At 40.2% G+C, this 121,896-nt stretch overlaps 1 protein-coding gene across 9 annotated transcripts; it reads left to right on the top strand.

Annotated features, from left to right (window-relative positions):
• The first annotated feature begins 228 nt into the window (after window positions 1-228).
• LOC131038732 (uncharacterized) lies at window positions 229-118,580 on the top strand. Of its 9 annotated transcripts, none has more exons than XM_057971266.2 (15): window positions 232-430; window positions 546-741; window positions 14,556-14,601; window positions 14,721-14,775; window positions 15,498-15,584; window positions 32,683-32,795; window positions 32,939-33,010; window positions 33,246-33,388; window positions 35,212-35,305; window positions 35,404-35,468; window positions 56,627-56,731; window positions 57,275-57,404; window positions 117,792-117,904; window positions 118,114-118,191; window positions 118,320-118,580. In XM_057971266.2, the coding sequence occupies exons 1-15, from the start codon at window positions 343-345 to the stop codon at window positions 118,423-118,425; spliced, it is 1,491 nt and encodes a 496-aa protein (XP_057827249.1). In that variant the 5' UTR covers window positions 232-342; the 3' UTR covers window positions 118,426-118,580. The 9 variants fall into 9 exon arrangements, with proteins under 9 accessions (XP_057827252.1, XP_057827249.1, XP_057827253.1 ...); XM_057971262.2 differs by having other exon boundaries at window positions 233-430; window positions 15,438-15,584; XM_057971268.2 differs by having other exon boundaries at window positions 234-430; window positions 14,733-14,775.
• Window positions 118,581-121,896: the final 3,316 nt, after the last annotated feature.

The following is a 121,896-nucleotide window of genomic DNA, read 5'->3' as shown; positions in this document are numbered from 1 at the left end:
ACTCCCATAATTGTCACATAATTAATCTAGATTAATGCTTATATGCATTTAATTGAAGAATGGATCAACTGCTCAAAATAAGGTACTCTATTGCTATGCTATTCTTGATCCAAAGGCTGCATAAACGTTATTACAATCTATCTGTGTTTCATTCAATCAAATGAGTAATTTATTTAAAAAAATAAAAACAAGCTTTTGACGCGCTATTCCACATGGGACTATGCCACTCAGCCTTCCAGCATGTCATATAAGTACCTATCTCATATATGCTTTTTCACCGAATAACAAACTTCTGTCTGCAGGACTCGCCAGAAAATAAAATGAACAGGCAAGCTTGAAAGCATGACCACAAGGAGCAATCTGTACAAAAATCCAGCTCACTCTTACTTCAAAGACTTCAACCTCACTTCAGCTCTAGATAATTTACAAGGTACTTTACACTCATCTCACATTACTTCTGTTCATCCTCAAATTCTTGTAGGTTTTTGAAATATTTTTTTATTCCAAATTTTGGAATTTAAACCCTAACTTGATTATTTCCACAGCTTACAACCTTGCAATCGGTAATGCTTCTGCGTCATCAAATGACAACGAAAACGCAGAGAAAAGCTCTGTTAACAATGTTGATAAAAAACGCAAAAGAAATGAAAATTATTCTCCAGAAACTAAGCTGGAAATTGAAGGTTCAAATTATGTGACAGACGAAATACTTGATCATGAACAGTACAAACTAAAATGCAGGTATATTTTTCAGTTTATTTCCAAAATTTTAGGGTTTCAGGAAACAATTTTCTGAGATGTGAAAATTTGCAGTGGCCGATAAAAGCATAATAAAAGTATATAACGATGACCGAATTTTTGCTGTATAGAATAAAATTTATTTGGTAAATATGAGGAAAAGCGGAGGACTTACTATAATTACATTTATCTTTTTGGCAATTCTTTTAACATTGTAAAACTTAATAGAAAATCATTTGTTTTTAATAAGCGAGCGAGGGAAGCTGGTCCCTCTCCTTTTGTATTAATTTCGAAGAAAAAATCTACCGTACACATCTTGAGAACAATCAGCTATCCTTTCTACGTAAAAAATCCCCTTACAACCAAGGAACTCTCAGAGAACACACAAACCACCTAACTCTTCTTAACTTGTTAGCGGAGCATCATTTTGCATTGCTCTACGCCCCTTTCTAAGACTTTCATAAAACACAAAAACCACTTGACTCTGTGCGGAGTTTTAGTTTGAAGTCCCAAAATGACAATTAGATAATTTTCTTAATGAAGAAATCCATTTACAACCAAGAGATTCCGTAAAATACAAAAAAACGCAAAACTCTTCTTAACTTGCGAGCGGAGTGTCATTTTGCATTGCTTCACACCCCTTTTTAAAGAAGATTTCTTTTTTTAGTCATCGCTCAAATCTTTAAATTAAGTTGTCAAGATTTTCAGAAGAAAGACCAATACTCATAAATGGTATTGTCAAAGGAGGACACTACTAGGGGAGGAAAACTTTCCTTCCAAACAAGAAGATGATCACAGGCAAAGAGAAAGGAGAATTGGTGGTGATATGCATAGAGCTAGCCAGATTCACCAAAGAAGAAGAATGGTGGAAAGAGGAGGATGACAAGATATTTTAAAATTCAAATCTTGATGACTAATTGCCTAATTCTTAAATAAAACATTCAGTTAATCACAGAAATCATTTAAATTCAAATTGTGGAAATGAACAGCCCATAACTTATTTTTCATTCCTTCAAAAAACGGACAAGGAAACCTCCACAACGATTATAACAAACTATTGTGTGGAAACCAACTGTATCTTACATCTAGCTTTTCAGTCCTTCAGAAAAAATAGTCTTTTAGTCCTTCAGAAGACAATCTGAATGAAATACTCAACTTCTATCTTGCTTCTATCTTTATACTAATTTAGCTGTAAACTGAATCTTCCAAAATAGCAATCTATTTTCATGCAGGAGATGTCTTGGAAGATAAATCTAAATCATTAGTGTTTATTTGCACTTTATTAGACTTAATTAACTAAATAAAAGACTTTCACTTTAAATGCTTAAGGTAAATACAAGATAGACAAACTTGAACTACTTGAACTACTTGAACTTTTCTTTGCATGTTCATGCTGAACTTGTGTGGAAATTGTTATTCGAGCTAAAAAAACATCACTCCCTCTTAGCCAAGAAGGAATTGTGCACCAATTCAAAGCTTGTCTCTGAAAGCCTCAAACTTCCCTTTTGCTAAGGGCTTGGTCAGAATAATAGCTACTTGCTGACCTGCGGATTTGCATTGGAGCTTAACTACTCCCTTTTGAACCTTTGATGAAGTGATATCTGGTATCTATGTGCTTGGACCTGACATGAAACATTTGATTCTATGAGCGTTTAACACAACTTGGGTTATCACAATAAATCACCTTGGGACCCAACTCCTGATCAAACAATCCTGCAGGTAACTTGTGAAGCTGAATGGCTACTAGCAGCCATATATTTTTCTATGCTTAGTGGCATTGAAGTTTGCTTCTTGTTGAACCAGGATACCTGTTTTTGAACCCAAACTAAAGCAACACCTTGAGGTGCTCTTCCTATCTGTTGCACTGCCTGCTCAATTAGAGTCTATGTCCCCTTCAAATTCACTTCACTCTCTCCAAGATATCTCAGATCATGTTCCATTGTGCTCTTCAAATATTTGAGCACAGGGGTTGCTGTTACCTAGTGCTTTCACCTAAGTTCCACCATGAATTTACTCAAGGTGTTCACAGCAAAATATTTATCTGGTCTAGTATTGACCGAATAAATCAAGAACCTGTCAACTACACGATGTGCTATTGATCACCTTTGAATCTGAAGATGCTACACACTAAATATTAGTGATCATAGGTTTGGCCATAAGTTTGTAATCCTTCATTTGAAATTGCTTTAGGATCTTAATTGCATACATACCCTACCCAAGGAAAATCTCTCTTGGTTTCTGCCAAACCTTTAACCCCAAAAAGTAATGTTTCAGGCCGATGCCCATCTCAAACTCTGTAGATAATTTTTCCATGTACTCTGCAATGAGTTGCTCTGCACTTGTTATGAACAAATCATCTATGTACACTACCAAAATTAGTAGATCAGTTCCAAGTTTTAACAATTATGTAATAGAGTCTGCTTCACTTTTGTTGAAGCCCATACTTAGCAAATATTCATCTATTCTCGAATAACATGACCTGGGTGCCTGTTTGAGTCCATAGAAGGCTTTCCTAAGCCTACAAACATGGGATTCCTTCCCATTTATCTCAAAGCCCTGAGGCTGCTCTATATATACACCTATGTTACTTGGGGACGTGTCCTTGGCCAAAATGGGGCTTTCTCCACTCGGAAAAGAGTGTATAGACTTATAAAATGGAATTTGGAATGAAATAAAAAATTTCTAATTGTAAACACCATCATTTAGCTATGAAATGGGATAGAAAATTGAATTGTAAGTCAATTGGTATTACAAATTGAGTTTTGTATATGCATTCAGGGAAATAGTCTGATAAATGAAAATATAGTTATGGATTCAAGGATAGATGGTTGAACCATCCATGATTCTTGAATCTATCTCCCTCTCTCTATTATGAATTTTAGAGAGGAGTATAGGGAAATTCTCATAGAAGTTAAGACGATTGTCTTTAGTTGTTTTACATTTTGGAGACCTTTTTCTTAGCTTTAGCTTTCTAACTTTAACATTGGCTCTAGTATTGATACTTTGTTGTGTAGGTTAGTGGTGACTTCGAGACTCCATTTGATGTTTGATGCCAAGTAATGATCTCAACTTTCCACTTATATCACTTAGGAGATTCTTTTGCCCTTTTTTAGTTATCCTTATCAATGATGCTTGGCCCTTTACCTTTGAGAAGTCGTTACCCTTAAATGTTAGGCTTTTTACAGCTACTACCTTTTTAAGCCTATGTCAACCAAAGGAAGTGTCCAGTGCCAATTAGCCAAAATAATTTATTTTTGCACATGGTAATAGATTCATGAGATATCTTTCTTCCCATGGGTGGTTTACCAAGTCACGTTAGACATTGGATTCTTCTTCTTGACAAAAAGGATGTCTTCTTTGCATGGCTGACATTATGGTCTATATTGGTGTTCTAACAATACCAATTTCTTTCTATCTATGGAGGATTGTTCATCATGGATGTTTATAGAGGCATTGATATGAGAACTACAACCATCAATTATTTTGAAAATCTTGCCTAGGCCTTGACAAAAATTCAAAACTATTATTCATGCATGTTAATTTGGTGAGCTTAACCATTTTATATTCACAATAGCCTTGAAAGATCTGGAGAGTTTACTATGCATGAAGTATATACCAAGAAAGTCATTAGATGTATGGAGTCCAAATCTATCTAAACAACATGATGAAGATGACTATTTATAGCTGGGACAAAAGCCTAGCCATGAATTGTCATTGGACAACATTACCTTGGTCAATGTAGTTGCTATGGATCCTAGGAGATATCTAGGGGACACTACTCTAAATTGTGAGAATCTAGATGCATTATATGTGTGAAAACAACATTAACAATGTCACAAAGCTGATAATTAAAGACGAACACATAGGAGAGAGATTAGAATTGGAATAATTTTTTTATTAACTTTGTGCATTTTTTATAGGGTACACTCTTAAGAGAGATGTATGGTTGTCTATCTTATGCTAGTTATGTTTGTGTAATGACTTTGCAATGATATCTGATAATTATTTGTATAGATAATGCTACTACGCTTAAAAGGTAACAAAATGTTATGGAAGTTTAAATGGTAGTGCTGCCATGCAACTCTTCACTTTTTGATAGTTGCTGAACAAAAACAAGCATAACTATGGAATTTGACTTGTGGAATATAACAGGAAAAATGCTGCAATATTGTTGGCACTCAACATTATTAGAATATTTAATTCTATGTTAGTCATCTATTTTTAGTTCCTTGGTTAATGGTCATTTACTTTTTTAATGTAATTAGCTTTTAAGCTTAATTTAGCTTTCACACTTAATTTAGCGTTTAGCTCTTTAGTAGTTCACTTTAAACAACTTGATCTTAATTATAGAACATCGTCTTGTAACCTCTATATATACGTGTGTATATTGTTCAATTTAATTATCCGATTATTTAATCATTCATTCAATTTATTTTTCATGGTATCAGAGTTGGTCGATGGGATTCTTTAAAGTTTGGCGATTTTTTTAATAAAAATTCATGGCCTTCTTTCTGGAATATTTTTCAGATTTTTTTTTATTGTTTGTTTATAAAAAAAACGATTTTGCTTTTTTGAAGGCTTTTTGAGGGTTTCTGGTTTGTGGGTGAATTTCTTTGTGCTGGGCAGCAGTTCATGTTTTTTTTTAGGGTTCTGGAGATTTTTGGGCCTGCAACTTGGAGGTTTTTTTTGCAGATTGAAAATTTTCCTAGGGTTTCTGCAATTTTCGACTAGAGTTTTGACCCTTCAGTTCAAGTCGAAATTTTATTTTGGTTGCAAATTCTTGGTGGGTTTTTTGAGACGTCAACTGGATCGTCGTCACATTTTTCTGGGTGCATAGTTTTTCGTGCCTCAATTTTTGAGCCATTGGATCTGCATTCTGTTTCCAAATTCTTGGTGGGTTTTTTGAGAGCTTTTTTGCGTTGGTCTCAAATTTTTTTGGGTGCCTCATTTTCCGTGCCTCAAATTTTGTGCCAGCGAATTTGCCTTGGAATTTAAAAACGGTTCTCAATTTCTGCTAATTTTGTGGACGTTGGGAATTTTTTTGTCTTCTGGGCACTGTTTATGCTGTTTTAAGTTTGCAGAAAATTTTAATTTCTGGGTTTCTTCCAAACCTCGAAATTTGCACCTTGGAATTCATGCCAAAAGTATCCTATAGGGTTTTAGTTTTTTCAGCAGCTGCTTCTATTCTGATTTTTTTAAAATCAGATTCTTCTGTCTCTTGCTTTCACTCAGTTGACCTCAATCAACCTCGATTTCTGTGATGGCATCATTAACCAACATCATATTGGAACACAGTCAGAAGTTCAACGACCACAACCACAACACTTGGAAACAACGTATGCTTACCATCTTTGAGTACCGTTGCCTTGATCAACTTGTTTTGGGCAAGGAATCTCGTCCTACAACAACAGGTGATGATCAAAACAAACATGATGTGAAGAATCGAGAGGTTGTCATGCTTATCAAACTCTTCGTCACAGATGATCAACTCCCACAGGTGTCTTCAGGTAAAACAACAAAAGAGATCTGGGATCTTTTGAAGGATCTTCATGAAACGTCCGACAAGAGCCGAGCTTTCTTTCTGAAGAATATGCTGTTTTCTATCATGATGGATGAGAAGTCATCTATCTAGGCACATCTTACGAAGATCAAGGACATCTGTGATCAGTTGGAAGCTATAGGCCGAACCATGGTGGAAGAGGATATGGTAGTGATCATGCTGAAAAGCCTTCCCAGATCCTACGAGCATTTCATTGATACGCTCAATATCTCCTCTACTAGTGTTGATTTGAAGTTTCTTGATCTCTGCAACAAGTTGCTACAGCAAGATCGATGGAAGCAACAGTTTGGAAGCAGTTCTAGTTCATCCACTGAACAGGCTTTCACAGCCTCAGTTTCACATAAGTACAAGGGTAAAGCTCCGTCCTTCCAGCAGTAAGGTCAAGGTCAACCTCAACAGTCTTCCAAAAAGAAAAGCTTACAGTGTTCCTACTGTCATATATGGCCATTTGGTGAAAGATTGCCGGAAATTGATAGCATCCCAGCAATCCAAACAGGGAGGGTCCAAAAAGAAAGCCAATTTTGTCACGCTTCCTGATTAGAAGGAATTTGCCTTCTATGCGTTCATGGCCCAAATCTCCTCTGATGATGTTCAATCATTAGCCTGGTACATTGACTTTGGAGCCTCTCGGCATTTCACGCATTGTCGGGATTGGTTTACAGAGTACATGCCTTTCACCGATTTAGTGATCTTTGGTGGAGGTGCAGAGTATACTGTTGTCGGTAAGGGCAACATTCAGATTTCATCTGGTGGGAGGGATTTAATATTCCTCAATGTATACTTTGTACCTGGTATGAAGCTCAATCTACTGTTAGTCAGTCAGATTATGTAGCATTCACCACAGCTGGATGTCGTCTTCGGGTTGCACAAGTGCAACATTGTTGACAGGGAGACTCGCACTACAGTTGCAGTTGGTATTGAGGATCATGGTCTTTATAGACTTGTTGATTCTACTGGTTCTCAGGAGCTCACCATGGCAGCTAGGAGTACTTCCATCAGCACTCTTTGGCATCGGCGATATGGGCATCTCAATGTCCACTATCTCTCTCAGTTGGTTCGAGAGGATCTAGTTGTAGGATTACCTGAGATTCAAACTCAGAATCATGGAGTTTTCGGAGCGTGTCAGGCTGGAAAGCAGCATAGGACTCCGTTTTCCGATGGAGATGCTTGGAGAGCATCCAAGGTCTTGTAGCTCATTCATGCGAACATCTATGGTCCCATGAACACTCCATTAGTCACTGGATGCAGGTATTTTGTACTATTTGTTGATGATTTCAGCGGACGCATGTGGGTTTATTTTCTTAAGCAGAAATCAGAGGTGTTCACCATGTTTCAGACGTTTAAGGCCTTAGTGGAAAAGGAGTCTAGCTGTCAGATAGTCACTCTTCGGTCCGACAATGGAGGGGAATTTTGTTCTACAAAGTTCACCAACTTTTGTGCATCACATGGCATTAAGCATCAACTTACTGCACCTTACAACCCACAACAGAACGGTGTTGTTGAGTGCTGGAACAGTACAATCACTGAGATGGCTTGGTCTATGTTGGAGCATAGAAATGTTCCAAAACACTTTTAAGCAGAAGCGGTCTTCACTGCGGTCTACCTTCTGAACCGGTTTCCCACAAAGGCCGTTAAGAAGATGACTCTAGAGGAAGCCCAAAATCAGTCATTTGAAAGTTTTTGGCTCTACAGCTTATGTTTGGATTCCAGATGCCAAGTGCACCGAATTGGATCCAAAGAGTTAGAAATTGATGTTCACCGGCTATAGTGACAACCACAAGGCATATCGACTGATTGATATAGACACTAATCACCTCATATTTAGTCGAGATGTAGTATCTGATGAAGAAAGAGGGTCTTTTCAGCCTGCCTCTCCTGATTTGAGCACTGAGGATCACCCTCCAAAGGTTGCAAGTATGGGTGTTCGTCTTCCCTTAGCTCCACCTGATGGAAGGGATTCAGTTGACTCCAAAGTTGTGGGGTCTCCCAGGCATGACGTTGCACCCCCTGACTTTCCTCAGGATCTTCTAGATCCATATCTGGAGGAGCTTGCTCCAAATATTCCAGGTAACCTTCATCCTGCAACAGATGTTGGTATATCTACTCTCCGGCCTAAGTGGTGGGCCTGTAGTGGATGAGTCTTCATTCAGGCAACTAGTGGGCAGCCTCATCTATCTCGCCGCCACTAGACCTGACATCAGTTATGCTGTGAGCTATATTTCTCGCTTCATGTCAGCCTCAAAAGTTGAACATCGGGTTGCAGCGAAGCGTGTGCTTAGATATGTGAAGGGTACTCCTGATTTTGACATTCTGTACAGCAGAAGCAAAGATCCTAGGCTGGTTGGTTTCACAGACTCAGATTGGACAGGTTGTGTTGATGACAGAAAGTCAACCTCTGGGTATGTTTTCAGCTTGGGTACAGGTGCAGTCACATGGACCAGCAAGAAGCAATAGGCAATATCTCTTTCCTCGATCGAAGCAGAGTATCGGGGAACTGTTAAGGCAACATGTGAGGCAATTTGGCTATGTAGGATGCTTGCAGACATGCAAATGTCTCAACCAAGACCTAGTCCCTTGTTTTGTGATAATCAATGGGTTCTAAAATTAGCCAAAAATCCAGTCTTCCATGAGCGGACAAAGCATGTGGAGCTTCATTGTCATTTCATTCGCCAGCATGTTGAAGATGGATCAGTGATACTGCAGTACATTCCTACAGAAGATCAGACTGCAGATATCCTCACCAAGTCCTTGAGCCCGACAAAGTTTCTCAAATTTAGAGGGCAGCTTGGTGTGATAGATAGCATGACCATTAAGGGAGTGTATTAGAATATTTAATTCTATATCAGTCACCTATTTTTAGTTCCTTGGTTAATGGTCATTTACTTTTTTTATGTAATTAGCTTTTAAGCTTAATTTAGCTTTCACTCTTAATTTAGCGTTTAGCTCTTTAGTCTTTTACTTAAACGTTATGTTCTAATTATAGAATATCGTCTTGTAACCTCTATATATACGTGTGTATATTGTTCAATGTAATTATCCGATTATTGAATCATTCATTCAATTTATTTTTCAATCATTACCACACAAGTAAAATTCCACTATTCTGTTTGTTCTTGTTGTGAGTGGACTTCAGCAGTTTGATTTGTAGGTGTTTGGATCCCCAAGAAAGCCAGTGATGATGAGTGATTAAGCTTTTGGATGGTGCCATACCCAATCTATCCATATTGTCTCATGACACCAAAAATGTGTATATGGCATTGGGTGGAGATAGATTCATGATCTTGGAGAGGAAGTTCCTCATGCATCTGCCATTGATCAGAAAATCTTACATTGCCCTTGAACCAATGTGCTAATCTTTCAACTCGTGCAGTGCTGATTACAACATTTGGAGTACAATTAATGATTCAATTAGAGGGTTGACTTGAGAATCCTCTATTTTTCACCCATGTAAACAACAATTTTTGAGCATTGCACTTTGTGTTTGAGTGGGATGGTTGTCTTATGCTTATGACACCATTTATTTGTTTTATGCTATTTTGGTGGTGTCTTAGGAAGATGTTCATTCGGTGGTGAAGTTGTACCTCACGTCACCTTACATATTTGTTTCTTCCTTATCTGGCACGAATTCCAAGGCGTGAATTTCAAAGTTTGGAAGAAACCCAAAATAAAAAAATTTCTGCAAACTTAAAACAACATAAATGGTGCCCAAAAAGCACCAAAATTCTCGACGTCCATAGAATTAGCAGAAATTGCGGACTGTTTTTAAATTCCAAGGTAAATTCGTTGGCATGGAAAATGAGGCACCCAGAAAAATTTGAGACCAACCCTGAAAAGCTCTCGAAAAACCCACTAAGAATCTGAAATCAGAATGCAGATCCGACGGCTCAAAAATCGAGGCACAAAAAACAATGCACCCAAAAAAATGCGATGACGACCCAGTTGAGGTCTCGAAAAACCCACCAAGAATTTGCAACTAGAAAAAAATTTCGACTTGAACTGAAGGGTCAAAACCCTAGTCGAAAATTGCAGAAACCTTACGAATATTTTCAATCTTCAAAAAAAACCTCCAGGTTGCAGGCCCGAAAACCTCCAGAACCCTAAAAAAAACATGAACTGCTGCCCAACACAAAGGAATTCGCCCACAAACTTGAAACCCTCAAAAAGCCTTAAAAAAAGCAAAATCATTTTTTTATAAAAAAAACAATTAAAAAAATCTGGAAAATATTCCTGAAAGAAGGCCATGAATTTTTATTAAAAAATTTGCCAAACTTTAAAGAATCCCATTGACCCACTTTGATACCATGAAAAATAAATTGAATGAATGATTCAATAATCGGATGATTACATTGAAAGATATACACACATATATATAGAGGTTACAAGACGATGTTCTATAATTAGAACATAAGGTTAAAGTAAAAGATTAAAGAGCTAAACGCTAAATTAAGCTTAAAAGCTAATTAACTAAAAAGAAAAAGCTAAATGCTAAATAAAGCTTAAAAGCTAATTAACTAAAAAGCTAAGTGACCATTAAACAAGGAACTAAATATAGGTGACTAAAATATAATTAAATATTCTAATAGTAATGTCCCCAGTTTGGGATCTACAATAATTCAGTCCTGAGATAACAAATCAAACTTAAAGTGACAATTGTAATCCATTAATAGATGTAAATTTATTAAAGCTAAAGATATTTTTATTACAATTAAGTTATTAACTTAAGATTCTAAGAATAGCTTGAGAAGGTAGAACTTATCTTTAATGCTCCCAACTTTCCTCTTTAAGTTACTCTAAAAAACTAGTATAAATCTGCAACGATACTTTCGTCTTAAATCTGTTATACTTTCTTTATAAACCTTTTTTCATCAAGTCTGCAATCTATCATCTGGTTAGTGGTCCAGAGTGTATATATTTCTGTCTATTAAAATATACGCACTCTATTGCTTTCCTCGCTAATAATTTTGTACATGATTGCTGTAGCTGTTGATTCCCGACATCCAATCGACATAGTCCAAGTAATTGCTGCTCAGTCATAACATTGATTGCCATCATCTTAATTATTGTCTCCAACTTATATTTATCGATGCTTGCAATTGCTTATCAACGTCTTAGTCGGTCGACTGAACTTCATATCATACCCGTACCTATTAACTGTTGACCATGATCAATATCCATTATCATCGATTGCTTGGCTTTGTTCTACCATTTCCGCTGGCACTTAGGAGTACCTATTTCCGATTCCTCATTCATCGATTGTCTTTACCTATCAAACTTGTCTTCATAGTAATCGATTCCCTTGGGCTCTTGATAGTATGCCTTAGGCATTTTCCCCCTAGGAATGATCCCATCTGGATAAGGAATAGAGATAATTCATATCCACGATATTCCTCTAATTCCTCCTTGCTTGGTATCAAAGCTCCACGTATTTTACTTCCAATATACTTTCGTCTGTTCCCATCGCAGCTTCACTATGAGCAGAGGGCGCCGTTAATGTCTGGCCGTCAAGTATATTAATTATTATGTGTCCTCCTAAAGATCACTGCATTTTCTCGTCTCCCATCTCTTCTACTACTTCAAGTGCCGCCCATGAACTCCCCTCCATGAACCAATTATGAATAAGAGTTATATACCAAACAATCTTCCGTGTATTGAATCATATTTCCTCCCTAAAGCCAAAGTGTTGGCTCAGGCTGATCGAATCTGTAGAGAATGAATAAGAAAGATGAAAGATGTCCCCCTCAGCTATTATTTACAACCTCTACTTATATCTGCATTTCACCAAGAAGGCACGTCTCTTTATGAAGAGTCTTCTCCAAAGAAGTCTCTTTTTGAAAACAAATTACTTTTTCCATTAGTAATCACACCTCTTAATTAGAAACCTTACTTCTCCTCAAACAAATCACATCCCCTTGGATTATGACTTTAGTCAACATTGCATTTTTTGGATTATCGGTCAATATGAAGTCACCGTGATTATTATTAACTACGTTTCTCTGTCTTAATGAATCGCTACCCATTTAAAAGAAATCACTTCTAAGCTCCTTGTGATTAATTATTGTTTCTTTTCTTTTCTTTAATCACCGCTTTCTGTATGTGTAATAGATGTATGACAATTATATTTAATTTCTTTTATTTCACTGACTTCCTAATAACCTTTGTCTTTTATTAACCTTTGTCTTTTATTATAAATAAGATTTTTGTCTTATTGTCTTTTAGATGTCCGTGACTTGTAATGACTTATCATTTATAAAGGAGCTTCCTTTCAGTTGTTTGGTTTTAGAGATTTTAGTGTTTGGATGGTGACATCACAAATGGTTGTAGGTTACCATGATACTTGAGAACTTTATGATGTTTAGGCTCGAAAAACCTAAGATTTGGATTGAGCTCACAGAAGGCACTGATGTACTCTTGGACTGACAGTTCATGCCCTTGATGTAGTTATGGCCATTGAATACAGCAATCATCATATACATCATTAGTATAGCATTCATATTTGAAAGCTTCTAGGAATGCTTCCCATGTCATTTCAGTTTCTTCTTCTGTGCAATGCCTTTCCCCAAGATATGGACTCGTGACCACTTCTTGACTGGTTAAAATACTTTTAAAATTGCAATCTTGATATATCTATTATTAGATAATTGAGTCATAGAGATTGATATTTCTTATTGATCCATCTAGTTATTTTTCGTATTAGCATTGCTTTTATCCTTGAGCACAAGAATGTGTAAATTGACTTGAAATTGGTGGGGGGCTTGACCTTCAAATGGTGTACCTGAGTATTGAACTGATAGAATTATTTGATTCATTCAATGATTTCTGCAAATTTGTTGAACAGGAACGCCTTCTATTGTTGAAAAGTTTTTTAACATTTTGTTATCAATCATTGCTTGGATTGCATATTGCAATTCATGTCCTTTTGCCATTACTTTCTTAGCAGTCATGACATGAAAGATAGTCTAAGTGGTCTTTTGGTTTGATGCTGAGCTTTAAATGCTTTAGACAATGTTTGGTGGAATGTACACCACCGAGATGAAGCATTGTAATATGCTTGATTAAGGATTTAGGAGATATCTAGAAAACAACACTCTAATATGTGAGAATCAAGATGTGTTATATGTGCAGGAGCAATATTAACAAAAAAATAAAGTTTACAGCCAAAGACAAATGCATAAGAGAATTATTAGGAACTAGAATGAAAAGGTTTATTAACTTGTGTGTTCTGTACATGGCATACTCTTGAGTGATATAATAATTGTCTATCTTCCACTATCTACATCTATGCTATGAAATCTTATGATACAGATGTATAACTATACATTATGTTACAAGGCCACAAAGTCAAAAGAAATATTATGGAAGTTGAAATGGCTGTGCTTCCATGTAACTGTTGATTTGAATAATTGAATTCGATTAGATGTAATGACTGGACTGGCTCATGAGGCATTGCTCTGCATCCTAGGGGATGCTTCTTCTTGAGTCACATGGCAGGTTCTGCCATTTCAAGGGCAAAGGCCGCAATACCTTCAGCGTTTGGCAGTGCTACACGTTGTGAGTGGACTTTAACACTTTGGTCTATAGGTGTTAGGAACTTGACAAAGATGATGGTGATGATTGCATAAGTTATGGTGTATGCTTGGATGGTGCCATATCCAATTCACTGAGGTTGTCTTATGCTACTAGAAGAGTGTTTGTTGTGACTGATGTAGCTTGATTGTTGATCTTGCAAACCTCAGAAGAGTGTGCAGAAGTACTGCAGACCTTGAAATATTAATTGGCTTTACTATGGGTCATGAGAATGATCTTGGTGGTTTTATTACACTTGGATCATTGATCTCGATCTGTAGTTTGTAAGAAGAAGAAAAAGACAGCAGACCAGGGGGAATAAAATCCATCTTACATAGGTGCATTCTTCCCAAAGTGCAACCTTAGATGTTATCCAATCCTGAAAATGTAATCAATAACCTAATTTGTAGACATGAAATATTTGAGTCCTGCATTATTTTTGATTGAGAAAATTTCTGCAAGAAATACATTACATGTAACAAAAGTGTAATGCCTAGATAATTTCTTTTCTTTTCATTGAATGCATTGATGACTTGACTCAAAGGCTTCTTAAACACCAAAAAGGTTATGAAATTATGAGTAATAGATACACATAGGATTTGGCAATTGGGCAAAATGAATCAATAGTACCTTTCTAAGGTGAGAATTTCATTTCTGATTTATTCTCACTAATTTTTTTTTCTTTTTTTTGTAGGAGAGATAATGGTGCTTTGCCACTGCCGAAGGATGTTACTCCAAATGTATGGTTAATACACTTTATTTCCATTTGTAGCAAACTGGGTTAGATTCATATCAAATGCAAGCATGCTGCTTTTGCAACAGTAAGATCTGCATTCTGTATGTTAAACTCATTCTTCAGTTCTGTTGGCAGGCAGCATCAAGTTTGGGATTTGATGCTTATGAGAAGATTGACGGTAAAAATATTCATATTTTATATTTCTTGTGATGGTTTGCATATTTGTTTGATTATTGTTTGATCTTTGTTGATTACAAAAATCTGACCTGTAAGGAAGGTTTTTCATCTGTTAAAGCTTACAAAAAAACTAAGAGTATTTTTGGTCAAGCGAAACTGCAAAAGCACTAGATAAGTATATAGAAATGTGACTTGCCACTGCTTATCTAGGTTGCATTCTGTTTTCTTTGCCTTTAAGGTAAAGGATCTACTACAGTTTTCATTTTGAAGATCCACAGTTATTTTACTCAGTATTCTGGAAATAGAGAGAAAAAGTTGAAATTTTCTATATTATATATTTCATGTAAGGGGTATTTTTTAGTACTGTAAACCTATATTTTAAAGGAAAGTTACTGATCATCCAGCTAACTTGCTAAGGCATTTTTTTGATACTACTCTTGGAAAAATACTATAAAATAGGCAAGTGAAATAAATAAAAGATTTCCATTTTTTAACTACAAGAAATCTAGATTTGCATGCATTATAACTTCACGAAATTGGTCATGATGGCAAAGTAAACAGCATTTACCTATCTTGATTCTTGACATTTCAGATACCAAGCAGCAACAAGGAGTTCTCTTTTATTTTTCATAATGCTGTTTCATATTTTTTTTCCCTTCGCAGAAACTACAAAACATAGTAAGAGGGAGGTGCTTTGCAATGATTCAACTTCAAATTTTTCAGGACCATATGCAGCTTCCGAAAATTTGGACGATGGACTAATGGAAAGTGCAGAAGTGTGTGAAGCAACAAAAGAGATTGCTCTACAAAGTATGAAGTTGAAGTATTGTTGATTTGTTTTTCTTTTTTTATGCAGAATATTATATATATATACTCGTGGCTTAATAGAGTAAGTAAATGATATGCTGTTGGCCAATAAGTTTACATTGTCAGTTTCTATTCTTCAACGCAAGTATTGCATGCTTGTAATTAGAAGGTTGCTTCGACATGATAGTACACACAGGCTGCTTTTCTCCATAGATTATTTTGAAAAAATTCGGCAAGACATTAATTGTCTTTTGAGAACATTGGTGGCTATTGCATGGCCATTCAGTTTTCCTATATTGATCAAGAGGCATACATATCAATGCCCCAAAGGGAATGATTTGATGTTTTAATTGAAACACTTGAAATTAAGTATACCATCAAAGCTAAATCCACTTTGAGAAGTATCAATTCCTCTAAGCTGTTAACTGATGGGCAATGGATCATCATGAAAGGTTGTCTTACACCTGGGTTTTTACAGGAAACCAACAACAGTGAACTAGATTGAGTGCAATAATAATTTGTATTTGCCCTTGATCCTCCAAATGTCTCAAAGAGAGTTTCTCTCCAAGAATGGGAAGCAGTGCATAAATAATGAAATTCAGCTTGTAAGCTTGTGAAAAGAATCTTGGCAGATTTATAGCTCCAAACAACATGATCAACCATTTCATTGATAGCTTCTAGTTTGCACAAATAATTGATAAAGCTAACTTTATGCAGTGTTGTCTTGATTCCCACTCCTGGGTGGAGCATTAAGTACCTGAAAAATCAATGTTTGAAGGAAGAACCTGATTTCCTATTAGGCTGGTACTTCTTTTGCCAATGCACATCAGGGTACTTCATCCACTACATTTTGTTAAAATGTTCAGAGAGCTCAACCTTGTACTTACTAAGTTGTACAACTCATTTTTTGTGGAAGGGCTTTTCACTAGTCTCTTCAAACAGGTCTTGTCTGTGAAGTTGCATTTTGAAAGACAACTTTGAGGGTTGTCTCTTCATAAATGTTAAAAGGTTGGTTTGTTGGACCTTTTTAACTTTTAGAATTGATTTAAATCTTGCTAAGTGCATCATTCTTCACCTTCAAGACTCTATTGATACCCATTCAAGGAGCCCTTTTCCTGCCAATTTTATTCCACCAAACATCCACTTTTCCAATGATTTTGTAGCTGGATCAAATCTGTTCAATTTATTTATGGAATAAGCGGCCCCTATACTATAGGATAGTTTGGTAAAGGGAAGGATATCAATTACAAGTTCAGTCTTGCCAAAAAAGTGAGCTGCTTGGCAAATGGTGTTTTATTTCCTCCAACGGCAAATTTATGGGCCATTGAACACTTGAGATCTCTTTTCATGTTATATTTTTGTATGATGTATATGCTTTGGTTGCTAAGTCTCCGACCTGGATGAGGAAGCATCATTTGAAGTATCCGGGGCATTGTAAATAGAGTAAATATATCCAACATCTGTGTCTGCATTGTAAAGTAGACTGTACTTGCTTTGACATTCTTTCTTCCAGAAAGCTAAAACCCCAATAGACACCATCTAACCCTTTTATTTTGTTTTGCATCACCTTGTAAGCATTGCATTAGTCGCATTTTCCTGCAACTAGTTTCAAGGCACATGTTTTTCACACCTTTTATTTTTGATTTTATTGTTGGCATATGCACACTCCAATGAGACATTGTATGTGATTGAAGGTTTTGTCATTGATGGCAACCTTGCAATCCTATGGCACCGGCAAAGGCATTATACCGGCATCAACAGATCACACTCTACACTGGCACTCAGGACACCGGCACCGGCACAGAAGAAAGGAAGTATACCGGCACAGAGGCCGACAGGATTTTGTTATATTATATTTTGTTTATTATTGTAAAAATGTGTAAGCCGATTTGGCAAATTGTAAAATGACTCATATATAAAAGAGATCATTGTAGACATTTCATCAAGAGATGTAGAAGCAGATAGGAAAATATTAGGTAGACATATTGTGCGAAATATAGGTCAAGAGATATATGTAAAGAACAAAGCAGGAACCGGTACTGAATCTGGCATTGAAGATGCTATTGTAAAGCAGTACAAGATATTGGATTTGTATAATCCTTATTGTAAGTCAGTGAGACTTCCCATTGAGCAGTGAGCTCTAGGCAGTTGGCCTTCCTGCATGTGCAGGCCCCTATTGTAAGTGATATTCTCTTATTGGCCAGTGAGTGAATATTGTGGGTCACAAATCCCACCGAGGTTTTTCCCACACCGGGTTTCCTCGTTAAAATCTTGTGATATGGTGTACCTTTCATGTGGATGTTCTTGATTCTGTTTATTGCATTATTTCTTGCATACCGGTACATTGTTATATTATGTTCTGCATGTTTTAAGTTTAGAAATTCTAATTACCGGTCAGATATTGATTCACCCCCCCCCCCCCCCCCCCCCCTCTCAGTATTTGTGAGATCCCTAACAGAAGCATCATTTGAAGTATCCGGGGCATTGTAAATAGAGTAAATATATCCAACATTTGTGTTTGCATTGTAAAGTAGACTGTACTTGCTTTGACATTCTTTCTTCCAGAAAGCTAAAACCCCAATAGACACCATCTAACCCTTTTATTTTGTTTTGCATCACCTTGTAAGCATTGCATTAGTCGCATTTTCCTGCAACTAGTTTCAAGGCACATGTTTTTCACACCTTTTATTTTTGATTTAATTAATTCTTCAATTTCATAGTATGCATCCAATACATTATGTTTCTACCTTTTCTTGCATTAAGGTTCTTGTGTCATTCTTTCTAGTTTTCACATTGCACTGTTCGCTATATTTACCCCCATTTGTATGGGAGATAAATCTTTCACTATCCTACTGTTGTCATTTGCTGCCATCCATATTCATCATTGTCATTGCTGCATATCCAATTCTATATTCATCCCAGTTTCAAAATTCCAACTATTTGACATTCCCATCATTGTTCTCCTTGAACATCATTTATGTCATCCTTTTTGTTTCATGTGCAAGACATTCATTGTGATAATGGTTTGCAAAGGATGACTTAAGAGATTTGTAATTGTCTGGAGAAGAGAAAATAAACTTGAAAATAATTTAATGTTAAAAACCTTATTATAAACTAGCACATCCAACTTGGCAGACACATTGGCTTGGTTTTTGACAAAGATAGAGCCAAAGTAGTAGTAGCTCATGTTGGATATTTGATCCAAAGTATGACCAGTTTCGGTTTTAGACATTAGAAGTGTTTATTAGAGCTAGGCTAAGTTCCCTGTTCGGGTTCAAGAACCCAGTATGCTGGTACGGCAAAATTTTGAAAAGGGGTTTGGGTTCGTTAGTACAAAAATAATGTAAAATATATATATATATATATATATGCAACCTAGAAGCATGAATTAAGATTACAATGTCATATAGCATCATATAAACAACAAAACCAACATAAACTTGTAAGTATAGCATCATGATCATACCATCATAGCATCATATACATCAAGTTCAATATCAAAATGACAAAATAATAATATTGAGTTCAAGCATCATTGTCTTAACAATTGGAACTTTAGTTTTAATATTTAAAATTTAATCATCAAATGGATTCTCTAACTCATCAACATCATCATTCTCATCCTCCTCGTCCTCCTTATCATTGACATTGACATTAGATGAACCAATGTCAATACCACTTGCACTATAAGTTTGCTCGCCATTCGAGTCATCAAATGCAACAAGCTAAGAAGCGGTTGCATCCAAATCAGTATGCTCTGGCTCTATATCCCATATCTCCATCTCCCCTTGCTTGTAGTCATGTTGCTTGTGTGAAAGAAGACGTAGGTTGGAATGCACATATCTAAATTCTTTGCTCTTTTTGATTGCAATCTGCTGCGCTTTACTGAGTGGGTGAAAGAGTATGTGCTCCAATTTATTTTTGATGTAGATGAACGAGCAATCTATGTAGACAAAGTAAACAATTAAAGCTATAAATTTTTAAAATTAAAAATTACTAGCAACCTATGAAGACAAAATCTAAATAAAACTTGTGATAAATCTTAATTAATTAAACTTACTTGTGATAAAACTTTGACTGTTAGGGGTTGTAGGTTTTGGAAGCATGTGCCATGGAAGTACCCATTAACTATGAGCATCCTTCTTGAATCTATTATGACGAAGAGTGTCAACACTTAGACCATTTCCGTTTGCAAATTCTATGAACTCATTTGTAATCACATCTTGCACATCATCTTCAGGGTAGTCTAAGGAATGCAACCTTGTACCCATCAGACACTTCTAAATCTCTCCATGGTGCAAGCCTTTCTGGTTGATCAATAAATTGACTGCTATAGTACTTTGGTGTCAAGGCATAGGCAAAAAGATGCAAAGGAGTGGCCATCTTATTCCACCTTTCTACAACAATTGCTTCCACTTGTTTGAAGAATTTCTACTTGAGGTCTTGCTTTTTTGCATTTATAATGCATTTCATTTTTTCAAGCATTGATGCACTTCATTTTTTCAACCATTGAGTCAATGCCATCATAAATCTCTCCAATGCAAGGCTTATCCATGTCATTGTAGTGAATCATGCTCATAATGGGCTCAGTGAAACTAAGGAGATATGTCACAAGATCCCACCATGACTCATCCAACATCCTGACCCTAATTCTTGCTGCCCTCTCAGTGCTGCTTTGTTTCCATATAGCCGAATTTTGGCTGATCACCATATTGCAAAGTGCCACTTTAACTTTGACAAGTCATCTCAAGATGATTGTTTGATGCAAAATGGGTCTCAGTAACCTATAACGCAAATTATTGCCAATATGATTAAAAAATAAAGCCAAACTTTAAAGAAGAATACACATTGTCATTAAAAAAATCAGAAAATTTAAAATTAAATTATTATTTCACTTACCTTCAATAGCTCCAAACTTGAAAAAGATCTAAAAATCCCTTGAGACATGTGGTGGTTTGTGATGAACATCTAGATGTCCTTAGCCTTTGCATACACTTGTTTGATCCAATCAATTTTATTCCCAATCTTTTGTAGCATAAGATTAAAGAAATGGACTGCACAAGGTGTCCAAAAGATGTGATGATAGTGTTCTTCAACCAACAAACCAACAACTCTACAATTTTTTGCATTGTCCGTTATGACTTGAACAACATTGTGGGGTCCCACTATCTCAATGGCAGAGATGAGAATATTTGCAATAAATTGGCCATCTTTTACTTGGCCCTCACAATCCACAACTTTCAAAAACATTGCTCCTTTAGGGGACACCACTATGACATTGATCAAGGGATGATTTTTAGAATCTTTCCACCCATTTGAAACAATTGATACCCTGTCTTAGCCCATGAATCCCTTATGGGCTTCAATGTATCTTGAACCCCCTTCACCTCTCTTTCTAGTAAGCTTCCACATACCTTCTCATAACTTGGGTCCTTATACCCTCTTGGAGCTTCATTAACACTTTTTAACATTTTTTTCCAATATGGGGAGCGAATAACATTGAAAGCCAACCCATTTGCATATATGCATCTTGCTACATCTTGGTCAGCAATGTCTCGACTCTCATTTTGAAATGCGGTTTCTAAAGGCCCCTTTGATCTTTTGCGTGCAATGGATGCTTCACTTTCAGGCTCAGTTGTGGAAAAGAAGGGGTTGTTTTCTACAACAACATTGGGATTAGATGGGGGCTGCCCCTTTGTTTTTCTAGAGCGGTTTGATCTAATCTAAGGGCTTTTCTTTCTTTTGGTTCTTCATGATCCCTATTATATTTCAGCACCGTCTATTGTGGTATAGGCACACCATTTTTTCTAGGCCATTTTTTGATGCGTCTTTTTGGTATTCCACACAAATGGCCTACCACTTGATAATGTGAGCTATTACGTTCTTCATCACATCCTTGGCATTTCCAACTGAATCCCCCATCTCCTAAAAGCGGTTGTATAATGTCAACATACTTCCATAGAGGAGAATCTGGATCTATTCTTTGTTTTCATCTAAGTCACCAGGTTCGAATTCGAATTCGAAGTTCGACAACTTTGAAATTCGAATGAAGTTCAATGTGGAAAAAATTCGAAATGTATAAAATTCGAATTAAATTCGCCATATGTAATTTTTAAATTTTTTTAATAAATATATGTAATATATCTAAATATATAAAAAATAAACATTATAAATTTATAAATAAACATTATAAAGTATAAACTATTAATTAACCTAAAAAAATATTAAATAAACAACATTATTAAATAATAAACCTAAAAAAATATTAAATAAACAACATTATAAACATTATAAATAAATAATAAACCTAAAAAAATATTAAATAAACAACATTATTAAATAAATAATAATAAAATTTATAATAAACATTATTAAATTGTTTATAAAAATATTAAACCTAATTTTTTTTTAAAAAATATAAAAATATATAATATAATATTACAAACTATTAATATAAAATTATAAATTTTTAAACATTATAAACAATGAACATTATAAAAATTATAAATAAAAAAAAAAGTAATAAACCTAAAAAAAATGGCGGCCTACCTGTGCAGGTCGCGGACAGGTAGCTGGTGGTGGCGTCGCGGACTGGTGGCATTGCGGACTGGTGGTGGCGTCGCCGATTGGTGGCGGTCGGGCGACTCCCGTGGGCGTGACTGGTGCGACTCCCGTGGCGGCCGGGCAGACTGGGCGACTCCGTTAGCAACTCGCGTGGGCGTGACTGCAACTCCTGCGACCGCCCTATTTATAAAATCAGCGACGAAACCCTAAAACGCAAGCCAAAAAAACACTATACCCTAAACTTTTTTTCGAATTTAATCGAATTTTTGCATAGTTTTTCAAGTTCGGCGAATTTCGAACTTCAAGGTTCAAATTCGGCCGAACCTGGTGACTTAGGTTTTCATTGTTCATTTGTGCCTATGGAGGAAAGGGTAGATGACATTCTAATACCTATGGCAAGAAATAATATAAACACATTTAAAAACAAAAACAAAACAATGAAAAAGAGAGGTAAACTAAACAAATAAATTATGAAACAAAAATGGTTGAATTTTTTTTAAAAATGTACAAAATCCTAACTCTTTCAGCCAATAGAAGCTTGGAAACGTGTAGAAATGATGCTGCAACACTTGCTCAAGCTTAAAAAATCAACCTTCAACTCCTATTTGGTCGACCTGCAATGAAAAATTTGATGTTTGCAAAACAAATGAGGAGAAATGAACTAAATTTATGTTTTAAATGTCACTTTTAGAGTTTTAATTTTCATTTCCAAGTGGCGGATCCGAATTAGGACCAGACCGGACCGGTACCAGGGACCTGGGGGGCTGAACCCTGCAACATAGGAGTTAGGTGATGCATTCATCTCATTTGAGACACTCACATTTGTAAACTAGGAAATTAAAGAAACTGGAAAAATAAGAACCTTAGAATGGAAGAGGAATGTGGAAGACAATAATGGTAAGCTTTCGATGGGTTCCTCATGCATTGAATATTTGAAATTGGATAAATTGTGTATGGACATTGGTTGTAATTTCTTGTTTGGTTCAATAAAATGTGTTTCCTTAATGGAACTTGGGAGGCCTGCATTTCGTTCTTGTGGTATCAGAGCTAGTTGTGGTGATTCATGGAGCTATGATTTGTTCTTTGGTGAAGGAATTTATATCATACTGTGTCATAATCCCACATTTTGTAATAAAACTTTTTCCATCCTCCATTATTATTGTAACCTAATTGGTGATGACTCCTTGTTTTATTTTTAATATATATTGATCATATTTTTAATTATTAATGTTAACTGTTAAATGAGCTTTATCATAATATATTGATACATAATATAATATAATATTATATTTATCATACCATGCAATATTGATATACAATATAAATTATTATATTGATACATAATATAACATTATATTTATCATATAATATATTATAAAATAAACATAAAAATATGATATTAATAGACAATATAAATCACCCAAGAAATACTTTATAATTATTATGGAATAATACCCTAACACCATACGATATTATTAGAACTCTATCGCATACAATCTAAAGTATTTACTAACAAATTTTATTAAACGCATACCATAAAAGGGGCGTATTACCTTAAGTAGACGCATTAGATGAAACGATGGTGACTTTTAACTAAAGCGCCAAGAGTTAGTGCGGCTGGAGCAAGGAGCGGTGACTCCAACAGTCACCACCACTCACCGCAGCGGCCACGTCCCCTGGAGGCATCCGCTCAAACACTTTCCCCCGCCGGTATTTAAAGTGCAAGCCGAGAGGAAGGAAGACACACGGGAGAGTACGAAGGGATAGCATCAAGGGAAAGCAGCAAAGGACGCAGGTAAGAACACTTACCCACTGTTGTTCATTCTGTAGTAGGATTTCGTAAATCAAAGGAAACTTATGCGTAGAAATGTATATAGTTAGATATTAAATAAATGCATGGATACATAACATATAGATGTTAAATCAAACGTTTGCATATATAGATGTAGTTAAAATATAATTATATATAAATTGAGGACAATACAATGGAAATTAATATGATTACATTAATACCAATATATATATATATATATATAAACCATAAGGGTATACAAAGTGTATGAATGAACCTCTATATATGCAATTAGCTAATCAATTACAACTACAAGAAATTTAGAATAAATGGCATTGTCCAGATTAAGGACTAGTAGAAATATTACCAAAATAATGAATAAGGCAATTGCATATCCAAACCCAGTGAGATAGATGAGAAATTAAGCAACAGGGATAGCAGGAACTAGGCCTCTGTCAGGTAGGCCACCCACTGCAAATGACTAAAGGTCTACTGGCAGTTGGGCCAAGGGGGAGTGTACCGCCCTTGGGCCTGATAAGCGCTACGGGCATCCTATGGTAGTTAGTCCTCTCGATCTCATTAGGAACTAAATATGGGAATTGACTTATTGATATCAAGTGATCTTAAGTGAATTTGGCTAATTACACTCTAGATAAATTATTCGTACCCAAAAATCAATTGTTGAAATTCATTGTTTATATGTTTTCTTTAGATTGCGGAGTTGGGGACATTACATACTGTTTGAAAAATGTGAACGTGATTTTTTGGATTAATGTAAGTGAGGTAATGAAGGAAGTTTGTTTTCAGTTGCCCTTATCTATACTTGAAGTTGGTGTAGAGTAAAGGAAAAATAATTAACAGTATTGCAGACTGTTTGAAGAAAAAGACTCTAGTTTGTTAAAGAAAAAATTAGTTTGTTGCCGGGCTGTGTAGCACAGAAGAAGTTGAATAGGAGTGTGGAAATTTGAAATAAGAATTGTGTAAAACCCACTCAAAAATCTGATGCAATTTGGAAGAAAAAAAAACAAATTAATAAATACAATGCCATAGGATTGATGCGTAGATTCCAATAGGCAAACCATCTAGGTGGGATTATTATTGACTGAATGCCAGTGTCTACCATGGCATTGTATGTTGTATGGTTTTTGCATGTCTTGCAAGGAATGTTATAGAAAGAGCCAAGTGTGAAGATTGTCTCTGCCTAATGAAAAATAAACCACCAATTAAAAAATTATGGCTCTTCTGTGACTCGTATTTTCATTCCTCAGTGTTTACTTTTTTGATTAGAAGGTTTATATCCTTTGATAAGATTTCTTTTTAATTTATTGGGAAAACCATGTAAGTTGGGATAATATTTATTTATTGTAAATGGATTTCTTTTTTCCTTTTTAAAAGGAGTTTGAAATCTTGTAACGCGGTTGTTGTTGTAAAGGGAGTTTAGAAACATCAAAATTGCAAGGGGTGTTTGTTTTGAAAAGCTATTTTCTTGTATATCAGTTGAAGTAGACCTAATTGTGTTTAGCATAGCAGAAAAAAACTTTTGGGGAAAAAAATGGCAAATAAATGTATAATTTTTTTTCAATAAATTGGGGATGTAATCAGAAAAAAATTGGATATTTTAAAATACATAGAATATCTCAAAAAAGAAAAGAAAGAAAAACTTGCTGTTTTATAAATATGAAGGCATTCTAATAGGATAGAGATTAAACTAAGTTACCGGGTTCGCCTCTGGGCCCCCCTGGTACGGGTCCGGGTTCGACCGGGTCCGTGGTACGGGTCCGGTTCGACCTGGGTTCGACCAGGGTTCGAAAAACCCAGAGTGGGTTCGACCCTGGTCGAACCCAATCGAACCCGGGGTCGAACCCAGTTGAACCCGGGCAGACCCAGTCGAACCTGGGTGGCTGGGCGGCCTGTAAAGTCAAAAAACAATGCAAATTTAATTTTTTTTTCAATTCCGCCTTGTAAAAAGTGAAAGTTATAACCTTAATAAGCAGAAAATTAGACGTTTTAAAAAAACAGAAAACTGATGCACGCCATGGAGTTCCGTGTGGGTTTGAAGGTTGTGATTTGGTGTTGGCGGCGGGGGCGCTGCCCCTCGACCCCGCCCTGTACCGCGACAGGGAGCGCGCCCTGGGCGCTGCCCCGGGACCCTGCAAGGGGCGCTGCCCCTCGACCCCGCAAGGGGCTCTGCCCCTTGACCCCGCTGGGGGCGCTGCCCCCAGACCCCCGCAAGGGGCGCTGCCCCTTGACCCCGTTGGGGGCGCTGCCCCCAGACCCCCGCAAGGGGCGTTGCCCCTTGACCCCGTTGGGGGTGTTGCCGGCAAAATCCAGGTCCTCAGTTTGAAAAATTAAACTTGGATGTTCTTAGTTTGAATCCATTTAATGATCAAACTTTAAATTGTTGAAAGTTGAAACAATGATACTTGAATATTTTATCATTTTGATATTAGACTTGATGTATATGATGCTGTTATGGTATGATCATGATGCTACGATTACAAGTTTATGTTGGTTTTGTTGTTTATATGATGCTATGTGACATGCTAATCTTAATTCATGCTTATAGGTTGCATATATATATAATTTACATGTTTTTGTACTAACGAACCCAAACGAACCCAAACCCCTTTTCAAAATTTTGCCGTACCGGCGTACCGGGTTCTTCGAACCCGAACCGGTACCCGAACCCGAACCGGTAACTTAGAGATTAAATAAAAATGAGAGTGGTCTAGGGGCAGCAGCACCCGATGGGGTCAGGAGGACAGCCCACCTCGTTGGGTCCCAATTGTGACACAGACTGTGGTTGAGGAGTAGAGTTCCCACCACAAGCCCAAATTAAAGTGTTTGAAACCATAGATCTTCATGGCACATGCCATTTTGTATAATTTTATTGGTTTTAACCAAGTTCCAAGATTCCTCCAAACCTTTTTAAAAATGATTCCTTATTTTCATTAAACCATGGGGACGTGTTATTGAGATGGGGACGTTTCTGGGATCCCTGTCAGGACACCACCGAGACGTCGGGGATGGTTGGATGTCTCTTGCATGCCTAGGAGTCTTTCATGGGCCCCTGTTAGAAACTCCGACCCTAAACAAAAAATGGTGAAAAAATGGCTGCCCCTTGACCCTGTTGGGGGCTGTGTCCCGAACCAATACGGAATTCTTTTGCAGACAGCAACCTCTATGATATTTGCAGACAGTAACCTCTATGATATTTGCAGACAGCAACCTCTATGGTTTTTCATATACCAAACCAATATGGAATTCTTTTGCAGACAGCAACCTCTATGATATTTCATTTCATGGTTTATTACTACTGAGTACAATTTTGTTTGCTTTGGAGATGTGAAATTGGTCAAATGTATCCAAGACCGGTGCCTAGTCAATTGGGTTACAGAGTCACAGAGTCACAGACAACAGAAAGGAAAATAATGAATGGAAGCATCAAAAGGCTGATCTATGCATATACCATCACATTATGATTATTAGAATGCGTGTAATATTTTAAATGCTGTCACATTATCAAATGCTCAATACATTCATGTCAGCAACTGTGACAATAGAGAACCTTAATAGGAGGTGAACATTACCCTGATGTTAGAGAAACAATTATGAAGACATTCTTTGCATAAAACCTAGTACTATTTGTCCTTAGAATGTTTCAAAACTTCACCTCTTTTTGTAGTTGGACATAGCATGGTTATAGCCCTAGAAAATGCATAAAACCTAGTACTATTTGTCCTTAGAATGTTTCAAAACTTCACCTCTTTTTGTAGTTGGACATAGCATGGTTATAGCCCTAGAAAATCCCTGCACCTACAAAGTTGGGGACTACCATAGAAGAACCAACTTCAAAACTCTCTTTCAAAATGATAAAAATGTTCTCTTAAAAGGTTGAGTGTCAACCCTAACTTATAGCATTGTAGCAGATGAAAGATGCCAATGCTAAATGATAGCCAAACCAATACGGAATTCTTTTGCAGACAGCAACCTCTATGATATTTCATTTCATAAATCAAAATAGTATCATTCACTGGGCTTAAATCTTCAGAATGCTATACACAGATTTCCAATATCACATGTGTAATGTCCCCTATTAGTTTAGGACTGTTTTAACCATAATTAATCCTTTACAACACTCTTAAACTACCTTGATTAGGAGACAAAGCTTCATAACATGAACCCGATCATAATCTTTCCCTTATATCGAATTGATAATTTAATCTGATTGATAACCTCAATTTTACTTCTATATATATATATATAATTAATTTATTCTCATATGGTATTATATTATATATTAGTAATTATAATGATTATATTATCCTTTATAATTATATATATATATTTTATTACTAAGTTCTACATAAGAACATTATCATGCCTCTTATATTAAGCATTCATACTAAGTACTCTCCTATGCATACCACCAAGAGCAAGGGTGTTACCACCTGTAACTTAATATCAGTTATGACCTGTTCTGATTCGTGGGAGTTACCAATAGAATGACCATGTGAAATTAGAGATTATATTATTATGAAGTTTGTACGGTGAGATAGATATTATCTCTAGGGTGCTATGATACTGGTTCCTTATTTAATATTCACAAGACTTGTCCAATGGATGATTGGTAAAGGCCGATTCGATGGGCCTTGTTGATGAGATGGAGCGATGCTTTTGAAATTGTTTCCTACTTCTATTCACATCCTACAAACTGTACAACCTGATTGATGCCAAGGGCAATTACTCCATCGAGCGGATCCCACTATGAATACATATATTAGAACTCCCATAAATCTTCCCCCCAGCAAATGAGTTTGAAACCTCCATCAAATATCGTGTAATGCTGATCGGGTGCATCTCTTAATTTGGAACAGTCATATCCTTTCATTATGTTATCTATTATCCTTCTTTTTTATCGTTGTCTTCTTAAACAGATCGCTAACCATAATATCGATTGATATTATTATGTCCTTTCTAATTATCGATTAGATAATATAGTTAAAGGATATGGAGTTGTAAACATTTGAGGGTAATTGACATTGTAAGTGCGTGGCGGCCATTGGAAGAGATTGTTGCTGTTGATCTTATCAATATTCCCTTAGTTCTGCATAAACAATAACTCTTTCCTTAAATCGATAGTCTTTATGACTAATTAACGATATTCAATGCGAATCTTAATCACTCCTAGTAATGTCCGAATCACTATTAATGTCTTTCGTATCAATATCGCTGTTCATGATAATAATATCATTCCTTACATGCTGACCACATGTGAATTGGTCTATCAATTATATTAAAAATATTATTATAGCTGGTCAAGGGTGACATTCCTTAGCAATACTGAGTTCGATCATTCTCTGCAACATAGTTATGGATGATGATTCTGTAATGTCCCTGATGTATATTACACTTGACAATTTGAAAGTCAGTTTAGGTTAGCCGTTACTATGTGAATAAATGGTGAATGCTTATAAGTTTCAACTTCAAATTAAAACTCTATTCATATTTAATAATAAATATTAATTAAATAATAATAATTAATGAATTTCAAATAATTATTATTATGATTATTTCAATTAGGCTTTATATATATAATGATCAGAGAGGGGGACATGAGAACATGTAAGAGAATATCATATTTCTAATGCTCAGTACTTATGACGTATATCAGAACATTGATAGATACTAACTTCCTTTTCATATAAGTATTCTGACTAATATTTAAGGATATAGACTTCTCAGTAAACAAGTGTCCTCTAATGAAAGCATGAATAAATAACAGTCTGATATATTAAACAGTCAAGGAAAACATATAAGGTCCACTCAGTCAATCTATACACACTAAAGCCTTTATCTCATACTTGTTTAGCCGTTGCAGTAGCTGTTTTTCAGAGCACTCCAAATATTGGATCCTTAGATCCTTCGCCCCAACTTAGATTTTATTACTGTTGTGACCTGGTAGACATGAAATCGTGGTCTGTTTAGCTCCGCCCAGTTTGGTGTGATGTGATGGCGATATTGGTGCCTTTGGAATGGCACCGTCTCAAATGATGCCATTTCAACTCCAAATGCTGAAGTAGGTTCTGCTTGATATGGCAATCAAATCTCATTTTCCAGCCTGTATCCCTTCTTGCCTGGCGTCGAGCTCCTTGCTAGATCCCTGCGGGTGACGTAGAAGACCTTCAGAAGGTATTCACAACAGATCAGAAGAACATAGATTTTGCATGGTTTTCGTCCCACTACAGGTGCCTCTCAGGTCGTCGTCTGAGATTGCATTTGTTTAGTGCAGATAATAAATTCCAAATTTAGTGATGCCTTTCTTCAAGCAGCGACCTGTATGTATATATCCCCCCCTAAGTTGGCCCAAGGAAAACAACTTAACAAAGTCGGACAAGATTAATTAAACTGACATTAAATAAATTTCTAACCTAGTCGGTCTAGAAACAGTTAGCCAAAATTATTAAATATTTTTCATTTATTAATAATTTTAATTTATTATTTAATATTTTAGGTCGGCCAGAAATCAGGGACATTATTGCAGATATGAAAACAATGGTCTAGATCCAATCCTGCCCAAAATGGATGCTTGAGATGTGAAGATATTTTGACAAAATAAATGTAGGAAGCTAGAGAATTGATGATCTGTAGTAATGATGAGCAGGGTTTAACATAGGAGAAATCATGCCATTCCTTTTGGCACTTTGCATTTGAAAATATTTTAAGCAGGTTTTGACTTTATTTGGTTTTGGTTGGATTTTTCTTGCCTTTCAACATTCATTTATCAATACTTTATTTCGACACCCTTTAGTTTTAAGTTTTTAACGAACTTACCTTTACGCAAATCATGAGTTTGGTGAACCTTGCTGTGGGCTTCTGTCTCACTCTTCATCACCTTTTGTCTTCACCTTGTGTTCTTTAAAACACAGGAACTATGTTTGACACTTTGGCAAGTTCGTGAACTAATGAACTTGCCGACACTAGAACTTTCCTTTATTACTTTTCTCTCTTCCTACTCGACATCTTTTTTTGGCATTTTGGTGAAATGGAGAACTTGCAAACTACAACCACCTTCCGACAAGTTTGCAAACTAGTGAACTTGCTGACACATCGAACTTGTTCCTTACCCTTTGCACTTTTGGTGCAAATCTATTGACACATTGAACTTTGTTAGCATTTTGCCAAGTAAATGAACTAGTGAACTTGGCGACCTTCCTTATTCGGACTTTTGCTCACTCCTTTGTTGGGATTTTGAGAGGTTCATGAACGTGAACTTCGGGACTTTTGCAATAGAAACACTTATACTTAGTCAATTGTGGGTTATGATAACTTAGGTAATTGACTGAATTATAAAGGTGAAAAACACACAACAGCAAGAGACCTTCAATAGAGGCCCATTTGAGACTCAACATGACTAAAGACAGACAATTGTGTATTGAAACATGCCTAGGAGATTGAATCGTGTGTTTGGGTGGGAAACCAACTTTTGAATGTTGCAAAGGTCTAATCAGGGCCTTAATGGAAATCTGGAAGTTGTTGGGGTACGTGGATGCTTGAACAATGCCAAATGCAAGACATGTTGGAGTTTTGGGGGTTGGGGTTTGGCCATATGGCATGCTAGAGATCCAAATAGGAGTATGTCTGAACACCCAATCCTGAAGGGATAACACATTGAAAAGGTGCTGGGGATTGCGGTTTGGGGTTTGGCGATGCCTCATGATAGACACTTGGGGAAGGAAAAGGTCAAAACATGGACATGGATAAGAGAAAAGAGCGGGGGATGGGGTAGAAAAGGAATTAGGGATTGAAGCATTGGAGGAATTAGAGATCGGGGACAAGGTGTATTAGGTACTTAGGTAAGGATAAAACCAAAACTCTAATGTTGAAGGGGAAGTGGAAGGAATTGGGGATTTGGAGATCAAGGGGATGATTGAAACGACATCCAAGGAAGGGAAACTCTGAAAATTTGGCGCAAGAAATAATTCAAGGCAATGGTTTAGGGCTATGAGGGTTGAGGATGATAGGGGAAATGGTGTTTAAGGAAAGGAAACTCTAACACTCCGAAACAGGTAGAAACTTTGCCACGAAATACCCGACACTTAGACATTTTCTGGGAGTTCTGCAACGTACAACAAATGAGGGGTCCCACCTTGAATGTTTTAGATCGGTAGTTATTGGAGGGTAAAATAAGGCAAGGGCAACAAAGGGGAAGGGGCTCAAGCAAAATTTTGCACTATGGGATTGAGAGTCCCAATAGGACTTGTAATTTGGAGATATTTATCTTCTCATCATCCTTACCACTAAAAAATAACACTTAAGGCAAGAAAAAAATGTTGGGGTGGACATGATGCTTTGATATATTTCTATGTCTATTATCGAGCTAATCAATTGTTCACCTATTACAACATTTTCCCAGTTTGTTGTTTGTATAATATTTTTTGTTGATTCTAATGAAAATATGAATATTTGACATTTGTATCAGAATTTCTAGTGTTGGATCTTATAAATAGCACTTTGCCTTATGGGTTTCAATTTACTGCCCCTTCCCTGTGGTCCCTGTTCACCATGGCATCTGTATCATCCCCTGAAGATTGGTTATAACTTATGAGTTCCAGGTTTTCTCAAAAGTCATCCTTCTAGCACACTGGACCTGAAACATGACATATACTTGGTTTTTACTTTGATTATTTTATATTTTTTGATATTCTTTTAGAATTTAACTAGATAAAATGAATTTATTTACAGTGCAGGCTGGAGCAAGTGGGATATGCACAAAGAGAGACAACCAGCGCTTTCCAGCACCTGAGGAACCTGTTTGTGTTGTATGTGGTAGATTTGGGGAATATGTTTGTGATGAGGTGAGTTTTATAGGAAAGTCTCTACTTTTTGGCCCTTTTATGTTCCATATGTTTCAAGTGAAATTTATAAGCACAAGGAATATTTTCTTGCTTATTTGTTGTTCTATTCTGACCCCTCCTCCCCGCCCCCAACCCCACCCCAGACAGATGAAGATGTCTGCAGCATGGAGTGTAAGTGTGAGTTGCTGCAGCTCTATGCAAAAGAACGTGCTGAGGTTTGTTATGAAGATACTTTCTGATTACATTTCAAATAAAAATTAGCATTCTTTTGTACAGAAGGAACACTTAGTCTTCACTATCTTCAATCTTTATCTACTACATGAAGTTAGAAAACAAAAACAGAAAATGTTGGTTATTGATAATTGCTGCAAAGCAAGTAAGCTGTGCAATGATAAGATTTGACCTTAAGAGATATTTTTTGGACATTCTGATTTATTGTAACTTTGGCAGAAAGCTAAAGAAGCTAGAACCTCATTTATTTCTTATACAAGACCAAAGGGTGCATTACAACTTCCGGAGTTGGAAGCAGAAACCTGGGACCTTGTCAAACATCAATGGATGAATAAAGGAAGCAGCCTGACTACATATGAATGGTATGAGTAGTATGTACTGTCTGGAAAGGAAAGAATCTAAGCTTTGTTTTTTTTGTGTGTAAGTATATAATCTTGTTTGGTTCTAAATACAACTTTCAAAATTTGTATACTTGCTTGAATTGAATACTAAGTTCAAGCTAAATATTTATATATTTATCACATATTAAATGGTATATTCCTACTTTAATAGAATTGGTGTTTCTTCAGTGCATCATTATGCAATGTCTTTTTACAGGAACTGGCTGCACTAATTTCATGCATTCACATCCGGCCAGGCTACCACCTTTCCTTACTGGCTCGACAACATTGTTTTCACTTTTCTGTGTTTGAAGTGTTCAATTGTTAACCTTTCATTTCGTATTGCCTTTTGGGTTACAGAAGATCTCAATGTACAATTTTTTTTTGGATATTTGAGCATGGGGCTATTGTCTGTACTGATTTCTTTGGGAAATACTTCAGCTGAGAATGACAAGAAGCCTTGGGTCACTCTGTTACATAGTATTACATGGTGTTAAGTATTTTTGTGATATGAATTTTGTAACTATTAGTATTTATGATTTGTGTACTAGCCTATTTTAGAACAAGATTTTGTAATTTCTTTCTATGAGCAAGTCAATTTAGTCCACCTTTGATGGTTTTTTTCAAAGTTACCCCGAGTTTCCGGGACGGGGACGACAGGGGACGGCAAATTTTTTTGCCAAATTTGGGGACGGCGGGGGACGGCAAAGAGGACGGCTATATAAAATATAGGAAAAATTTAAAATATATAGGAAAATCTCAAAATTCTAAATGTTCATATGAAAACATGGATAAAGCATGCATACATACATTATATTCATATGAAAACAATAAAACATGGATATAGCATGTGTATGATACTATGAAAAGTTGAAAACATTTTAGAATGTAAATTCTGAACATACAACATTGTTAATACTCAACAGACAATATGCAATTATGCATTCATAAATCAGAATTTCAATTCATTCACATTGTCAATATGCATATCAATAGACTCGGAGGTTAAATTTTCCCTACTTCTATCGACACAGTTTCCCCCCATATTTTTCAACGGGGGTTTGGGGGCAGCGCCCCTTGCGCGCTCCCAAAAAAACTTATTCTTTAATAAAGGCGTTGGGTGTTATTTTTCTATTGACTCGCTGAGTTTGGCGATTTTCTAATCTTTTGTGTCAAAATGCCCAAAGGCTACACTGCTGCCATATAGTTTCATTGTCAAAATTATGAAATAAATTAATAAATTTAAAATTTAATTAATGTTATGTTTTAATTTTTTTTATTTTTAATAACAATTTGAATTAATAAGGGGCCTATATTAGAAAATTCAAATAAAAAATTGAAAATACAACTTTTTAAAATTTTTTAATATTTTTTAAGGGCCTTAGATATGGTGGACGTCCCAGCCGTCCCCAGCCGTCCCCGGGACGTACGGATGTCCCCCAGAGCTAGGGCAGGCGTCCCCCCATTTCGGGGATGTCCCCTCAAAATAAGGGCAATTTGGGGACGGGGGGAAACGTCCCTTGGCCGTCCTCAAGTCCCCGAGACGGGGACGGGGGTTTTCAGGTTGGGGACGCGTCCCCGGGTAACTCTGGTTTTTTTCTTTTTTTAATGATATTTTCCTATCAAAATTGTTTTCGTATCCTTACTGATTATGAGCCTTTCAGGCTTTTGTCAACATTGACTTTTTTAACCTCACTTGGAAGTCCACAATTTTTAGTGTCTTACTATTTGCATTTCTAATTTTCTGTTGTTGTCATCCTATCTTTGTTTGGCATGTGATGAACATGGTTTTTTAATTCTTACAGTTGGAAATGTAGACGAGCAGGTCATCTTCCAGATGACTGTTTGGCAACAAAGAACATACCTGCTCCAAGTCCTGCAAATCCTAGATGCTATGAGGTATTGTTTTAAATATTTTTTTTCCTGGTTTATGGTTTTCAGAGATGCATTTAATAGTTAGCAATTATCATACAACTGTGTCTTTTATTTTCTTTTAGGTTCCAGCTGAGAAGGATCCAATCTCTAATATGTTTACAATGGAGCTCCATGCACTTTACAGAAGGTCTGGGATGATATTTTCTATGCCTTCAAAAATTGTTAGTATGAAGGTTGGATTACTTGTATCAGAAACAATATTTGCCAATGTTCTTTTAAATTCATTTCTACAAATCTGTAGAAATTTATTCTTTCAAATTTCCAATATAATTGGAAGCATTTTCCATTTCAATTCTTTTTATAATTATTATAGTTTTGAAGTACAAGTAATTGGTTTCTTGAAAATACTGTTTTATTTAGTCTGAAAGTGAATGAATTGTATCTTCAAATGCCAACAAACACATAAAAATGGAATGCTAGGATAGTAAACTTGTATGGATCTGAATTAAACACGAATTAATCTCTTTCAAAATTCCTTTATTAGCTTTGCAAAGTACTGGAGCAACTTACAATGATTGATATGTACAATTTATAACTTGCAATAATTGCATTTCAGTGGAAATGATGAGCGTACAGCTGTAGGAGTCTTGTATGCCGAATAGCCAGAAACTCCTTTGTCCCTCCTTGGGGGCGCGTATCCCCATATCCGATACGGCCTGGATACACATCGGATACTGTACCCACACGTGCTCAAAAGACCTTGATTTTCTAATCATGCCGGATGCTGTGTGATTTATGTTTTTAAAATTTGATGTAAATCGTCCTAAATTTAATTTAAAAAAACTTCATTCACGCATTAAATAAAAAATGGTATAAACAAAACCTACACCAAATGAGAAAGACAAATGAAATGTTTTTCTATTTCAGTGACCCATTTTTGGGTTATCTTCCAATGGAACTCTACTATTTTTTCATATCATAAATTGTTAAATCAACTTATAATAATTTATGTAGCAATTATGTGTCTATATTGTTTTTGAAGTAATGAATATCTCCTCTAATAACCTAGAAAATTGTGTTAAATATATGTGTATGTGTTTTTTCCAAGGTCACTAGGAGACAGGGATACTTGGAGACTTTGGAGATTGGTACTGGTACGACTAATTTTCAAAAATAGGAGACGGGTACTTGGAGATGCCAATTTTTTTTTAATATAATTTAATAATTTCCAAAAAATATGATGACATAGAACTTTGACATGTATGCAAAATGTGGAAGCATTCACAATGCATGTGAACTGGTCTCATCAAATGCCATGCTTGTAGCATTTAAAATTTTGAAAACAAATGTTATTAAATGATTGCCATGATTTGCAAACCTAGCATTGGGCAACTTCTGTAGTCTTTTGGGAGCGTTTCACTCTTCTAGGGCAGCTTCAATGCTTCCAACAATGGATAAGTTGCTGAATCGGGTATGGGTATGTGGGTATGAATTGCTGGTACGACAGAATTTTGTTTTGGAGGTTGGGTATGTTCATACAAAAAATAAAGTCTAGCATGTCATATAACAATACATATGCTCTAAACAAAAACATTACAAATTTCTAATTTTGAAACATAACTGATTAACATACTAATTTAAATTCAGTTTTCAATATAAAAAAGAACAAACTACAATCACTAATCAGTAATCAGTTCTGAGTTCACTAATCAGCACCATATGGGTCATCACCAAAATCAAGATTGTCATCAACTTTAACATTAGATGATGGAACCCCACTGCCACTTGCACTAAAAGTATGCTGGGTACTTGACTCCTCAATATCTGAAGATTGTGCAATAATAGAGAGATCCAAGTCAGTACACACAGGTTCTACATCCCACAACTTTCTTGCTCCTTCCTTGTACTCATCATTTTCGTGAGCAAGAAGTTGCAAGTTGGAATGTACGTAGACGAGATCCTTTGCTTGATGCCAATCGATTGCGCTTCATGGAGTGGATGAAGGAGAATGTACTCCAATTCCGTTCAGCTAAAGAAGAACTAGCAACCTAATGAAGCAAAGGGAGTCTTTAAATCAACAATTTTGTAAATCAAACTTAAACTTTGAAAATAGTAATTTTTAATTGACAACCAAACTTAGAGAGGGTAAAAATTCATAAGCTTACTTGTGATAAAACTTTGATCGTGAGAAGTTGGTGTGGCGTTTTGTGGCCATTGAGGTACCACAAAGAGTGAGCATCCTTCTTGTATTTGTCATGAAGAGCAGCAGGACTGTGACCAATGGGGGCTGCAAAATCAGCAAATTCACTTGTAACTGCATCTTCCATTTAAGCATAAGGGAAGAGTTTAGTAATAGCTTTCCTAAACCCTTCACTGACTTCTGTATCACGATATGGTGGCACTCTTGTTGGCATAGCAAGGATCTCTTCACTGTAATATTTGGGAGTCAGTGAGTAGGCAAGTGGGGTGGTCAGTTTGTTCCATTGCTCAACACAAATTGATTGCACCTGTTTGAAGAATGTTTCTTCAGGGTCCTGCTCCTTTGCATTTATGATGGATTTTATTTTCTCAATCATTGAGTCTATTTCATCATAAACCTTCCCCCAAGCATGGCTTGTCCATGTCAGTATAGCGGATCAAACCCATAATGGCCTTAATGAAACTAAGAAGATATTCCGTACGATCCCACCAAGTGTTATCTAGAATCTTTTGCTTCACATTTGCTGCCCTCTCAGTATTGGATTGCCTCCATATGTTCCATGCTTGGTTGATAACCATACTGGAAAGTGCCTCTCGAACCTTCACAAGTCATCTCAAGGCGATTGTGTTGGATGCAAATCTAGTCTCAACAACCTATTTGAAAATTAAAAAATTAAGTAATTAAAGTAAAGAAGAGTGTATATATATAATTTAAAAAAAATAAATTACTAAGCATAACACTAAATCAAAATATTGCATTGTTTGAAATTTGAATTATCTTCAATAGCTCTAGCCATGGGAATGATCTAAAAATAGCTTGCAACATGTGGTGGTTTGTTATTGTTGATGTATATATCTGCGGGAGTCTTCTTGGGGACTGATTCCGCCAAATATGCAATTGGCCTTTGTTTACCCCGTGGGGTGTGTTATTAATATTGCATATCAACAGTCAGATGATAACCATAGGATAGAATAGCAACCGGAAACTCAGAGTAATGCTTTCATTAATGCCAAAATGTCTAGTACAATAATCATTCTCTACCTCCGTGTCTCCAACAACAAGTACAAGAGCACATATAAAGACACGGTCAAGGGTTGCGGTGACCAACCGTGGGGAACCGTCGTGCAACGGACAACTACCCTCGACGACACTAACATACTTAACCAACGTAGCTTAACAAGTAGTACAAAGCCCATTTTACGACCAACATCATCCCCCCCCTAAGAAAAGTCATCTCCGGACAACAAGGACAAAAATCCGGGACTAACACAAAAAAATGGGGATGAAGTATACTGTATACAATAAGAAAATCACTGAGAAGAAGGGGTTGAGGGGGCATCCCTGAAGGAGGTAGTTGCACCGCTGATGAAGAAGATGTAGGAACTGCTGACGCCAGTCGAGCTCGAAACTCATACAACTGCTGCGTCCTCGCCTGAAAACCCTTTTCTACTACCATCCGATGCTCAAGTGCGGATTTCACCATTATTGCTTCCGCAAGTTCTTTTTTTTCCTTGACATCACAGTCCTCCTGTGCCTAAACCAAACTTGTCTGCAAAACACACTTTTCAGTCTCAGCCTCCACCAACTGCTACTCAAATGATATTGTCTCCCTAGCCAATTTGTCCTCGATAGCCACCCGCGCTGCCCTCTCGGCATCCAACTCCTTGGTGCGCTGAGCTAAGTCTCACGCTACTATTGCCTCCAACCTGGTGGTCAGCTCCTCCTGAGCCCTCTGTGCATCCACCAAGGCAACCTCACGTCCAGCCGAGACATACTCTGAGTTCCTCAAAGCGTACCATTCATGCCTGGAAGTGGCCACAACCCTCTGGCACAAAGGCTAGGAGACGCCTCAAATCCTCCATCACACTCCCCAAAGGTTGATAGCTTAATTGAATAACTCCCTGGTGCCGTACGACTTCGCGTGCTTGCAATGCCTTCCCTCAAACTTTGTTTGTTCGCAACCTCCAAATCCATCTCCCTCTACGGCTTATGGCTTCCCCGCCAATGCTTAGCCTTAGGCTTCTTTCTCACAGTACGAAACAACCCAACACTTTCCGTGACTTCTTTGATGCCCTTCGTCCAACTCAAAAGTGTATTGTAGCTCAAAAATAAACTGAGGGTGTGGGGGTAGTGTCCCTAGCGGGGTCGAGGGGTAGCGCCCCTCGTGGGATCCACGGACAACGCCCCAGGTGCACATCATTTTTGTGATATTTTAAGATGCCAAAAACCTTCTTCTCCACTCTAATTTTTTCAGTGTCCTGGCTCTAGACTCCATCGAATGATTTTTCAATCTGGTTGTCTTTTTTATTTTTTTTATTTTTATAAATCAAATGCATGCTTGTTTGAATGTCAGCGCATTTTTCTTTTCACGTGCCATCACCACCGTTTATCCCTGCCGTGTCGTGGTATTTTTCCTTTCACCCTTTTTTAAACCGCTGTCGCCGTCGCCGTGCTCCTTCAGGCCTACGGTCTATAATGTCTCGAGCCCGTACATAGGTTATCTGCCGTACGGTGGAGTGAACCCGTATGGTGGCTGAGCTGTACGACGATTGGGGTCACTTGAAGGCTTGGTGTCGTACGGTGATTGGTCTCCCGTATGGTGGTTGGGAAGGTTGTACGGTGGATGAATACCCACCGAGTTCCACCCTTAGAGATCGGTGACCTCCGTCGACAGTATTTCCACTGCACGGTGGTCTCACCGTGGTGGTTCCACCGTATGGTGGTCCCACCACCACTTTCAAAAAATATTTTATTACCTCCTTGTGGGTAGGTTCGATTCGTGATTTCTTCCTTCGGCGCTAAAGTGTTTCCCTTCGAATTACATACGACATCTTTTAGCCGATGGCAATTGAAATCTTTCTGTGGAGTTCGCCTCTATCCAACACCCTTTGGTAATATACCCCTTCGGCTTCCAAGACCCCCTTCGGCTAGCATTTTTATTTGCTCCTTTGTTAATTACTATCCTTCGGTGACTTCGTATCTCTCTTTGGTGCTTTTCCTACGGCAAAATCTTCTTCTTCCCTATGGCGTCGGGTTTCCTTTACTCCCTTCTGCTGCAATTTCTTTTTCCCTCACGATTGTGTCTTTGGATGGGGTGTGGGCACTCCTATTTTCTATCTCGGCGCCTAGTATAATAGATTTGTCGGGGCCTATCCGCGGTGGACAATGACTGCACGGTGGTCACCGACGGTGGTTCCACTGTACGGTGGCCCCCCGACGGTGGTTCCACCGTGGCCATCTATTTTTTGTTTTTAATTTCCTAATCTAATTGTCCAGAGAGTCTTCAACTCGGGTCTCGTGCCTCTCGGATCGCCCTTCATTCTTCTCGGTTTGCCTCGCCTGAGAGTCTCCCACTTTGGTCCCGTGCCTCTCAAGTCGCCTGCCTAGCCTCTCGGGTCCCCCTCCAGACTCTCGGGTGTCCTTCCGGCCTTTCGGATCCCTTGCGCTCTTCTTGTGGTAGGGTTTCAATTTGGACCCGTTGATGGCAAGTCTATTTTCAATGGCCAGCCGAAGACTTGGAACCATAAATTCTACAGGGACCACGGTGTCCTTCCCGTAAATAAGAAGAAGAAGAAGAATAAAGATTTTGAAGGCTGCGGCCTTCCACACAGGGTTCCAATCGTTGCCGACACGAATGATCTTGGGATTATCTACGTAATCGTCGTTTGTCTCCTTCAATTTTACCTCTTGATACTTGATGGGTTCTTCCTTCGGGAACTGGTGTGCGGTGGTGTTACTCACACGGGCGTCTCCCTTCCAATATTCTCTGTATTCCGGCAGGTACACCTCTGTTACTTGCTCTGGTTCCTCTACTTCGAGCCTGTAGCTCTGGGACATTTCGTAATCCTCCATTTGCCAGTGGAAGAGGCCGTTCATAGAATCCCCGTCATCCCCCGAGCATGCTTCTAATTCTAGAACCCCTTTGCTGTTGGGCTCCATTCGTCGTCGATCTTCATATGCCTCCCACCTATCTCCATTCGACTCCGACTCCGAGGAGGATGCCAACTCCTGGGTCACCATCTGCGTTCGGAGGTCTATCATGTACTTTCTCCCCATGCTCTCTAACGAGAAAGTATTTCTCTTCCAGTCATGCTTTGCCTTGGCGGCAATTAGTCACCCCCGTTCGAGGATGGCGTCGTACCCTTTCTGTTTTAACGGGATCACTACAAAATCTAGCACGAATGGCTGTGTGCCGATCATCACTTGCTGTGCCATGAGTGTCCCAAGGGGTTTAATCCCATGCTGGTTTGCTCCCAATAGATTAAACGTTGGGGGCCACAACATGGGCTTCCCCAGTTTCTTCCATGTCTCCTCCGGGAGCACATTTACTCCTGACCCTTCGTCCACGATGGTGTCCGTTAGGGTGGTCCCGAGGATGCCCATTTCTACCACGGCTGGGTGGTGTCCACTGTTAACGACTAACAACATTGGGTCGACCGTAGAGTTGTCAACTTTCCTCGCTTGGTGACTTTGTGCGGGCACAGCATTTAGGATAGCCGTTTTTAAGTGCGGCATGGTTTCGAGGTCTTGGACTCTTACGGGTACCTCCATTTGTAGGATTTGCCTCAGGATGTTTTCTTCCCCTTTAGTCTGGGACGTGCTTGTGGCCTCCCCGCTATTTCTCTCTTGTGCGGTATCTCCTTCGCAATCTCTGCCCTTGCTTCCCGTACTCGTTCCATTTCTATGCGGGGGTTTGGGTAGGAGGCCATCTTTGCTTGCGCCCTCGTAACCGCCAATACCTCTGCTTGAGTGGGTTCAATGTTCAATAGATTGACTCCGAGTTTCGGGCAGTTTGTATCCTCATGGTCCCACAGTCCGCACCATCGACAGAGATACTACTGGTTAGCCTCCTTTGTGCAATCTCGGGCGAAGTGCCCTCACTGACTGTAGGCCCTACACTGGATCATAGGTCGGCCCTTGGCATCATACTGGATACGGCTCTGGTCATTGTTATTATTATTCCTTCCGTCGTGTCTATGGTACCCTTCAGAGATTGCCGTTGTGTTGTTTTGCTGGGCCGTACCCACTGGTGCGGATGTTGTGGCTTGCTCAGTGAATAACACTTATGCATTCCGTGTCTTCATGTTGTATGGGCACTCCTTGATGGAGTGTCCCATCACTTGGCAAATCTCGTAAAAGGCCTTCTTCGGATAGGTATCCTTCGTATGTCCCTCCTCTTTGCACTCCGTGCACCATACATCCCCTTCGATCTGACCCGTGCTTCTCATTGCTTTAAATTCTCTCATTCGCTCCATGTCTTTCTGTAGCGTGTGCACCTTTTTACTTGACTCCTCGTTGCTGTTGCTTCCTTTGAAAGAGTCATCGTCCTCGTCTGATGAAGATTTATTAGTTTTCTTCTTTTTTGATGTTTTATATTTGCTTTCCAAGTCCATCGCCCTATTATAGGCATCCTCATATGACGTTGGCGGAACAATTTTCATTTTTCTACGCAGGGAGGATCTCAATCCTTCCACAAACCACCGTTTCTTCGATCCATCCACCGGTTGGCTTTCCATCTTGCCCAACAATTCCTTTAGCCTTCGGCTATATGCGCGGACGGTCTCCTTAGTACCTTGCTTGGTACCATAGATTTCGGCTACAATTTCGTTATCGTCTCTTAGCAACCGAAATTCTGTTTTAAATGCCTTCTCCAATTTATCCCATGTGTCAATCTCTGTTTTGTCCATGTCAGAGTACCAATCAATGGCTACTTCTCTTAGCATGGCTGGGAACTGCTGCACCCAGTTGTCATGATCGGTCACCCCATTGGCCGACCAAATTGTTTCACATGTACGACAATGTCGTACGGGATCTTCTTTGCCATCGCCTGTGAACTTTGGCAATTTTTGCTTACTTGCCATCCCACCGCTGGGTCTCGCTCCTCCGATTCCTCCGATGCCTTGTGTGCTTGTACTTGGTGATCCTCCGCCTCCGCCTCCTGCACCTGACCCTCCACTCGTAGGTCCTTCGGAGAAGGTTGCTGACCCCGAACCAAACAAATTGCCTCCCGTACGGTACCCTTGTGCTGCCCCTACACCCTCGGCCGTACCGTCACCTTCGGTTGGTTCTCTCCCTCCGGTTGTCCTCCGAAATGGACAAGTTCTTTAGTAGGTCTCTGGTAGCGTCGATCAGGTTTAGACTTCGCCTTGTTTGTTCCTCCAACTCTTCGCGACTTCTTACCCTACGGTGGTATTCTGGCAGACTGTAGAGTTCTCCTTCGACACCCTCTGTGACTTCTTCTAGGTTCCCTTTGGGCAACCCTACGACAATGTAGAGAGTGTAATTCTCTCTATCTATCTCTGCCTTCGCAACCTCCGTGACACCTCCTGGGTTCCCTTCGAGCAACCCCTCGGTCGGTCGTCCCTCTGCAAGCTGCCTTAGCCTACGCCTTCGTTCCATCTGCTGTGTGAGATTCAACACTCTTTGTGCCTCTTCCCGTTTGTCACTTTGTATCTTCTTATTTTTGTCCTTATTTAGTGTATTGGGCATAAATCACTTCCGTACATAGTAAGCACACACCATGTACACAAAACAAAAAAAAACTTTTATTGTTTTCCCTTTCGGCCACAATTTATGTCAACATTGTGTCGGGATTATTACAGTATTGCTTTATTCCTCCCGGAGGTTCAGGGTTCAATTTCCCCTTCGCCTCTTGCCATCACACTCCGCTTCCCAACGACGATTGTTTTCTTCGTACTATCAGAGGACCTGTTGGTGTCGCTCCTCATGGGCAATCTCCTCCAGGCGGGTTCGCTGTGCCAGTGATGCCTGTGCAAGCAACCGGGGGAGGTGGTCATCAATCGATTTGCTGCGGGGCTAACTTCCAGTGCGGTCTACACGACACTTGTTGGGACTTTAGCCTCCGTGGCCTCTCTTCGGACGTAGGTTTCAATGGCCGCCTGAAGCAGGATTGAGAATTCCCTCGTTGCAGTGTTTTCTCCGTTGTAGAGCTCCGTTTGTGCGTCGTCGGCCTTTGGGTTAATCTCACCAATGGGTAGGCCCATCGTGTCCATACGCCATCCGCTCCTTCCTTTCCCGAGTATGTCTAGGCAACGACGCCATATGTTTACCCTGTGGGGTGTGTTATTAATATTGCATATCAACAATCAGATGATAACCATAGGATAGAATAGTAACCAAAAACTCAGAGTAATGCTTTCATTAATGCCAAAATGTCTAGTACAATAATCATTCTCTACCTCCGTGTCTCCAACAACAAGTACAAGAGCATATATAAAGACACGGTCGAGGGTTGCGGTTACCACCCGTGGGGAACAGTCGTGCAACGGACAACTACCCTCTACGACACTAACATACTTAACCAACGTAGCTTAACAAGTAGTACAAAGCCCATTTTACGACCAACAGCCTTCGGCCTTGTACATGTCATGTTGCCTGATAATTATCTAAGATGTGTGCCTTCGGCCTTGTATATGTCATGTTGCCTGATAATTATCTAAGATGTGTGATTTCTTAATTGTGTGCAAAATAAATATAATAAATATATTTATTAAGGGGGCCGACTTTTGGGAAAGTCCGCCACCCTTAATGGAAGGATACCTTGCTTTGTATGGATTCAATCTAAGGGAGTTGACTCTTCATGGAGAGTCACTTTGCACGGGTATAAAGGGAGATCGATTGATTTCTCCTTGGCATTCAAATCACACACCAAGCAGACCGAATAAGATACACATCAGATCGGACTTCTAAGTCAGATCATATATCTTCATCAACAATTTGTATATCCTCTTCAGCAGTCCATGGATTATCTTGTGATCATCAAACAGCACATTCAGATCAGACTGTGTGTTATCAAGTGTTTGCTTCTAGCTTCAAGGAGTGAAACAAATCTATTGTAAAGACAACTTGTTTTCTGATAAATATAATAAGAGACATTTTGTTGCTGGATTTTTCACCTTCAAGTTGGAAGGTTTTCCCAGGGTATATGCTGTGCAAACTTGTGTAAATTGTCTTATATCTGCATTATTCTAAATCTGATCATAAAAATAACATGGTATCAAAGCCAGGTTTGAAAAGATCTTGATCAGATTTTCTTATAATAGCGAGGTTCTCTTTCATCTCTCACCTTCAAGGAGCAATATCAAAGCCTCAAAAATGGTGAATGGTCTCAAGGTCGAAGATAGACTTGAAGGTGCTTCAAACTTCACTTCGTGGAAGTTTAGAGTTCTTATTGCACTTGAAGAAAATGATCTTCTTCAGTTTGTGGAAAAAGAAGATTTACCTGAGCCAGAAGATCAAGAGGAGAAACTTCAATTCAAGAAGAATACCATAAAAGCGAAAAACATCTTGATTGACTCCGTGAGGGATCACTTAGTGCCTCTCATTTCCAAGATGACAACTGCAAGAGACATATTCAAAGCCTTGGAAGGTTTATATGAGATCAACAACACAAGTAGAGCTCTTGCATTGAGGCAACAACTTCATCAAATCAAAATGGCAAAAGGAGAAACAGTCATATCATTCTTCATGAAGATCTCAGAGTTGAGGGATCAACTAAGCACCATTGGAGATCAAGTTGTAAATAAAGATCTTGTCATGTTAGCATTGAATGGCCTTCCTCATTCTTGGGAGCCATTTATTCAAAGTATAAGTGGGAGATCCAAATTGCCTAAGTTTGATCATCTTTGTGTTGATTGCATCCAAGAAGAATCTAGGTTGGCTGCAAGGGGAGTTGTCAAAGGCTCTCAAAATGAAGACACTCATGTTCTTAGCACCTAATCTACTAAGAAGAAAGGAAGAAATTGGAGAAAAAGCAACTTCAAGAGGAATAGAGATCAAAGATCAGACTTTGCACTTAATTCAAAGAAGAAGAAGAAAGATCTCTACCACATTCAGTGCTTTAGATGTGACAAGTTTGGTCACTATGCAAGAGATTGTTTGACAAGGCCTAAGCAACAAATGGCAAACATTAATGAAGTTTCAACTCAAATGGAAGCAGAAGACAACTCTAATGGATTCCTCTTCATATCTGCCTTATCAAGTAATGTTCCCACGAATTGTGACACCTGGCTGATTGATAGTGGAGCTTCTCGACACATCACAGGCTATCGACAACATCTTCCGGATTTGGTGGAAAGGGAGTCTAACCTTCAAGTGATCATTGGAGATGATGCAGGCTATTCAGTGGAAGGATTTGGTGCTACATCTCTCAACCTAGAGTCTAGGATTCCCCTTCATCTAAGTGATGTCTTATTCGTGCCAAGAATCAAGAGGAATCTTGTATCTATTTCAGCCTTGGAGGACAAAGGTTATCAAGTAGCATTTTTAGAAGGGAGAGTTCTTGCATGGCCAAAGAACTCCAGCATCAAGACTGCACATGTGATCGGGAATCGACATGAGGGTTTGTACAAGCTTTCCATTCGTCCAGTTCAAGCTCTTCTACGTGACTCTTCCAGTTCCAGCGAACTATGGCATAGAAGACTTGGTCATCTACATTACAGGGCTCTTCCATCATTGGAGAAGATGGTTAAAGGTATTCTTAAACTTAGTCATGTACATGATGGTACTTGTAGAGGTTGTGGTATGGGTAAAAATATTTCATAGCAGTGAAAGTAGGTCAAAAGAAATATTAGATCTTGTACATTCTGATTTATGTGGTCCAATGTCTATGGCATGCCTAAGTGGATTTTTGTGCTATGTAGATGATTACTCTAGGAAGACTTGGATTTATTTCTTAAGGTCTAAACAGTCTAATGAAGTCCTAGGTAGATTTAAAGGATTTAAGGCTCAAGTAGAAAACTTGTCTGGAAAGAGAATTAAAGTTTGTCTGATAATGGAGGTGAATAGTCCTCTGGAAGATTTCATAATTTCAATCAAGAGGGAGTTTTGTGTCCCTTACAACCCACAACAAAATGGGGTTGCAGAAAGAAAGAACAGATCCATTGTTGAAGCTGCAAAAGCTGTGATCCATGATCAAGACCTTCAAACATTTCTTTGGTTTGAAGCATCCAGATTTCTTTGGGTTGAAGCATCCAGGACAACAGTATATGTTTAGAACATAAGTCCTCATCGGATACTGCAGAATATGACCCCCGAAGAAGCCTTTATAGGGGTTAAGCCTGAAGTCAGTCACTTGAGAATCTTTGGTTGTCCAGTATATGTCCATGTACCTAAAGATAAGAGAACCGAGTTGGAACCTTCTGGCAAGAGAGGAATATTTGTGGGCTACAATGAAACTTCTAAAGCCTACAGTATTTACATTCTAGGTTAGAAACAGTTAGAGCTTAGCAGAGATGTTACATTTGAGGAAGATGTTGCATTCAAAAAATCTAAAGGTTCATGCATGGAGATAGATGATCAAGAGACTCCTCAATGCATGGACAATGATCATACTCTTGATATTTAGAGGGAGTCTACTGAACCTGAAGCGGATTATGATCCAATTGAACCCTTGGATCCTACTGATGGGCCTAGAGATATTATTGTGAATTGAAAGAACCTCTTTGGGCAACGAACACTATGCAAGAGGCAAAAAAGTTTGTAGCTCCTAGAGGCACATTCATAGAAAGTAGAAGACCACAGAGATTCTCTAGCTATGTTGCATTGATGTGTAATCTTATTGAGATTGAACCTTCCAGTGTTGAGGAAGCCTCAAATCAGCAAGTATGGAAAGATGCTACATATGAAGAATATCAATCCATTATTAAGAATGATGTCTTGGGATATTGTACCTAGAACTGAAGGAAAGTCAGTTGTATCTTCCAAGTGGCTATTCAAGATTAAGCCTGCCTCTGATGGAAGCATTGAGAAGTACAAGGCTATATTTGTGGCACATGGTTTCTCTCAGAAAGAAGGAATATACTATGAAGAAACATTTTCTCCAGTTGCTTGCTATACTTCCATCAAGACCATCATTGCCATTGCAGCAGCTAAGGGATGGAAGCTACATCAGATGGATGTGAAGACAACTTTTCTCAATGGTGTAATTGAAGAAGAGGTCTACATTGAGCAACCTGAAGGTTTCGTAATTCATGGGAAAGAGTCTCATGTATGCAAATTGAAGAAAGCATTATATGGTCTTAAGCAAGCTCCTCGTGCATGGTATGAAGGATTGACAAATACTTGGTGAGTTTGGGTTTTGCAAGAATGATGCTGATCCGAATCTTGACTTCAAGATAGTCAATGATGAATCTTTAATCTTGGTTCTATATGTTGATGACTTATTTCTTACTGGGGAAGAACATCTCATCTTTAGATGCAAGGAGGAGTTGACTTCAGAATTTGAGATGGACCTAGGACTCATGCATTTCTTTCTTGGCTTGTAAGTGTGGCAGAGGCCTAATGAGATTATCCCGAGTCAAGGAAAATACAACATTGACATCTTGAAGAGATTTGGGATGTTAGATTGCAAGTCCATGTCTATGCCGATGGAAACTAACTTGAAGAAGTTGAGTGAATCTATAGCTAGTTCAGATCTTGTGGATCCTACTATGTACAAATAGTTGATTGGATCCTTGATGTATCTAGTTAACACTAGACCGGATATTTGCTATGCAGTGAGTGCACTTAGTCAGTTCATGTGTGAACCAAGGCAGATACATCTAGTTGCAGCCAAGCATATCTTGAGATACTTGCGTGGCACAGTTGGATATGGCCTGGAATATTCTTCAGTGTGGACTTGAATCTGCAAGGCTATTTTGATTCTGATTGGGTAGGGAGTGTTACTGATTGGAAGAGCACCTTTGGTTGTTGCTTCAGTTTGGGATCTGCTATGATTTCTTGGTGTAGCAGGAAGCAGTCTTCAGTGGCATTGAGCACCGTAGAGGTAGAATACATTGCAGCATGTCTGGTAGCTCGCGAAGCAGTATGGCTTTGGAAGCTCCTTGCTATGTGAAGCTTTCTGTCAACCTTGTGTTTCATGACAGAACAAAGCATGTGGAGATCAAATATCACTATATTAGAGATATGGTGTAAAGGAATGCTATTCAGTTAAGGTACATTAACATTGATGGTCAGACGACCGACATTCTCACCAAGCCCCATGCTAGAGTGAAGTTTGTGCATTTTCGAGACAAGCTTGGAATTGTGGAGAATGAAGTCCTTGCGTAGAGGGAGTCTCAGCATCGGTGATTTCTTGAGATACATTATAATGCATTCTTCTTTGCGAGGGAGAAGTTTGAGGTGCAAGTCCTTGTTAATGCATTCTTCTCTGTGAGAGAGAAGTTTGAGCTGAAAGCCCTTGTTCCACCATCTGGGAGTAGCCATGGTGGATGTCATGTTGAGAAACTCCATGACAACATCACTTGTGTTTATTCCATAGTTCCAGGACTCGCCAGGTTTTGCTAGGACTCGCCGAGTCTTGGCGAGTCTCAAGCCGAGTGACCCTAGCTGAGTCTCAGGGACTCGTGACTCTCCAGGACTCGCTCTAGGCAAAAACCACTAGAAATTGTTTTTTTTGCCGAAATCTGCTGAGTTTTTGCTAAGTCGTATCATTTTTTGCCGAGTCCCGAGTCGGATCAGCCTTGTCGAGTCCATGCCGAGTCTGAGTCTCGTTTCTATGGTTTATTCACCCTCTGGGAGTAGCCATGGTGAACGTCATGATGAGATGACATCACGTTGAGTGATTCCGTGATGGACACTTGTGTACATATTCATTTCCATACATGGGAGCAAACATGATGGTTGTCATCACGTTGAGTGCCTCCGGGATGCAGTATGTTTCACCCTCTGGGAGTAGCCATGGTGAGTGTTATTCCATGACACAGATATCAGCAAGGAGTCCTCCCTGGCTAAGAGGGAGTGTTGATGTATATATCTGTGGGAGTCTCCTTGTGGATCGATTCCGCCAAATATGCAATTGGCCTTCGGCCTTGCATATTTCATGTTGCCTGATAATTATCTAAGATGTGCGATTTCGTAATTGCGTGCAAAATAAATATAATAAATATAAGGGGGCCGACTTTTGGGAAAGTCCACCACCCTTAATGGAAGGATACGTTGCTTTGTATGGATTCAATCTAAGGGAGCCGACTCTTCATGGAGAATCACCTTGCATGGGTATAAAGGGAGATCAATTGATTTCTTCTTGGTATTCGAATCACACACCAAGCAGACCGAATAAGATACACAGCAGATCGGACTTCTAAGTCAGGTCATATATCTTCAATAGCAATTTGTATATCCTCTTCAGCAGTCCGTGGATTACCTTGTGATCATCAAACAACACATTCAGATCAGATTGTGTGTTATCAAGTGTTTGCTTCTAGCTTCAAGGAGTGAAGCGAATCTATTATAAAGACAACTTGTTTTCTAATGAATACAGTGTTCCACGGTGACGCGTCCCCCCCCTTTTTGGCCACGTCTTCGAGATGGGGATGTCTCCGGGATGAGGACACGACGTCCCCCGCCGTCCCGCCACCGCCACCCAAGCACTGCCAGAGACGTCTCCGCGTCCAAACGTCTCCCAAAGAGACATGGAGACGCTTCCACGTCTCCTTGGGAGACGTTTGGGCATCTCCCCGTCCTTCGAGAGACGTGCAGACGTCTCTCAAGGGACGGGGAGATGCCCAGATGTCTCCTGTCGCCCCCACGTATATGCAATGTTTAAAATTAAAATTTTTAAAAAAATTAAAATTGGACGTGGGCCAATAGAAAAATAACCCCCGACGCCTTTAGAAAATAATAAAAGTAGCTGCCCCTTGAACCAACTTGGGGGCGATGCCCCTTGACCCCAACTTGGGGGCGCTGCCCCCAAACCCCCATTAAGAAATATAGGGGGAAACCGCGCCAATAGAAGTAGGGAAAATCTAACCTCCGAGTTTGATTAGGCTCCATATAACAACACAACTTAGAAATCTTGGTATTTAGATTTAGTATTTCAAATTTCCTATAGTCTCATTTGAAATGTAATTATTATATTGTAATAATGTCATACATCTTTTCAAAACTAGTTTTTCAAGTACTATATGTATATGTCTAACTATATCAACACCACCACCCTGCCTTTCCTCGCCACCGTCCCCTTGCCGTCCCCAAACTTAGGCCCTTGGTTCCCTCGTCTCGGAAACACGTCCCCGTGTCCCCCCGTCCCCAACGCCCGTGGAACACTAAATAAATATAATAAGAGACGTTTTGTTGATGGGTTTTTCACCTTCAAGTTGGAAGGTTTTCCCAGGGTATATGCTGTGCAAAGATAATTTACCTGAAAATGACAAACAACCTTTCAATAAAGATAATTACCCTAAGAACAAGTTAGATAAAGAGGAGAGGGAAGAACTCAGAAGGAAAAAACTATGTTTCACCTGTAGAGAATCATGGCAGCTAGGACATAGATGTTTGGGAAAGGGAAAAATTCATTACATTGAGGTTATGTCAGATAGTGACGATGAAGAGAATGTTGAACCTAATATAGAACCTGCACCACAGAACACAGAATCAGAGACAGGTACTAAAGATGGAGAAGGGGTAATAGCATCTATGACAAGAACACCTCATTATACTATTTTCAGAGTTAGAGGAGTTTTGAATGGGCAGCGTGTGGTCGTCATGCTTGATAGTGGTTCTACTCATAATTTTATAGATGCAACTCTTGTGGAAAAACGTGGATTGCAAACTGAAAAACATGAAGGTTTTGATGTTAGAGTAGCAGGTGGAACTAATTTGTCCAGTTATCGTAAAGTTCCTAAATTGAGTATTACTTTTGGCAATTATACTGTTACTGATGATTTTTATGTGATTGATTTGGCTGATACAAATGTTGTTTTGGGCATTCAATGGATGGAAACATTAGATGAGTACACTCAGAGTTTTAAAAGATTGGAATTTTCTTTTAAGATTGATGATAAGAAAGTAGTGCTTCGGGGTATGTCTAACGGTGGTCCCAGGATCATTAGTGCTAAAAGAATGGAGGCTATTTTCAGACATGGAGCTGTGGCATGGTTATTACAATGTTTTATTTCCAACAAGGTATCAGGATTTGAATCTAAACATTATCGAGACGATTTGTTGAAAGTATTAGATTCACATAATTTGGTTTTTAGTGATATACCTCTAGGAGTTCCGCCTGACAGAGGATTTGAACATACCATTGAATTAGAAGAAGGTGCCAAACCCGTTATCACAACTCCTTATAGACATCCTAAAACATTCAGAGACGAAATAGAAAAGGCAATTAAGGAATTGTTGGATATGGGGCATATCAGGCCTAGTTCTAGTCCTTTTGCATCATCAGTAGTATTGGTCAAAAAGAAGGATGGAACTCTTCGCATGTGTATAGATTACTGTGCTCTTAACAAGAAGACAATCAAAAACAGGTATCCAATTCCTCGAATTGATGAGTTGTTAGATGAATTACATGGTGCTGTTTATTTTTCTAAAATTGATTTGAGGTCAGGATATCATCAAATTAAGTTAAGAGATCAAGATATCCATAAAACTGCTTTGCGTTGTCATTATGGTCATTATGAATTCTTGGTTATGCCATTTGGTTTAACAAATGCTCCGACAACATTTCAGTCTTGCATGAATCATACTTTTAACAAACAGTTGAGGAAATATTTGCTAGTTTTTTTTGATGATATATTGATTTACTGCAAAACATGGGAAGCTCACTTGAAACATATTGATATTGTTCTTGGTATTATGGAATCTCAATCACTTTATGCAAAGGCGTCTAAATGTGAATTTGGAATGACAAAATTTTTGTATTTAGGGCATATGATTAGTGCTACAGGTGTACAAGTTCATCAGGAAAAGATAAGAGCCATTTTGGATTGGCCACCGTCACAAAATCTTACAGATTTACGAGGATTCTTTGGATTATGCAGTTATTACAGAAGATTTGTTAGAGGTTTTTCATAGCTCGTGGCACCGTTGACAGATCTTACCAAAAAGGGGGCATTCCGATGGACAGGGGAGGCACAACAAGTTTTTGAGAAACTAAAAGAGGTAATGAGTTCTTGCCCAGTACTTGCGCTCCCAGATTTTAATCAGCCTTTTGTCTTGGAATGTGATGCATCTGGTGAGGGAATAGGAGTCGTCTTAATGCAAAATAAACATCCTATAGCATATGAAAGCAGGAAACTTAATAATCTAGAGAGATTGTATTCTATTTATGACAAAGAAATGTTGGTAATCATGCACACATTGGCAAAATTTAGACAATATTTGGTTGGTGGCAAATTTGTAGTCAGAACTGACCATAACAGTTTTAGATATTTCCTGGGACAGAAAGACTTGAATGACAGGCAGCAAAAATGGATCAGTAAGATCCAAGCTTATGATTTTGAAATTGAATAAGTGAAAGGTAAAAACAATGTTGTTGCAGATGCACTATCTAGAAGGCTTGAAATAAATGCATTATCTGTAGTAACAGCTGATTGGAAATCTTTATTGCTGGTTGAATATTCTAAGGATTCTTTTGCTTGTGATTTGCTAGATGGTAATACACAAGATGATAAATATAAGGTTGTAAATGATGTTATGTATTACAAAGACAGGATTTACTTGATTAAAGCATTATAATAAACACCGTAATTATTTACTTAATAGTTCTTAACTATTATTTAGTTTCCTACGGGAAATAAAACCAACTTACTTGGTAAATAAAAGGATGGCGTTGGATGGAACGAGTATGCCTGGAAGAAAAGATTTGAATCCTGTGTGTGTAATAGACATCTCAAAGTTAAATTGCCTTTCGTTAGTCATCGACTGGCCTATTGGTCACACGATTCTGGAGAAGAATCATTATTGATTAAAGCGGGGTGAAGCTCAACGGAGATCCTTGGTGTATGACGCGGGTATGCGTATTACTGCAAATACGAACAGCGGAAGCATGGAGAATCGTTCACGGTGTCACACACACTATCATTCAGTGCCTCTGCAACCCGAAACACGGCATCAACGTACATCGTCTATGCATGCCTTTGTAACCCGATATCAGGTTGTGACGTGAAGATTGCCCTTACTGCAAATGGTGTGATGCCGGCAGTTATCGTGGAGAGAAGAGTTTGTTATTGCCGCGGTGTGAAGGATATTGACATCGCGTGGAGGATCTCATAGTGTTTGCATACCGTGAAAATGCAGTCTCTCAGACTTGACGCATATGCTTGTTCAGGCAGTACACGCTCGGGCAAATTGGCTGCAACCAGAAGTGTTTCCTTCTGGCTTATCAATGAAGAGTTATGAAGAACCTGGGATAAACATTCAACAACAATTCTGGTGTCAACGTGAAGTCTAACCGGCGGTCACAACTACCCAACCAGGTGCATCATGAAAAGAATTCTCTTCCCTGTTCTCTGATGGAATAAATTGATATCAATGTCTGTGAATAATGACTGTTCTAGTTTGCTATATTTATCAATGATTACTAAAATAGAATTAGAGCCACTGTGCGTTGAACAAATAAGGAAGACTCCAAATAAAGAAAATACTGTATAAGATGTTTATTTCCACCTTTGGCTGTGCTATACAAACAATCTTCTGTTATATCCTGGTTATACAACTGACTGGAATCAAATGCTAGCTAGGGAATTTTACATGGTAAGGAGTTATTTTATAGCTTTAAATAATAGATATTTATTATTTAAACCTTTATAAGAACTTAGATGTTAGTTGAGTAGGTTGTTTAAGTTTTTAACCACTCACGTATAGAGAAATTTGAGGGATATTTAATAGCATAGAAATAGGGAGACGTGTTCTTGAAAATGAGATCTCCAACAAGCTGTGTATCATATAACTGTATATATCCATTTGAGGTTGAATAATAACACTGATTAATATGGGTATTATTTGCAAATTATTTGCAAAATTCAACATTTCCGCCAGCGTTTTTTTGTTTGCTAGTGGATGTTGATTGTAGGAAGCCCTTGTAAAAGAGTTGCTGCCCACACGTCATATCTTCCAACAATATCACCAACGTGACTTTCAAAGTCACTAAGTCCAACAAGTATAACAGTCAGTTTTAATAAGACAAACAAAAGTATTCCTAAGTTTTGTTACAGCCCTTCTAATATAAAAGACATGTTGAGTTCGTTCTCCCACATGACCTATTGAAAGAGATGGGTATGTGCTCCTTATTTCTTATGGGCAGACCTCATAATAAATCCAGGAATAGACCTCTACCTTTCAATACTGCACAGGGACTAGGGAGCTCTGACTATTAAAAGGGAGAACCCACTTGTGGACGTTAGTATTGCTAAGGGAACAATCCATTTCTTATATAGTTTTAGTCCAGTTGGCGTGTCTTCTTATGCTGCTCCTTAGTTGGATATCAATATCATGAAGGGAGCAATCCATAAATATTTTTAAACCCATTGATTTGTCCTCTTATGCTACTCCTTTGTTTGACCCACACAAACCTTTTGAAGGTCCGTGGTAAATATCACAATCTAACATTACGTTTTGATTTGATATTTTTGTAATCTACCTATTACTTAATATTTTTCAGCATTTACTTTTTAATAAAAAATAGTAGCACTGCCAGTTGTTTGGGAGCAAAGTTAGCAGTTTTATATTCAAGTTTCTTAATAACCTCAAGGCCAAGGTTTATTCCAAGTATACTTGAATGTCCTCATCTTATAGGTCACTTCATGGAAATCACATGCTGTATGGACCAAGCAAGAACCTAATTTTCTTTTTCAACCAATTTTAGTGTTTTCTTTTAGCTGATTAGAGTATCACATACATGCAATGTTTTTTGCTGTTTTTTTTTCAACGTGAGTTTCAGCATGTTGTCGATGACCTCCTCCAAGGTTTAGATTGGCTTTTACTTTTGTTGCCTGTAGGCAAGCTAAACATGAAAATTATATGCTGTATGGACCAAGCAAGAACTTGATTTTTCTTTTTTCTTTTTAAATTTGTTTTCTCTTTAGCTGATTAGAGTATCACATACATGCAATATTTTTTGCCTTTATCTTTTCAACATGAGTTTCTAGCATGTTGAAGATGACCTCCTATAAGGTTTAGATTGGCGTTTACTTTTGTTGCCTGTAGGCAAGCTAAACATGAAAACACTGCACATGTTCCACAATGGATGACATTCATAAGTGGATAAGCATAAACTATTGATGTTGTTGGATAAGCATACACTATGACATTGTTAGGACCAAATTTTTATCTGTTGAAGAATATGCATATATTTCACTGCTAATTAATGCATTTTCTAATATTTTTCAATTGATGCAAAGGTGCAAGCAAATTGGAGCAAATGCAAATTCTGCAGAGTGCCATACTTGCCACCGCCATTCTAATTTAGCAATGTGCCTGGGTTGCACTGGGGTTTTCTGTGACAGGTTCCCTCTCTTTCTCGTATTTGATGCTTAAGTATGTCACAAGTAGTTTCACAATATGGAATTCCATAGTCACTTCTGTTTTTCAAAAGTTGTGCACGTGCGTCTTTATATATATTGAAAAAGGTAGGCTAAAAGAGCCACGTGCTCAGAAAAAAACAAATAGAGGTTCACATGTAAGCTCAAAGAGAAGATTATATAAAGATTACACTACCAAAGTTTACAAAATATTTGAATATATTAAAATAGCAGCTCCTTGGGACAACAAAATAATATATTCCTTGTCAATATATTGAAACAATTACAAAGCACACGATGTGGTGGTATGTTCTTGCTGGCAGATTATCTTGTTTCTTGCTATATAAAATTTAACATTTCAAGAACTTATATCCAATTTTGCGTTCTTGAAAGTTTTTTACACTAAACTGCATGGGATGCATATGCCAATGTGGCTTTCAGAGTCTGCATCAACATCCCAGTCTCATTTTCAATTAATTAAACTAATTGAATTGAATAATTTTGTTTACTTCTATGCTTTTGATGCAGGAGATGTAATATACCTGTTCTAGTCGATTTTCAAAAAAGAGTCTTTCTTTTCAGTGCAGGTCATTTAAGTGGACATATGGATGCCCACCCATCTCACAGGCAATATTACTCTTATAAGCTCCAGCGCCTGGTAAGATAACCAGCTTTCTGACATTTCTGTATGGCCAAATTTGTTAGACATCATGAAAGTGCAAATTCATGTATGTGGAGAACTCCATACACACAATCACTCCAGATTAAATATTAACAAGGTAGCAAGGATGGCCTAGTAGTATGAACTCCATAGCAGTATTAATTGTTTGGGGAATTAATCTGCAAAACAAAAGTGTAAGGTTCTTTGAAAAAATTGGATTTACAAAAAATCGTAAAAATTGCAGAGAAACAGTCAAAAATTACTTCTTTGTTATATTAAACAGCATTTCCATAGCATAGAGATATTGTAAGCAAATAAAATAGACTTCAACATATGAATTGTAGAAAATAGATTTTCATTTTTAATATTTATATCGTTGATTACATTGCACAAAACATACCACATAACTAATAACTAGATGGTAACAGTTGTCAAAATGCCAATTACAATATAGTTTGTGATTTTGTACAAAGTTAACCTATAAACTAAGTACAATGTTCAAAAAAATCAAATGTAGCGAATGACATGCTAGAGCGCAGGTTGCCTTGATGATGAAGCTCTTGGGTGAGAGCTTGTCCTAGCTCATTCAATAAATTGGGGATCGAAGTTGGCCTCTGCCATGATATCAAAATCATCAGGCTCAAGCAAATCGTCATCATCATCATCAGCAATCCACTCAAACTCTGGGTCAATCTTGTGAAGGTCAATTGGCTTGTCTTCCTCAACAGTCCCTATTTTTGAGGCCAATTTAACTAATAGAGCACTTAACTAATAAGTGAAATCATATTCAAAAACATTTTTTTAATTAAATAAATTAAATTTTTATTTCAAATTTTAGCTAAGAAAACTTATTAAACAGCTGTGAGATTTCTTATATTCACTCGAAATAAGGGTAAATAAAAAAAAGTCTATTTTTAATTAAAAAATTTCAGACAATTTAAAATTTAAAACAATATTGAGTGAATAAGTGTAAAAAACATAAATAAAAACAAGTCTATTTTTAATTAAAAATTTCAGACAATTTAAAATTTAAATCAATATTAGACAGTATATAAAAAAAATCACAAGCATAAAATAGCAGTAGAAGAAAAATTAACAAGTGTATATACGGCATAAAATTGCAATAACAGAAAATAAATATATATACGGTATGATATAAAGGAAAAATGAAAAACAATGGATACCCAATAAAGTTTTAATCAAAAAAATTCCATTTTGTTTTGAAACAAAATACAAATCTAATGATAAATACCTCTGTCAATGGCACACGTGGTCGGACGTTCTCAGCAAAAGCCTTCAAAGAGCCATTCAGTCAGTTCAGGCAACCCTTGAAAAACCCCTCGACCCAGCTTTCAGGCAGTTTGCGGGACCCAACACTGTCATTCATTTATTGGACAACCCTTGAAAAGCCCTCAATTTTCTGCTTCTTTCACCTCTGTGGCATCGTCAATGACCTCTTGTTGTCGCATGGAGATTTTTTATAAATTTTTTGCAGTTGGTTTTTTGAGTTTCGTGGATATTTTAGGGCTTACACGTTTTTCTTTTTCTGTCGATGCGTTATATTCCTGATTAAAGGGACAATTTTTTTGTGATTAAAACGCATTAAAACTTGTTGAAAGTCGTCGGCTGTGTTTTGGTGATATTTTTGGCATCCATGGCGACTCCTGATTAATCGTGAGCGATCGCAATTTTCTCCAGACTTTTGCTTCTTTGGTATGAACTATGAACACATCATTGCTATATCATTGACCTTGAAGCATGACACTTGGTAGGGGTTTACGATGTGTTGCATTATTGTCTTGTAGGTTCTTTGAAGGTAATTATGGCTTGGTGCATCTGTAAGAGATATATAATCTTGGTGAGGTACTGTGCCAAACAAAATTAGGTAGGAGGCAATAGCTGTTTTACTAGCATTGCCATTTAATTGCCAAAGTCACAGTTGAATACCGGAACCAATTTTTAGGAAACAAATTGAGATTAATTTCAAAAAATCCCAGTAAATCATGCAAAATTATATACTTCAGTATGCATGCTTTAAACCACATTAATTGGATTTCTTTTCAATTTTTTATTGTTTTATTAAAATAATGAAATTTTAAATATTTAATTTGTGATTTGTTTTGTGATTCTGATGTTTTAGGCACTTCCCAATTTTATTGTTGATCACAAGTCAGCCCAACATATTTTGTATAAATGCGATGAATTAGCAGTGACATTACACATTTTACCCCAAAGACATTGATGTAATATCTATATCATCATAAAAATCCAGTCATGCATGATCATAATGATTTCCTGAACTTTTATATATTCAATCTGACTGCTGTGGGTCAACACCACAGATTCCTGCAGAAATCCCTGTCTGCTATGACTAAGGTCCACAGGTATCCTTGTAGTATCCTCTTTGACTACAACAATAACACACACAATTGCAAGAGTAGGAGGATAATATTTATATTTCCTGGCTACAGCAGAAGCTGAACAGTCATCTAGAAGATGAACTAAACGGATATTTTTCGTATTGTTAAATATATACATTTTGATTGAATGGAATAAGTTTTCGTTGAATATTTTTTTGTTGTCCAAGTCTAATGCATTAAATTTATCAATATTTTTTCCATTCCATTTCTGGGATTGACATTGGTATAATTAGAGCTTTGGCTAATGAAGAACAAGTGTAAGTTTATATTGTAAATTTTTCAACACATTCATAGTTATGGTGAATCTTCGTTCTTTCAATGTGTCATATTCTTGTGAGTGGTTCAGCATTTTTAATGTTTTTCCATTGTTGCATGTAATAATTGACCAAAAAAGATTCTTCATTATGCATTATCTAAATTTACAGTTGTTTTCTGTCATTGACTCATCTTTTTATTTAATCCACCAACCCAGTCACAAACTTTGCATACCCACTTGTATTAATCCTTCTACCAGACCCACAAACTTTACCTGATAGTTGTATTTGAAATTCTTTTCATATCTCATTCCATTTACTCCCTTCCAAACCCCTGGAAAATTTGTCAAAAGCATCAGTAAGGGCACTCTACTGCATCCCATCATTTACAAATTTTCATGTTCTTGTGGCAGCACTAGGTTTCGGGAGGTTGTAAAGCTTCTGTCATTCTATGCAATTCTAGGTGCAATTGAAGCCTCAAAAATTTGGAAGAAACTTGCAGCATAGATTAGAAATGATTACCTGAAGGGCATTGTTATAGTGACTATGGTTAATGAAATTTGCAACGTGGATTGGAGATTTCCAGCATAGATTGGAAATGAATACCTTAAGAGGCCCTGTCTACTGTGTTAATTTCAGGCAGCCCTTCCATCATATAGTTTGAGGACTTCAAAGCGTGGAATGCTATGTTACCATCTATGGTGGAAACAATCTCTTACACAGAGATTATAAAAATGGCAGAGTACATATATATGGCAATTGAGAAGAAAAATGAGGCTTCTAGAATTACAAGAAGTTTTAAACTCGGGCCATTTTGGTCCAGTATTGCCCACTCGAAGCACATTCACTCCAAAGTAGTGCAAATTCGGGGTTTCCATTGTACCATCAACTGCCATGCATTTGTCTGCCCATTCCTGCTTTTTGTTTGTAGCTCTCCTATGCCTCTGAGATATTCTAGGTTGTCGTCTGCTCACCATAGCATGCTTTTAAATTCAAAATTTTTTCTTTGAGAATTTTTTATTGGGAGTTTAGGGTTTACATGAGCATTTTATTAATTTGAGAGTTAGCAGTAGGTTAAAAAAAAAATATAAAGCTTATAAACTTCAACTCTTATCCAATTAATTCTTTTGACAAACTTATATAAAGCTTATAAACTTAATTCTGAAATGAAAGCACCAAACTGAAATCTAAGAGATACACCACACAAAGAAACTGATGCACAAGAGATTACGTGGAAATTCGAGATGGGCAAATCACAGTGAGAAATGCTGCTAGGATCTACTGTCCTAATCCAGCTTCACAGTTAAAAATTTTACAAACTTTTAGGGCACCAACCCAAAGAATCACCAAATTCCCTCTGAGAGCACCAACTCCCTACACAAATCTCAACGTAACAAACTGAGCACAAACTCAGGATTATTGAAGCATTTACTTATAAGAATCAAACATCTTATCTGTTTTCCTGATTGAATCATTACATTTACATAATTGAATGGGCATAACTAGATTATTACAATTTGAAAATTAATCCCATAATAAGATATTCTTGAATATCTTTGCACTTGACAACATCTGTATTTTGCAAAGAAAGTTGTTTATAATTTGAAAACTTTTTGCAACCTTTAACACCCATCAATACAAACTCAGAATTTAAATGATCAATAAAATGGTAACATGTTACTGCTTTTATTCATGATCAACAATTTGAATCTGCAACCGAGTGTTATTTAAAATAACTGAAAACCAATTCACATAAGCCTCTTAAAACAGATTCACCAAAGAAATACAACTGCAATAAACTCATCAAGTTACTATGAATGAAGTTACCCTTATTCTTATTGATTTTATTTGTGGTCATCAAGAAGTCTAGGAGCTCCTTTCAGCTATACAGGTGGCAAGAATTAGTTACAACTCATCAATCTGTTATGTTTGGTTATAACCAAACTTTTTAATAACTTTGCCATCCATACAAAGTTCAAAAGTCAAGTTTGAAATGACTGAATTCAATATTCTTTCTTAAGTCTGAATCTGATGATAACATGTAGTTCTCAAGTCTGAACCCGATTATAATACACATGAATGTGAGTAAATACCAAACAACATATGCGGTCCAATCTCACTCAAAGATTATGCAGAGTCAAACATATGCAATCAATCCATTGTCTTTGGAGATAACTATATTCAAATCGAAGGTACAGATAACATCATTTCATAGTATATTAAATATTTGTGCTGCTGTTAACATTATTAGTGTTGCTCTAAACCCACAGATACATCAGCAATCAACTTCAATACAACGAAAGATTGTAGTCTGCCTTTTATGATTTTATGGCCAAAAGACCAGCACACCATGTCAAATCATTTGTTTGGTACATCAATTCTAGAGATTCTCTTCATTTCACTCATCGACGGGACTGGTTCATAGAATACACGACATTCAAAGATTCTGTGATCTTTGGTGAGGAGAAGAGTACTATTGTTGGCAAGGGCAACATTCTGATTGCATCTGGAGGGAGAAATCTGATATTTCTCAATGTATACTATGGTTCTAGGCATGGAACTAAACTTTCTCTTTGTTAGTCTTTGAAGCTGGATGTTGTATTCAGTGCACACAAGTGCAACATTGTTGACAAGGAGACTCGCAACACTGTTGTTGTTGGCCTTGAGGATGATGGTTTTTGTAGACTTGTTGACATTGGTGATTCTTAGGAGCATGCTATGGCAGCAAAGAGTTCATCCATTAGCACATTTTGGCATCAGCGATATGGGCACCTAAATGATCACTATCTCTCTTAGTTGGCTTGGGTGGGTTTGGTTGTTGGTTTACCTAAGTTTCAGTGCCAGAGTTATGGTAATAGTGGAGCTTGCCAGGTAGGAAAGCAACATCAGACTCCCTTCTTGGATGGTGACGCTTGGAGAGCCTCCATGGTCTTGTAGCTCATCCATGCAGATGTTTGTGGACTGATCAACACTGCATCAGTCACTGACGCCAAGATTTTTTTGTTATTTGTCGATGGCTTCAATTGAAAATGTTGGTGTTTTTTCTTAAAAACAAGTCAAAAGTGTTTCTTGAATTTCAGAAGTTAAAGGCCCTAGTTGAAAAAGATTCTGGGTGTTCCATCAAAACACTTAGGTCAAATAATGGGGGGGAATTTTGTTCTATCGATTTCTCCAACTTCTGTGCATGCCACGACATTAAGCGCCAACTTACCACACCCTACACTCAACAAAACGGTGTTGTTGAGTGGAAAAACCGCACAATCACTGAAATGGCTTGGTCTATGTTGGAACATTTCTATGTTCCAAAGAAATTTTGGGCTGAAGCAATCTATACTGCAATGTACCTTCTGAATTGGTCTCCCACATAGGCAGTTAAGAAGATGACCCCAGAAGATGCTTGGTTCGGGAGGAAGCCCAAAATTAGCCACTTGAAAGTTTTTGGCTCATGTTTGGTTTCCAGATGCAAAGAGATCAAAATTGGATTCCAAGAGCCCAATGGATGCTCAAGGCTTTTGGATTCCATGCTTAGCAGGCAAGCATCCCGCAGAGGTCGCTGCAATTTTGTCATTTTATGACACCCTTGGTCCATCAGTGAGAACCGATCAAAGATATGTTCCATGGACCAACGTTGCCCCAGTTGATCAAGGAGAAAACCAATGGAGGCGTGAAGTGTTTAAGTGTTGTCTTGTTAGAAGGAAAGACCCTTCCCGGGAACTTCGTAACGTCGGAACCCCGAAGTTCCCAAGTTCCCAAGTTCCTAAGTCTTCCCTTTTCAGAACTTTGTAACTCCGGAACCCTGAAGTTCGCAAGTTCTTAAGTCTTCCCTTCCTCGGAACTCTGTGCCTCCGAAACCTCGAGGTTTCCAAGTTCCTAATTTTTCCCTTCCCCGGAACTTCGTGACTCTGGAACCTCGAAGTTCCCAAGCTCCTAAGTCATCCCTTCCCTGGATCTCCGTAACTTTGGAACCCCGAACTTCCCAAGTTCCTCAGCCTTCCCTTCCCCGGAACTCTGTAACTCTGAAACCTCGAAGTTCCCAAGTTCCTCAGTCTTCCCTTCCCCGGAACTCCGTGACTCTGCAACCCTGAAGTTCCTAAGTCTTTCCTTCCCCGGAACCTCGAAGTTCCCAAGTTCCTAAGTATTCCCTTCCTCGGAACTCCATATCTCCGAAATCCCGGAGTTCCCAAGTTCATAAGTCTTCCCTTCCCCAGAATTGCGTAACTCCGGTACCTTGAAGTTCCCAAGTTCCTAAGTTTTCCATTCCCCAGAACCCCGTAGCTCCCGTGACCCCAAAGTTCCCAACTTCCGACTTCCTACGACTTTCAACACTTGCAGATGGCATGATCAACACTCAAAACCTTAATGCTCCACAAACTCTTGCGATTTGTACACTTTCTTTCATGTAGCTACAGGGGCGTATTCAATGATTTTTGCAGGATTTTTCGTCAAGTGGAGTACAAGGCCATGCTTATTTATGATTACTTGTTGACCTTCACATCATGCCTGCATGCTCTGACTTTGGAATGCTAGGCAATGCACCTTCTAGAAGTACTTTTCTTCTTGGGATTGCCTTGTCAAGGTATGGTCGGGTTGCTTGCATGTACACCATGTCAGGTGCATGCACTTCCGTGCATTCCCTGATTGACATTCCTCTGCACACATAAGGGTCAAGGCTTCTCTTCCTTGACCAATGGTCTCTCCTCTGCGACTAGTTTTCTATATAAAGGCTGTTAAGCTTCATTGTAAAGGGTTCTCTCCTTGTTGGCTTGAGCCATTCGATGCTCTTTCACTTCTCTTAAAGACTAGTATTTATCTTGCATTTCTGCAACTGTAAGTTTGGCCATTGGCCTTGTAATGAATTGAAATCATCATTCTTGCCTTGCGTCAACTTATGCATGTTGTGTATGTGTTCTTACCTTCATTGTAAGTGTATGTTTGTGGCCTCCTTTCACATATATGCTGTGTTAACCTGTTTCTGGGTGTGACTTGTGGGAAACCTTCTCCCCGCTTGACATTCAATAAGTTCTAACCTCCATACATGCATTGAGGTCATTCATGCAATTGAAGTTTGTGCATTTCCTGGGTATTTCAGTTGATTCTTTGTTCGATTTCGAGTGGGGAGAGAAACATCTCTTATCTTGGTGCATCGCCTCCTTTCATTTTAAGCATTTCTCTCTTCCCTTTTCCTCTACAAGCTGTTAGGATAGGTTTAGAAGTATAATTTGGAGTGTTGAGCTGGTTCAACACCTGCACTTGTATTGAGAAGGAAGCCGACCTTCTATAGAGATTTAACCCCTTTGCGCAAGGTCCCACACTTCAGGGTTGTTTCCATGTTTCACAAGGTTGTTGAGTTGATAGCTCAGCAAGGGTGCAAGCCTTTGCGACAACAGACAACCTTATCTTTTTATGACCACTAAACTTGATTTTAGTTTATGCTATGAGCTACATATCCTGCTTCATGACAACTCCTAAGGTTGGACATTGGGTTGTAGCGAAGTGTGTACTGAGATTTGTGAAAGGTACCCCTGATTTTGGCATTTTGTACAACAGAAGCAAAAATTCTCAACTGATTGGTTTTATAGACTCAAATTGGGCAGGTTCTGTTGGTGATTGTGTTGATGTGTCTTTTGTACACGACCAATCACAGAATAAAATACCTAAAGGTACCTTATCCTCTCTTGAACAAAGTTTCTTGACTGCTGAAGATCTCGCTGAAGGATCAGTCGGAGTAACTCCAAGGTTTTGATATGTAGGTTCTCTACGTGTGGATAAGCTCTTTGCGGTATGATGTGATTTTGCTAGAATCACAAGGGGACTTAGTTTTGACGACCTGAACGTCTGATTTGCTTTGGATATTACTGGAACGTGGAATTTCACCGGCCCTTGATTTTGAAAAAAGGAAAAAAGGACAAGGGTTGGAACGGGATCTATTTCTAATGCTAAGAACGTAAGAGCAATGAATGACCTTTGATGAAATTCTAACTAAGTCTTGCTTTGACATCCTAGGATCATCTCCACAAGATTAGTGTGATCTTATGAGGAAAGCTTTATGATGTTTAGATCACCGCTACAAGCATGGACACCATCAGGTTGATGCATATCAATGAAGAAGTGATAATTGAAGTTAAGCTTAAGCTGAATGATTCCAGTTGACTACGCAAGGCAAGTCTGCAATCAACAAACTGCTAGTTGTATGGATATATGAATTTCACCATTGCTCATACAAATTTCTTCCATTCACCTAATAACTTGAAATCAAATTTGAGAAGTATAGAGACCATGCAAATTGTTGAATCGACCCATAGAATTCACCATTTCTTCAATGAAGTTTACAAGTCTTTTGCAACAATATCTTGGCAACAATCTTTGCCTTCTTTTCTACTTTATTCTAACTATTTCCTATTCTCTGACTATTCACTATTAGCTAACTATTAACTACTAACTTTTACAAATGAGGAGCCAGGGCTTTATATAGAGAACCCTTTACAAACAAACGGCTCTGATTGTCTTAGAATCAATGACTAGGATTACAAGATAGAAACCCTAATTAGGGTTTATTACAACAAACTTCCTTAGCCAATTAGAAAATTACATTCCTGGAGTGAGGACCAATAGGAAGTAGGGGTAGGTACACCGAAGTTTGTGTCGCTTCCGATGAGTCAGGTACATTGAATCTGGACATGCTAAGGTGGACCAATCCGGCTGGAGGAGCAGTGACTGGGATGCCACCTTGTTTGACGTCTGTGTCTTAGTTGATCTCTTTTCTGTCTCAATTTGATGAATGATGTGCGTCTTTTACTCCCAAGTGCTTGATGAGGCTTTCTTATCGTCAAGTCTTCCTTCTCTAGTAGCATATCTCGCCCTGAAGTGCTGGCAAAGCCTTTCTTTGTCATCTTGTGGTTCCTTAGTGTGGTGAAGTGAAGGTTTTGGCAGCTTCTTGAACACATGTAGTCTTTCAATGCTTCAAAACACCTTGAGTCCACCTTTATGCTTTTGGAATGTCCTTGATGAGGATGGACTGGAATAGGTCGTCCTTGTTCTGGCCTGGTCTCCTCCCATCTGCAAAACAAACCAAAATATGATTAAGCACATATGACATAATTCATTTCAACATAGCATTTTCCACCTTAAATCATTAATGAGAAGACATCAAAATGGAATTTCGCTCAATATCCTCTCCAGGGACAGGCCCTATAAAATTTTTGCTCTGGACCCTTTGGAAGGGTCAAGAGCGAATTTTGACAAAGTTGCTCAATCAGACCTCATTTTCAACATTATTCCACCAAGATCAAGTCATTCACCTCCAAAATTTCCCAGGACAAGGTTTTGCTCAAGGACTTAGGCAAAATAGTAGACCACTTAGGAATTTCGCTCTGGACCCTTTGGAAGGGTTAGGAGCGAAATTTGCATTCTTGGCTCAAATTCTTCTCACTTTGTGACCATACTTGCTCAGATACATGTCCAAGGATGTCCTCAATCTCAACCAACACCAAGCTTGATGCAAAATTGGAGCAAAATGGAGTTTTTAAGGATTTGGTTCTGGACCCTTTGGAAGGGTCAGGAGCGAAATTTGCTTTTTAGGACAAATTCCATCATGTCTCTACTCCAAAATGCCTTCCAAGGCAAGCATACGCTATCCTTCTCTTCACCAAAGCCTAGGAATCCACAACTTGACCTTCATCATGAGCAAATTAGGTGAAATTGAGAATTTCGCTTTGGACCCTTTGGAAGGGTTAGGAGGCGAAATTCTTGACTTGCTTGTTTTCCTTCACCAAGGTCTATATTTTTCACTCTCTATACTTGGACTCTCACCTTTGGATCCCTCTCCCATGCATGCAACACTTGTTTGACCCTCAAAATGGCTAGAAAGGAGAATTTTGCTAAAAATCATGGCCAGGGACAAGACCATTTAGGATTTCGCTCTGGAACCTTTGGAAGGGCCAGAAGCGAAATCCTTGTCCTAGCCTAAAATCTTCATTTTTGGTGACCAAAATCCATTCAAGGGCAATCCTAGGGGCATCTCCCAACTTATCTCATCTTGATCAAGACTTGTTTTGACACAAATTTTGGAAGATAGAATAGGTTTTAGGATTTTCACTCTGGACCCTTTGGAAGGGTCAGGAGCGAAATCCTTGTTCTTGAGCTCATTCTTTCATTCTTCCACTTCAATTCACCTCAAAGGTCAAGGAAACGTTACTCCATTCCTCTCTAGGCCATAAAAACCAAAAGTTTGACTTGCTTTGAAGGGGAAATAGGTGATCTTAGGAATTTTGCTCTGGACCCTTTGGAAGGGTCAGGAGCGAAATCCTAGTTTTTGCTCAATTCCTTCACATTTTTTGATTACTAGCAACTCAAAGTCACGCCCAAGGACATCTCCAATCCTAACTCACCCTTACCCACACTTGAATTGGCACAAAACTGGGAGAAAAGAGTGGTTTTGTGGAATTTTGCTCTGGACCCTTTGGAAGGGTCAGGAGCGAAATTTCTACTGTAGGCTTGACTCTTCATCTCTTCAACTCCAATCTTCTCTAGAAGGCAAAAATACATCACTCTCCACCCAAGGAACAAGGTTTGTAGCCTAAGCAAGGGAGCAAATGAGGTTTATAATGAATTTCGCTCTGGACCCTTTTGAAGGGTCAGGAGCGAATTTCATCCTTTAGGCAAAATCTTCATCTCCCAATGCTTTCAATCACCTCTGAAGGCAAGAACACATCAATCCACCTTCCTACATGCCTTAGAAACCAACACTTGGCCAAAACTAGGAAGGAAATGAGAGTTATGGGGATTTTCGCTCTGGACCTTTTGGAAGGGTCAGGAGCGAAATCCTCATTCTTGGTTGATTTTCCACTTCATTTATCCAATTCTCTCTCAAACTTGATCAATTTCAAGGTCCTTTCATCATATCCAAGGCAATCCACCATCCAAGTTGCTCAAGACAAGGCCAACCTAGGGCTTAAGGCAAAAAGAAGGTCAAATGGAGGATTTCGCTCTAGACCCTTTGGAAGGGTCAGGAGCGAAATTCTCCTTCCAGGTTGATTTCCATCATTTCATCGCCTCAAACCTCCTCTCCAAGGAAAATATGTACCCAAGTCTTCCAAACCATGCCTTAGAAGTTCCAAACTTGGTCAAGTTAAAGAGCAGAAGAGAGGAAATATGAATTTCGCTCTGGACCCTTTAGAAGGGTCGGGAGCGAAATCCATGTCTTAGGTCAAAATCTTCATTCCTCAATGCTTTCAATCACTTCCTGAGTCAAGAACATATCAATCTACCCCCACCATGTCCAAGGAACAAGGATGTTAGCCCAAACAAGGGAGAAAATAGTGTGTAGGGAGAATTTCGCTCTGGACCCTTTGGAAGGGTCAGGAGCGAAATTCACATTAGGCTCAAATCTTGACTTCATTTCTCACATTTCTTCATCCAAACAAGTGTTTTGCCCTCAATAATGCTTGGGAATGAGTTAGTTCTAAGTTTGGGTCAAAGTAGAATGTCTTATGGAGAATTTCGCTCTAGACCCTTTTGAAGGGTTAGGAGCGAAATTGAAATTCGCTTTGGACCCTTTGGAAGGGTCAAGAGCAAAATTTGACATTTTGGTCTGTCCGTCAGGATTCATATATGGAATATAACATTTAAGTTATATTCCATATATACTGTCAGGATGTTTGAGAGTGGTTTCGGACCTCCAGGAGTTATAATGTAAAATCTAGTTTTTGGAGGATTCTTCAATTTTCCAGACTTAGTCAAATTTTAGGATCAGGATGACATTCCAAACTTAGCCAAATCTCAGGACATTTGGAGATCAGAATGACGTTCCAGACTTCATCACTCACCAATTTGACCTAACTCAGATCTTCAAAGATGATATTCACTCACCAAGCTTCATTGACCTCCTCAAACTCAAACAAGACACTCTTAGCAACGAGAGCAAAACTTGTCCTAAGGAAGACTTTCAAAGATGACCCTAACCCGGAGCATCCATTGACTCACCTTTAGCTAAAACAGGACCTGCTCTCTTAGTGATCCCTCTAGCAACACTCAACATGCAAAGGCTAATAGACAAAACCCTAAAAGACCTAGAAACAAACCCCAGAAAGCAAAAAAAGAAGGGGTTCCCATTTGCAATGGGGCGATGTGTGAATACGTCACAACATCTAGCTCCACCTTGAATAAATGTTCCTGAACATTTCGGAGATAAAGACTCAATTGACACTTAAAACCTTTGGAAAATTCAACCCAATTTATCAAGAGATTAGAAAATGTACTCAAAGTGGAAGGAGAATCCTTAACCAGATCAAGACACTTAGTCTTTGATTACTTAGGTGTGTGCAAGTGTATTCATTCCCCTCGACAAGACAACTATGACCTTTAGGTTCCCCTTTGATTGGTTATGTAGTATATCTAAACTTCATAAGCATATCCTAGATAGAGCCTCGCTGCCAGTCAGACGTCCATAGTCCGGACAAGGTTATCGCCGCAATCTCACGAATATTGCTCCATTGCTAGCTGGGTGTCCATAGCCTCGATGGAGTTACTCGCATATTCCCTTTAGCCAATTTTGATATTTCATTTCATTTCATTTTTCTTTTTTTTATTTCATTTTCTCATTTTTTCCTCTTTTGATATTGCTTTTTCGTTCTGTCAATTCCTTTGGCTTGTAAGCAGTGAAGCTTGCTAGGGTTTGGGGATTGCGGTGGCACTGAAGCCAGATTTTAGATTTTTCACTAATCACAACTTTGCCTGAAAACCATAATGATTCGGAGTCTATTAATGTGTAAAGATATAGTAATCAACAGATGTCAGCATCAAGATACAGAAAATGATTCCCTTCCAAGTCAAGCACAAGTCCTGATCAGATGATAAAGCTAAAGAGGAACACCGTCGGATTCAAAGCACTTCATGAATAGATATCTAAGAAATGAGTCTAACATAAGATCCAAGATGTCGCCAATGTGCGAGAAACAACACAAACGCCTTTCTCACGAAATGAAGGCTCCCACTCAAGACACCTAAACTAAAGCAAACGAGCGACTAACCGACTGATAGACCGACTCAAAGCAAACTAAACTAAAGCAAACCAAAAGCCAACGAAAGAAAGCAAACAACTAAGCTACCTGAGCCACAAAGGATCATGAGTCAAACGACTCAAAGCCGATTAAGAACAAGGCTCAAAAGACCTGTAATCTAAAACACACGAAAGGAAAACCTACTCTAAAAAGCTATATACAAGACCCCTAGACTCAACACGACTCAAGGAAGCGAAATATGTACATGTCTTTACATGGTTTCTTAGGTAGTGCAATAGGAGCATGGCAAACGTGATGGTTCTCAGTCGGGCAAATTCATCCTTAAACATGGAAAAGCAAGCTCTCACCATGCATCTCTCATATTCAGGCAAGTTTTTACTTAAAATAATCAACTGGGGTAATTCGTTAGGACCATGATCAATCCAGATGCAAGTTGTTTTCCCAAAATCCCCATAATCAAAATCATAATAACTTTCAAGGCTAGGATTAAGGAAAGAGACAACCTGGCATATTTCAGGCTCAGATGGAACTGCATTGTTGGAAGCAAGGTCACCGGCTGCTTCAGGAGGTCGCCATTGATGATGAACCATTCCACGAGCATTCATAGTGTGTTGATCTTGATTAGGAAGCTCCTCTTGAAACAAGCTCAACGCCCCTTTGAATAGCTCAACATTCTTTGTTTTCATTGAGACATCTTGCATAAACCAAGCTTCTTCATGAAATTTTGTTAGCATATCTTCAAAAATGAGAGTCTCCTTGATGGATTGAGCTTCAAAGATCTCTTCTAGTTGATCAAATATAATCTCTGGTGGCATTTCATCTTCAAGCATTGCCTCTGGAGGTCTGAGTTGATGATGGATCATATCACTCACAGTAACTTGCTTATCTTGAAAATATTTGGGCAGTGATTCCATTTGTGTTTCCTCTATATGGTCCTTTAGTCCTCCCTCGAATATCATGACAGTGAGGACGTCCTTGAGCGCCCCCTCAAATTGTTCTTCATATCTGGGCTCACCTATGATGATTTGTAGCTCTTTGTCCAACATCTCAGCTTGATTGGGCTCTCCAAGGGTGCTATTTAAAAGTTCTTGTAATTCATCTTCAATGATCTCCTTTTGTAGCATAAATGAGAATTCTTCAAGGATTGCTTGTTCAACCCTTGGATCTTCCTTTATCAACACTTGAGCATATCTAATTGCTCCTTGAACTTTTATTTCATGGCATTCTTCCTCAGGTGCAAGGCATGGTGAGTTATCCATACATTGATCATTAGGTGCATTTGTATCGTCAACGTACAACTGGTCCTTCTGACAATCAGGTGTTGGAGCAATGTCTTGTTCATAAGTTCTCCTGAATTCAGTTGCAAGATGTGCACCCCAAGATCTGTTCACAATGCACTCTTCCTTGGACAAAGTTGGCATTCCATACTGATTTCTAACTTGATTGATGGCCATTTCACATACTGAGCAAGTAAATTCAGAGTGAGGTGCATTATGAATTCTAGACCACAATGGAATTAATATGTTCTCTAAATGCATTTCACCATTCAAAATAAGCTGACTCTCGATCATCCACAAGAAGCTTCGAAGAGGATCTTTGCTTTCTGGGACGCTGAAACTGCTTTCTTCTGCCTCTGGTCTAGGAACATCCCAAAGGAAGATCTTTCCTTGCACTGCCGATTCTATCCCTGATAAGTATTTCAAGCAATGCATTTCATCATGTTCATTTGTCTCATGTATTCGACACTGCCTTGGCCTTGCAAACTTGGACAATCTGCGTGGATAAAGCTGTGTATTTAATCTCCACCAAAGTTGAGGAAAATCAACTTGTTGCTCATCGTGAAACTGTTGTCGCTCCATCGAGAAATCTTTCTTTTTTGATTTTTTGGTTTTTTTTGATTTTCTATTTTTCACTTTTTTGGGAATTTTTTTGGTTTTTCACTTTTTTTTGATTTTTGGTTGTTTACTTTTTTTGGATTTTTGGTTTTTCAGGAATAAGAGAGATCTTGAATATCTCAGATTCAAATTGAAAGCTCAACCAATTCCAGCTGTGCAAAGCTCTTCCTTTCTTTGCAAGTCCAATTAATGACTCAGCGATCACCTTCCTTCTTTGTAAATTTGGTGCCGTTGTCGAAATTAATTTGGAGCACGGGAATATACTACATGGCACGTGGATAATGGGACAACCATTGCTTGAAGGGACGAGCAGTAACCCCGACAAAGAACCTGAAGAATTGTTCGAGGGAGAACTAGCACTTATGAAAGATTTCTCCTGCATCCTTTAGGTGGCGATCGAAACACATGTACGAAGAGAAGCCACCACTGAGGATGTTCCAGAGGATGTTGTGTTGAGTGCGCTTGGTGTAAGCTCGACGGTAAATCGGTTGATGAGCAACTTGCCCAACCTTCTGGCACAGGCATTTTTGGCTCTTCAAAACCGCAGGGAAGACACCTATCGGGAGAACCGACGACAACAAATCCTACGGGAGTTTTACGAGCGCCAAGAAGAGGAACGCAATGAACCGAGCGAGAGATAAATAACCCCTGAACTGTGTACGGACGAAGGAGAATAAACAAGAACACCCCTACTGTAGTGGGTATGTCAGTGACATACATTGTATATGAGGGATGAATTAATAAAAGTGTTCTTTTCAATATGATGTCTTGTTCTATTTCATAAGGAGAATTTAGAATTAATGCCCAATTTGCTAAATAAGGACAAAAACAAGAAGGAATACATAGGGGACTCTAAAGCCGCTCAACGAGCATTAATTCTCGAGCAACAAGCAAAACGAAGAAGAAGATTCAAGAGGATTGCTGAGGAAGGAAGCAGCGGAAATGGCAGCAATGGCTTTGGCGAGGGCCAAGTTTCTGTACTAATAGAAACCACTAGGAAACGGTTGGGGGACCTTTCCCTAACATTGGAGGAGATTGGTGACGAGAGTACGGTAGAGTCGTACACGCCATACAGAGGTATAGAGACCAGGAGGGAAGACGAGATAGAGACTGAAAACAGAGAGGCGGATGATACCAGTGCGACCAAAGGTGTCGGGAGGACATAAGGTCACGGTAGTTGAAGCAATCTGTTCGGTGCAAGCTCATCACATTGTGGTAGTTAGAGCAACTTGGTGGGGCCCAATGGACCAAATCTCGGCGGAGTACCTTTGAGAGGACCAGTGTCTGGAGGAGTTGTTCCCGAAGGGTCAAATTCGAGTTCCGGAGGGCAGACCGGGCCGGTGCCAAGGAACGTAATGGCGAATTGGTAAAAATTGCCGAAGTGCACTGGAGATGGGAAAGAAGACTCCGTACGGCGTTGTCGTACATGTGAGACAATTTGGTCGGCCAATGGTGTGGCCGATAGGGCGGAATGGGTTGTGCAATTCCCTGCCACCCTACGAGGAGTAGCCATCGATTGGTACTCGGATGCTGACAAAACCAAACTGACAACTTGGGATGAATTGCACAAAGCCTTTGAAAAGGAGTTTCGACTCCTCAGAGATGATAATGAAATCGTACCAGAAATCCTGAGCACCAAGCAAGGGAAAAGTGAGACCATTCGAGCATATAGCCGACGCTTCAAGGAATTGTTGGGAAGAATGGATAACCAACTTGACGATGGGTTGAAGAAAAGGTGGTTTGTGGAGGGCTTAAAATCATCACTCAGAAGGAAAATGAAAATTGTACCCCCCACATCCTACGAAGATGCCTATAACTGGGCAATGGACCTGGAGAGTGAAGGGAAGACATCCAGGAAAAAGAAAGACAGATCCTCTGAAGAGGACTCCTCCGACGGAAGTAGCAGCGACGAGGGGTCGAGTAAAAAGGTGCAAGCCCTTTAGAAGGATATGCATCGCATGATGAAGGAATTTAAGAGCATGAAGGGAAGTGCCAACAAAAATGAGGAAGTATGGTGCTCAGAATGTAAGGAGGAATGTCACACAAAAGGCTTCTGTCCAAAAAAGGTCTTCTGCGATATTTGCCAAGTGTTGGGACACTCCACCAAAGAATGTCCCTACAACATGAAGACACTGGGGAACCAAGTGCTCTTCACCCAAGAGCAGCCGTCAGCGACAACAGGCACATCGCAGCCTCAAGCCAACACCACGACATCATTTGGCGGTTACAGAGGTAACCTAAGGGGAGGAAGAGGCAACAATAATAATAGCAATAATCGAAGTCGAATGCAGTATGATGCCAAGGGATGGTCGATGATTCAGTGTCGGGCATGCAACCAGTGGGGACACTTTGCGCGGGATTGCCTAAAAAAGGAGGCACCGCAACACTTGTGCAGATGGTGTGGTCCTGGAGACTAGGATGAGACAAATTGCCCCAAGCCAGGCATTAATCTCCTCAACATTGAGAAGGGTGGTGATAAAGAAGTACTGGCAATCACTCGTGCTCAGACCAAAAAGGCCACTTATCCCGACCCCCTTATGGAGGAGAGATACGGGAGGCAAAAGCCAACATTGAGCACGAGATGACGACAGAACGACGGAACAATGCAGAGGTGGTGAGTACATCATCCCGTACTGAAGCCGAAAATAACATAATTAGGCAAGTACTGCAGATGGAGGTGCCAATAAGGGTGAAGGACATTCTAGACACAATGCCGCAGCTGAGAACCGCCATTTTTAGTTCCGTACAAACCATTGCACAGGCACCTTCGGGTGCGACACCGACGGAAGTTCCGGTTAGGCCCTCGGCTGACCCAATGTTGTTAGCCTTAAATAGTGGTCAACATCCTGTGGTAGTAGAGATGGGAATTCTTGGGGCTATCCTCAAAGACACCATCGTGGACGGAGGTTCGGGGGTGAATGTGCTGCCAGAGGATACGTGGGAGGAGCTCGGGAAGCCAACACTATGGCCACCCACATTCAACTTGGTGGGAGCAGACCAACACAACATCAAGCCACTCGACACCCTGATGGCCTAGTCGGTGACCATCGGCACACAACCCTTCCTACTGGATTTTGTGGTAATCCCACTAAAGAATAAGGGGTATGACGCCATATTAGGGAGAGGGTGGTTGGTTACAGCAAAGGTGAACCACAATTGGAAGAAGAACACCCTTTCCATGGAGAAAGGGGGGCGGAAGTACATCATTGACCTAAGGACCCAGGTTGTCGGCGAGGAGCTTGCATCGTCTGACTCGGATTCAGAGGACTCAAACAGCTGGGAGTGGGATTCCTATGAAGGTAAAGACGAGAGGGAACCCAACGATGAAGGAGTGCTTGAACTCGATGGATGCTTAGAAGATGACATTTCCTCATTGAATGGACTCTTCCACTGGCAAATGGAAGATTATGAAGTGTTTCACCTTGCTTGTCACATGTTGCAAATTGAGGACGAGCCAGGCGAGAAGGAGTTTCCGCCATAATACATGGAGTACAAGGAGGGAGACGCCAAAGTAAATGATGTTCCGGTGTACTAATTTTCAAAGGATAGACCAATGCGGTACGAAGACCCCACTGTGAAGGAGACAAACTTAGGAGACACTACCACCCCTAGAAATATTTGGGTAGGCGACGATTGGAGCCCGGTGCTGAAGGTTGCAACATTCAAAATCTTTATGGAATACAAGGATGTATTCGCTTGGTCCTACAAGGATCTGAAGGGGGTCTCGCCAGAAATGTGCGTCCATCGGATACCATTGGTCTCGGGATCCCAACCGGTATGGAAGAGGTCATACCGAATGAATAAGAACTATGCTGCCAAAGTGAACGAAGAGATTGAACGGATGCTGGAGGCCGACATCATATTTCGAGTGGAGACAAGTGAGTGGGTCTCGCCGATTGTGATCTCATTGAAGGAGGCCAACCAGATCCGCATCTGCGTGGATTTTCGGTGGGTCAACACAGTCACCATTAAGGATCCGTTTCCTATACCTTTCATAGACAACATCCTGGAGGAGGTGGCTGGCCATGAAATGTACTCATTTTTGGACGGCTTTTCGGGATACAACTAGATTTCGATAGCTGAGGACAAGTTGAAGACCACCTTTGTGGTGGAGGACGAAGTCTATGCGTACAACCAGATGCTGTTCGGGTTGTGCAATGCTCCCGCGACCTTCCAGAGGATAGTCCTTCACATCTTTGATAAGATGTTTGTGGGAAATTTTAAAGTCTTTTTGGATGATTGGTCCATTTTCAGTAGCGAAGACGCTCACTTGGTGGCGCTAAGAGAGTGCATGGAGAGATGCCAAAGGGCCAGGTTCGCCTTGAGTCCACGGAAATGCAGATTTATGGTACCACAAGGAAAGTTGCTAGGCCATATCGTTTGCAAATCTTGATTGAAAATTGACCCAGATAAGGTATAGGTAATTGTAGAAAATGGAGTCGCCCATTGATGTGACGGTAGTCGAGTCCTTCTTGGGACACATTGGATGCTACCGAAAGTTCATCAAGAACTTTACCCAACTTTCATTCCCACTAGACAAATTGACAAGAAAAGGTGAACCGTACATATGGGAATCAACACAAGGGGAAGCATTTGAGGAACTCGAGGAGACTGGTGGTAGCACCCATTCTGGCCTATCCAAATTGGGACCGAGATTTTCACGTACATGTGGATGCCTCGAACTATGCCATTGGGGCTACATTGGCACAAGAAGGGGGACATGGGTTGGACCATCGCATCTATTTTGCCAGTCGGTTGATGTCGAAAGCCGAGAAGAACTACAGTACCACCGAGAGGGAGGCCCTCGGAATGGTCTATGCCGTACAAAAATTTCGGCACTACTTGCTGGCAACACCCTTTACTTTCTATGTGGATCACTAGGCGTTGATGTACCTGGTAAATAAACCCATTATCCAAGGCAGGATAAGTAGGTGGCTACTGCTCCTTCAAGAGTTAACGTTCACAATAATTGTACGACCAGCCAAGAGCCATGTCATTGCTGATCAGTTGTCTCGGATTAGGTCTGGAGAGCCGCCAGAGGGGGTGAATGATGAATTTCTAGATGCTCACCTATTCAAGATCGCAGTACTGCCACCATGGTACACTGCTATCGGTGAATATCTCTCCACCTCTATGTTCCTGCAAGGTATGCCATCGGGAGAACGGAGGAAACTCGTGTTGAGAAGCTGCACGTTTCAATTGATTAATTGATTGTTGTATAAAATGGGACCCGACCAGGTGTTACATTGGTGTGTGATGGAGGAATAGGTGCCAAGTGTTCTGAGGGAGGCACATGAGGGGCCCGCGGGAGGCCATATGGGACCAGACGCTACGACAAGAAAGGTGCTGCTAGCAGGCCTGTGGTGGCCCACATTTTATGATGATGTCAGAGAATGGGTAGTAGGTTGTGATACATGTCAGAGAGCCGGGAAGCTGCTGAAGAGGGATTTCATGCCTCTCAACCCTTCGCATGCTCAGGAACTATTCGAGCGCTGGGGGTTGGATTTTATTGGTCCACTCAAGGCCAGCCGTGCTAGGAGGTGTCGCTACATTGTGTTATCCACATAATATTTAACCAAATGGGTTGGAGCGGGGGCCCTACCTGACAACTCGGCTGAAGTACAACAAGATTCATTTATGAGTAAATCATTACATGGTATGGTATCCATATGCAGTTGACCAGCGACAGGGGTGGACATTTTGTGAACCACGTCATCAAAGTTCTCACTACTGAATTCAAAAATTTTCATTCGTTGTCCAACCCCTATTACTCGCGAGCCAATGGGCAGGCCGAGGCTACCAACAAGATTCTCGTGGGAGTGATTTACAAGTCTTGCGGTGTCGAGGGAGAAGACTGGGAAGAAAAATTACCTTTGGTCTTGTGGGCCTACCGCACAACCTACAAGGTGACCACCGACCAGACTTCGTTCCAACTGATGTACGGTAGGTAATCGTACGACCGCACGAAAGAAAAAAAATATTAAAAAACCGTACGAGAAAAATACCGTACAAAAGAGAAATTAAAAAAGAAAAAAGAAAAAAGAGTGCACCGTGCGGTAGAGCCCGTGCTCACCATACGGTGGAGCCGCGACTGTTTGGTTGAGCCGCGTGCTCACCATTCGGTGGAGCTGCATGCTCACCGTTTGGTGGAGCCCGCGTGCTCTTGTACGGTGGAGCTCCTTGCTCACCGTGCGGTGGAGCACGTGCTCTCGCAAGGTGGAGCACTCCGTGCGGTAGGGGAATAAAACACCGCCAAGAAATAAAAAGAGACTTATAATCGCGGAAGGCAGAAAGAAGGCCCAGGATTCCTCTGGGGCGAGCGCTAGCAAGGAGATCGACATTGCTAGCATAAATAACAACGCTCTATTGGAATATACAAAGCAGGGGCAAAGTATTTAGAGGGAGCAAACACTATCTTTCGTTTTTTAACATCACCATACTAGGAGTTAAGGCATCTAAAAAGCAGCAACTGTACAGTCAGTATCATTGCCGAAGGGTCCCATGTTGGAGGAAAATAGGCACGTGCAAAGTTGGTTACCTGTTGATGTGTATTTTGTACACGACCAAACACAGAATAAAATATCTAAAGGTACCTTATCCTCTCTTGAGTAAAGTTACCGAATGCTGAAGATATCGCAAAGAAGGATCAATCGTTGAAACTTCAAGGTTCTTTTATGTAGGTTCTCTACTTGTGGATAAGCACCAGTGGTCGTTGTGTTTACTGTTTTTCAAGGGGCCTTACGTACTTTCAGAGAAAGCTTGTTCATGTGACTACTTTTCAAATAAGGGAACAGGATGCTCCTAATGCTAACAAATTTTCAAAAAAGATCAAAAGATAAAGGTTTCGATGAGGAGATACTTAAACTAATCCTAAGAATGACTCAATGAGGACTGGTCTTGATAAGATTCTACCAATTTCAGTATCGCCAAAGGATTAAAAGTCCACTGGAATTGGTGCGATCTTCTAAGGGGATTCAATGATTTTCAAATCATTAAGGGGATAGATACTATCAGTGAGATACATATCAATACCTCCAACAATGATTGAACTCTTAATCAATCTCAATGTTTCCAGTTGACCACACAAGGCGTTCTTACAATCAGTAAGGAGCTAGTGGTTTGGAATGTGAATCTTATCGAAGATCAAGCACAACATTTGTCCTTCAAACTTAAAATTTAAATGCTATCTCTACTAAGAGTGATTCAAGAAGATAAACAACCATGAAAATAGCCACAAGGATTGCAATAAAACACCATGACTTCAATATTTCATTGATCTCATAGCCAAATATAACATCAATTGTTCAACTTTCTCTCTTCACTACTTATTTTCTGCTTCTGACAATATTAAACTTATTTCTCTCTAACTTTTCTAACTCTTTAAAATGAAATGAGTGAGGGCTTATATAGCACCCTCAAATACAATGAACGGCCTGGATCAAAAGAAGATCGATGGCTGAGATTTTGACACCTAAACCCTAATTAGGGTTTGTTACAAAAAAGTCCCCATTTAGATAAACATTATCAATCCATAGCCAATAGGAATTGGCACAAATAACAAGGAGACATAGACCAATAGGAATTAAGTTGCCACATCATTTCATAACAACTTTTCATCTAAAACTTTGTTCCCTTTCCTATGCTCTTTTCTAGCATATTCAATGAATCTGGACGTGACCACCTCAATCTCAGCAATGGGAATCTCAGGAAGATTCTTCATCCGTTCCTCCAAGTGCAGAACTTGATCAAAGGCAGTGAGAAGAGTTGTCTCCCATCCAAGCTCCACCTCTTTTGTTTTCTCAATCAGGAACATAGTAGCATGCATCTGATTTCGCTGCTCTTTGATGACTTTGTTCTCCTCTTTGCAAAAGATGATCCTGATCTTGTCTTCCAATTCTTGGATGTCTACATCTGTCTCGATCTCAATTCCTGTGCCAAGGATCGTTCATAATACCTCAAATACCTTGTCTTGAATAGGGTGGATAGTTCCCTCAACTTGGCTGCACCTGGAACTGATATCTTTGAAAAGAACTTCCTTTATCTGGAGCAAAGTTGACCACTGCAGAAGACTATGGGCTTCTCCACTCATTATCTTCTCTTGTGCTAGAATTTGTCTTGGTGTCTTTATCACTTGCAAGACCGGGATGACGACGTCTCTAGTGTGAGCAAATGCATCCACAGTTACCAATAGATTATGGACGATCGCAAGAACTTGGATAGCCCAGTGGACCGTCTTCATCATCCTTGTTGCAAATTCAATAGCAACCTTGTAAGATTCATCAAGCCAAGAACTCATGATCTGAGCTAAGTTCTTCATTCTTTCTGCCTCATTTGCTGACTCAAGAGGAAGTTCGTGCAAAGGAGATATTGTTGGATCCCGTTGTCCCAAAGGTTGATTAAGATGGCTAAAATAATTACTCCAAGCACTAACCTCTCTTTCTAGCTTCCTATTCTTTTCCATTTCTTCTTCAAGTTTGTCGTTAAGTGCTCTCACTAAATCAGTTGCTTCTTCCATAGCCTGCCTGGAGGTAAGTGGGCCAAGATCAATTGTATCTAGATCATATTCTTCTGCTAGGATCTCATCCTCATACTTATCTACCAATGGTGTAGCTATCTGCACCTTTCTGGATCCTGCTTCATCTCTAATCACTTTTGACATCTTGGTGGCCTTCTTCCTTTCGACCTCTTCATGAGAACTTCCTATGAGACTTTCCAAGTCGAACACTTGTTCTTCCTCTTCGACCACAACTACCCTTGTCGGCCTCTCTTTTAGCCAATCTGGAATGGAAGACTTTCTTTCCCTTACTTGTATTTCTTTAGGCAGAGGTCTATCTTCTTTGAAAGGAGATGTTGCTTCATCATCATTCTTCTCTTCTTGTTGTTTGTTAGCACCAACCTGAAGAGATTGACTAGATGAATGCTGAGGTGCCTGTCCTTTACCTCGATTATCATCCTGCACCATGGATTCCATAGACTCATCAATTTCATACACTATCTGCCTTTGATCTTCTCCTTGACTTGCTTCCTTTTCAGGCCTAGAAGATGTACTTGGTGGATGATCAGGATTCACCTTTTGTTTCTTCTTGGAAGGCTCTCTCTTCTCAGGTCCTCCTTTTCTCTTTGAACCCTTAGAATGAGAAGTATTCTCACTCACACTTGCGTCGCCTTCTTCTGTTCTTGTCTCTAGGGTGAATGTCATGGATACATTTTGCTCTTTCAACTTCTGATGTTGTACGTCTACCCATCTACGAGTACAAGCTAACACAGGAGCCATCAATGCTCTTAGGTCCGAAACCTCTGGCTCATTCCAATCTATCTTCACTTCCTTATCTTCCTTCTCATAGGATGATTGGAGGTATGTACCATTGTCCTGGGCTTGATCGGCTACTCTGTAAATTTTACACTTTCTGAGCATCTTTCTTTTCACTTCTATATCATCTTGAATATTCATCCAGAAGTCTTCTACTTGAAACTCATGCTTGTACTTCTTCCCGACTGTCTCTTCTATATGACCATGAGGATCGAAATTCTCCCTTGAGGCAAAGGATGTGAATGAATATAGAGATAACTCCTTCTCCGCATCTTTCGCGGCTTGAGTATTAGGACACACTTCAATTGAATTTCCCAGCAGGATGGGCGTGGGAATTCCATTTCCATGCTTGTGTCTTGATGCTCTAGCATAAGCTGCCAACTGCTTGGTCACTTCAAGTAGTATTATTCTGTCTGTAGGATATCTCGGCAACATGTAGGGAGGTGAAGGACATCCATGAACTCTTATGTAGGTGAATTTCGGAAATTGAATGAACCATGCACCATGCTTCTTCACGAGCTCCTGTGCTTCCGGAGACAATCGATTGTGAATCCCTCCTTGCAATGTCTTGGTGATATACATCGTGAAGGTATCATTGATTAGCTTATAATCATTCTTTGGTGGATGATGTAGTTGAATATAAGAATCACAAACTCTAATTTTTTCGGGTCCTCTCCTCACAACTCCTCTGTGAGGCAGCCCTGCGTACTCAAAACTTCTGACTAAGGAATATATGACATATGAACTCATGTGAAAAGACTTGGTAGGGGCTAGCCTCCTCAACTGTACGTCCAGGTTATTACTAATGATTCTAGCCCAGTTGAATTTTCCTTGTCCTTGCATAATCACTTGTATGAAGAAGAACATCCATTTGTTGAAGAAGAAAGCTTGAGAGGCACCAGTAACCCGATTGAGCATGGTTATCAAGTCCTTGAACTCTTCTTGGAAATCAATCTTGTGAGGTGTATTAGGAATCTTGTTCAGGCGAGGTCGACTTTTGAGCAACCAATTCTTGTTGATGAAGTTCAGACAGGAATCAGGATCATCCTTGTATATAGACCTAGCTCCTTCCAGACTTTTGTAGATCATGTCTCTCTGCTTTGGGAGATGAAAAGCTTCGCTTAGAGATTCCTCCGAAAGGTAGGCTAAGACAGTCCCATCCTCGGCTATGATCGTCCTCGAATGTGAATCATAGTGTCAGGCACATTCGATCATCAACTCGTGACACTTGATTGCAGGAGGGAAACCCGCAGCCTTGATGATGCCACTCTCAATTATCCTCTTCGCGACAGGTGATGGCTTGCCGATATAGGGCGCTTCCCGAAACTTCTTCACATTGAAGTTTCCTAGATTAGTGTCTCCGATATTACTCCATTTGGACACGATCCTGGTCTCCAATTCATCGTTCTTCTGATCCTCCTTGATGAGAGCCTGCCGAGTAGTAGATCCACTGGCCTTGGGGGTCGTCATTTGATACCTACAAGAAAAGTTTAAAGTTAGGTTTGAGGACAATACCTTTAGACATGGATTTTTGATACCTTTCAAGGAAATAAGAAGATTGCAATTTGAAAATAATATGATAAACCTTTAGAATTATGAATTTTCAAATTGATACTAATTATGAAATAAATCAGATTGTGAAAGACTTTTCCATGCTATGAAAAATTAAACTAAATCTTGAATAAGCTTTCAGAAAACTGATTATACATACCTTTTCCTTGATTCTTACTATCAACCTTGAAAAGAATGGACAAGGAAAAAGGTCTTTATTCTGAATTTTAGACTTTCCCCTTGGATGAATTAACCTTCAATCAGCTTCCAGCATGGAGTTCGCCTTCAACCAGCCTTCAAATTTTCTCCAAAATCTGGAAATTACCCTTCAATCTGCTCAATTTCGCCCTCAACTAGCCTTCAAGATCTGGAAATTTGCCTTCTTCTGCTTAATTTCGCACCACTAGGTCTGCTCCTCAAATTCGCATAAAGGAAAATGAACGAATGATTTAAAAATTTCAAGAACACACCTCCTTTATATAAGGCGCTCAACCCTCTTTACCTCTAGGCCGACTTGGCAAATAGGTAAAAAAAATAAAACAAAACCACTTATACAAGCTGACCGACTTGATTAGAAGGGAAAATAAAATGCCTTTGAGTGCTAAAGTGGGATTTTTGATTTTTTCAAATTAATTTCAAAGCCTAAGGTTGATCTTTTTATTTATTTTAAGGCTTAGAAAATTAATTAATCAATTAATAAGTGCCTTAATTGATGCAAATTTGTCTTAGCCCCCCAAATGAGTTTTAATTGGCAAATTTAATGAAAAGATAGAAGCTAGCTTGGTGAATGCTAAAGCTTGATCAAGGTTTGATGAAGGCGTATTCTCCACAGGCACTAAAATGTTCAAAGCGTGATGGAGGCTTGTTTGAATTTTTTATTAGGTTTACTCACTCTATTAATCAAAATCCTCATAACCTAGATTTGTCATCACTTCATGCTCTTATCACCATAATTTTGCAACTTTCCTTTAACTTAGTCTAAACAAGGTGAATAATAAGCATCTTCAAGGATTTCGCCCTGGACCCTTTGGAAGGGTTAGGGGCGATTTTCACTTTTTAGGTCAAAACTCACCTTCGTTTGATCAACAACCTTTTCTAAGGCAATCTCCAAGGTCCATTTACCTTGACCATTGACTTGGCTCAACACTATCATGAAGGAAACATTGCATTTTGGGAATTTCGCTCTTGACCCTTTGGAAGGGTCAGGAGCGAAATTCATCCTTTAGGCCTAATTTTCAATCTCCTTCACTTCAACTTATCTAGACTCCTTCATTTTGAATCCTCTTCTCAATTTGGCAGTATTGGTTTGATCCTCACAAGGCCTAAAAGGTCAATTTTATTCAAAAAACTAGCCAAGGATAGGACCTATCTAAAATTTCGCTCTGGACCCTTTGGAAGGGTCGGGAGAGAAATTCCAATTTTAGCTCAAAATATGCATCTTTAATGGTCAAGAGTCTATCCCAATCAATCCAAATGGTATCTCTCATCCTTGTTTAGGCCTGACTTCACTCAAATCTTGAAGAAAAAGGTGGTTTTAGGGTTTTTCGCTCTGGTCCCTTTGGAAGGGTCAGGAGCGAATTTCTTTTTTGTAGCTCACTTCTCCATCATTTCAACTTTAAATCACCTCACAAGGCATGGAAACACTTATCTTCTCTCATCCAACCCAAGTTTGACTTGATTTTGCAAGAAGAAAAAGGTGATTGAAGAATTTTCACCCTGGACCCTTTGGAAGGGTTAGGAGTGAATTTCTTCCTCTTAGCCCAAAATCATCATTTTGGAGACAACAATCAACTCAAAGGCAATCGCAAGGGCATCTTTCACCTTGGTGTAGGCATGGCTTGGCACAAATTTTAAAGGAATAGGTAGATTTTAGGATTTTCGCTCTGGACCCTTTGGAAGGGTCAGGAGCGAAAATCTTGTTTTAGGGTTATTTCTCCATCCTTTCAACTTCAAATCACCTCCAAGACTTAGGACACCTCACCTCACTCCTCTCTAGGCCATAAAAATCAAATTTTAACTTGTTTTGCAAAGAAAGTAGGTGGACTTGGGATTTTCGCTCTGGACCCTTTGGAAGGGTCAGGAGCGAAATCCTTGGTTTGAGCTAACTCCTCCATCATTTGACCTCAATCAACTTCAACAGGGCAAGAACACCTCTCCTCACACTCATCCAAACTATAAAGATTCAAAGTTGACTTGATTTTGAAAGGAAAACAAGTGATTGTAGAATTTCTGCTCTGGACCCTTTGGAAGGGTCAGGAGCGAAAATTTTGATTTGGTTCAATTCCTTCAGTTTTAAGGATTTCTAGCAACTTGAAGTCACTCTTAGGGACATCTCCTTCTTGATTTTACCTTAGCCCAGACTTGATCTAGCACAAAGTTAATAGCAAAGAGAGGTTTTGAGAAAATTCGCTTTGGACCCTTTGGAAGGGTCAGGAGCGAAAATCTCATTCTTGGCCAAAAATCATCACTCTTTCAACTTGAAACTTCATTGCAAGGTAAAATCTCATCTCTCTTCGCCCTAGGAACAAGGTTTTAAGCTTAAGAAAGGTCAAAAAAGTATGCTTGTAAGGAATTTCGCCCTGGACCCTTTGGAAGGGTCAGGAGCGAAATTTCCTTTCTTGGCTAAAACGCTCATTCTTCAATGCTATCAAACACTCTCAAAGGCAAGATCATGTCCACTTTCCCTTTCAACATGCTTTGGACATCACAATTTGATCAAATAGGGGAGGAAATGAGGTCTAGGAGGATTTTCGCTCTGGACCCTTTGGAAGGGTCAGGAGCGAAAATCATGATTTGGGCTTGATTCTTTATTTCTCCAACTCAAAATCACCTCAAGAGGCAAAGACATGCTATCCCATTTCCATCCATGCCATAAAAAAATCAAGGACTTGACCTCCTCCAATGGCAAAATAGGTGTTTCTAGGAATTTCGCTCTGGACCCTTTGGAAGGGTCGAGCGAAATTCTCATTTGGTCCACATTCCTTCACATTTCGATGCTTTCAAACATTTCCAAAGGCCACAAGATGTCCATCCTTCCTTTCAAGATGCCCTGCAAATCAAAATTTGGTAAAACTAGGGAGGAAATGAGCTTTACGAGGATTTTCGCTTTGGACCCTTTGGAAGGGTTAGGAGCGAAAATCTCATTCTAGGCTTGATCATTCACTTTTCCAACTTCAAACCTCCTCAAGAAGCAAACTTAGATAATTTTCCACCTAAGGAACAAAGTTTCAAGCTCAAATAAGGTAGCAAATGAAGTTTATGATGAATTTCGCTCTTGACCCTTTGGAAGGGTCAGGAGCGAAATTCTCTTTTAGGCTAAAACTTTGCTCTTCAAAATCATCCAACTCCATCTCAAGGCAAGAACATACCAATTCATCCCCCAACATGCCCTAGAAACCAACACTTAGCCAAAATTGGGAAGGAAATGAGAGCTACAAAGATTTTCGCTCTGGACCCTTTGGAAGGGTCAGGAGCGAAAATCATGATTTGAGCTTGACTCTTGACCTTTTGAACTGCAATTCTCTTTGGGAGGCAAACATAGATCCTTCCTCATGCATCTCCATCAAGATCTTGACTTTAGGCAAGGGAAAAATGAGTGTTTTCAAGAATTTCGCTCTGGACCCTCTGGAAGGGTCAGGAGCGAAATTCATCTTCTTGACTAAAATCCTTCATCTTTCAATCTTTGCAAGGCTAGAACATTCAAAAAACTCCAAACATGTCTTAGAAACCAAGAGCTTGGCTTGGGCAAATGCAGAAATTGAGGTCTTCAAGGATTTTCGCTTTGGACCCTTTGGAAGGGTCAGGAGCGAAAATCACTTCTCAGGTTGATTTTCACTTCCTTTCAACTCATTCTCACACAAACTTGGCCAAATCAACTTCCTCTTTATGCAATCAAGACAATTCATCATCCAACTTGGTCTAGGCAAGGTCCAATTAGGTTTCAAGGTCAAAGGAAGGCAAAAAAGGAAGATTTCGCTCTGGACCCTCTAGAAGGGTCAGGAGCCAAAATCTCCTCCCGGGCTGGCTTTCATCATTACAAAGTCAAAAAACTCTTCTTCAAGGCGAAACATGTATCAACTTTCCCAATTACGCCTCAAAAGTCAACAACCTTGGTCATATCTTTTCAAAACCCTTTCAATCATCATCAAGCGCATTTGTTCATCAGTTTCTGAAATTGCCACTTCCATCTCTCTCTGACCATTGACTCAGCTTAATAGACTCCGACCGGAAGGAAAACAAGGCTTTGACAAGAAAATCATCAATCCAGACCTACTCTGACCTGAGACCTATCATCCCTTTTCTTCAATCTAACCATCTTCATTCTCCTGAAAAGAAAAGCTCCACTAAGGCAAACCTAGGGCTCCAGGCAGACAACAAAGGACTTCCCAAAACCAGGCTAGACTCAGTTTGAAAGAAACCCTAAGATGGGCCCTCGGAAAGAAACCTTAATCTACCCGGCCCAGGCGACCACTCACTCACTCCAAACCCAGCAAGCAGAGAGAGAAAACCTAACTAAGGTAAAGCAAAACCCCAGAAAAAGAGGGGGTCCCCATTCTAATGGGGCGATGTATGAAATGGTCACAACATTACCCTAACCCTATTTTTTAATATTAAAAAGGGCACAAAAGACAAAGGCAAAATTATTTAGTGGACGGCAGCGGTGGAAAGAATTGGCAAAACCAGTTGCGGCAATTACCTGCTACAGTGTCGTCAACCTCTGGCAACAAGAAGGCTGATCGGATTTTGCCTTCGGGTGTAAAGGTCTGGGGCGGCATGGCTGAGAGCAACAAAAGCAAAGGAAAAAAGGTGCAACCCAACGTGCAGCAGTAGATGGCAGCAAAGAATGATGTGACCATGGACACCATTACTTTTGAGGGTTTGAGTGGAATAGATTGTAGGAAGTAGTGGAATGAGACCCCGCATGATGACCCTATGAAGACACAACTACGACTTGCCTAGGTACAGTGGGCCATCTAGGTGCCCATTTTTTGCATTAAGGATTTTGAGGTGGTTTTGCTGGCCATGATTGGTGCCTTTGACCCACACAGGCGACAGTCCGTATTTGATTACGAGCACCAACAACTTACAGTGTTGTTCGCTTCCACATAATTTACAAGAGTTTTTGGTATTCCGGGGGTGCAAGGAAAGAAAGTGGACAAGGAACATAAAATATCCCTAGATTTAAAAGATAAACTCCTCAAGCTGATGTGTCGCGACGACCTCATACAAGCCGAACTTGATAGTCTCCAGCATGCAAGCAAAGGAAGAGGTCTGAAGAAGTTGTTCCTGAGAGACGGGATATGGCGGTGCCTTGTCGAAGTATTGAAGAGCCGCCTGATGGGGCGAGTAGGGCTTTAGATATTGCCATGGCGCAGGTGGTGTTGGTGAATGGCATCCGTAATGGCGTGGTATATGACTGGGCATCACTACTTGCAGATAGGATGGAGTAATTCATGACCCTCCAGCACAGGACCTTCTACATGCCCTACCATGTGATTGGACTCTTCCTCGATGCGGTACGCATTCAGGGCTCACTGGACACACAACACTTGGCACCCCAAGGCCGTGTACACCCAGGGCAGCCGCCTATATTTTATTGGGTTCACTTGGATATGATGGCACCGAGCAGAGATACACAATCAGGCAAGAAACAAAAGTGACGGGTGGTGGTGTCTGAGTCGGAGTCCGCGTCTAGCGACCCGAGTGAGGAGGCAGAAGACTCCAGTGATACATCACAGGCCACCGGTGGTAGTTTCAGAATGGTGGGTAGAGGCGAACAACAGGTGGAGGAGGAGATAGGGGCAACATCTTCTGCAGTAGCACAAACAGCCACACCACCTCTCTCAGTTGTGCCAGCAGCAACCACACGACCCTCGGGTGAATTACCCGAGCAGACGGTCTCAACAAGTACCACTCGGCCTCTCTCTGGAGCGGCAGTATTGGCAGTGCCGGTTCTTGGTTTTGGGCAGGGCCGGACACCAGTGATTATGGTTCCCCCATAGGCGGTCGCGACATTGGTAGCCTTACCAGAGCCTGACGTGGTCGACGACAGGAGTCCCACGGCAGCGGTAGAGGCTGGGGGCAGTGGCGGGAAGGTTGGTCGGGAGGCTGTACGAGCAGAGCATCCTGGAGGGAGTGGTACGCCTTCCCAGATGGATATGAGTGCGTGGCTGAGTCGGTACAAAATGACGCCAGTAGCACCAGTTGGAGTAGCGGTCCTCTCCCCACGGCGTGAGACGAGCCCTCACGAGATTGTGGACCTGGTCAGAAACAGTTCACCAGAGACAACACGGATTGTAAAGAGAGACCACTCACCCATTCGTGAGTTGGTGTTGAGTTCCAGACAGGAGGAGGAATTGATTCTTAGCCCCCCGCATGACGAGCCATTCCAGAGTCCTCACAGAGATGCCCAGGAGCACGGTGTCCTAGCATCTCCGAGAGTGGAGGGCGATAGGGGATTGGAGCAGTTCCTTGCGGATATGGCTGTGGAAGCTCGATAGATGGTAGCCTTTGCGAGGTCTCAAGGAGATGCTCAGACAGATGAAGAGTTGGAGCAGCTCGTCAGGTTTATGAGGGGAAGGTGCACAACACACTTTGCCCAGTGTTTTGAGTCTAGTGGATGGCCGACTACGGAAACCTTACAGATGTTGGAGAATTGGGGCCTCTGCGAGCAGGTTGGTGAGACTAGTAGACAGTCATTGTTGCGGAGGATAGAGAAGGTTTTTCGAGAGACCTACTATGAGTTGTGGAGGATGCAATATATTGTTGAGAGTATTGAGACCCAGCGCCAGGAGACTGTGTTGGCAGGAGACATGTTGGCTGCTCGACTCCAGCAGATGGAGGAGTTGCACAGAGAGCAATTGGCTCGGGAGAAGGCCTCATGGGATGCAGAACGCACTACCTTGGACATAGTGTTAGTTGAGAAGAGGTTGGGGAAGGGTGCCTTGAAGGCACAATTGGAAGAAGCCCGCGAGGAGAGGGCTATGTTGGAGAGTCGCCTGGGTAGTGCCTTGGAGATGGTAGGGCAGAAAGATAAAGAGGTCTTGGAGGCGGCGATGATGGTGAAAACAACGATGGAGCGCTAGATGGTTGTGGAGCGGGACCTCAAGCCGTGGACTTAGCAGGTCTATGAGTTACGGGCTCGCTTGATAGCCGCACCCCGCGCATCGACACCCTCCTCACCAAGGACGCTTCCTCCACCCCATTGTCAGTCCTGAATTCTATGTTGTTAATCATCCCATTTTGTTTTCAGTTGTCAAGAGATGACCTTGTTTTTTTGGGGGGATGATGTTGGCGGTAATATTGTACGAGAATAAAACAATAGTTAATTAGGTAGTACTTTACTTTGTTAGTAATGTAACCGAGGGATGGTAGTTAAAGGTGTGACGGTTGTCCCTCGCATCCCCTCGATACCTTTAAATACCATGGAAGGTAACTTGTAAACACACTTGATAATGAATAGAATTAGTATCTCTTATATTTGCTTGATCTTATCATTTGGTATCTATGGCGTTATTGTTTCTCGTTAAGCATTCTATCTGTATGTTCTAAGCTGTTCACCGAGATGTTGATTTTTATGTCATCAACGAAATCTGCCCAATCTGAGTCTATGTAACCAATAAGTCTAGGATCGTGACTTCTTCTTTACAGAAGACCAAAATCAGAAGTGCCCTTCACATAACGTGGCACACGCTTTGTTGCTACCCAATGATCAGCCTTGGGGGTTGTCATGAAGCGTGAAATGTAGCTTGCTACAAAAATGAGATGAGGCCTAGTAGTAGTAAGGTAGATGAGATTGCCCACCAATTGCCTGAATGTTGATTCATTCACCACAGGTGAATTTGACTTGCCTGTAGCTTCAACTCTTTCTCTATAGGTATGGATGTAGGTTTGCAGTCTTGCATGCGAAACTTGTCTAGCAAACTGCGATCATACTTTGGTTGAGATATGAAGATTCTACCTTCAGTCTGCCAAACTTCAACGCCTAAGCAATATTGCAAAAGTCCCAAATCTGTCATGTCAAAGGACTGACACAAACTCTGTTTGATCTGATTGATCAAAAGTGCCGAACTACCAATGATAATCAGGTCATCAACATAGACAACAAGAATAAGAATATCACTACCAATGTTTTTGACATACAAATTAGAATCAGATGGACTCCTCTGAAATCCATGATCTTTGAGGTACTTGTCAATTTTGATGTACCAAGCTCGAGGAGCCTGTTTTAGGCCATAAAGTGCTGTAACTAGTTTGCAGAGCTGATGTTATTTTCCAACAACCTTGAACCTTGGAGGCTGTGTCATGTAGACGTCTTCTTGCAACTCACCGTTGAGGAATGCACTCTTAATGTCCATCTGATGGGCTTGCCAACCAAATTGAGTTGCTAAGGCAAGGACAAGCCGAATGGTGCTCATCTTGGTTGCAGGAGCAAAAGTCTCCTCATAGTCAATGCCTTCCTTTTGTGAGAACCCGCTAGCAACTAGACGAGCTTTGTACTTGTCAAGGCTTCCATCAGCTTTGTACTTAACTTTATACAAACATTTGTAGCTTATGGGCGTCTTCCTTGGAGGAAGATCAGAAGGGATCCAAGTGTTATTCTTCAAAAGACTATGGTGTTAGCTTCCATAGCCTTTTCCCACTCAAGAATCCCTTTAGCCTTAGAATATGTTTGGGGTTCAAAAATACTATGAATGTTGGCCATGAGAGCAAAGTCAACTGTATTTTGCTGCTTGATCTTGTTTTTGGATGATCTACCCATGATGAGCTCATCGGCATGAAGATCACTTATGGTCTTAGCCCATCAATTAGGATGGAGAGTAGAAGAACCAACATCAAATGCATGAGGAATAATTGGAATAGGATCCGAAATAGGTTCAACAAGTGGAAGATCAACATCATTCAGAGGAAAATTAGGTGTTCTGCATCGTCCCTCCCATCAGGTGAATCAAATGGAAGACGAACACCCAAATCAATAGCCTTCAAAGGCTGATCCTCAGAATTCTGCATAGACGAGGATAGCTGAAATGGTCCTCGTTTTTCATCAAAGACAACATCACGATTGAAGATGAGATGATCAATGTCTACATCAATCAATCGATAAGCCTTGTGGTTGCCATTGTACCCTGTGAACATAAGTTTTTGATTCTTGGAATCCAACTTGGAGAGCTTGGCATCCAGAATCCAAACATATGCTAAAGAGCCAAAGACTTTCAAATGACTGATCCTAGGTTTTCGAGCAATCCAGGCTTCCTTAGGAGTCTTCCCCTTAACAGGCTTGTGTGGGATATCGATTAAGGAGATAGATTGCAGTGAATACTACTGCCCAAAATTTCTTGGGAACACTCCTGTGTTCCAAATTGACTTAGCCATCTCAGTTATAGTGTGGTTGCGACGTTCTACAATGTCGTTCTGTTGAGGAGTGTAAGGTGTGGTTAATTGGTGTTTGATGTCGTGTGTATCACAAAAGTTGGAGAAAGCTGTACAACAAAACTCCCCCCCATTATCTGACCTAAGAGTGACTATGGGACAACCTGACTCTTTTTCTACTAAGGCCTTAAACTTTGGAAATATAGTAAATGTTATCACAAAAGCTTGCACCCTTGCTGAGTTATCAACTCAACAACCTCGTGAAACATGGAAACAACCCCGAAGTGTGGGACCTTGCGCAAGGGGGTTGAGTCTCCGGAGAAGGCCGACTTCCTTCTCAATCCAAGTGCAGGTGTTGAACCAACTCAACACTTCAAATTTTACTTTTAAACCTATCCTAACAACTTGCAGAGGAAAAGGGAAGAGAGAAATGCTTAAAATGAAAGGAGGTTATGCACCAAGATAAGAGATGTTTCTCTCACCACTCGAAACGGCACAAAGAATCAACTAGAATACCCGAGAGATGCACAAACTTCAGTTGCATGAGTGACCCCAATGCATGTATGGAGGTTAGAATTTGCTAAATGTCAAAGGGGAGAAGATTTCCCACAAATCACACTCATATATAAATTAACACAGCATATATGAGAGAAGAGCCACAAAACATACACCTATGATGAAGGTAAGGAAACATACACAACATGCATAAGTTTTTGATTACGGGAAAAGCATGTTTTGAAGGGATCCCGAAACCCTTTACAAAAGGTCCTTAAAAGATAATAGCATTAAGAAACATGAAAAGACAAACTGCCAAAAAACCAGCACAGTTTTGGGCAAAAATCAGCAAAAAGCCCAACAAAGCCAGCAACATCCAACCATAACAGAAAAAAGACAGAAAACAAATTACTTAATGTTTTTTAGGGCATTAGCCAAATTTCTGCTAATCCCTTGCAAATCTTCAATATTATCCCTAAGCTTAGGGATTTCCTTGGAAGAGGCCACAACAACTTTTTCATGTTGGCCCTTGTTCTTTTTGCCGCACCACCAGGAGCACTTTCCACTGTCCCTGTCTCAATAGCATCCTCGTCAATATCTAGGTCCACGACAGGTTTGGAGGTGCTGGAACCATCAAGGAACTTGGTATTTTCCTCTAAATTCTTAGTCACAGAGGTAAGGATATCCGGAATCATTTCCAAAAAGTTTTTCATAGCAGTTTTTCCTTCCTCCAGATTACTAATCTGAGCTTCCAGCTTCTCCACTTTTTCCTCCATATCCTTATTCCACTGCTCCTGGTTCATTTCAGCTTTCTTCCCTTTCGCTTCCTGCTGCTTCACAACATGCATAAGTTGAAAGAAGGTAATAATGGTAATTTCAATTCATTCAAAGGCCTATGGCCAAACTTACAGTTGCATAAATGCAAGATAAATACAAGAGAAGTGAAAGAGTATAGAATAGCTCAAGCCAGTAGGGAGAGAACCCTTTACAATGAGGCTTAATAGCCTTTATATAGAAAATTGGTTACAAGAGTGATCATGACCCTTGTGTGTGCAGGAAAATGTCAGTCTGGGAGTGCAGGGAAGTGCATGCAGTTGACTTTCTGTACATGCAAGCAACCTAGTCATGCCCTGAAAAGGCAACCCTGAGAAGGGTGGATTGGCTGACCTTTTAAAGTCAGAGCATGCATACATGACATAAGTTACCACAACGAGCATGGCCCTGTACCTCTCTTGATGGAAATCCTGCCAAAATAATTAAATGTACCTCTGTAGCTCCACAAAAGAAGGTGTACAAGTCACAAAAGTCGTCGGAGCATTTAAAGCTTTGAGTGTTGGTCACGCCATGCAGAAGTGTTGCAAGTCGGAAAGAAGTCCAAGGGCTTTAGAAACTCGGGTTCCCGAAGTGGGGAAGATAAGGAAGGGGGTTCTAGAGTTCCAGGGAAGGGGAACGAGAAACTAAGCAAAAGGAAAAGAGGAGACCTAGCAAAGGAACTTCAGAACCTCAGGGTTTCGGAGTTCCGGGGAACTGAAAAAAGGCTAAGGAAGGAACTTCGGGACCTCGGGGTTTCGAAGAAGGCAAGGAAAAGGAACCTCAGGGTTTCGGAGTTGTGGAGAGTAGAGGGATGGGAAGAAGACAAGGAGGGAACTTCGAAACCTCAGGGTTCCAGAGAAGAAAAGAAGAGAAGGCAAAGAGAAGGGGTTCCGAAGTTTCGGGGGACATGAAAGAAAAGGGAAGCAAAGGGAAGGGACTTCCTCCAAACAAGGCAACAGTTCACACTTCATAACTCCACTGCTTTTCTCCTTGATCAACTGGGGCAGCGCTGGTCCATGGATCGTATCTCTGATCGCCTCAAGGGTGTCATAAAATGACAACATTTTTGGCAATTTCTGCGGGATATTTGCTTGCTAAGCATGAAGTGCAGAAGCCTTGAGCATCCATTGGGCACTGAGTCATTGAAAAGATCCAAAACATGTGTGCGCCATCACTTGGAGGAAAACTGGAAACTAGAGCGCACACCCTTTTAAGGAGAATGCGGCAGGTGCACAAGCACTTATGAAAGCAAAACAACTTGTAGTCTAATATTTACATAGTCATCAACACCCTCTTTAGAAGCAGGGCTTGAGATGAATCCCATTCACTGGGATTGGAAGAACTTCGCCATCAAGCCTGGAGAGATGAAATGCATTGGCCTCCTTGCAACTAGTGATGACATATGGACCACTCCAAATAGCATCAAATTTGGAGTGTCACCCAGCTTTGGCTCTGTCTGCATCCCACTTTAGAACTAGATCTCCCTTTTTGAAGACCCTATTAGTAGCCTTTTTGTTGAAAGCTTTCTTGACCTGCTCTTGATGAGTCTCAAGTGTATGCATAGCCTAACTTCTAACCTCCTCCAGCTCCATCAGCTCAGCCAACCCTATTGTCATGGCATCATTCTCTCTCAATTCCAGCTGATGTGCTAGTTCAAGAGAGGGTAACTCTAGGGAAGTTGGGAGTCTTGCTTCCTTCCCATGTACTAGCATGAAAGGGGAGTTACCGATCGCCCTCTTGGGTGTGATCCTGTCAGCCCATAAGGCTGTCGTCAACTTAGTATGCCATGTCCTTTGATTGTCTTCAATCGTCCTTTTAATTATCCTGATGAGGTTCTTGTTGGAAGATTCAACTAAGCCATTACCTTGAGGGTAATAGTTGGATGACGTCTTCAAGTATAAACCATGCTTAACTACCCAAGAACTGATTTGGGTTCCAACAAATGCCTTGGCATTGTCTGATATGATGGTGGAGGGGACACCGAATCTTGTCACAATTCCATCAAGGAATTCCAACACTGAGGCCTCAATGGCATCCCTCAATGCGACTGCCTCTGTCCACATAGTGAAATAATCTGTTGCGGCCAACCACTTGTGGTCAGCACTAGAAGGTGGATTTATCATGCCAATGAAGTCTAAACCCCATTGGGCGAATGGTTGATCTGCTTGGATGGGGTGAAGAGGTAGGGCAGGTACTCTTTGCTTTCCAGAGAAGAGAGCACATTTCTTGCAATTCTTCACCCATCTATGTGAGTCATTGGATAAGGACGACCAGTAATAACCAACCCTCATTATGTTGATAGCCATAGTCCTTGCAGAGAAGTGGCCCCCTGAAGAGCCATCATGAAATTCCTCTAACAATCTGCTGACTTGGTTTTGCTCGATACATCTTAGTAAGACTCAATTGGAGTCTTTTCGAAAAAGAGTGCCATTCACTAAGACATAGGGAAATGACTGCAACCTGACACTTGCATGTGGAACTAAGAGCTGGATCCTATTGTTAGACAACATATGCCTGAACTTTTTTAATGCCCTTACAACAGTGAGGACCTGTTTCTCTACATAGCTATACTTAAGCTCATAGTCCTTTAGCCCCTCAGTAAAGAAAGCAATGGGTTTCCATAAATTATCATCTTTAAGCTGTGCTAGGACAGCTGAGATGCTGGATTCTCCTCCGAAGGTATAGAGGATAAAATCCCTTTCATAGTTAGGATTGACAAGGGTAGGGGCCTGAACAATTGCTTGTTTGATCTCTTCAAAACCCACCCTCCCCTCTTTCGTCCAACTGAAAGCCAAGTTTTTCTTCAACATGGAAGTGAGGGGTTTTACCATGGTGGCAAGGTTGGGAATGAACCTCCCCACAAAGTTGATCCTACCAAGGAAACTTTGCAATCCTTTCTTGTGACTGGGGAGTGGAAGAGAAAGAATAGCCTCCACTCGCTTCGGATCAATGGTCAAGCCCTCCTTGGATACAATGTGTCATAGCAACCTTCATTGATCAGTAGCAAATACACACTTGCTAGGGTTCAAGGACACACCATACTCCCTGCATTTCATGAACACCTGCTCAAGATGACCAAGATGGTCAGCTGCATGCTTTGAATAAACAGTTATGTCTTCAAGATATATAAGCACAAATTTTGCTAATACACCCTTGAAAGCCATGTCCATTGCTCTTTGAAACGTGGCACCTGCATTGGTTAGCCCTGTTATCGGAAAAAATGTATAGTTTAGTAATGATAATTATTGATAGTCAGTTAGCCGACGGGTAGGTAATTGGAGTCGTGACGGTTGTGTCGCACCCCTTCGGCTGACATATATTGTACCACCTCCGGGTGTTGGATGACATGGAATGTTGACGACAGATTATAATATGAACATCTTTTGACATTAATGGCAAGCTTATTCTGGTACTTCTTTTGTATTTGTATTGTGCATTGCTGTTCGATTTCTGTATTCTTCCTGTTTACCCAGTGAGGTAAACATTTGGCGCCGTTGCCGAAATTATTTCGGGAGGGACGGGAATATACTACATGGCACAGGGATAATGGGACAACCATTGCCCGAGGGGACGAGCAGTAAACCTGATGAGGATCACCAAGAACTGTTCGAAGGAGAACGTGCACTCACAAAAGATTTCTCTTGCATCCTTCAAGCGGCCATCGAAACACACGTACAGAGGGAAGCCACCATTGAGGCTGTTCCAGAGGATGCTGTGTGGAGCGGGCTTGGTGTAAGCCCGGCGGTGAATCGGTTAATGAGCAATTTGCCTAACCTTCTGGCTCAAGCATTTTTGGCTCTTCAAAACCGCAGAGAAGACACCTATCGTGAGAACCGACGACAGCAAATCTTACGAGAATTTCATGAGCGCCAGGATGACGGACGTAGGGAAGACCGACGAAGGACAAATAATCCTTAAATTGTGAAGGGAGAGAAATAAAGAACACTGTTAGAAGCAGAAGAATTATGTTGATTGTATACAAAAGAATGAATTAATAAAGATGTGTTGTGTTTTGGTTTATGTGTTGTGAAACATGAAATTGTACCACAATTAATGCCCAATTTATTGAATAAAGACAGAAATAAGAAATTAGAAACCGACGAGTGGGAGGCTGCGCAGAAGGCTTTGATTCTGGAACAACGTGTAGAACGTAGACGGAGGCTGAGGCAACTTGCCGAAGGACGACCTGCCGAAGGGTTGCCCGAAGGGAACCAAGGAGGTGTCACGGAAGGTGCAGAAGCCGAGGGGAATTTCTACGCGTCGCCAGACTACTGTAGAGCGAGAAGCCTCGAAGAGTTTCTGGAGGAAACTAGGTTACGGAGAGAACTAGTTGAAGAGACTCGAGATCGGTTCAAAAACTTATCTCTCACGCCACAGAGGGAGGATCACCGAAGGGAGCCGGCCACGAGTGACGGCGAAGGGGGAGCTAACCGCACGGTAGTCGCTCTCACGCCACAAAGGGAGGATCACCGAAGGGAGCCGGGCACGAGTGACGGCGAAGGGGAAGCTAACCGCACGGTAGTCGCTCTCACGCCACAAAGGGAGGATCACTGAAGGGAGCCGGGCACGGGTGACGGCGAAGGGGAAGCTAACCGCACGGTAGGTTCAAGGTAGAACACCGTACCTTTGGTCACCACCACAAGAGACATCAACGGCATCGGAGGGAGCAGCGCCGGAGGGCAGACACAGCCACAACCACCTCCAAGTGGACGACTTCCATCAATGGCGACCAAACAGAAGTTGCCCAAATTCAACGGGGATAGCAAAGATGATCCCGCATGACATTGCCGTACCTGCGAAACCATCTGGACAGCCAACGGGGTGACTGACTAGGATGAATGGATGAAACAGTTCCCCGCCACACTGAGAGGAGTGGCTATTGACTGGTATTCAGACTTGGATAAAACCGGGGTAACTACATGGGATGAATTGAAGAAAGCATTCGAGAAGGAATTTCGGCTTCTCCGAGATGATAATGAGATAGTCTCCGAAATCTATGGAACAAAGCAAGGAAAGAAGGAGACCGTACGGGCATATGGCCGCCGGCTGAAGGAATTAGTCGGAAAGATGGAAAGCCAACCGGCTGATGGCTTAAAGAAGCGGTGGTTTGTCGAGGGTCTGAACCCTAAGCTACGACGAAAGATGAAAATTGTGCCTCCGACATCCTACGAGGATGCATACAACCGGGCCATGGACTTGGAAAGTGAAAATAAGACGGCCAAAAAGAAGAAGAATAGATCTTCGTCATCCTCTGAATATGATACGTCGGAAGAAGAGAGTAGCAGTGATGAGAAGCCAAAGAAGAAAGTCACGGCCCTTCAGAAGGATATGGAACGGATGTTAAAAGAGTTTAAGACAATGAAGGGGACCACAAGCAAGGATGAACTGTGGTGCACGGATTGTAAGGAGAGCGGCCACGCAAAGGGTGCCTGTCCCAAGAAGGCATTCTGTGACATCTGCCAGATCATGGGACATTCTACGAAGGAATGCCCATACAATCTGAAGGCACGTAACCAGCAAGTGCTCTTTGCACATGAGCAGCCCTCCACATCGGATTCAAACAATAATGCATCTTCCGGAGGCTACCGAGGAAACCGACGAGGCGGACGGGGGAATAATAATAATTCCACCAGAAACAGGGTCCAATACGATGCGAAGGGACGCCCGATGATTCAATGTAGGGCTTGCAATCAATGGGGTCATTACGCACGAGAGTGTAATAACAATGACACCGCTCAAAAGCTATGTCGGTGGTGTGGCCCCGGTGACCATGAAGATGCCGATTGTCTGAAGTCTGGCATAGGGGCCAATCTGATTGATATCGAAGGCAACACACGGGGTAAAGAAGCCATCCTTGCTCTTACCCGAGGGCAGGCAAAGGAAGCCCGATACCCCCATCCCCGCACGGAGAAGCAGAGAATGACGGAGGCAAGGGAGGAAATAGAAAGGGCCATGAAAGCCCAATGGGGAGAGACACACGACTCATCTGGACCCTACTGCACAGACGCGGAGAGGAACATTGTACGGCAGATGCTCCAAATGGAGGTACCTGTGAAACTGGAAGACCTCCTACACACCATACCGCAATTGGGGACAGTGCTGTTGGGCACAAAGGTTGATAAACCCAAACCGAGAGACATGGACGCTCCCATACTAGGAAGCTCGGCAACAAATCCAGTTGTACTTACCATCAACAATGGCCGACACCCAGCCGTGGTGGAGATGGGCATCCTGGGCACCATCCTGACGGATACTATAGTAGACGGCGGTTCCGGAGTAAATGTCCTTCCGGAGGACACATGGAAAAAGCTAGGAAAGCCCACTCTATGGCCACCTAAGTTTAATCTACTAGGTGCAGACCAGCACGGGATTAAACCCCTCGGCATGTTGATGGCACAGCAAGTCAATGTGGGTGCATAACCTTTTGTACTAGACTTCGTGGTCATTCCATTGAAACAGAAAGGGTACGACGCCATACTTGGAAGAGGATGGTTGGTGGCAGCGAAAGGAAACCACAACTGGAAACGAAATACACTCTCGATGGAGATCGGAGGCAAGAAATTCACTATTGATCTCCGGACGCAGTTGGTGAGCGAGGAACTTGCCTCTTCCTCGGGATCTGAATCCGAGAGGGAAAATGACCCACGAGACGAAGGGAGAGAGGGGATGGACCCAAATGCCGAAGGCATATTTAAAATCGGAGGTTGCTGTTCGGAGGATGACACAGATTCACTAAATGGATTGTTCCACTGGCAGTAGGAGGACTATGAGATGTTCTCACCCTCCTGTAACGTATTAAGCGTCGAAGGAGAAGGAGAGGAGCCATATCAATATCCTCCAGAATACGGGGAGTATAAGGAAGGAGAAGCTACAATGGACACCGTACCCGCACATCAATTTAGAAACAAGGAGGCCATGAAGTATGAAGAACCGATGCTGAAACCTTTGAATCTAGGTACAGAGACGGATAAGAAAATCATTCTGGTAGGAGATGATTGGAACCCAGTGCTGAAAACGGCCGCATTCAAGATTTTCACCGAGTACAAAGATGTATTCGCATGGACTTATAAGGATTTGAAGGGAGTCCCACCGGAGTTATGTGTTCATCGTATTCTGTTGGTACCAGGCGCAGTACTAGTACGGCAGCGACCGTACAGGATGAATAAAAACTATGCTGCAAAAGTACAAAAAGAGATTGAACGAATGCTCGAGGCCAAGATTATTTTTAGGGTGCAGAATAGCGAATGGGTATCCCCCATCGTAATATCCCTCAAAAAGGATGGTAACGAGATCCGGATTTGCGTGGACTTCCGGCGACTCAATGCAGTTACCATCAAAGATCCATTTCCCATACCGTTCACGGACTCTATTCTTGAAGAGGTGGCCGTCCATGAAATCTATTCATTTATGGATGGATTTTCCGGCTATAATCAGATATCAATAGCGGAGGAAGATACACTGAAGACGACATTTGTGGTGGAGGACGGAGTATATGCTTACAACCGGATGCCCTTCGGTCTCTGCAATGCTCCGGCAACGTTCCAACGAATAATTCTCCACATTTTTGATAAGATGTCCGTGGGTAACTTCAAGGCGTTCCTAGATGATTGGTCCATCTATAGCGGGGAGGAGACGCATCTGAAGGCACTGAGAGAATGTATGGACAGGTGCCGGAGGGCACGACTCGCACTGAACCCTAAGAAATGCAGATTCATGGTACCTCAGGGTAGACTACTGGGACACATAGTGTGTAAAGTGGGACTTAAAACAGACCCGGATAAAGTTTGGGTGATTGTGGAGATGGAACCCCCACAGGATGTCTCAGGGGTAAAATCTTTTTTGGGACACATCGGATATTACCGAAGGTTTATAAAAAATTTCTCCTAGATATCTTACCCCCTGGATAACCTCACAAGAAAAGGGGAACCGTACGTATGGGGAACGGCGCAGTCGGAATCCTTCGAAGAATTGAAATCACGACTGTTGGCGGCACCAATATTGGCCTACCCAAACTGGGACAGAGAATTTCATGTGCATGTCGACGCCTCCAACTATGCAATAGGTGCAACATTAGCACAAGTTGGGGATCATGGGTTGGATCACCCGGTCTACTTCGCTAGTAGACTACTCTCGAAAGCTGAGAAGAATTACAGTACAACTGAACGGGAAGCGCTCGGCATGGTTTATGCAGTACAGAAGTTCCGGCATTATTTGTTGGCGACACCCTTCACCTTCTATGTAGACCACCAAGCTTTGATGTACTTAGTGAATAAACCTATTATTCAAGGACGGGTGAGTCGGTGGTTGTTATTACTGCAAGAATTCACATTCAACATTATAGTACGGCCAGGGAAGAGCCATGTGATCGCTGACCAACTGTCACGAATCGAGTCGGGAGAACGAGCGGAAGGGGTGAATGATGAGTTCCCGGATGCGCACTTATTCCGGATTGCGGTTTTACCATCCCGGTACACTCATATTGGCGAGTACCTATCGACGTCCCAGTTCCCTCGGGACATGCCACCAGGGGAACGACGCAAATTGGTCCTAAGGAGCCGAACGTTCCAACTGATCAATGGACTCCTTTACAAAATGGGGACATATCAAGTACTCCGCCGATGCGTGATGGAGGAAGAGATACCGGGGATTTTGAAGGAAGCACACGAAGGACCCGCAGGAGGTCATATGGGGTCGGACACGACGGCCAGGAAAGTACTGTTAGCCGGACTATGGTGGCCTACGCTACACAGCGACACCAGAGAATGGGTCGGAAGCTGTGATACATGCCAGAGGGCCGGAAAACCACTAAAACGAGACTTCATGCCATTAAACCCTTCAGCGGCACAGGAGTTATTCGAACGTTGGGGGCTTGATTTTGTGGGGCCTTTAAAAGTCAGCAGACCGCGGCGATGTACATACATCGTGGTAGCTACGGAATACTTGACAAAATGGGTCGAAGCACGGGCCCTACCTAATAACACCGCTGTGAGTACAGCCAGATTTATTTATGAACAAATTATCACGAGATATGGAATTCGGCTCCAGGTAACCAGTGACAGAGGAGGCCATTTTGTGAACCATGTGGTGAGACTCCTCACGACGGAATTCAAAATTTTTCACTCCTTGTCCAGTTCGTATTATCCGAGGGCCAATGGTCAGGCGGAGGCGACCAACAAGATTCTGGTTTTGGTCATCTATAAGTCGTGCGGGGTAGAAAAGGAAGATTGGGAGGAGCGACTACCGTCGGTGTTATGGGCATACCGCACCACCTACAAAGTAACGACGGGCCAGACACCATTTCAATTAATGTACGGACAGGAAGCGGTAGTACCGATGGAGTTCATGGTGCTGAGTCTCCGAATTGCTATTGAGAATAAACTTGGCGATATGGAGAGCCTGAGGGAGCGCCTGTATGCCCTAAACAAACTCGATGAACGAAGGCTGATGGCACAATGGGTGACAGACGTGGCCCAGCAATGAAGGAAACATTGGCACGACCAACACATTCGGCGGGCGAGGTTCACCTCGGGGCAGTTAGTCTTGAAATATAATGGACGAAACGAAATTAAACCGGGGAAATTCAAAGTCCGATGGTTAGGGCCCTTTCGGATACGTGAGGTCAACACGAACGGGGCGATAAAGTTATGGACGCTGGACGGGAAGGAGATACCAGACGCAGTCAACGGGTCCAAACTGAAGGTCTATCACGAACGGAGGGAACCCCAGTAAGACAGCCGCGGCTAAAAATTAGAAAATTCGAAAAAATATATATAAAAGAAAATTGAAAAAAATATATATGTAGAAGAAAAAAAAAAAAAAAAAAAAGGCCACCGTACGGTGGACACCGCAGGTGGCACCACCGTGCGGTGGAACCACCGACGGTGGCACCATTGATGGGTGGGACCACCGTGCAGTGGAACCACTGACGGTGGCACCACCATGCGGTGGGACCACCGACGGTGGAAGCCACCGTGCGGTGGAAGCCACCGAAGCCCGCGGAAAGATAAAACGCCACACCACCGAAGGTCGCTTAAAAGGAGATAAAACGCCATGCCGCACATCGCACGAAGGAGACACTACCGCAGGGAAAGGAAACACCACGCGACGCCAGGGAAGGAACACCACCGAAGGCCGAAAAAGAAAAATAAAAACGCCGCACAAACCGAAGGAAGGGAACATCACCGAAGGAACAAAACGCCAAGCAGCGCGAGGGATAAAAAGAAAACACCGTGAAAACATGTAGTCGAAGGGGTTTATTCACAGACGAGAACCCGCAAGTAAAAACGGAGGTGTGCCAGCATAAAACGAGTTTTCGTTGCATCGTGCGGACGAGGCATTTCATCGTGTGGTCAAAGCAGGCTCACCACACCGCGTACACAACCCAAGGACAGCCGAAGTGGTGGATACCGGCTGAACAAATTTGTTGGGCGTGAGCAATTGCAGTGGCTGCATGGTTGTATACCATTGGCCGGGAGTGTATTGGTTCGAAGCTTGAGTCGTGAAGGAGTTCAAGTCTTGCCACCGCACGGTCCCAGCTGCCAGGAGGTAGTTAGGCCTGTACCGAAGGGATTTTTTCGCATCGGCAAAACCAAGAAGTAAGTATCAGGAAGAAGTTAATGGAGTTAGCAGGTAAAAGAAATTGGAAAAAACAGTTGCAGGATAGCAGCCATAGGAATAAGGATACGCGAGTTCTTCCTTCGGGTGTTCGCATAGCCGGTAACACAATGCACGCCAGGCAGAAGAGAAAGGTACCACAGCAGCATGCCGCACGAGGGAAGAACGCATTGACCCCACAGCATATCACCTTTGAGGGATTGAATGGGTCCGAATGCAGGAAGTGGTGGCAGGATACACCAGATGATGATTTGGTGAAGAAGAGTCTTCGGAAAGCAGGAGTGGAGTGGGCCATCCGAATGCCTGTGTTTGCTATCCGTGAGTATGAGGGAGCATTACGATTCATGGTTGATACCTTTGATAGCCATTCACGGACTAGTACTTTTGAGTACCTTGGGAAGGATATCACGGTATCCTTCAAACCGACAGATTTTACGAGAGTGTTTGGCATTCCAGGAGTACATGGCAAGAAAGTGGAATTGAAAGCTAAGAAGATGACGCGGGAGGGAAAAGAATATTGGATTAAACGAGTATCCCGAGACTTGACCACAGCAGAATTGGAGAGCATTGTTGATGCCACGAAAAACCGTGGGATGCGTAGGTCTTTTGTTGCAGAGGGCCATTGGCGGTGCATAATGGACGTCATCAAGAGTAGGTTGACGGGGTCTGGTAGGGCATCGGACATCGCTCTCCCACAGATCATATTGATGAATGGACTTCTGAATGGCGTTGTGTATGATTGGGCTACATTGTTATCAGAGCGGATGTGCGAGTTCTTGATGATGGAGCATCGCACGTTTTACATGCCCCACTATGCCATCGGATTGTTTCTGGAGGCCACGCGAGAAGTAGTACCGGAGGCAGAATTGGAGATACAGCCGCAGAGACCATTGGCAGACGGTGAGCCTCCTATCATGCATTGGAGACACCTTGACATTGGTCATTCTTCCGCGAAACGGAAAAGGATAGTAGAGACCCCCTCGGCCGAACTTGATAGTGGAAGAGAGACTTCCAGCAGCGAAGAGACTTCGGAGGAAGAAGATTCGGCGGAGGATAGCAGCAGTAGGGCGACAGACGAGGGGAGGATGGAGCCCGCGGGGGAGCGAGTCTTGTTTGCGCCACCCTCACTACCACTTGGCACATTTGTGAGGTCATCCACGAGAGTGGGAGGCACGTCCATTCCAGCTTTTGGGGAGGGCCGCACACCCGTTGCACTTGGGCCAATGCAGCAGGTGGCATCACCTTCCATCGTACCACCTCCGCAGGCTAGTGCGCCACCTGCGGGACCGCCTCTGGCCAGAGAGGCACGTACAGAAGGCATGGTGGAGTCGTGTGGATCACCGCAGCAAGTAGTGGCAGAGGAGGAGCACAGGGAGGTGGTCGACGCAGAGCCGCAGGTGCGGTTGGACGTTGTGGGATCCGAGGCAGTAGTGACTGTGTCTGCCTCTTTGTTGGAGGAGCCCCCGGAGAGACACACTTTAGAGGTGGAGAGAGGCCCGGAGGTGTTCAGTACGGATCCATCGGTGGAGGCTATGGGGAGTTGGCTAACCCGGCGATTTCAGATGACGGTGATGCCACCAGTAGGAGCTGCTGTATTCTCACCCTGGCGAGAGCCTCTGACGGAGGTGGTAGACTTGGAGGATTCATCGGGTGAGACACCGGTACCAGCAGTAGGGCATGAGATAGGGGAAGTCGTCCCTGCTATCCAGGAGCAGGCGGGGGTAGAGGAGACACCTTTGTGCTAGCAGGATGCAGCAGTTTTGGTCCCACTAGAGCCCCCTGCACCTATATCGGGGTTCCAGCCTTCGGGGCACCTATATCGGGGTCCCAGCCTTCGGGGCAGGATGGGGAGGACATTGAGGCTTACTTAGCAGATATGGTGACGAGGGGTCGGCGAGTGGTGGCAACGGCTCAGACATGGGCTTTGCAGCAGGTTGTGGAGGAATTAGAGCAGGTCCTCCAGTTTATGCGGGTAGGCTGTTCGACAGCTTTTGCTGCATGCTTTGAGTCACAGGGGTGGCCAGCTATTCAGACAGATGCAATGCTTGAGGCTTGGAGTGTGCCTCGGCCCGTCGTGGAGGCCAGGGTGACTACTCTCGTCCGACAGATTGAACAGGTTTACAGGGATGCCTACTATGCACTGCGGCAGACGCAGCATGAGTCCGCGGTCCGCGAGGCTGCTCGTACAGAGATAGAGAGAGATCTCGCCAGACAGCAGGCTTCTTGGGCAGCCGAGAGGACGCAGTTGTTCGCACAGCTTGAGACAGCCCGTGCAGAGAAGGTTGCGGTTGACATCCGCCTGTCGGAGGAGCAGAGTGCGCGGAGCCTTGTGCAGCAGGAGTTGGATGCTGTTACTGCAGAGCGGGGTTTGTTGCAAACTCAGTTGGTCGGTATGACAGAGTCCGCGGATACCAAGGAGAAGGAGTTGCTGGAAGTTGCGCATATGGTGAAGACGGCTTTAGAGAAGGTGTTGGTGGCGGAGCGGGATGTGGCAGCACGCACTCAGCAGGTTTATGACCTCCGCGCCCGCCTGGCGGCCTAGACACCAACGTCCCAGCCTTCAACTTCAGGGACGCTTCCTCAGCCCCCTCCTTGACTTTGTTTTGGGTGTATATATGCATTGTCTCCATTTTGTTGTTAGTCGTTGGAGACGACTTCTTTTTTGGGGGGGATGATGTTATCGGAAAAAATGTATAGTTTAGTAATGATAATTATTGATAGTCAGTTAGCCGACGGGTAGGTAGTTGGAGTCGCGACGGTTGTGTCGCACCCCTTCGGCTGACATATATTGTACCACCTCCGGGTGTTGGATGACATGGAATGTTGACGACAGATTATAATATGAACATCTTTTGACATTAATGGCAAGCTTATTCTGGTACTTCTTTTGTATTTGCATTGTGCATTGCTGTTCGATTTCTGTATTCTTCCTGTTTACCCAGTGAGATAAACAAGCCCAAAGGGCATTTTGCAATAAGCATAGGTACCCCACTTAGTAGTAAATGCAGTCTTGTATTGGTTTGATTCTTTGACTAAAATCTGATTGTAGCCCGAATACCCATCCAAGAATGAAAATATTTCTGAGCGCCTGAATACCCCAATGCATGTATGGAGGTTAGAATTTGCTAAATGTCAAAGGGGAGAAGATTTCCCACAAGTCACACTCAGAAATAAATTAATACAACATATATTAGAGAAGAGCCACAAAACATACACCTATGATGAAGGTAAGGAAACATACACAACATGCATAAGTTGAAGGAAGACAAGAATGGTAATTTCAATTCATTCAAAGGCCAATGGCCAAACTTACAGTTGCATAAATGCAAGATAAATACAAGAGAAGTGAAAGAGTATAAAATAGTTCAAGCCAGCAGGGAGAGAACCGTTTACAATGAGGCTTAACAGCCTTTATATAGAAAATTGGTTACAAGAATGATCATGACCCTTGTGTGTCTAGGGAAATACCAGTATCAGAGTGCAGGGAAGTGCATGCACTTGACTTTCTGTACATGCAAGCAACCTAGCCGCACCCTGAAAAGGCAACCCTGAGAAGGATGGATTGATTGACCTTCCAAAGTCAGAGGATGCAGACATGACATAAGTTATCACAACGAGCATGGCCCTATACCTCTCTTGATGGAAATCCTGCCAAAATCATTAAATGTACCCCTGTAGCTCCACAAAAGAAGGCGCACAAGTCACAAAAGTCGTCGGAGGATTTAAAGTTTTGAGTGTTGATCATGCCATCTGGAAGTGTTGCAAGCCGGAAAGAAGTCCAAGGACTTCGGAAACTTGGGAACCTGAAGTGGGGAAGACAATGAAGGAACTTCAGAATCTCGGGGTTTCGGGGAAGGGGAAGGAGAAACTAAGCAAAAGGAAAAGGGGAGACCTAGCAAAGAAACTTTGGAACCTCGGGGTTTTGGAGTTCTAGGGAACTGAAAAAAGGCAAAGGAAGGAACTTCGGAACCTCGAGGTTGCGGAGTTTCGAAGAAGGTAAGGAAAGGGAACTTTGGAATCTCGGGGTTTCGAAGTTCCAGAGAACAGAGAAAAGGCAAGGAGGGAAGGAACTTCAGAACCTCAGGGTTCCGGAGTTCCGGGAAAAGAAAGGGGCTAAGGGAAAGTAACTTCAGAACCTCGAGGTTTCGAAGAAGGAAAGGAAATGGAACTTCGGAACCTTAGGGTTTCGGAGTTCCAGAGAACTGAAGAGGAGGGGGAAGGAAAGGAAGGAATTTCGGAACCTCAGGGTTCCGGAGTTCCGCGAAGGAGAAAGGAGAGGCAGCAAAAGGAAGGAACTTCGGAACCTCGGGGTACCGGAGTTCCGGGGAAGGGTAGAAGACAAGGAGGGAACTTCGGAACCTCGGTGTTCTGGAGTTCCGGAGAAGAAAAGAAGAGAAGGCCAAGAGAAGGAACTTCAGAACCTTGGGATTCCGGAGTTCCGGGGGACATGAAAGAAAAGGGAAGCAAAGGGAAGGGACTTCCTCCAAACAAGACAACACTTCACACTTCATAACTCCACTGCTTTTCTCCTTGATCAACTGGGGCAGCACTGGTTCATGGATCGTATCTCTAATCGGTTCTTACTGATAGACCAAGGGTGTCATAAAATGACAATAGTAAACACATCTGATTTTAGTCTAAGAAAGTACACCTACATTTTATGACTGAAATCATCAACAAAAAGTAAGAAATACCTGGATCTAGTAATAGAAGGCGTATTCATTGGTCCACATATATCAGTGTGAACCAATTGTAGTACCTTGTAGGCTCGCCATGAGTCACCATCCTTGAATGGTGTCCTGTGTTGCTTCCCAACTTGACAAGCTCTGCAAACTCGGTGGTTTTGAGTCTGAATGTCAGGTAAGACAAGAACTAAATCCTCTCGAACAAGTTGAGCAAGATAGTGAATGTTCAAGTGGCCATACGGTTGATGCTAGAGATTGCTGATAGAAGATGATTTAGCTGCAAAGGCATGCTCTAGAGAATCACCCGTATCCACAAGTTTGTATAGACCATGATCCTCGATGCCAAAACCACAGTGGTGCGAGTTGCACGATCAATAATCGAACACTTGTGTGAACTGAATACCACATCAAGTTGAGGAGATTGCTGCTCAATCTGGCTCACAAAGAGAAGGTTTAGTTCCGTACTAGGAATGTAGTATACATTGAGGAATATGGGATTCCTCCCACTAGACTATATCTGAACGTTGCCCTTGCCGACAACAGTATACTCTTCACCTCCTCCAAAAATGATTGAATTAGTGAAATGTGAGAAGTCTATGAACCAATCACACTGATAAGTGAAGTGTCAAGATGCACCGAAGTCAATGTACCAAGTAAAAGAGTTCACATGATCTACAAGATGTTTCGCCATGAAAGCGTAAAATGCAGATTCTTTTTGCTCTGAGTGCTCTGTGACATTGGCCTTAGGCTGAGGCCCTCCTTGCTTCCACTGTTCAGAAGTCAAGCGATTTCAACAATCCTTTATCAAGTGACCAAATTTGTGGTAGTAGTTACACTGGACTTTCTTCTTCGAGCTATCTTGAGATTGATTGGGGCCTTTCGGCTGAGATGATTGGGATTTGCCTTTATCCTTGTGAATGGATTTGGTTGCGAAGGCTTGTTCTGTGGAGGATGAAGTGGCACTGCTACCAAACTCTTGTTTCCAACGATCTTGCTGCAGAAGTTTGGTGCACAATTGTGGAAACTTTAAGTCAACATTTGTTGCAGTGATGTTGAGCATTTCTATAAAGTGCTCATAGGATTGAGGTAGATTCTTCGAGATGATGACTGCCATATCCTCTACCTCCATTTTTCGACCAATTGCTTCCTGTTGATCTTGAATGTCCTTAATCTTCGTTAGATGCTCCTGTAAGGACATACATGCTGATATATGTAGCTAGGTCGGAGCGCTTCTAGGGCCGACCTAGCACACCTAGCACGTTTGGATGACTAATGGGCCCATGGCCTTAGTCATGTCCTATAATCAATATCTTGCTGTATCATGTTGATGCTGACCCATATTGGGGTCTTGTGTAACGTGTGGACCTAATTTCAGTGTTGGCGCCACCTTAATGCATTTGTTTGTAATTAAACGTGTTCCTTATGCTAGCCGACTTGGAGAATCAAAAGGCTAAGTCGCCTATATATACAAGTCAACATTCATTGTTCACACATATATCATTTTCACTCAGCGAATCTATCCTATCAACGAACTACTTCTGTGATCAGCGAAGTACAAACAAGGTCAGCGAACTGTTGCATATACAAGCGAATTATATCTGCACTGGCAAATCTGTCTAAGGCAGCGAATTGGAGTTCTCAAGCTGGGCAATCATCCTCAAGGTTGAACGAATACCATCCTGGACTGCCAAACTTGTTCAAGGGCTTGTGAAGTAGGTCAAGGCTGCCAAATTCTGTCTCAGATTGACAGTGACCTACATATACACCCTGTCTTCCAGATTCAGATAAGTTTTGCTATAGTTGTTGTGTACCCTAGAAGGGTTAAATTGTAATCTGGTGCTATATCTAATCTAATCAGATCTGAGATCTTTGGTTGCTGGGTTTTTCCTCCAAGAGGGAGGTTTTCCCAGGGTACATGTGTGTTATGTGTATGATTTACTTTGCATTCTGATTTTCTATTCTATACTGCTAATCTGATCACTAAAAATCAACAATACGCTCATCCATCATGATAGAAAATAGCTGGTTCTTCAGAAAGAACACACAACTCTTATTTATTGTCTCATGAAGATCCTTCAAAATAGTCCAGATCTTTGCAACTGTCTTGCCCGATGGCACTTGTGGCAGCTGATCATTAGTAACCAAGAGTTTAATAAGCATGACCGCTTCTCGGTTTTTTGTGCCAAACTTATCCTGATCTTGTCCAGCTATGTTAGGATGAGTCTCTTTACCCATAACGAGATCATTGAGGCAACGATATTCAAAGATCGACATCATCCACTGCTTCCATGTGTTGTAATTTTTGTCATTAAATTGTTGACTGCCTTCCAACGTTATGTTCGTCAAAGGCGCCATCTTGCATGTTGTTTGAGGCATGGAAAATGAGAATCACTGAAGATGCGGAAAGCTAATTTTTGAAAAACATGAAATCCAAGGCACAGATCCAGTACAAAAACTGAGGTAGATTTAGGTACAAACTTTGAGACTAAAAGTATAGCTGGCACAAATTCCAATGCACAGATTTTGATAAACCCAGAAAAGTATGAGAAAAATCCACAAGGAATCCGCAGTTGAAAATTAATTCTGGCAAAAAAGTTAGAGGATTTATCAAAAACCCTAGCCGACAGAAAGCAAATCATGTTTTGGTCGAACTAAAACTCTAGGTAGCAAAGAACACAAAGGGTTAAAAGAAAAATCCTAGCCGTCGGAAGTAGGTTGCGTGCTAAAAAGAAGCAGCAGCATGGATGCAGGAGGTCACGAGATTTTAAAAACGAAATCCTGTTGCCGAAAAAGAAAAAAAATCACACACAGAAGCTCCCGTTGGGTTAGATGTCTCATAGAAAAAATATTGTGGGCTGGAAATGTCTCGTTGCGCATTTAAAAGCCGCAAAAATCATTGCAGAGATAGAAGATCGCACAACAAATGTAGTCGGGGAAAAACAAGGCTTCCGTCGCGTCGCGCATAGAAAGTGCATGAAATTTCGACGTAGGTTTGTAGAAGAATGAACGCGGGCCGGAAAGGAAGTAGAAACCTGCGAATCAAACACAGAAAGGTGCAAAAACTAAATTGCGCGAGCGGGGAATAACAGAAATATGGCCACAAAAATTACAGAAGAAAAGATTGCCCCCCCCATCCCCACCACCACCATTTTTCAAAAAAAAAAAATTCAACATGCTCGAAAATCTCAAGAAAACTTTGAAAAAATTCCAATTTTTTTATTTTAGCTTTGATACCGTGCTTTCGTAAAAAACTGAATGAATTAAATGAAATGATCAAACGATCATTTAAAGAATTACACTGACGATGTTTCTATAATGAAACAAACATCCAAAATAGAAATATGCTAATTACACTAAATTACATTATTGACCATTAATAATAAATAATAAAGATATTTTTCTTAAATTGCCATTGGAAGATATTCTAAGATTCCATGTCATGATGGCTGATGGATTTAAGATGAGTTTCAACAAGAGGATCCCATAGATGAACATTGAGTTTGATGAATACATCATCAAGGATGATTTTTATGTGATTGGGATTATTGATTCTGATGTCATCTTAGGAATTCAATGACTGCACTCTCTTGGGAGGTACATTCAGGATTTCCAGTAGATGGAGTTGGAGTTCATTTTGGATATGGTAGATGAAGAACTAGCAGCTATAGCAGCAAGGGTGATCACAACAATGCATATTCATGATGGGAATACCAGGACAACCTTACCAGTTGATTCTTCAAGGTATGGAAATAGAGATATTTCAGTTTACAACACGAGTATGCAGTTGTGGGGCTATGACGAATAAGTGTTGGAAGGAGAGTGGATAATCATAACAGAAATAATACTTTCACATGGCAGAGTTGCATGTTTCCATAATGTTGATTGCATCGGCATGGAGCAGTAGAGTGATAGTGTGTTTTTCATATGGCTGATTTGGGATCCTTGTGGTGCAATTGAGAATTGCTTGAGGACAAGCATTATTTGGGCCAGGATGATTGTAATGTCTGTAAGTTTTTTAAGTGACAATTAGTTAAATTGATTTTCATTAAGTTGTAAAAAAAAAACAAATAAATTATTCAAGTGATGACTTAATATTAATTAATTTAATTAAATAATAAATTATTATGTCACTTTATTGAATAAAGTTCTCCAAAATATAATTATTATTTTAGTCGGCCAAGTCAGTCTAATGTTCTAGATGATTCTTGGAGTTATAAGGAGGCTAAATTGAAGAAGGAAGGCATGTTTTTGATATGATGTTTTTATGAAGAATTTGTCTAATGCTTTGCATTAGCTAATTGTTGAGAGCGGAAACCTTCAGTGATCAGAAGGGCTGGACAAAACCCTAGTTCTTCGTAGGGGTGGATTCGTGACGGAGTTCACAACTGGGCCAAATTTGTAAAGTGTCCACTAGAAACAAATTTTTAGTTTGCAGTAATAAGGGTATAAGATATTTGCCAATTTGAGCTATTTTATATCTGTGGTTTGGGAAACAAGTAATATTTATTCTGAATATTAATATTACCTTTGTTGAGGTCTGCCATAATATCCTGTGGGATCGGGATCTTCATTAGCTCTATCCCAAGTTATGGCTTGAGGAAAAATAAAGTTACATTTTGCCGATAAATGAAGTTGCAATTATTGTTAAGTTATTGATATTTGCCGTTCTTCCAATATTGATGAATTAATATTATAAGTTGCTTGCAAATCATTTGCGGAATAATAAGGGTGTGACTTATATTGTATATGTCGTCGTTTTAATAATCGGCGACTCCTTTCTAATATTCTATCGAATGCCCCCCTCTATTTCTAATGATTGACAGTTGAAGATTAAGGTTGGGTGAAATAATTCTGTATGTGGAGCGGATTGATACTCTGGTCAAATTTGTGTATAAAATCACCTTGAACTCTCAGGTTAAGGCAACAGACAGGTACTCCACAAGCCGTAAAAACATTCTCAGGTGAATAAAGGTGATTCAACATGATGCACCTGTGTTTGAAATAGCCATGAGTCGGCATGATGCACCTGTGTTTGAAATAGCCATGATTCGGCATGATGTACTTGTGTTTGAAATAGCCAAAAAAGATATCATGCCAGTAAAAGGGATCAAAGGAATAGTTCAGGTCGGGCCTAGAGTTTTATCTTCATCGAGCTTGTTCATTTCTAAGAGGATTTCGATTCATTAAGGAAGTATTAAAGTCCAGTTCTTCTGTGCTTGGTTTGAGTTGGGTCTGATAGTTCTTTTGACAGAATACACTTGTGTGAATCTTCACTAAATTGAGATCAATGCTAGCGCCTTAAAATGCTAAGCATTAATACCTGAATGTATCGCACAATCTGCTGATGGCAATAATATTCAAGAGCAAGCGATTTTGATTGCAAAGAGGTTAAGATTTAATCTGGTTCTCTGTAGTGTTTGTATGGTTGTTATCATTTCCAGAATTAATGATCGTTATACCTGCTTGGGACTATTTATTGTGCAATCTGATAAATATATCAAACAAGCAACATTTAAAACTGCACATCTTACATTCTTATTTGCAAGTGCCATTGATATTGTTATTTGGGAAAGAGATTGGTTTGTTTTTCTAGAATCTCTACTTTGGTATATTACAGAGCGCAGCAAACATGTTGAGCTTCATTGCAACTTCATTCAACAACTTGTAGAAGATGGATCGGTTCAGTTGTAGTAATTGAAGTTTGTAAAATTTAGGGGGCAACTTGGTGTAGTCGATAGAATGACCATTAAGGGATGGTATTAGAGTAATATTAGAATATTTCTTATTTAATGGTCACTTTATGTACTTTAGTAAGTTTAGTTAGTTTCTATTTCTTGTTTTAGTTAATGATTGTTCTGTTTAGAAACATCGTCTTTGTAATTGCTTTAAATGGAGCTTTGCATCTCCTTTGTTTAATCAATCAATTACCATTTCAATATTATGTATAGCTTATATTGAATTTTTAGTATTTGTGAATCTTAAACGTTTTAATTTTATCTTATTGTTATACAGTAGGAAAATTTTAGCACTAAAGTGGTCAATTTCTAGAGATTTGCCATCCAAGTGTTAAGCCAACATTGAAAACTTTGGATTGTGAGCACAATTTTAGCATGCTTGAATACACTCTAAATATTGCACGTGTCAATGCAAAGGTTGAATGACTTTACATTTGTGCATTGCAATCTGTGTCTCTACAATAAGAAGATTGTAAAAGCAGATGAATAATATCCCAAGGATGACAACCCTGCATTTATAGAGGACCATGCAATGGGGGTGGGAAGCCCAGCCATCTAGAAACAATGAAGTTGTCCTGGATGTTTTCGCTATCTTTTTTTGGGGATAGAATTGTTGTAGTTGCTTCTTTGATGTACACAAAGCATCAACATTTTTAAATTTCCAATGTATTTTATCAAATGTTGTGAGCAGCGGCTCCTTTGAATGTTCGTACTGTGAATTTTTTTGCTCATGCCATCTATATGGATTTCTGAATTCATTTTTTGTGTACAAGAAACCATTTTAAGTATAAAAAACCAACTCTTTTTGTATTGGTTTTCAAATGCTGTGAGTGGCTCCTTTGAACTTTAGTTTTAGCTTCACCGTGAAGTTTTTTTCTGATGCCATCTATATCGATTTCTGAATTCGTTTTTTGTATACAAGAAAACCATTTTAAGTATATCAAACCAACTTTAATCGGTTTTCATGTTTGCAATGTTCCTTTAATATGACAAATTTTACTTCTTTTTTTTGTGTATACATGTGTATGATAGATCTACTTGGTTGTTTTTAATTTATATTTGAAGTTGATTTGATATGAAATGATATTTAATAAGTTTTCTTCCCTTAAATTTGCCTTTTCAATGATTTTAATTTTAAGAGTTTTGTGTGAGTTTTCCCAGAGAGTCTATGTCTGAGCTGAAAATTGGCTCGTTGCTTTTGTTTTTTTAAACTACAAGTCCCAAGACTATGACTAAAAAAACCTATTCATGGTTAGAACAGATGGCCAAAAAAACCTTTGGAAAGTTTGATTCTTTATATCTTTTTCATTACTCCTGCATATTCCAGTATTTGCATGTTCTGAAATATTTGTAGGGTCACACAAAGACATTCTTGCTTTTTATTAAGGCCTTCCGAGGAATTGAAAAATCAGAACTTTACTAAACAAAAATGTAGATTCTCACTCTATGTGGATCTACTTCTAAAAATTCAATTTCATAAATATATTAGATGAACATTTGGAAGTGTTTATTTGTCTGCTTTGGTCCTGCTAAAAGATTGTGCCTGTTATCATGTAGATCTACCTGTAACTTTTTTTGAGCCAGAAATATTTTCAAATTTTTTTGATTTGTTTACTTTAAAATTTGAAATAAGAGATAAATGCATTGAAGATATTCTTATATCTTTTCCTTCTGAATATTTGCGTAAGCTTGGTACATTTCGAATTCACAATAAATATCAATTGAGCTATAGTGTGCATATGGTTATGAGTAGTTATATGATCATTGTTATATTTTTATTTAGATATTTACGTTGTCCTAGATGTCATATTTAGGTAAGTTTGGGTGACATCTAAGGCATAGGTAGGGTTTATATAGGAGCTAGTGGCTAGTTTATTATCATGATATTGAGTTTTGTGTTCTTACTGAAGACTATTGGAGGTATGCCTCTTGCATTGGATTAGGAGGTTGCCCCTCAAAGTGGCTTATTATTTTCAAGTATTATTAAATATTTGCAGCTTATTTCCTCTATTGTGCAATTTGTTTCATTACGTCCGGTTCAATAGCAATTCCATTTATACCATTTCATTTACTTCTGGACATTGATTATGACAAGTTTAAGGCCTTAAATATTGAAAGGTTCAAAAGCACAAGATACTTTATTAATGTTGTAGTCGGTTTTTCTGCATTATGAATAACATCAGCTTGATTCTGTCTCTGCTATTTTATGTGAAATTCTAATACAGGTCAAGTGCAGCAAGTCAACATGTGATGTGACTGACATCAGAGAATTATTGATATGTCAGCATTGCACAAGCAAAGCGTTTGACAAATTCTATAACATGTTTAAAGCAACTTGGTAAGAATTAGGTTAAGAATTTCAGGTTTCCTGAGACATGGTTTTTGGCAAGCAGTTTTCCAGATAAACGCTGTATTCTTTTAATATTATCATTAATGCATCTTTTATCTGGAATGTTTAATAATATAATTTAGCTATTATATCAACAGTTGGAATCAAATGAGTTAGAGATGCATGCAGTTAAACTTGTAATTATCTTCATTTTTTAGTGGGTATGGATGGAGCAGGAATGGAGCAGGTCTTAAACTAATTTGCAACTCTGTATGTTGTGATGAACATTTCATGTGGTACGTAACTTTATGTTGCTTGAAACTTCTTTAATGATAAAATTCAGTCATATGTAGGTTTCTATTAGGTGTGCTCCTCAAGATTCATGCAATTGGTTTTATTTTCTTGTGCTTACACTGTCATTCAGGCACAGGATGAACTGCCCACATGCTGAAATTGAAGACAGTGCATATCTCATCAGCAAGGATGGTTCAACGTTGAAGAGAACCCAACTTAGTGAATTCTTGTTCTAGGAAGGGTTCATTTATCACCCATGTTTCAAAACTTACTATCAAGAAGAAAGTTGCATTGACAAATGAGCAATTGAGCTTGGATCATGAAATTTTACAGATTAGTTTTACTCTGAACTTCAATTAATGAAAAGATATTCATGATGTTTGAGCTGTTATTTTTCTAAGATCTAGGTCGTGAAAAGAATGAAAATTGTTCATGCATCATGCATATGTGTTATATTAAGTATGAAAGTAATTCCTATAGGAGCATGAAGGATTCATATCCAGGAAACTAAGATATATCTTGGGGACAAAAATGTAAAATCGTGTTGAAGCAATGTTAAAACAATGGTTAGGGAATAACATGTAAATTATGATATATATGAAACATAGTAGAATTGGAACAAAAATACCAAAGAAGCAAAAATCTCCAAAAAAAACCAAGTATATCTGTTTGTTTGCGAATTGGTCACAAATACGATTCTCCTCTTCTCACTAAATATAAATATAATTGTATGTTCACGCACTTGTATATTCTTTCCATATATTTAACGTATATTTTCACATATATATACATCATAGATCTCTCATATATGCTCCATGATCTTCATTGCTCCACTTCCTATTTTCTTCTTCTTGAATGATCTTCTTATATTTCTTGTATCTTTATTTTCTCCTTCAAATCTGCATATACCTCTTTTAGATCTGCATTTTCATGCTCATATCTTTTCAACTCAAAACCTTTTCTCCATTCACTACTCTCCACTTTAATATCTCTATGCCTTTACATAAAGGGTGGAATCCCTAGAGATGATCATCTAAACAGACAAGACCTTTTTTTAAGAAATTTTTATGCTTAATCGTTGCCTTTGAATGTTGTACCTTTATATTCAATACTAATCGCTGCTCTTTGGTAAAATATCATCGCTGTTTTTTAATACATGCATATGCAGCTTAACTTGGATAATGTAATGATCAGTCAGCCATATTTAACTTTAACCTCAATATCATGGGTTGGCCAGCAAACAAGGTTCACATATTATTTCTTAGTTGTCCAGAATTTATTCAACTATTTGAATTATATAAAGCATAATGAATGTACCTTTTAAAGCATTCATTAGCAATCCTTTCATTTCTTCTAAATAAAACCTTCCAATCTTCGTAGTGCTGGATGATACTGGTTGGTCGGTTAGTTGCTCCAATCATAGTAACATGAGTAGAAGACTCAAGTCCATATATAAGATATTTAGCCAGCCTTGCGTGTGGATCATGCATTGTAATGTTTGATGTAGATGATAGGGTTTAGTGTTGCTGAATTGGATCATCAAACCAAACTGAAATGATCATGATAAATGATTATTAGAGTAAATCATTGTGACATTAATTTCCCTTTGACATCAATGACAATATTTTTAATACTTTGTAGTGTTTTTGGCCTTCTAGGTTGTTCTGCTAAATTCTTGGAGGACCGCTGCCATTTTTAGTAAATCTTTCAATCACCACCTGACACTTTCTTCAACATCAGTACCTTCTTGGCATGATCAGTCTCTCAAGGCTATTAGATTTCCACTATCCATGCTAATCTTGTATAAAGTTTCTGGATTTGATTGTGTGAGCAATTTTTAACCATCAACGTTTCGGTTCACATTCCATGATTTATCACCAGGATGCAAGTTAAGATGATGGATCATGGAATGTGATCCAAAACATTGACGGTTAAAAATTGCTCACACAATCAAATCTAGAAACTTTATACAATATGATCAGTCTCTGTTTTGGGTGGTCTGACAATGCTTTCTCCAAAATGATTGAGATTATTTTAATTTTTATGCTAAAGTTATAAAGTAATTTTATATTATTCACTGAGTGTTTTAAATTAATAGAGTTATTTTTGTTCCCCAAGTTGGGTATTTAAGGAAATGGGAACTTAGGTTATTTTTTATATTTCCATTTAAATTGCTTGTTTCCTCCAACTTTATATAAGGGTAATTTTGACTCTCATTTGGATTATTGAGAGTTGCACACATATTGAGAGTGAATAGTGAATAGAGAGTTTTTCAAGAGTTGTCTGAGGACAAAAGCTTTCATCAAAGAGATCAGTTTTGGTAGTGGAAGATTCATCCTAGCAGGTAGAGTGTTCACATAAGAATCACATTGTTTTTTGAAAATTTGAGGTTTTAGAAAAAATGAGGATTTACATGGTGTTTTGATTTCAGATTTTTTGGGATTTCTTGAAATGATTTTAATTGCAGGGTTTTAAAGGATGTGAATCCAAGTCGAAATGAAGTAGTTGGTAGTCGTCTGCATAATCCTCATTTTATGCTGATTAAGGTTGTGTTTTTGACTTATTATTTCTAGGCATTCATTTAGCTGAATTTCCTAAGCCTTATAGCCTCTGCTTTGGTGTATGGAAAAACTGAATCGTGAGCATCTGCTAAGCATTTCAGTCTTGAATTTACTTTCTAAACCACTTGTAGGTGGTTGTGCACTATTGAAGTTTTGTTGAACTAGTTGTCATTGATGTCTAAGGCATGGAGGTAGCTGACTTGAAGGAGTGGTAAAAGAAAATTCAAATATAGGTAATTGCAATGCAAATCAAAATAATAAATTAAATTTGCTTCAAGCTGTCTGACCTATTTAAATAAGGTGCTATCACCAATAAAGGGACATGAGAGTTTTTTGATTTCGGTAATAGCAACGATGAGTTCTTCCTTAAGATCTGTTATAGTGTCCTTATTTTCTGATTTTTCATTTTCTTTGTTTTCAGATATTGGAGCTTCTTCCTTCATTTTAATGGTCATGAAGAGAATTTCTTCCCTTCCACTTTTTGAAAAGATTTCATCACTTTCAGATGAGTTATTACTTCCTAGGGAATATAGGCTCTTCTTGCGTCTTTGGAAACTCTTCATGGATTTTCTTGATTGTGCTTGTTCTTATTATGATGATTTTTTCTTGTCTTTCCTCTTATCATGATATACTTTTTCATCTTCACTACTTTCACTTCCAACTTGTGAACATTTGGCAATATAATATATTATCACAATTAAAACTTTTAAGAGTGTACTTACCTTTGTGCTTGTTGGATCCTTTATTAAATTTCTTCACAATTTAGGCTTCTTCCTCATCGTTTAAGATTTCACTTGATGTTGGAGCTTTGTTCATCTTGCTTGATACTTTTAAAGTAGCTTCTCGATTTGATGTTGTTCCATTCTTGGTCCTCATTTCATATGCTGTAAGAATGTCATGCAACTCGTCCATCTTTAAGGTATTTAAATTCATTATTTCTTCGATGGTCGAAACTTTTGCATCGAATCTCAAGGGAAGAGATTTAAATATTTTTTGTACAATAACCTCATCCTCAATCATTTCTCTAAGACCACGAATAGTGTTTGCAACTATATCCACACAAGAAAAGTAGGCATGGGATAAGAAGACAATATTTTGTTGCAAGAACTCCACAACAAAACAGAGTGGTGAAGAGAAAGAATAGAA

Source organism: Cryptomeria japonica, chromosome 3, assembly GCF_030272615.1.
Source record: "Cryptomeria japonica chromosome 3, Sugi_1.0, whole genome shotgun sequence".
Lineage (NCBI taxonomy): Eukaryota > Viridiplantae > Streptophyta > Pinopsida > Cupressales > Cupressaceae > Cryptomeria > Cryptomeria japonica.
This window is presented reverse-complemented; position numbering and strand designations above follow the sequence as displayed.

Excerpts from the sequence above, each read along its gene's own strand:
- LOC131038732 (XM_057971262.2), top strand. The coding sequence starts at position 343 with ATGACCACAAGGAGCAATCTGTACAAAAATCCAGCTCACTCTTACTTC. Across the intron at positions 14,776-15,437 it reads TGCTTATGAGAAGATTGACG|AAACTACAAAACATAGTAAG; the intron begins GTAAAAATATTC and ends TTCCCTTCGCAG. Across the intron at positions 56,732-57,274 it reads ACTGGGGTTTTCTGTGACAG|GAGATGTAATATACCTGTTC; the intron begins GTTCCCTCTCTT and ends CTTTTGATGCAG.